A 138368-nucleotide genomic window follows, 5' to 3' on the forward strand; every position below is an offset into this window, starting at 1 on the left:
TACTGCATAAGGGTGGGGGAGGGAGAACCACTTCAGAGACAGATTGCCGTTTGAAGTAGGTGGTGAAGGTTAGCTTCACTGAGAAGGTGAGAAAAATCTTTGGCAAAGATTTGAAGGAGGAGAGAGGGTTATCTATAGATACCTGGGAGAGAGTGGTCTGAGGAGAAACAGCAGGTGCAATAATACTGAGGCAGGGTGTGCCAGTGGGTCTGGGAGGGCACGGTAAATGGGCAGAACATCAAGCCAGAGAGGACAGGAGCCTGTGTGAAGACCATGCAGGAACTTGGATAATGTGGTGAACACTTGGGCATGAAACTGGAATTCGTTGGTGAGTACTGAGAAGAGGTTTGACATGATTTGAACTGTGACCTAACCTTAGCAGCATCTAAAATGAACATAATCATCTTCTGTGTTAGTAGCTATCTCGCCTCTAAACTGGGAGAGATCTGTTTCAGTCACCTTTGTGTCCAGTTGAGAGCAGCAGTCAATAAGTATCTGTTGACTAATTGGCAAAACCAGCTATTTCCAGGGGAGATGATATTCCATGGCTTATCTAGGGGTACTGGGCTCCAGAACTTCTAAACCAACCAGATCTGTTGGTTCTTTTGCCCCTATTTTAAGAGGATAAATTACTTTTTCTTGAGCTTCCTTCCACCTGTGGGATCCTAATTACAATTCCAGAACCACACTCCTCATTCCCCAGATCTGCTGCATGTAGGTGATCAATAGGAATGGTCAGTGAATCCCAGGTGTGTGGAGTCCAGAGCCTATTCTCCAAGTCTCCCATTCTCGTCTTGCTATATAATTTGCTGAATGTTTATACTATATGCATTTTTTAAGAAAAAACTTTTAATTTCTTTTTGAACAAGTAAATGTAGCTGAGATTAAGAGGTACAAGAGCTCCTGGCCCTAAGGGTCTCAAACAGACCACTGGTGTATGGCCACTCACTGCTGACACATTCCAAAGGCAGAGAGAGGAGTGGTGGTGAATGTGAAAGAATTTATTTCAGTGAGGCCAACACCAGGAAGACAGCAGACTATCAAAGGCCATCTCCAAAGTGTGGAAAATATTTCCAGGCTTAAATATGGAAAATGTGGGCCAAAGGTCAGTGGGTTTGGGCAAGGGGGAGGTAAAGTTCAGGTGGATCATTGCCTTGGAGTCAGTCCTGCGGGTCCTGCTAAACCAGGGCAGTCCTTATGAGTGCTTGAGGGAGTAGTTTCAGTTGAGTCAGGGGATACTTTGACCACAAGGTCATTTGCCTGAGTTAAAAAGTAAGCTGGAAAGAAGAATTTAAACATTAGAAGGTACAGTTGGAGGTTAAAGTGGAGGTAGGTGGTTGAAGTCCTCTTTCATAAATAAAAATTTAATTGGAGTGACTTAATAGAAAAGCCCACTTTGATCTGTTTCAAAGTCCAACTACTTCCTCTCTCCAGAAGCAGCTGAGATGAGCAGTTTCTAGTGCCCCCTACGAGAAGTATCCTAAACAGCTTGATGCCTACTATCAAGTTTAATCCTCACATGTCTAAATGGTCTCCTAAGACCATCTCCCATTTTCAAACGAGAAGACTGAGATTTGAGACAGGAGTAGCAACTTTAAAAGCACACAGCTCAGTACCAGAGGAAGCCAAATTCAAATCCAAATAGACTTTGGGTTATTGGTCCTCATGAACTTCTATAGCTTCTATATAGCTGTACTGTATAGTAATGGATAAAGAGGTAGCTAAACACTGGAGCTAAAGAACCTGAGGGTATTTATACAGGGAAGAGGGGGTTACTGGTGCAGGAGAAAGCACAAATCCAGACATCAGAAGACAGATATGTAAGGCAAGGAGACTAGCGCTGTGCAGAAATGGATGGGATGGGGTAAAATCAGTAGCCCCTCCCCAGGACAGGGAAGTAAATGAGGCAGAGGTAAACAGCTTGGATGTCTCTACTAGGCACCCAATAAAGAACGCAACAGGAAGAATAGCTGATCCTCCGGGACTCCTCATAGACCAGGAGAAAGCCTGAGATTCCTAGGAACCCACCAGGAGGTAACTTCTTATTTCATGCCACCAAATTCCTTCAGAAAATATCATCTCCCTTTCCCAAGTAGATACAACTATTTCTTAAAGTCCTTTAACAGAGTCTTAGAAAGGGACAGCAACTTGTTACCTAATTCTGCAGGATTTAGGCTTCTATGTGCTGGGGTCCTGTTTTCCCTCCCCTCTGTGGCAAAGTGATTAAGATAAAAGAAATCACTGGACAGAAGGGAGAGAGTTGTCCAGGTGATTTCCTGTTCCTGGTACTCAGAAGTCCCATTGTAGGTAGGTGACAAGAGGGCACAGAATAGCAACAGCAAGAGGCATTTAGAGCAGACACTAGGGAGAACTTCTTGGCAGAGAATTAAGAGACTTAATGACTGTGTGATTCTGAGGTATTTAGCACTACTTATTTCAGGGATATTTAAGAAAGGACAGATACCTTCAGGGACCGAGGGGCTAGGTGGTTGGTAGAAGCCTATGAATTTTCCCAGGGTAGGTGAGGAATTCTTCCCAGGACAGGACTGCTGCTCAACATAAGCAGGTTTTTCAAGCCATGCTGTTTCTAGGTTGCCCAGAGAAAAGCATAAAAAGGAACCAAACTGCTTCTAGTATCCTGTCTAAGTGTGTCTCCCCAGACTCCCACCTTGGATCCTGGCTTCTACAGTCTGTAAGCCCTCTGGCTTCCTCAAAAGTCTTCTGATGTGGGTCTCTGTCACCGTGCCTTCATTGCCAAGTAACTGGCACCATTATTTTGTCCCTGGCTTGTGAATCTCCATTTCCAAAGTTCATGTCTCCAACAGAGACCTCTGCATTTAGGGAGCCCCAATCCCTGATGGTCATGGGAGCACTTTTAGTGTATTAACCATGGCTGGTCAGCATCCCAACATACTAACTCTTGAAGGGTGGACCTTTGGGGTGAGGAATAGCTAGAGTGAGAGCCAACAGGCAATCTGTGTGCACTGGGGCACTTTTTCCATCTGGGAGGACATGGGATCTGTGGTGACCTGTAATGTCAAAAATCCCTTATTCAACTGCAAAATTTTTCTCTTTGGTGAGTGTTTCTGGAAAACAGCTTGTCTCAGAGGCTGAGAGCCCTCTGCTTTTCAGCTTTTTTTCTTTAAGATTTGTATTTATTTATTCATGGGAGACACAGAGAGAGAGAGAGAGAGGCAGAGAGAGAAGCAGGCTCCCCACAAGGAGCCCAATGCGGAACTCGATCCCAGGACTCCAGGATCACTCCCTGGGCTGAAGGCAGGTGCTCAACTGCTGAGCCACCCAGGCTTCCCTGCTTTTTCAGCTCTTATCTTGGGGTCTGAGGATCCACTGCCAGTCAGCAGCGTGGGCAGGTGAGATCCATTCTACTGGGAAGTTAGTGTTCTAGGCCTGAGTCTGAGATTGACTTACTGTGTGACCTTAAGGAAGTATTGTTCCACTCAGGGTTTTCATCTTACCCCTCAATGACCTGGGAAGGTCTTTGTTTTTCTGACCCAATGACTCAAACAGAGCTACAGAAGAGCTATTACTAATTGAGTTGGACAGGACAGTAGGTTGAGTGGGATAATTTGCAGAGACAGAGAATATTAAGTTCTCTTAATATTTGGGCAAAGTATGTTTGACATGCATGATAGATATCCAAGAGAAGAAGTCAAGCAGATTGGGATGCAACAGAGAGATCCAGGCTGGAGACATGTGTGAGGGTCATCAGCAAGGAAGTTGGGGTTCAAGCTACCATATTGGGTAAGAGCTTATATGGAGTGAGTGTGGACAAAGGAGATGTGTCAGAATCATCAAAAGAGAAAGTGAAGAAAGGAGGTGAAAGAAAGTACATCAAGCCCATGGGAACTCTGTTTCTCTCTTCCTGGTTGGAGCTAGAACTTGCTGTCAGTCCTGGGCATAAATCTGCTCTTTGTCCCCTGGATTAAAAGAACTGTCCCTGCTGATCCCCAAGATCTGGGGTTGTGCACTGCATAAGCACAGCAGGAGGACTGCCATCACCCCAACTACGTCTTGGGTTATCCATAGTTAATGATTAGCTGTGCTCTCCATGAAGACTGTGGGGATTCCAGGAGCTGTCTGCTCAGGAGGAGGGTGGACCAAGAGATCCGTGGAGAAACTTCCCAAAGGACTTTGCAGGTGAGCACCATTGTCAGTAATGGTGATCTAATGGGTCACTAAATGATCTCTAGATGTCAGGGATAGGGAGGAGAGTAAAAATCCCCAGGAAAATGCAATCTGCAACACTAGGGACCTTGAAAGGGCCAAGTCTTAGTGAAGAGGCAGCACTGGGCAAAGGAAAAGTATCTTAAGCATAGCAAAGAGAAGGACTGGAGTGGCTGGGAGAAGGACAGTCAAAGGGGGTGAGAATTGCATAGTAGTCAGGGAAGGAAGCCTGCCTGAGGAGAAGAATGAGCAAGAGACACCCATGGAAAGAGAGAGGAACCAGAAGGTACAAAGGTAATAAATATTCCCACCTAGGAGCTGGTAAAATATCTTTACTTGTTTGTGTAGAAAATAGGAGAGGAGACACAAATGTTCGGAGACCTGAACATTCTGACTCCTGCTGCCTAGACAATGAAGGATGGATCCAGCCATTGGTGGTTTAGATCACCACCTGAGAGACTAATGGATCATAGAGAATTGCTTATTGTTAATAAGTAGGATACATAACAGATCCTTTATACTATTAATAAAGTTTTTTATTGCTTTGAGGTATGCCTGGAAAAAAGGAGCTATCTCAGTCAAGATTCAGTTGAAGGAAATAGATGCTACCTGTATTAGTCAGTATTTACTGTAGTAACAAACATTTAGGAGCTTATACTCATACATATTTTTTTTCATGGGCTTGTGTGTTAGCTGTGGCTGTTAGGTTTCATCTCAGCTCTACATGCGCTATCATCCAGATATGCTACTGGGATATGCTATTCTTATAATAGAAAACAGAAATGCAAGAGTTCCTGACCAGCTGCACAGTCTCATCTACTCACATCTCATTGACCAAAGCACATCCCATGAATAAGCCAAAGTCAATGAGAGGTAGATACAATCTCTTTCCCAGCATGCACTGTGCAAGTCATATAAAAATGAATGGGGACATGAAATCCTACTGTAGGGAACAGGCAATTGTTGGGAAAAAAATTCATTCTACCACACCACACTATTTTAAACACAGAGGTATTTATTGCATGAAATTAGGTGTTTATAGAATTATCAGATGGGTTAAAGAGGCAGGATTTGGACTGGGTATTGTGCTTTTGGAGAATGGCACACCAGAGGGAAACAGAACTGAATGCTGAGTGCCAATTTACTCATAACCAACACAAAATCTTTTCTGGAAGAAGCCTGTAAGGTTGTGATGAATCTCATTAAGCAGCTGACTAGAGCAGTCTATGCCAGAAAGATTCACCACTGTGACCTTTTTGCTTCACAGGTCTGACCATGTATTGGCTGCGGAAACTCCAGGGTCTCTGTATCCTATGGAGGACCCAGATCTCTAGTCGTACTGTCCGCCTCCATACCAAGCAACTGGCATCCCTGCGGTGGGGTCACCAGGAGGTCCCTCCCAAGTTTAACTTTGCTAGTGATGTGATTGATCACTGGGCTGGCATGGAGAAGGTAATGGGGTAGAAAAAGGGCACAAAACTGAACAAAGTTCATTGATTCATCTACTCATTCCATAAATATTCATTGAGTACTTATATGTCAAGTACTATGATGAGCTATGAATAATTTGTCCATTTTACATGAAGGAAGCATAAGTAGGAGCAAGAGAGTATGGGGTTGGCAGAAAAGAGCCCCCGGGGGCTGGTACCAGGTAGATCAATCTGGAACACGTCCCCACCATGGCCCGAGTAGATCAATCTGGAACACATCCCCACCCTGCCCCGGACAGCCAACACACAGTTGCCAATACATACATGATCTGTTGTAACCTCCCAGGGTAAAACAGGAGAAGGGGGCTGTCATCATAGAGAAAGTAGATTTGAGTTTAGTAAGGCAAAATCAGCACTGACCAAAAGTTGAGTCAGTCTTCTCAGAAAAGTATGGGTTCTTGTCATTAGGGGTGTGTAAGCAGGGTGGCCAATAGGCAGAGATTGTTCAAAGGGCTCCATCACGAGCTATCAGAGAAACAAAGCAATGTGGAAATTTTTGTTTCCTTTCCCTCCCTGGACTTCTAGAATTCCACCCCATTTGTTGCCAATCCTGCTACTGCCTTCACCTGACATTCTGTGCACCTTTCTGGAGCATGGAAGATGAATTCCTGGCTAGTATATGGGAAGAGGTGGAACATGGCACTCAAAGGGAGTCATACCATGATGTTGGCTTGAGGTCCCATGACACAGCCTTGATGTGCAGATCACAAATGCTGGGCCTCTAGAGGAAGATGGCCCATGGTGCAGGGAACTCTGAAAAAATTAGTAGTAATAAGTCAACATTTTTTTCCTTTTCATTTGTTTATGTATATTTTTATTGGAGTTCAATTTGCCAACATATACTATAACAACCAATGCTCATCCCATCATATGCCCCCCTCAGTGCCCGACACCCGGTCAACCCATCCCCCCGCCCACATACCCGTCCCCTACCCCTTGGTCATTTCCCAGATTTAGGAGTCTCTCACGTTTTGTTGCCCTCTCTGACTTTTCCCACCATTTTCTCTCCTTCCCCTATAATCCCTTTCACTATTTTTTATATTCTCTGTATGAGTGAAACCGTATAATGATTATCCTTCTCTGACTGACTTACTTCACTCAGCAAAATACATTGCAGTTCCATCCACGTTGAAGCAAATGGTGGGTATTCCTTGTTTCTAATGGCTGAGTAATATTCCATTGTATATATAGACCACATCTTCTTTATCCATTCATCTTTCGATGGATACTGAGGCTCCCTCCACAGTTTGGCTATTGTGGACATTGCTGCTATAAACATTGGGGTGCTGGTGTCTCAGTTTTTCACTGCATCTGTATCTTTGGGGTAAATCCCCAGCAGGGCAATTGCTGCATGGTAGGGCAGATCTATTTTTAACTCTTTGAGGAACCTCCACACAGTTTTCCAGAGTGGCTGCACCAGTTCACATTCCCACCAACAGTGCAAGAGGGTTCCCCTTTCTCCACATCCTCTCCAACATTTGTGGTTTCCTGCCTTGTTATATTTCCCCATTCTCACTGGTGTGAGGTGGTATCTCATTGTGGTTTGGATTTATATTTCCCTGATGACAAGTGATCCAGAGTATTTTCTCATGTGCTTGTTGGCCATGTCTATGTCTTCCTCTGTGAGATTTCTGTTCATGTCTTTTGCCCATTTCATGACTGGATTGTTTGTTTCTTGGGTGTTGAGTTTAATAAGTTCTTTATAGATCTTGGAAACTAGCCCTTTACCTGGTACGTCATTTTCAAATATCTTCTCCCATTCTGTAGGTTGTCTTTTAGTTTTCTTGACTGTTTCTTTTGCTGTAAAAAACAGAAGCTTCTTATCTTGATTAAGTCCTAATAGTTCATTTTTGCATAGGTTTCCCTTGCCTTGATAGATGTATCTTGCAAGAAGTTGCTGTGGCCAAGTTCAAAAGGGGTGTTGCTGTGTTCTCCTCTAGGATTTGATAGATTCTTTTTTTATTTTATTTTTTTATTTTTTTTGATTTGATGGATTCTTGTCTCACATTTAGATCTTTCATCCATTTTGAGTTTATCTCTGTGTATAGTGTAAGAGAGTTGTGTAGTTTCATTCTTCCGCACAAGGCTGTCCAATTTTCCCAGCACCATTTATTGAAGAGACTGTCCTTTTTCCAGTGGATAGTCTCTCCTGCTTTGTCGATTATTAGTTGACCATAGAGTTGAGGGCACATTTCTGGGTTCGCTATTCTCTTCCATTGGCCTCTATGTCTGTTTTTGTGCTAGGACTATGCTGTCTTGATGGTCACAGTTTTGTAGTCGAACTTGAAATCCGTCATTGTGATGTCCCTGACTCTGGTTTTCTTTTTCAATATTCCCCTGGGTATTTCAGGACTTTTCTGACTCCACACAAATCTTAAAATGATTTGTGCCAACTCTCTGAAGAAAGTCCATGTCATTTTGATAGGAATTGCAATGAATTTGCAAATTGCCCTGGGTAGCACAGACATTTTCACAATATTAATTCTTCCAATCCATAAGCATGGAATGTTTTTCCATCTCTTTGTGTCTTCCTCAATTTCTTTCAAAAGTGTTCTATAGTTTTTAGGGTATAGATCCTTTTCCTCTTTGGTTAGGTTTATCCCACGGTATCTTATGCTTTTGGTGCAGTTGTAAATGGGATTTATTCCCTCTCTTTCTCTTTCCTCAGTCTCATTGTTAGTGTATAGTAATGCCCACCCATTTCTGGGCATTGATTTTGTATCCTTCCACATTGCCAAATTCCTGTATGAATTCTGGCAATCTTGGGATATAATATTTTGGGTTTTCTATGTACAGTATCATGTCATCCGTGGAGAGGGAGAGTTTGACTTCTTCTTTGCCAATTTGAAGGCCTTTTATTTCTTTTTCTTGTCTAATTGTTGAGGCTAGGACTTCTAGTACTATGTTGAATAGCGGTGATGAGAGTGAACATCCCTGTCATGTTCCTGATCTTAGGGGAAAGGCTCTCTTAGGGGAAAGTGTTTACCCATTGAGAATGATATTTGCTGTGGGCTTTTCATAAATGGCATTTAAGATGCTGAGGAATGTTCCCTCCACTCTAAAGAGTTTTGGTCAGGAATGGATGCTGTATTTTATCAAATGCTTTCTCTGCATCTATTGAGAGGATCATATGGTTCTTGTTTTTTCCCTTGTTGATATGATCTATCACGTTGATTGCTTTATGAGTGTTGAACCAACCTTGCATCCCAGGGATAAATCTCACTTGGTCATGGTGAATAATTTTCTTAATGTACTGTTGGATCCTATTGGCTAGTATCTCGTTGAGAATTTTTGCATCTGTGTTCATCAGGGATATTGGTCTATATTTCTCCTTTTTGGTGGAGTCTTTAAGGATTGCTATGAGGATGCTTATGATGCCTCATAAAATGAGTTTGGAAGTATTCCGCCCCTTTCTATCTTTCAGAACAGCTTTGATAGAATAGGTATTGTTTCTTCTTTAAACGTTTGATAGAATTCCCCTGGAAAGCCATTTGGCCCTGGACTTTTGTATCTTGGGAGGTTTTTGATGACCGCTTCAATTTCCTCTCTGGTGATTGGCCTTTCCAGGTTTCCAATTCTTTCCTATTCCAGTTTTGGTAATTTGTGTTTTTTTTTTTCAGAAATTTGCGTCCATTTCTTCTAGACTGTCTAATTTATTGGCATGTAGCTGCTCATAATACATTTTAAAAATCTTTTGTATTCCCTTGGTATTGGTAGTGATGTCTCCTCTTTCATTCATGATTTTATTGAGTCTTTCTTTTTTTTAACAAGGCTAGCTAATGGTTTATCTATCTTAATAATTCTTTCAAAAAACCAACTCCTGGTTTTGTTGATCTGTTCTACAGTTATTCTTGTCTCTATTCCATTGAGTTCTGCCCCAATCTTTATTAACTCTCCTTTCTGCCTGGTGTAGGTTTTATTTCCTGTTCTTTCTCCAGTTCCTTTGGCTGTGAGGTTAGCTTGTGTATTTGAGTTTTTTCCAATTTTTTGAGGGAGGCTTGTATTGCGATGTGTTTCTCTCTAAGAATTGCTTTTGCTGTATCCCAAAGATTTTTGAACTGTCGTATTTTAATTTTCACTAATTCCATGAATTTTTAAAATTCTTCTCTAATTTTCTGGTTAACCCATTCATCTTTTAGTAGGTTTCTCTTTAACCTCCATGTGTTTTACATTCTTCCAATTTTCTTCTTGTGATTGAGTTCTAGTTTCAAAGCATTGTGGTCTGAAAATATGCAGGGGACAATCCCAATCTTTTCGTATCGCTTGAGACCTGATTTGTGACCCAATGGTCTATTCTGGAGAAAGTTCTATATGCACTTGAGAAGAATGTGTATTCAGTTGTGTTTGGATGGAAAGTTCTGTATATATCTGTGAAATCCATCTGGTCCAGTGTGTCATTTAAGGCTCTGGTTTCTTTGGTGATGTTGTGCCGAGGATATCTGTCATTTGCTGAAAGTGCTGTGTTGAAGTCTCCTCCTATTAATGTATTATTATCTAGGTATGTCTTTACTTTGGTTATTAATTGATTGATATACTTGGCAGGTCCCACATTAGGGGCATAAATATTCATGATTGTTAGTTCCTCTTGTTGGATAGACCCTTGAAGTATGATATAGTGTCCCTCTTCATGTCTTACCACAGTCTTTGGCATAAACATTAATTAATCTGATATGAGGATGGCTACCCCAGCTTCCTTTTGAGGACCATTTGCTTTTTTTAAATTTTTTTATTGGAGTTCAATTTGCCAACATATAGCATAACACCCAGTGCTCATCCTGCCAAGTGCCCCCCTCAGTGCCCATCACCCAGCAACCCCCACCCCCGCCCTCCTCCCTTTCACCCACCTCTTGTTCATTTCCCAGAGTTCAGAGTCTCTCATGTTCTGTCTCCCTTTCTGATATTTCCCACCCCTTTTTTTCTCCTTCCCCCTTTATTCCCTTTCACTATTTTTTATATTCACCAAATGAATGAGACCATATAATGTTTGTCCTTCTCTGATTGATTTATTTCACTCAGTATAATACTCTTTTGAGGACCATTTGAATGGTAAATGGTTCTTCAACCTTTCATTTTCAGGATGGAGATGTCCTTGATCTAAAATGAGTCTCTGGTAGACAGCAAATAGATGGATCTTTCTTTTTTATCCAGTTTGAAACCCTGCATCTTTTGATGGGATCATTTAGTTCATTCACAATCACAGTTACTATTCAAAGAGGAATAAAGGGGAAAAGAGAGAAATGAGTAAAAATATCAGTAAGGGTGACAGAACATGAGAGATACCTAACTCTAGGTGATGAACAAGGGGTAGTGGAAAGGGAGGTGGGCAGGGGGTTGGGGTGACTGGGTGACAGGCACTGAGGGGGGCAGTTGACAGGATGAGCACTGGGTAATATGCTATATGTTGGCAAATTGAACTCCAATAAAAAAAGAATATCACTACTTAAGTATACTTAATTTAAATAAGTCACATCTCAAGGGTGTGAGGCCAGGGTATATTTTAAATTATTGTGGATTTAAAAAGTGGCAAATGACAGTTAAGCTTATAGAGGCAGGATAAGTAGGATTTTTCCTATTAAATTTTCATAAGTATGGGAGCTTTTGTGAATAATTAGGTCAATAAGTAGTGGTGAGAAAGCCAACAAGTTCAGTTTTATGCCACCATTCACTCACATCAGACTTCTAATTATGATTCATCCCATGGACATGTATGGATAATACCCTGAAAAACTTGCCCTGAAAGTTAAGTGTAAGTATATTCTCAGTTTATAATTATAGCAGTGTTACCTCTTTGTGCTTATGGAGCATGAAATCATGTAACTGTGGGTTTTTTTAATGTAACTCCCCCTCCCCCAAAAATATACGAATTTAGTTTAATCATAATACCTATTCAGTCCCTGTTTTTGTGGGTTATTTCTTTGGGCTTCCTCTTTCTCTTTCAGGGTCCCTCTTAATATTTTTTGCAGAGCTGATTTGCTGGTCACATATTCTTTCAGTTCCTGCCTATCTTGGAAGCTCTTTCTCTCCTTCTATTCCGAATGAGAGCTTTGCTGGATAAAGTATTCTTGGCTGCAGGTTCTTCTCATTTAGGACCCTGAATATACCCTGCCAGCCCTTTCTGGCCTGCAAGGTCTCTGCAGAAAGGTCGGCTGTTAATCTAATATTTCTCCCCATATAAGTTAGGGATCTCTTGTCTCTCATTGCTTTAAGGATTTTCTCTTTATCTTTGGAATTTGCAAGTTTCACTATTATATGTTGAGGTGTTGACCGGTTTTACTGATTCGGGGGGGCGTGGGGGACTCTCTATCTCCTGAATCTGAATGCCTGTTTCCCTCCCCAAATTAGGTAAATTCTCAGCTATGGTTTGTTCAAATATGCTTTCTGTCCCTCTGTCCCTCTCTGCATTTCCCCAATTATACGTAGATTCTTTCTTTTGAGGCTATCTTTTATTTCCCTTAACCTTTCCTCATGGTGTCTCAGAATTGTTTTTCTCCTTTTTCCTCATCTTCCTTCCTTGCAATCAACTTGTCTTCTATGCCACTCACTCTTTCTTCCGCCTCATTAACCCTTGTGGTTAGGACCTCCAGTTTGGATTACATCTCATTTCATTGATTTTTTAATTTCAGCCTGATTAGATCTAAATTCTGCAGTCATGAATTCTCTAGAATCCTTTATGCTTTTTTCCCAGAACCATCAGTAGCTTTATAATTGTGCTTCTAAATTGGCTTTCTGACATCGAATTGTAATCCATATTCTTAATTCTGTGACAGTAGTACTGTTTCTTCTTTCTTTTGTGGTGAATTCTTCCTTCTAGTCATTTTGTTCAGTGAGAAGTGGTCTATGAGTGGGCTGAGTTTAGAATATCAACCACAGCCTAAGCACATGTATTAGCCTAAGCAAATTTCACCCTAGATGATTCTGATGAGGTCAAAGACCAGAAAATGAAAACAAAGATCAGAAAGAAATATAACAAAAGGACCACTAAAGTGAAAAGCAAATTTTAAAGCAACGTAGTAAAATATACAAGGCCAAGAATCACAAAGAAAAAGAAAAAAAAAAGATAAATAAGCAAAAGTAAAGAGGGAAAAAAAGAGAAGAAAGAAAAAAGGGTGGGGAACTGGGAGATGGTGAAGAAGTTGTAGTGGAGGGAGAATGTAGTCTACCTGAGGGGTTCTATAAGGTTATCTCTTGGTTTTGAGTGTATTACGTTCTGTGGGTTAGACAAGGTTCCGTCCCAAATTTATATAAACCAGCAATACAGTAGAAATCCCCAACATTGACCACCAAAAGATAAATGAGATAAAAGAGGGGGGCAGAATGGGAATGAAGAGAGAATATAATCTCACAGAATGAACCAGCATGGTATATCACTTGGTGCTGGGTGCATGCTGGTTATGTTTTAGAAGGTATTAACTTTTGCCATTGTAGAACAAACTGAGGCAGAAAAAACAAAACACACACACACACACTCACAAAAATCTCCTTTCTCTCCCAAAATTGAATTGATTATGTTGAAGGGAATCTAGTAGTGGAAAATATACCTAGGACATGTAATTGTAGAAATATGAAAGTCAAAAAGACAGAAACTTAAAAATGAAGAGGTGGTAGAATATTGTAGTTAAGGTGGGAAAAGAGAAAATATATTGGAAAATTTTAGTCTGATATAAAAATGAGTTGTACTGGTAAAAGGAGGGTAAGGGAGGGTGCCCTCTAGTTCTATATACTAAATCCCTCGACTTTCCCGGGAGCTTTCCAGCACTGCTTGGTCAAGAACTTGCTTTTCCCCTGTTCTTCCAGCAGTTCTCCTGGGGGAGGGGTCTGCTATGCTGATTCTCAGGTGTGTATACCTGGGAGAGATGCCCCCCCTTCTGGGTGCTGGGCTGAGTGGGAGTTGTTTATCCTCTGAGGCCCCTGCTCTCTGGTGGCCCCGCCTCTCCCAGGCACGTGGTGAAACAAGGAGGAGCATTGACAATGGCGACAGCCAGGTCTCCAGCTCTGGAGTCCGCTCCCTACAGTAACTAATGCAGTCTCCCAGTCCGCACTGGCCTAGAAGCTCCCAGGCTGGTGCGGGGCCTAGATCTGCACAGCTTGGGGGCGCCCAGCAGCAGGAGAGTCCTCGCTGTCCTGTGCCTTCCCCATCTCCGCCAGTCCTGGGGGGTGAGGAATCGTGGGCTGTGTCCCCCAGCGCCCTGGGATCCAGGACCCGGTGCTGCTGGAATAGCGCTTTTGGGGCCCGCATCTCCCGAAGGCAGCAGAGCGCAGACCCCTCCATCCAGAGCAGCCCGCCTAAACGATGGAATTCTCCCAGATGCCCCGCTAGGTGCACTCTAGCCCTTTAAGATCAGCCCACGGTTTGTGGCGCGCTCTCCCCTGGGCACAATTCCTCTATTAGCGACTCTGGGAAACTGGAGGCTGCACTGCCCCCCTGCAATTCAGCCCGATTTCCCTGCTGAGCACTTTTCCTTCTGGGAAGAATCGGTGTGGATTTTTTTTTATTAATTTTTTTAAATTTATTTATGATAGGCACACAGTGAGAGAGAGAGAGAGGCAGAGACACAGGCAGAGGGAGAAGCAGGCTCCCTGCACCGGGAGCCCGACGTGGGACTCGATCCCGGGTCTCCAGGATCGCGCCCTGGGCCAAAGGCAGGCGCTAAACCGCTGCGCCACCCAGGGATCCCTCGGTGTGGATTTTTAAAGTTCCTGCTTCTCCGGGGCTGGGCTTTCCTGTCCCAGAGGCTCTCACTACCTGGCCTTAGCTGGGCTTCTCGCAGTGCCCTTCCCCCACTTGATTCTTTTTTATTTTATTTTTTTCCGCCCTCCTACCTTGCTAGAAGTGAAAACCCTTCTCTCCGTAACGTTCCAGCTGCTCTCTCTTTAAATATCAGGTCGAATTCGTAGGTGTTCAGGATGTTTTGAAAGTTATCTAGGTAAGTTGGTGGGACCAGGTGAGTTGAAGACCCTACTCCTCTGCCATCTTGCCCTGCCCCCTAAGTCAACATTTTAAAATTGAAATTTTTCAGATAAAAATTTAGGTTTCTGACTTTTCTTTAAAAGTTATATCTCCTTAGAATAATGAAGGTTTTTACTACCATGATTCAGAATTCTGAATCCATAAAAGAAATGATTTAAAAAATTAGCTACATAAATATAAAAAAACCACTACATTGACAAGCAATACCATAAATAAAATAAAGAAATGAATGACAATCAGGGGAAGATATTCAACTCCTATGACACCGTAAGAGTTAATATTCCCAAGACAAAAAGAGCTCCTAGAAATCAAAAATAAAGAGATACAACCAAATGTACAAGTGGGCAAGGTGTATGAATGGACAGTTTACAGAAAAGTGAATCCAGGGGTGCCTGGCTGGCTCAGTTGGTAGAGCATGTGACTCTTGATCTTGGGGTTGTGAGTTCAAGCCCCATACTGGGCATAGAGATTAATTTAAAAATAAAATCTTTATAAAAAACGTGAACTCAAATGGCCCTTAAATATAAGAAAAAATAATTAACCCCACTCATAATAAGAGTGATATAAAATTTCACTGAAATAATATTTTTACCTACCATTTAGTTAAATACAGAAATTTGACAACATGCTCTGTTGACAGGACTATGAGAAAAATGACACGTTTACACCTTACTTGTCAAAGTGCAAAATGATGCAACTATGAGGAATTTTGAAATATCTAACACGATTACTATTAAATTTTATCTTTGACTTTGTAGTTCTGATCTCAAACTATGGTATGGAATCCCGGAGGATACCTGAGATTCTTTCAGGGTAATCTGTGAAATCAAAACTATTTCAGAACAAAGCTAAGACAAATTGGAAACCTTGTGTATTACCAGTGGGTTTGTAAAATGGTATGGTTTTCATGTAAAACAGTGGGGCAGCTCCTCAAGAACAGATCATACCGTGCCTATGTTCTCACCACAACACTGTGAAACTTGAATTCAACCAGAAGAAAAAAATTTGGAAAGACCACAAATACATGGATGTTAAACAATATGCTACTAAACAATGAATGGGTCAACCAGGAGATCAAAGAAGAAATTTAAAAATACATGGAAATGGATGAAAATGAAAAGCAGGGTATTGAAAAGGTCTTGGAAAGATATTTGTACACCCATGTTCATAGCAGGATTATTCACAATAGCCAAAAGGTAGGGTCAGTAAATGAATGAATTTATCCATTCAACAGAATGTGGCACATCCATATAATGAAATATTGTTCAGTCTTTTAAAAAATGAAATTTCCATTGTATGCTAGAAGGATGAACCTTGAAGATTTTAGGTTAAGTGAAATAAACCAGTCAGAGGACAAATGTATGGTTCCATTTATATGAGGTTCCTAGAGCAGTCAAATTCAGAGACAGAAAGTAGAATGCTGGTTGCCAGGGGCTGGGAGGAGGGTGAACTGGGGATTTCTTGTATAATAGGGACAGAGTTTCCATCCAGAAAGATGAGAAAGATAGATGGTGGTGATAATTGCACAGTAATACAAATACGCTTATTACCACTGAACAGTACACTTAAAAATGATTGAGATGGTAGATTTTATGGTATGTATATTTGACCATAATTGAAAAACAAAAATATATACATAAATAGAGGGAGGATAACAAGCAAATAAATCTAAGATAAATAACATTTGCCTTTTTTGCTGTCATACTCTGACAAGTACACAGTGGTATTTTCCAGAGAATATATACATAGCAGGTGAAAAGAAAGAAAGAAAGTGATAGAAACAGATACCAGAGTCCAACCGTCTTCTATTAAGGAAGGTGCTGAAGGTGTTAAAGAGACTTGAAAAAATGTGAAACAAAGCCACTTTCTTTTGTTTTAGAAAGTACACACTCTTCATTGAAACATATTTGTGGTAAGATATAATGGCTTGTTACTGTTATTTGTAAAAGTACACATTTGTAAAATTTCTCAATTTCTAATATAGTAAATATGGATAGATAAAAGCCATATAAATAAAAGCGCTTTGGAGTGTATAACAGTCCTGAGATCAAAAAGTTTACTAAGCATTGATGTGATAATTCCAAGACAGGATTTATTCTACATGCCTGTGAGCCAGCCCACCCTGATCAGCAGGTGTTCTCTTTCTTCAGGCTGGCAAGCGACCTCCAGGCCCAGCCCTATGGTGGGTGAGCGGTGATGGAAATGAAATAGTGTGGAACTTCAGCCAACTGAGTGAACTCAGCCAGCAGGCAGCCAATGTCCTTTCAGGGGCATGTAGCCTGCAGCGTGGGGACCGTGTGGTGATGGTGCTGCCCCGAGTGCCTGAGTGGTGGCTAGTGACCCTGGGCTGCATGCGAGCAGGTTGGTAAATGACCACCTGGCCTGATTACTATTTCCCTGGTGAAGCTGATGGCAAAGAAATTCCACCACCTGCCCCTCGCAAAAGATGTCCCCTCTACATAGCATGCTGTCTCTCCTCATATGGAAATACCACCCTTCTTCCAATTATTTAAGTAAACTGCACCAACCACTGTGCAAGAGGTTGCTAATACAGTAATCAAAACATGGAATATAAATTCATGGGGCTTAAAGAGATTTGGAGAGAGATAACTTTAAACTATTAATTGCACACATAATTATTTAATCACAATTTTGATAAGTGGCACAAGAATTTCATAAGAAGCTATTGGAAGAAAAAAGTTGGCAAACTATGACCTATAGACCAAATCTGGTCTGCAGCTTGTTTTTGCAAATAGAGGGTTGTTTGTTTTTTTTTTTTAACACAGCCATGTCCTGTTTATGTATTGTCTGTAGCTGATTTTGCACTACAATGGCAGGTTGAGTGGTTAGGACAGAGAGCATCTGGCCCACAAGGCCTAAAATACCTACTGTTCGGGTCTTTGCAGAAAAATTTTGCCAGCCGCTATTATGAAATCTGAGGGGGCCACTGACGTCTCAGTGGAGTGATATTTGGGCTAGGATCTGAAGGATAAGTGGGATTCAGCCAGAAGAAGATGCAGAGAGGAATGCCCCAAGCAGAGAGAACAGCACAGAGAGGAAGAAACCTTGCAAGTTATGCAAAAAACTGAAAGGATATCTGCGTGTTTAGAGGCAGCAAGGATAAAGTAGTGGCAAGTGACCCTGGAAAGATGGGAAGTGTCCTGGGGGCCATGGTGAGGAGTTTGCATCCTTATCGAGTGAGGAATGGAAAAGCATGGATGGATTGAGTGACATGATCATACTTTGTTCCTTAGGGGTCACCATGGATGGTGCATATTGATAGGATGAAGGAGGGCGAGCAGGTGTGGGAAACCCAGACAGGAAATAAGGAATGATGATGGCTTCAACCTTGGATAGGGTTTTGGAGATGGAGGTAATTGGTTGGATTTAAGAGGTAATTAGGAGGAAACTGAGAACACCATTTTTTGATGAATGGCATATGATAGAGGAATAAAGCCAGAGAGATGGAGAAGTCATAGATACTCTGGCACTGGGTGGGTGCCGTGGGCTTCACTGAAGTGAGGATCACAGGGAAAAGTAGGTGTGGGGCTGTCAGGGTAAGATGGAATGTTCAGTTTGGTAACTATTGAGTTATGGGGTATCCATGTGGTTTTCAAGAAGGGATGAGAAGTTCCAGTTATAACTTAACATCCGGAGTATGTAATGTACAGCATGGGAACTGTATTGTGCATTCGAAAGTCGCTAAGAGAGTAGTTTTTTTAAAATAAATTTATTTTTTATTGGTGTTCAATTTGCCAACATACAGAATAACACCCAGTGCTCATCCCGTCAAGTGCCTCCCTCAGTGCAAGTCACCCATTCTCCCCCACCCCCTACCCTCCTCCCCTTCCACCACCCCTAGTTCACTTCCCAGAGTTAGGACTCTTTATATTTTGTCTCCCTTTCTGATATTTCCTACCCATTTCTTCTCCCTTCCCTTCTATTCCCTTTCACTATTATTTATAATCCCCAAATAAATGAGAATATATAATGTTTCTCCTTCTCCAATTGACTTATTTCACTCAGCATAATACCCTCCAGTTCCATCCACATTGAAGGAAATGGTGGGTATTTGTCATTTCTAATGGTTGAGTAATATTCCATTGTATACATAAACCACATCTTCTTTATCCATTCATCTTTTGATGGACACCAAGTCTGCTTCCACAGTTTGGCTATTGTGGACATTGCTGCTAGAAACAACGGGGTGCAGGTGTCCTGGCATTTCATTGCATCTGCATCTTTGGGGTAAATCCCCAACAGTGCAATTGCTGGGTCGTAGGGCAGGTCTATTTTTAACTCTTTGAGAACCTCCTCACAGTTTTCCAGAGTGGCTGCACCATTTCAAATTCCCACCAACAGTGTAAGAGGGTTCCCTTTTCTCCGCATCCTCTCCAACATTTTTGGTTTCTTGCCTTTTTAATTTTCCCCATAAGAGAGTAGATCTTAAAAGTTGTTATCGCCAGAAAAAAAAATATGTAATTATGTGCGGTGATAGATGTTAACTTAGAATGGTAATCATTTCATTAATATATCCATATATCAAATTATTATATGGTACCCCTAAAACTAGTACACTGTTATATTTCAATTATATCTTAATGAAAAATATGTATGAGAAAAAGAAAAGGGATGGGAAGTGAGAAGTTGCATTGAAGAGCACAACATCTGAGATGGAGACAGAAATTCAAGAATCATCAACCTTTAGATATGAAAGAGAGGAGGTATAAGAAAGAGTCACAGAAACTCCTGTACAACCTACCCTCATTCTCACCCTACCCATCCTGGCCTCCCTCACACATAACAGGTATTCTCATCAATAAGGTGGAAGATGTAAGTAAGTATGATCAAGACGTAGGAGTAATCAGAGGAAGTAGAAACAACTGTAGGCCTTTGATGCCCCACAAGGAAGATGATGCACTAAGAGATTATGGGAAGGAGAAGTCAGTGAGGGAGAGGTTATTCTGTGTCCCTGACTCAACATGGCCATCATGGTGGAGATACACCGGAGATGGTTAACAGATCTGCAATATGGATCCCGAAGTGTTAAGAATGGGAAGAAAGTGAACCAGGGGTAAAAGCTGTTCCATCAGGAGGAACGTGTGAAATCAGCTCTGTGAATGGTGAACTATAAGTCTAGTTATTGCCCAAAGAATAAACAAAATTACCTGAGTCTCATCAAGATAGGCAACAAAAACAGAAAACCAAGAGCTGTCTTCCCCAAGAAAATTCAGTGTTCCAGGTTTTGGAGAAGTAACCAGGCCCTAGAACAGGACCTGCATTGCAGGATGGAGAAATTTCAAGTGCCTTTCCTTAGTTTAATTACTGTGTGAAAGTCTTTTGAAACAGGATACTCCTTTAGGGCATTGTGTGTGTACGTGTGTGTGTGTTAGACTGTCCATGACATATCAGGCCACTCAGTTTCTGTAGTCCTGGTAGACCCCTTATAGTTCTAACACCCCCAGGAAATATGTGTTCAAATCTCTCTCTGACCTTGAATGCCTTGTTATTGATATCACCCATTGGTCACCCCTTCTCCAACCTCTCTTTCCCCATTTGTTCCCCACTGGTTGTTTACATCAGGCTTTTCTAGGGCAGAAAATAATCCTCCTTTCCAGTTCTCTCTAAGACATTTGGCTTCTCTAGGCCTCGTCTTCATTCCCGGGACTATCCAAATGAGAACCAAGGACATTCTCTATAGGCTGCAGGTGTCTAAAGCCAGGGCCATCGTGGCTGGGGATGAAGTGGCCCAGTTAGTGGACACCATAGCCTCTGACTGCCCTTCTCTGAAAACGAAGCTACTGGTGTCTGAGAAAAGCCGGGATGGGTGGCTAGACTTTAGGACACTACTGCGGTGAGTATTTGTATGTCTCAGCCTGTGTTTTCACCAAAGGTAGAAACTGAACTTATGAGCAGGAGTTTCATTACATGTCTGGACTCCCTCCATTAGAGACATAGATCTTAGGAAACCCTTAGGGAGAACAAAAGCTTTTTCTAACATCATTATTTTAACGATAACTGTCAGAGAAGGAGACAACATGCAACCAGCTTTAATGACTTGAAATTGGGACACTAGAGGAGATGCTCAAGAGAGGGAGGTCAAGGGAACAGAAGAGGTTGTATTGCAAAAACTAAAACTAAATGAGCACCTACTATTTACCTGATATCATGCAAGGGCTCCTAACAACAATCAGATTAAAATTTATTGAGTTTTTGCTGAATAACACATTTTCTTTGTGTTACAGTTAGTTTTCTCAGTAACTCTATGAGATGGGTATTATTGATGATATTTCACGGATATAGAAAGTGAAACTCAGAGAAGTGAAATAGTCCAAAGTCACATAGTTAAAGTGCCACATTTCAGTGGCATTTGAGTCCAAGTGTGACTGACTCAGAATCCCTTGATCTTAACCATTCATAAGCACACCTTCTGAAGTGCGTTGGCTGACTTGCCCTTGCCAGTATGGGGGAATGTGAGAAGAAATGAGTCGCCAGGACATCTGGTGTCCAGAGAGCATCTGAGGATGTGAAAATCTGTGTCTTTGTCAGAGAAGCATCTACCACTCATTGCTGTGTAGAGACTGGAAGCCAAGAAGCAGCTGCCATCTACTTCACCAGTGGGACTACTGGCCTTCCCAAGATGGCGGAACATTCCCACTCAAGCCTGGGCATGAAGGCCAAAATGGATATTGGGTAAGAGAAAACCTTTCTCTCTACAGAGAACTACAGGGCTTGAGAATTAACCAAGCTCAAATACACTTTTCTTTGAATGGGCTACCATCTGGTGCTTCTGAGAAAGACAGTTGAGAAGTGGGGCAAGAGGGAGCATAACTTAGCAAGCTGGGTATCTAGTGACCTTTGGTGGGACATTTTTATTTCGGATAACTTGATATCTCCAAGTACTCAGTGCTTTGAGTACTTTAAGCCATATGTCTAATGGGATTACCACAGGGTATATATGCATTTCCCCCTCCCAGTCCAATCTATATCTTGTTCTTGGAATGCTGGTTTTGTTTTGATGCCACCCACATTCCAGGAGGGCATTTTGGATATCAGCATCAAATTACTTTTCAAATCTGTTGAGGTAGAAGCTATAATTGGATTATAGTGTACCCTTGAGTAATACAAGGGTTAGGGGCATTGGCCCCTGTGTAGCTGAAAATCCAGGGATAACTTTTGACTACTCCAAAACTTTTGTTTTAATAATAAATTTATTTTTTATTGGTGTTCAATTTGCCAACATACAGAATAACACCCAGTGTTCATCCTGCCAAGTGCCCCCCTCAGTGCCTGCCAACCAGTCACCCCCACCCCCCGCCCTCCTCCCCTTCCACCACCCGAGTTCGTTTCCCAGAGTTAGGAGTCCAAAACTTAACTACTAATAGGCTACTGTTGACCAGAAGCCTTATTAATAACATAAATAGTAAACATATTTTGTATGTTATATGCATTATATACTCTATTCTTACAATAAAGTAAGCATGAGAAAAGAACATTTTATTAAGAAAGTCATAAGGTAGAGAAAATACATTTACACTATTGTACATGTACTCTATTGAAAAAAATCTGCATGTAAGTGGACCCATGCAGTTGAAACCCACACTGTTCAAGCATCAACTGTAATGAGGTGATCTGAGATTCTATAATTCAAAATTACCTTTTGCTATATATCAACCTCATCAAAGGAATCAGAAAATATTGTGCCAAGGTTGTCATGCAATAATACTAAGAGATATTCAGAGTCTTCTTTCTTTTTTCAGGATATCCTGCTTATCATGTTAAGTCTATTATTAGAACTGGAAAAATATTTTAATGCAAAAAAAATCTCAAAAACTTAAATGTCCCATCTATGAACCTGTAGTGCCAGAAGATTAAATTAGTTAATAGAAGAGCTATAGTAAAAATGCAGTTTCCAAAAGGTGGAGTGATAAATCACTTAAATATAAGATATTAAATTTCCACCCCTCACCTCAAATTTTGGTCCCAATAGGACACAATTTCCCTACAGAGCTGAAAATATTAATCATCTTCAGTAAGAGACTATGGTGATTCCCAGGCACAGGGAAGTTCTTTGTGTCTAGCCTGAATCATTTTTGCTCTAAGACAGGGCTAACAACTTTTATTCTGGTCTGAAGAGAGAAAGACACACATTTCATCCTGTATAATACCTTCCACTGTGCTCAGGCAATTCATGATTCTTTAAGAAAACCAAAGGTCTATCTGGCCAAACTTGAACTTAGCAAGGCCACTTTTTTTAGAATATTCACTTATATGTCTTTTGTTAGTAAACATTTTCTGGGTAGTTACCTCATGCCCCAAATTACTAAGTTCTGGGGATAAAATGACAATGAGACCTAGTTATCTGTTAAGTCAAGTCTACTGGGATCACACCTTCTGAATACTCGCTTCTTCTTGAAATAGGGGTGTGTGGATAGAACAACTCCCCTTCCCCCTGCCTCCTTATAGTTATGCACAGTGCTACAAACAAACTAACCCACACTTAGATATCCATACACTTATGCAAACACACCTTCCCCTCCCCCACCACACACTCATTCTCCACCTATCCCATCATGCACTCATGTATATACACATGTATTTCTTCTATATTCTCAGTGTATGGACAGACATGCAGCCTTCTGACATAATGTGGGTCATATCAGACACAGCTTGGATATTGAACATCATGGCTTCATTTCTGGAACCTTGGGCAGTAGGAGCATGCTCATTTATCCATCTCTTGCCAAAGTTTGACCCAGTCATCATTCTAAAGGTAAGATAGGATCCAGTTTGCACCGGATGGTCAGAAGAAGTTCAAGGTTTGCACACTCCAATTTATTATGGTTTCTTTCAACTCGGCATTTTTTTTTACTAAGTCTAATTAAATAATATTTATATATTACATGACCCTGTACCATCAAAGCCATGTAAATGGGTTTATTTTGCTTGCAAAGTCATACACTATGTTAGATTCTACTTGTGATGGAGAATTGGACCATTGATGTTCTGAGGCCTTCAGGTCTCTGAAGTGATTAATGGCTCACTCAGATTTCTGTTTGGCTGGCAATAGAAACCCTGGGAGCAAACTGATACATGGATGGCATACTTAAGGATCAAAGGTCAAGCATGGTCTAGGTTCTCTCAAGAGATTCTTTACAGATGGTTCCATTACTCCCTATTTTAAACAAATTTAAACAGAGTAACTGCCTCCTTCTGAAAGGATTTGAAGTGGCTTGTGTTAAGTGTCAAAAATAGAAAACAGATGTAAAATTGTAAAGCATATTAGGAAAATATAGGATGGGGATTTCAGTGGGTTGAGAGGGTGAAATTAAGAAAAGTAAGGAGAAGTATAGCAAATAAGTAGCTGATTGCATGTTGGGCTTCCTGCAAGGCAAAGCAATAAGGAAAATGAGAAAATTTTCATCACTTATACCAGTTCATTAAGAACACTCAGAGGAAATAACTGTGTGATGTGCTAATGTTAGTATTTTTTTCTAGACATTTTGCCTGAACCACTCTTTGTAATAAAGTATGTGTGAAGCAAAACATGGGATGGACTTGGTGTTGCATAACAGTTAAAAGTACAGGCCAGTAATGCTGGTTCCACTCACTGCTGGTTGTATGACCTTGAGCAAATTACTTAATTAAACCTCTGACTTAGTTTTCCCTTCTCAAAATAGGACTGATAATACATACTCCATGAGGTTATTGTGAGAATTCAATGAGATAGCACAGGAGCTGGCAAGTATTCAGTTCTAGCTATTTTTAGTAACATTTCTACTGAATTGTCTATAGGCACTTATAATTTTTCTTTTCTAAAAAAAATATTTATTTACTTTAGATAGAGAGAGAGCATGAGAAGGAGGAGGGGGAGGGAGACGGAGAGAGAATCCTCAAGCAGATTCCTTGTTGAACATAGAGCTCAACAAGAGGCTAGATTATGACCCAGGCCAAAACCAAGAGTCAGTCAGTTTGACTGACTAAGCCACCAAGGCAGCCCAGTGCTTTTAACTTTTCAAAGAACTTTTCTAACTGAATTATGTCCCAAAAATATCTTCAGGAAAATAAGGCTGGAATTCATGTGTTAACAAAACTAGTCCTGGAAGGTTAAGTGACTTAACCAAGACGATATGTCTGATTTGCAACAGTAACTGAGCTCCTTCCCTTGGTGACTAGGGGTTTACATAATTCTAGAGGTGTGTTAATGGGGGCTAGTCATTAAATTGGCAGGAATAGTGAGCCAGAATTTGACAAAAATATTCCAAATTAGTCCTGGACCCTTTCTTTAAAATGATAGGTGGTTATTTCTCTATTATTTTTGACTTAAGAATTTGGTCTGAAATAGAATAAAGAAAGTAAGATTTCCAGAGCCCAACTCCAGGACCCATGCTTGCAACCACTGTGCATGCTGGTAAGTTCTGTACCTAACCTGGTGCTTAGTGTCAGTCGGCTCTCTCCCTCCAGGTGCTGTCCAGCTACCCAATCAACAACTTTGTAGGAGCACCCATCATCTACCAGATGTTGATACAACAGGATTTTTCTAGGTGATGAGGCTTTGGGGGTTGGTAAGAGCCTGTGGGTTTATTGGCCCATCCTCCTGTGTCCACCACATACACATATGCTCATCTCTCTGACCTATTAAGCATGGGTTGCCCTGTGAAGCCTACCTCATCACTAAAGTACCTAGAATCCTCTCTAGGCCTGGACAGAGTTGGTTCTAGGGAGGCTCAGGGTGAATATTTACCTCTCTTCTCTCCTTCAGCTACAAGTTCCCACATCTACAGAACTGTTACAGTGGAGGGGACACTCTCCTTCCAGACATTTTGGAGAACTGGAGGGCCCGGACAGGATTGGACATCCGAGAATCATATGGCCAGACAGAAACGGTACCTACTCCTAGGGGAACCATGTGCTGGTGAACCTGGTGGGCTTCCAAAGGCTCTCTGATAAGAAAAATATGAGCCACTACTTAACATGCACTTTTTCAATAAATATTTATTTTGCAACTACTATGGAATAGGTACTGATGTTTTAGCAGCAACAAAGCAGCCAAAGCTCCTACTATCCTGGAAATTACATTCCAGTGGAAATGGGGATGTTGAGACATAAACTAATAGATATATAACATGGCAGACAGTGAAACATTTTATGGAAAAAAGTAAAGCAGGTGAGATGGGGTGAGATAGGCTGAGGAACCGGTATTTCAGATATGGATATCAGGGAAGTCCTCTTTAATGAGGTAACATTTTAGCAGAGAACCTGAATTTATCAAGCATGTTATCCTCTGTACTGAGCTGCTCAGACTAAAGTGAGGAATGGGGAGAAGAACCCGCTAAGACCCCCACCTTACCTGCTGAGATGTCTTCTTGGAACTCTCGGGGCCCCTTGAGCATGAGGTGAATTCATATTGCTCTGTACCACACCGCTTATCAAAAAAAAACCCTGAGGCATAGTTTCCCCAGCAACTTTTCCAATGCCTCTTGTGACTCTCAGTACCTCTGGCCTCCTCGTCTCCACTCTTTCATCCCACACCCCTCTGTGGCTAATAGGTTTCCCTGGCAGGATTCCTGAGGTAGCTTGTGGATGAGAGTAATATGATGTAGAACTTTGCAAATGTGGGTGAGGACAATGGCTATGTGGCAAGGACTTCCAGCTGAAATGTTTAAGGAATGTTCCTTTCAATACCAGCATCTCTGTCAGATTCATTTTAGGATTCAAACAGAGCTAGCTCTCTTATGAGAGGTAATGTAATCCCATACTCTTTTAAAGGATTTTTGTTGTCCATCATTCCTATTATAGTATAGTTCCCTCTAAATAGATTATAATGTGGCTGGCAGTTCCTTTTCCCTGGGGAAGGATCAGTCAGATTGTTTTCCCAACAATGTAGTGCAACCCCTCAGGATGGGGGTTCCAGTCAAGGGTTGGGGGGGGGAACCAGGAAAAGAGACGGAGCTACCAAAGAAAAGGCCACTTCATGACTGTGTTAGGATCTGCTCTGTTCTACTAAATCTTTGTTTTTTTCTGTGACCACATGACTCCTCCTGAGGTTTGCCAATCCATCTCCCACTTTCTGCAGGGAGTAACTTGCAGAGTTTCCAAGAACATGAAAATCAAACCTGGTTACCTGGGAACTGCTATTCCTCGTTACGATGTGCAGGTTTGTTAGGGGCTCTAAGGAGGGAGGGAAAAATAGGGAATGCACTAATTTTTCAGTAATTTATTTATTACATTGTTCACTGAGGAAAAATAATTGAAATTAAACATATTTAAATCATATTTAAAAAGGAAGAGTAACAATGAAAAGGAAGGAAGGGAGGAAAGAAGAAAGAAAAGGAGGAAGGGAGAAAGGAAAGACACAAGAAAATTAATCATATTTATATAATCCAGAGAAAACCACTTTGAATAGCAAATTAAGTAGCTAGCTATTTACATAAATATATACACTTTTTTAAAAAAATAAGAGTCAGTCTTGACATATCATTTTTTTAAAAGGGAAGCATTTTTATCCAGTTCAAATATAGATATTTTTTGTCAAAGCTAGCAAAAATATGCACTCTGATACAAATATATTTGCTAGATACTACTTATCTATAAAACTGAAAATTCACTCATAAGTTTAAAATAGACTTTAATATCATTTTGTAACTCACTTTTATCCTTGAGCAAACTTGGATGACCATCTTTTCAGGTCAAATAATATCTACTTACAGCATGAGTTTTAATGACTACCTAGTAATAGATAGTATGGTTCCACTACTCTTTATGCCTTTTGTTGGTCAATGGATGATTTCCAAAATTTTCACTAGTAAAAACATTAAACAAGATGTTTTACCTAAAATTTGCTCTTTTCCCTTATTATTTCTTTGGGCTAAATTCCAAGAAATAGAATTTGTGTTTATGGTTACATGCATAGATATATGTATCTAAAATGTATAACAACTTATACTCTATTCAGTGTTATTTGTAATTGCCTACTTCTCCCTCCCCCTGACTATGATCATAAGTTTTAAAATTTAAATCCAATTAGCCAACATATAGTAGTACATCAGTTTCAGGTGTAGATTTCAATAATCATCAATTGTGTATGACACTCGGTGTGTAATCATTTTTTAAAGATTTTATTTATTTATTTATTTATTTATTTATTTATTTATTTATTTAAGAAAGAGACAGAGCATCAGCAGGGGAGAGGGAGGAGAAAAGGAGAGGGGAAAGCAGGCTCTCCGCTGAGCAGGAAGCCCGACATGAGGCTCCATCCCAGTAACCTGGGATCATGACCTGAGCTGAAGGCATATGCTTAACTGACTGAGACACCCAGGTGCCCCTATAATCATTTTTAATATCCTTTTTAAAATATTTTTCTTCATTCTCATATAATTCTGTGACATAAGCTGTTATTATCTCTGTCATACAAATGAAGGCAGTGAAACATAGAACTTAGGCAGCTCAAAGTCAAGTAGTAAAGAGCCATAATTTGAGTTTTGATCTGTCTGATGTCCAAGTTCATGGCCTACAAAGGTCATGGGAAGCTATTCTATTTACTGAGCTCCCACAGACAGGAGGTTCTCTTCCCAAGGTCATCTGGTCCAGTCTCAATAAGGGGGTTTACCTCAACCATCCCAGGTAGATGGATTAGAGGTTGGGATGTAAAATTCTTTGCTCCTCTTTGTTTCTGGTTCTTGTTTTCAATCACCACTAGAGCAAGAGGGTCTTCCATCAGACCAGATCAGCTCTTCCATGCTGCTGCTCCAGCCACATAGAATCTACTTTCTATCTGCTTCCTCCTTCAGGTCGTGGATGACAAGGGCAATGTCTTGCCCCCTGGCATCGAGGGAGACATTGGCATCAGAGTAAAGCCTATCAGGCCTATAGGCATCTTCTCTGGTTATGTGGTGAGGAACCAACTCCTCCCCTCTGTTCTCTATGAAGATAGTGGACTCTGAGAGGGATGGGGGGGCAAAGTTATGTACCTCCCAAGAGGTAAACCATGACAGGACATGGGACAGGTCCAGTGTCCAAGAATGGGCACTTTGTGGAGAGAAAACAAAACTGGGTATTCACCCCTGCCATCCTTAACCTACTCCAAATTCTTCTTCTTGAAGAATTATCTTTCTCCTATTACCCTTTTCCACCCCCCCAAAAATGTTCCATGTCAAAAAGTTTATTATCCCCAAACTACATAAAGCAGTACTCTCCCAAGGCAACCCTGCCCCTCTCCAAGTATCTGTCCCCCATTGATATCCTTTAGAGCCATCCTAGACATGACACTGAGACCTTACCATGTAGGTGGAAACTTCCCTATCTTCAGACGTTGGAACATTAGAAATAGATGATCCTCAAGCCTGACTGGCTTGCTATACAGATGAGGATGGATAGTGAAGTCAGAGATTAAAGGAGTCAACCAAGACCACTACTATTGAAAAAATGGGCAGAGGAGACCTCAAACATACACCTTCTGATACCAAGATGATGAAATAATCACTTAAATAAATCCAATGCTAATAGTTGCTGCCATTTATTGTGTGCTCACTACAACATGATGCCCAAGAGCATAGGTGAATAAATGAATCAATAGTATCCATCAGACTGGGCCCTGGAGAGTAGTTGAGAGACACTAGGTACAATAATTGAAATAAAAGGGAAAGTTCCAGGTCCATCTGAGGGCTGAGGGCAAGACCATCATGTGTAGTTGTTCAATCTACAAATCTGTTCATGCCAGCCCTGGGGCAGAGGATTTAGGCTTTGTAGTTCTAGTGACTATGACTCTCTGTGGTCACCAGGACAATCCTGAGAAGACAGCAGCCAACATTCGAGGGGATTTTTGGATACTTGGAGATCGGGCAATCAAGGATCAAGACGGCTATTTCCGGTTCATAGGCCGGTCAGATGATATCATTAACTCCAGTGGGTGAGCTTCGTTACTGGGCTGGAAAGGGTAATCTGGATCTTTATTCTGGCTGGTTCTGAACTTTTGGGCTGGCCAAGAAGTTGAGTGTCTAGTGTTCTCTGAAAGACAGGCTCTTCTACAGGTATCGGATTGGGCCCTCAGAGGTGGAGAATGCACTGATGGAGCATCCTGCTGTAATTGAGACAGCTGTAATCAGCAGCCCAGACCCTGTCCGAAAAGAGGTGACATGGGAGCAGTAGCCCGTGGCTGCAGGGGTAGGAGGTGGGGTGTGCAACTTTTGGAGACGAAGGCACATGGCTTGGTGGTTAAGATTTGATGAAATCTATGGGCTGGAAAGCCCTACCACTTACTAGCTGTGTGACCTTGGGCAAGTTACTCAGCCTTTTTGAGCCTCAGTTTCCATCTGTAAGATGAAGTGTTATTGTGAGAATGAAATGTGTTAATATTTGTAAAGTGCTTGCAACAAAGCCTGGCGCACCATACAAGGACAATTATTATGAGGCCACAGCATCATTCTGCTGGTTGCCATTTGAATCCAAATTTGATTCCTGACTAGAACAGAGGAGGGATTTGAGCCAAGGGGTAGAGCCCCTAAGCCATGGGGTTTACAAGAACATAAGGAAGAAGACCCCTTTGATGTTACGGCTATAGAAACAGGCCCAGATGGAGTCTAACAGACTTGGTATATGTGTAGAGAAAAGTAAGGTACAGAGGTGGGGGGGGGTCAATGTCCAAGTACATTTTGATAGGGTACAAGTTGAACATCATATCTCTGGCAGATATGTGTCATGTCACCCATGGAAATAATAGGAGCCACTAGACAAGGGAAGCCCAAAGGGGATCCTCTACTGAAAATCCCTCTGTGCCAAGCACTGAGCTATGGCTTGCTATATATGATTTCATTTTATTTCCCATGAATTAATTATGACAATTGGGTTATCCTTTTATAGAGGTACAAACTACAGTCTTTGTTTTTTGCTCTTCTAAGAAGTTTCTCCCTGTCACTCTCTGTTATCCCTAGGTTATGAAGTGAGGGTACTTTTTAATTTATAGTCCTGCCTACCCATCCAATAAGCCACTTTAAAGATAACTGGAACCTTAGGTATTGTTAACCCTCTTTGTTCCCTTTCCTTTGCCCAAATATCTGGAGGCACAGTTGAGGGGATATACAGGTGGTAGATTTGGTAGGAAGCCTTAACTCTACTTCTGTATTATTCCAGGATATGGCAACACACTGATCCCTTCTCTCTTGGCCCTCATCCTCCCGGTAGGTGGTGAAGGCATTTGTAGTTCTGGCCCCACAGTTTCTGTTCCACAACCTGGACCAGCTCACCAAGGAGCTACAGCAGCATGTGAAGTCAGTAACAGCCCCATACAAGTACCCAAGGAAGGTGAGGCCTCCGAACTCCCATGCTACCCTCACTTGAGGAACAAGAGATATTTCTCTTCTTGTATTTCTCTTTTTCAGGCTGCAGGTAATGCCTATAATGCCAAAGTTCTGACTGACTCTAACCAAGCAAGTCCCAAAAGACCATCCAATAGCTGTTTAGATGCTTGAAAATTGGCCTCAGGCTTGCTGAGCTTGCTTTGAATTGAAAGTTGAGGGCTCCCATGGGAACAAGTTCTGGCCAATACCCCATCAAATTCCTACTCTCTGCACTGGGGTCTTGCTATTTGTTCAGGATTCTTTCACTTGTCAGAAACAGAAATCCAACATGAACTGTATCACTCACACAATTGAAAAGTGCAGGGATGGGGGCATCTTTAGTTGTGGCTGGTACCAGACATTCAAATGATATAATCAGGGATGCTTCTTTCACCTCTTGACTCTCTTTCTGTACTGGCTTCATTTCTTAAAATTTTCCTCCTTTGTAATGGTTACCAGCAGCTCCAAACATAGGTTTTTAGCAGTTTAGCAAATCACAGTAATAAAAGAGCATCTTTCCCCGCAAGGCATCAGCAAGTCTTCAGGTTGATGCTCATTGGACAAATTTAGGTCATGGGCCCATCATTAAATAATCCCTATAACTAGGGTGAGGGAACACTTGATTGGCCAGTTCTGGGTCATGTGATCACCTCTGAAACAAGTTCAGGAAAGATGGAGAGAAAACTGCTATACCCATGATATGGATGGAGGGAGAGAGGGGTGGCTTCCCATAGGAATATGCTCTTACCAGAAAAGGCAGAAAGTATAGAATCCGCTGGACCTGTTTTCATTCTGAGACAGGGAACTAAGGCATGGGGGTTGACTGAAGGGGGACCCAGTTTTGGAGGTAGGTAGGAGCTTGCCCCAGGGAAAAGAGAAAAAAATGTTTTTGAGTCTCTGGTAGAGATGAGAGCAACTATATTAAATTTAAAGCTACTGAGATGTGTACCTAACGTAGAAGCTCATGATGCTTTGTCAGCATAGGTTAATTGTTGCAAGTGGATTTTCCAAGAATCAGACTCGATTAACATATAAGAGGTTTGTTAGGGAGTTCTTCTGGATCAATGTCTGGAGAAAGAAAGAGAAGGGAAGAGAAGGGTGCAGGATTGGGCAGAAGGTGAAGATGCACTGTGATATTATGTCACTGAGGGCCTCAGCCAACCCCATGGGGAGTTCTGCAGGCAGGATAACCTTTCAGAGATCCGGAGCTGCAGGTGAGGTTGGGAGAGTGCTGTATAGTTCCATGTAGATCAGGCGTGGATGTAGGCTGTGCTGGAATGGGGATGTGGCCCTGGGAGTGGCAGCTCTCCTTTGGCTGCAGCAGTCCCCAGGGAGATCTGGCAGTGGGAGCTGGGAGGGTTAAATCATTCTTGCAGGGGAATCTAGCAGCCCATCAAAGATTCCACCACATAGACTTTCAGCCTCAAACTCATAGTAAGGCAGTCAGTACAGCACAATCTATAGAATAAGACAGTTGCATTCAAAATTGATCTCTATCACTTACGCAACAATCTCTCTATGCCTCATTTTCCTTGTCTGTGAAATGGGGACAATAGTGTTACTCCTTTCCAGGTTGTTAATAAGAAGAATTAATATTTGTAAGACACAGGCACTCAGAAGATTAGCACATAATAAGCATTTAATAAGTATTTTTAAGGGGAATTAGAAATTTAATAACACCCAATATATTATGAATTTTGAATTGTAACTGAATATTTTGGAGGATCCAGTGGATCCACAATATAATGTTATATTACTCAATAGATGTGTCTCTTTTTAAAAGTCTCTCCTCTAGAATGCTTTGGGCAGGATTCTTTGATCTCTTTCCTCCTTCCTAGGACCAAACCCTTCCTAGATCTCCCCTGTGGCTTCTTTACCCTGCATCTATAGCCTTTACCCTCTATCCAGTTCTGCCTTATAGTGCTAAAGCATCCAGAGACCACAGGAAATGAATAGGTGTAGCTGTGTTTTGATAAAACCTCATTTACAAACATAGGATGAGGGCTGGATTTTGCCCTTAGGTATAGTCTATGAATCCCTGCTCCATCCCATTGTGATTTTACCAAACCCCTCCCTCAACAAAGTTAGTCTTGACTATGTAATACCCCCACATCAACTTTTAAGAAAATAACTTTTTTCCATATTAGTATTGGTATCCCTATTTTTATTACTTTTATCAAACTCACAACCATCTGACTCCTGGACCAATGCCCTGGCAAGCTGAGCCTTGTAATAAGGAAGTCTCTGTGAACTGTCTTCATCATCCATATCTTAGGATTCAGGAATATTAGAGATGGAGGGGTCCTCGACTTCAAACATTCTTCCCCACAGATATAAAAAATGCGATTGGAGAGATCTTATAGTTCTGCCAACAGGAAATGACTGAGCTGGAATTCAAAGTCAAGTCTCCTAGCTCTTAACTATTTACTGTCTGTAGTCCAGGTTAATAACCACAGCTAATATTTTGAGTGTTTACCCATGCCAAAAACTTAGCTTGCCTAATTTCATTTTTTCCTCACAATAACCCAACAAAGTTGTTACTATCCTACAGTTAACTCAGTGGGAAAATTGTCTCAGGAAAGTCAAGTGACCTGTCCAAAGCCAGGGAGGCGGTAGAGGAAAGACCATAGGCCTTTCCTATGGTGATGTCAAAGCTCAGGTGTTTGAGGACTGCATAGTGTCACATTTGCTGTGCTGCTTCTCTTCTGTCCCAGGGTATGTTAGACACCATTGGCTGGACCTTTATGTACCATTCCAGCCATTGTCTTCTTGCCTTTGTCCCAGAACACTTTCTGAAGCTTCTTATTGCCTAGGGGCTGCCCTGGGAGTGTTCCAATCTCAGTCTTCACTCACCTGGAGCCTCCAGCCTCAAGAGCTTCTTCTCACCCTATAGCAGTTCTGAAAAATATACTGGGGTCACAGATGGCCCACGCTAGGCTAACTTTTCCCAACAGGTGGAGTTTGTTTCTGAGCTGCCCAAGACTATCACAGGGAAAATCCAGCGGAAGAAGCTTCGAGACAAAGAGTGGAAGACATCCAGGCAAGCTGAGGCCCAGTGAGACCTACATGGGCATCCCTTTGGGCCCTACACTTCTTACTTCCATTTCCCTTTGGACTTTCTGTTTTCCTCTAGGGATAGAAGATTCCTTATGACAAGACAACTTATTTCTGTCTTTCCCTGGTTATTAGCACAAAATCTTACCAGATTAGATGTTGAAAGAAGAAAGGGGAGGGGGAATAAAAGAGGGGAAAGAAGAGAGGAAGAGAGAAAAAGGAAAGAAAAATTAGAGAAAGAATGAAACAGCAAAAGAAAGCAATTAGGAAAGAAAAAGAGGGAAGGCAGGAAGAGGGGGATGAAGGGATGGAGGAAAGTGAATTGGAGGAAGGCAGAGAAAGAGAAGAAGGAAGGGAGGGAAGAAGGGAGGAAATAAAAAAGCTTGATAAAAATAGTAAGAGAGAGAAAAAAAACCCAAGATTTTGACAAATAACGTAGTGTCCTTTATATAATGCTGAAAATAACTCAAGATTGGCTAAAAAAAATAGTAAGAGACTGATAAAAATGATTTATCTCACGAATAAGTGAGGGCAACTGATAATTATTCTCACAGGTAGATGGACAGTGGCAGAGTCCAGCAGAATCCTGGATCTTAGGAAGGAAATGAAAAGTCAACGCACTTCATCTTACCCCTGGTCAGACCTCCATACAGACAGGCTTGCGCCTGTGGTTAGGACATTGGAGGCCTCCTCAGGTCACCTCAAACCTCAGGACACACATGACCAGAGGAGGGGACTATCCACTATTGAGTGCTTTCCATATGCCAGACACTGTCCTAAGCATTTTATAAATACTATCATGTTTCACCTCTGTGTGGCATCTACAACCTTTGGTACATAGGTGTGAGAACACTATAGGAACCTCAAAAAAGTGTCCCTTCCCCATGGCTCATGTTTGTGGTAGTATCTACTCTTCCTAGAATCAAGTAATTGTTGGGCCAGTGGGATCAAGGGGGATCAGGAGGCACCAACAAAATGGCGGCAGACCCTGCATCTTGTTACCCTCCCCTCAGAACTTTCCCACCACCAGCAGACCGCCCATGGACACAACATCAGGTGGAGACAGGACCTATGCAGGAAACCTGAACCACACCTTACCCAAACCCCATATAAGGGCATAAGCAGTTATCACCCCATACAGACACAACTCCCCACCCCTCCCCCCTTAAAAGCTCACATGTACTCCCTTTGGGCACGCCTTCCCTGGCCCATGACTCCCCACTCTCTCCCTCTCCTGTGGGCCACGGAACCTTGCCTGAGAGCACATCTCATTAAAAGCTTGCCTCAACCAACTTTTGCCTGGCCTCTCTATTTCATTTCACTACCAATTGGATTAAACCTGACATTTGGTGGGGAAACCCAGGAGGAGATCAAGGCCGCACTCTGGTGGGGAACCTCTCTCCTCTCATCACCAGGACCTTGTCTGAACCCAATGCCTTGGATTGGGCAGTTCCCCCAATTCTGTGCCCCTGTCCAGGTGGTACTGCCTGAAGCCACAGCCACACCAGGGCAACTCCACTGAGCCACCGGGTGGCTTTCCATTGGTCCCTAGAGATCAGGAGACATCCTCATCCTCATGGTGACCTGTTTCTGTCCGTGACCCTGAGCTGCAAATGGGGACACCGGTTTTCAGTGTCTGGGTTACCTGTCAGGAATCGTGGGAACTGCCCAATCCAAATTTGACCCCCAAAACTACCTTGGGTTGTCTACTGGCCAATTTTGAAACTCTGGGGTTCTCACAGGATCTCAGAAAATGGCGACTTACCAGACCCTTACAGATCTGAACAACCTTTGTCAACGCCAGGGTGAATGGTCTCAGGTCCCTTACATTCAGGCTTTTTGGAACCTCTGCTCTCGTTCTTCCCTCTGTTCCACTGACTGCACAAGTCCTTCTGGCATGGGCGCCACCTTCTTCTACCCACAAAACAAAAGGCCCTGATTCCTATCATCCTTCCCCCCTCTCAGAACTTCTTGAGGGTCTCACTGGTCCCCCAGTCAGGGGAATCCCTACCCCTCCTCCTCCCTACTCGAAACCTTCTGCCCCCCCTCCCTCTCCCTCTGCATCCCAAACACCCTTACCTATCCCCGACCCTCAGCCTTCACTTCTTGCCTCCCCTCCAGGCTCTACCCATACAAGATCTCACAGGGTCTCTTCCTCCCCTGACCTACTCTGTCCCTTACGAGAGGTGGCGGGTGCAGAGGGCATTATACGTGTTCACGTCCCATTTTCACTCCAAGATCTTTCCCAAATCTAGAAACAGCTGGGCTCTTACTCTGTTAACCCAGGAAACTATATCAAGGAATTCCAATATTTGGCCCAGGGATATGGCTTGACTTGGCATGATTTGCATGTTGTCCAGACCACCACCCTTACAACGGAGGAGAGGGAACATATTCAGGCTGTTGTCCAAGAACACTCAGACCAGGTCCATTTGACCAATGCCACTAGCCGGTGGGTGCTCAGGCAGTTCCCGCTGGGGATCCTGGATGGGATTATCAGACTGGCCAAGATGGCCGCTGCCACTGCCGCTGCCGCTGCCACCACATGGTCCATTGTCTTATCGCTGATATGCTGGGGGCCTCTAACAAGGCTATCAACTATGATAAACTCTGGGAAGTTGCTCAGAACCCAGATGAAAACCCTGCAGTTTTCCTTAATAAGCTCACTGAGGCCTCAACCCAGTACACTGGCCTGGACCCAGCCTCCCCAGAAAAGCAGAAATGAGCGGTCTTTTTCCTCCCTAGCTGGGGCTACTGTCTTGGTGACCCATTTTATCTCTCAGTCCTCCCCTGATATCATAAAAAATTTTAAAAGGTCGAGGAGGGTCCTCAAACTCCCATTCCTGACCTGGTGAAAATGGCATTTAAAGTCTTTAACACCCGAGAGGAAGCGGTTGAACTTAAGAGGCAGGCTAGACTCCAGCAAAAGGTCCAACTCCAAACCCAAGCCTTGGTAGCAGCCCTGGCGGGCTCTGGAAGCCAACAGAAAGGGGAAATCAACTACACCCCGCCTGGGGCTTGCTTCAAATGCGGAACTGAGGGACACTGGGCCCATCAATGTCCCAATCCCAAGGAGCCAACATGGCCATGCCCTCAATGCAAGATGATGGGCCACTGGAAATCTGACTGCCCCAGTCTTGGAGGATCCTCGGCACCTCCACGAGGTGGAAACCCTGAGCCGGTAAGTCCAGCCTTCCAACTACTCAGATTGGATGATGACTGATGGGGCCCAGACTCCGACACCTCCCCTAACCCAGGCTGAGCCCAGGGTCATGCTCCAGGTAGTGGGTAAGTCCATCTTTTTCCTGTTGGACACGGGGTGACCTACTCTATCTTGCCTTCCTACTCAGGTGCCAGTTTCCCCTCTCCAATAGCGGCGGTGGGAATTGATGGCACCTCCTCCATTCCACAAACTACCCCACTCCTCTCTTGTGGCCTGGATGAGTTCCCTTTCTCACATTCCTTCCTTATAATTCCTTCCTGCCCCGCTCCTCTCCTCGGCCAGCCAGGATATCCTACACAAACTCAAGGCCACCATTCGTCTTTCTCGCTCACCATTTCTTACCCTTAATCTCTCCTGATCCCTCCCCACCACCCCATCTCCCTTTACCCATTAACCCCCAAGTCTGGGAAACCTCTAAACCAACTGTGGCCACTCATGACCCCCCCAGTAAAAATCCAGTTAAAAGATCAAACCTCCTTTCCTTCTCATCCCCAATTTCCAATTTGGAAACTCACCAACGGGGTCTTAAATCTATTAATTTGTCCCACTGCTTAGCCCCCGGTAGGCGTTCTGCTCCCTAATCATTTAACTGCACCAACCCCACACCCACACCTCCGGGACCTTCTCCCTCTCTCCACAACATTTCCTTATTCACCGACCCTCTCAACCACCAATTCCCTTTCTGTTATTCCACCCCTAACTCTTCCCTCTGCAATGTCACCCTGTCTAATGTTACCTCTCATCACGCCCCTATTGGCAGTTGCTTAGGTGCAATGGCACCCTTTCTAATTCTCTCAATACCTCTGCCTCTCTCTGTTTGCCTGTCTCCTTGGTTCCATGATTAACTATCTATAGTCAAGCAGAATTAGCCCTCCTTGCCAGGGCCCCCCAAAAGCAGAAACGAGTGGTCTTTTTCCCACTAGTTATCGGAGTCTCCCTGGCCTCAACCCTGGTGGCCACGGACTGGGGACGAGGGCCTTAATCCACTCTGTATATTCCACCAGGGACCTATCTGAAAGGCTTCAAATAGCCATGGAGGCCTCGGCAGAGTGTCCAGCTTCCCTACAACACCAGGTAACATCAGTGGCTCAAGCTGAGCTCCAAAACTGACAGCCTTGGACCTCCTCACCACAGACAAGGGTGGAACCTGCATGTTTCTCAACGAAGAATGCTGTTACTACATCAGTGAAACAGGTGTAATTGAGGCCAATCTCCACACCCTTGCCAAAGTTCGTGAGTCTCTCCAAACCCGGTACCACCGGGGCGGTCCAACTACACCCCAATGGTGGCAGGCCACACTAACTGCATGGCTCCTCCCCCTCCTAAGCCCATTCCTAATCATCAGCATATTATTAACAGTGGCCCCTTGTGTTCTCCGATTTATCCAGGAACGAGTTCGAGAAATGTCTTGAGTATCTGTCAATCAACTCCTCCTACACCTGTACTCCCACTTCACCACTTCTGAGGGACCCCAGGATGCCCCCTACTCAGCAGGAAGTAGCCAGATCTGAACTAATGCCCTATAACCACAAAAGGATCGGAATGTTGGACCGGTGGGATCAAGGGGGATCAGAAGGCACCAACAAAATGGCGGCAGACCCTCCATCTTGTTACCCTCCCCTCAGAACTTTCCCACCACCAGCAGGCTGCCCAAGGACAAATCCTCAGGTGGAGACATGATCTATGCAGGAAACCTGAACCACACCTTACCCAAACCCATATAAGGGCATAAGCAGTTATCACCCCATACTGACACAACCCCTTACCCCTCCCCCCTTAAAAGCTCACATGTACGCCCTTTGGGTATGACTTCCCTGGCCCATGACTCCCCGCTCTCTCCCTCCCCTGTGGGCCACAGAACCTCCCCCGAGAGCACGTCCCATTAATAGCTTGCCTCAACCAACCTTTGCTTGGCCTATTTCATTTCACTACCAATCGGATTAAACCTTACAGCAATAAAATCATTTTTAAGTCAAGAGCATGGGGATTGTGTTTGGAGAAAGTAAAGAAGTGGGGAGTGGCATTGAATCACAGAATCCATTCCTGAGGGCTTTGGGCTTCATTTCCAATGAAGGGATGGAGGATGAACCTTCCTAGCAGATACAAGTGAGCTGGAGAAGAAAGCAAAGGATCTCTGAAGGTCTAGGCTCTTCTCTGTCAGAATAATTATTAATAATAGCAACAACAGTATTAAGAATATCAATCACTTATCAAGTCCTTACCAAGTGTCAGGCACTATGCCAAACAAATACATATGGTGGTTAATGTTCATAGTCACCCCTTGATTCCGGTAGTATTATTTGTTTCCATTTTCCAGAAGAGAACGCAAAGACTTGGAGACATTAAGTGATACTACCCAAAGCCATGTAGCTGGTAAATGACATTTACAGGTTCAAAACCTAGACCCATTTGCCTACAACACCTATGCATCCTTTCCTCTTGCTTGCCTTCTCTTCCAGCCCCTGACAAAGCACTTCTCTTGAAGCCATCTTAAAATGCCCACTAGAATGTGTACATCCTGTGATATACTTCTCCTGGGTAGTATATGGGGCTCTGGATGACACCAGAGTTTTATGTTCATCCTAGCAGAGAAACACAGTCTGCTAACCAAATAGCAAAACTATGTCTTTCTCTGTCTGAATTTATCTACATTTAGGGGAGCATCATTTAATGACAGCTTCCAAAAATTTAAAATCTAACAAATTGTTCATTTTGACACTTTCAGTACTATTTATCATTTTTAGTCATGTCTCCCACTGCCCACATACTCACAGTCTCCTTATCTTCTCTAGGTTCATAAATGATTGATGATGGGAAGGTTATACAGCTTGTATATAGTAATCATAGTATTTCTCCAGTCCTTTCCACAAAGATTGGCTTCCTGTGATTATAATGAAATCACTGAATATAGTCTTTTTCAGGATGAGATAAAGATAGACCACCTCATCCTTCCTATTTTTATCTAGTAAAAGCCTGTAAGATATCCCAGTAACTCTAAGAACCAAGAGGTAAGGGTTTCCAAGTCCCAGCAGTCCGTTATGAGATGTATATAACTTCCCTGGGCAATTATTAGCTCTAGGGGGATCCCAGACTAACCAATCTGTGTGTTTGTGTGTGTGTGTGTGTGTGTGTGTGTGTATGTGTTGATGGCATAAGGTGTCCTAGGCTTATTGCCATTATTTGTAGATATAAGGAGGAACTTAGCTTAGGGAAAGTACACTCAGTATTTCAACATCAAGTTCAAGTTCTGAATGATAAAAGGAAGATCATTATAATACATGCATAAATGATTTGGACTTCATCTGGATGGTAATGAGCTCAGTCAACAATGCATTTCTAAATTATTATCTTGGTAGCTGAAAAGTGAATACATTAGAGGTAAATTTGAGAAATTGTTTTTCCCTTTAATATTTATTTATTTACATAATCTTTATACCTAACATGAGGCTCAAACTCATTCCCCCAAGATCGAGAGTCATATGCTCTTCTGATGAAGCCAGCCAAGTGCCCCAAATTTGAGAAATTCTTAGAAGAATTTCTTTTTGGAACTTGGTGACTTAGTGACTAAATAAGACAAGTGGGGTTATGGTAAAAGAGGCACTTAAGAATATGTTATATTATTATTAAGGATTATGTCTAGGTTTTTGATTAGTTACAGTTAGTAGGTGATTACAATACTTTCTGAGAGAAACAGGTTTGAGGTGGGAACATTGAATTCTGTCATGGTCATGTTAATACAGGGCTGGCATGTATTTAGTAATCAGTTGGATATTTAATTTTGAACTCAAGGGAGAGGTCATGATTTTAAATGTACTTTAGGAAATCATCCAGAGAAAGAGAAAGAATGAAATAGAAAGTCCCTAAAGAACAAGAGGAACTATTCACTGAAGATAGGTCCTTGGAGAACAAGGCTATCTAAAGGAAGAAAGAGGATCTCATGGACAATATTGAGAGGGAAGACTCAGAAAAGGCAGGATGTGATAACAGAAAGAAGAGAGCAATTAAAGAGTTCATTGACATTGCCCAGAATGACCAAGAGTGAGAACTGAAAAGGATCCATTTATCTGGCAGCAAGAACATGAGAGAACTTGTTTCCAGAAACAAAGAAACAACAGTTTCAATGAGTAAATAAGGGAAGAAAAATTATCTGTGGATTATGACAAATAAAAAAGATGATAACAGCTAACGCAGTCTACTCTGTCCAATAAACATTAATTGGAAGGGGAAGAAACAAAAGAACAGATACATAATCAAAGAAGCAACTTTAAAGGAAGGAGGGACTTGAGCAAGTGTGGTGAATATTGCTTTTCTCCTGTTGTTATGGCCTGAATTGTGTCCCCAAATTTCATATGTTGAAACCCTAACCTCCAGTACCTCAGAATGTGACTGTATTTGGAGATAAGGTGCTTAAAGAGGAAATTAAGTTAAAATGAGGTTATTAGAGTGGGCCCTCATCCAATCTGACTGGCATCATTAAAAGGAGAACAGATTAGGGGACACGGAAAAATACCAGGGGTGCATGCGGAGACAGATGACCAAGTGAAGAGGTAGCAAGACGATGGTTATCTGCAAGTGAAGAGGACACCAACCCTGCCATCACCATAATCTTGGACTTCCAGCCTCCAGAACTGTAAGAAAATAAATGTCTGTTGTTTAAAACACCCAGTGTGTACTGTTTTGTTACCCGGCCCTAGCAGATTAATACACCCATTCAATGACCTTCCCCACAATCACCTCTATACCAGCTTTTTTACCAGGTTCTGCTAAAAGAACCCTGATTTTGTCCAAAACCAGAGTGAGCTCACCCTTTCCATTTCTCTTCCATTAAGTCAATTAGAAAGTCTCAGTTTGTGACTTTTATGTCTTCTGCTCCTTTGTGGTATGGTAGATTTGTTTTCCAGCAAATATTCATCCTCTACTCACCCCTTCCCCCTTACACATCCTATGCAGGGAGGAATATGGTTCTCTGTTTGTTGAGTTGCACTTGATCTGTGGCTTGCTTTGGCCAATAGAATGTTAATAGACATGACGCAAATAGAGGTTTTAAATGTATTTACGGTGTTTGTCTTGATTTTTGGTCTACTGTGGAAAGAGCCACTAGTCTGAGATTTGCGAGAGGGAATTGTGTGTTAAATAAATGTGCACACTGTTTGTTATGCAATATTATCATAGCAATAAATAACTGAGGAACCTTAATTTCCTTTTTTAACAAAAAGATAACAAGGCTGGTCTCACATATTTGGCAGGGTACTCTACTGGAAACAGGGTTTAATAACAGAAACAATTTTTGCTTTCACTGTATTCATTTTTAGTCTCTTCCCTGTGGTAAGTAAAATAATTACTTAATTATAGTAGCGGTACAGAGTTTCATTTGGATTGCTATGGGGGGTTTTCCTGTTTATTTAATATTTAAAGGAAATTCATGTAAAACAGAATATTGAATAAATAACAATAGAGGTAATCAAGCATGGATATAAAGAAGGTGAAAAGAAGGAAAGAAACAAAGCAAGAAAGAATGAAAGAAGGGAAAAGAAAAGAAGGTGAGGTATGGCTAAGTTTGAGAAACAGTAAGAAGAGGACAAAATTCCAGATGGAACCAGATTGGAAACCTAAAAGAAAAGGCAAGTAGTGTCATCTTAACCCAAAAGAAAGTATCTAAGAGGATCCATGGTGAAAGGAGCCAAATTTTATTTTTTCTCCTACTTAAAGAATATACTAATTGCACACAAATCTTAAGATAATTTGTTCCAACTCTCTGAAGAAAGTCCTTGGTATTTTGATAGGGATTGCATTAAACGTGTAAATTGCCCTGTGTAGCATGGACATTTTCACAATATTAATTCTGCCAATCCATGAGCATGGAATATTTTTCCATCTCTTTGTGTCTTCCTCAATTTCTTTCAGAAGTGTTCTGTAGTTTTTAGGTTATAGATCCTTTTCCTCTTTGGTTAGGTTTATTCCTAGGTATCTTATACTTTTGGGTGCAATTGTAAATGGGATTCACTCCTTAATTTCTCTTTCTTCAGTCTCATTGTTAGTGTATAGAAATGCCACTGACTTCTGGGGATTGACTTTGTATCCTGCCACACTGCCAAATTGCTGTATGAGTTCTAGCAATCTTGGGGTGGAGTTTTTTTGGTTTTCTATGTACAGTATCATGTCATCTGTGAAGAGGGAGAGTTTGAATTCTTCTCTGCCAATATGAATGCCTTTAATTACTTTTTGTTGTCTGATTGTTGAGGCTAGGACATCTAGTACTATGCTGAATAGCAGTGGTGAGAGTGGACATCCCTGTCTTGTTCCTGATCCTAGGGGAAAGGATCCCAGTGTTTCCCCATTGAGAATGATATTTGCTGTGGGCTTTTCATAGATGGCTTTTAAGATGCTGAGGAATGTTCCCTCTATCCCTACACTCTGAAGAGTTTTGATCAGGAATGGATGCTGTATTTTGTCAAATGTTTTCTCTGCATCTCTTGAGAGGATCAGATGGTTCTTGTTTTTTTTCTCTTGCTGATATGATCAATCACAATGATTGCTTTACGATTGTTGAACCAGCCTTGCATCCTGGGGATAAATCCCACTTTTTCATGGTGAATAATCTTCTTAATGTATTGTTGGATCCTATGGGCTAGTCAGGGGAATATTTAAAAAGAAAACCATAGCTGGGGACATCACAATGCCAGATTTCAGGTTGTACTACAAACCTGTGGTCATCAAGACAGTGTGGTGCTGGCACAAAAACAGACACACAGATCAATGAAACAGAATCAAGAATCCAGAAGTGGATACTCAACTTTATGTTCAACTAATATTCAACAAAGCAAGAGAGACTATCCACTGGAAAAAGGACAATCTCTTCAATAAATGGTGCTGGGAAAATTGGACATCCACATGCAGAAGAATGAAACTAGACCACTCTCTTTCACCATACACAAAGATAAACTCCAAATGGATGAATGTTCTTAATGTGAGACAAGATTCCATCAAAATCCTAGAGGAGAACACAGGCAACACCCTTTTTGACCTTGGCCACAGTAACTTCTTGCAAGATACATCCACGAAAGCAAAAGAAACAAAAGCAAAAATGAACTATTGGGACTTCATCAAGATAGGAAGATTTTGCACAGCAAAGGATATAGTCAACAAAACTCAAAGACAACCTACAGAATGGGAGAAGATATTTTCAAATGACCTATCAGATAAAGGGCTAGTATCCAAGATATATAAAAACTTATGAAACTCAACAGCAAAAAAAACAAAAATCCAATCATGAAATTGGCAAAAGACATGACCAGAAATCTCACAGAGGAAGACACAGACATGGCCAAAAAGCACATAAGAAAATGCTCCGCATCACTTGCCATCAGGGAATTACAAATCCAAACCACAATGAGATACCACCTCACACCAGTGAGAAAGGGGAAAATTAACAAGGCAGGAAACCACAAATGTTGGAGAGGATGTGGAGAAAGGGGAACACTCCTGCACTGTTGGTGGGAATGTGAACTGGTGCAGCCATTCTGGAAAACTGTGTGGAGGTTCCTCAAAGAGTTAAAAATAGATCTGCCCTATGACCCAGCAATTGCACTGCTAGGGATTTACCCCAAAGATACAGATGCAGTGAAACGCCGGGACACCTGCACCCCGATGTTTCTAGCAGCAATGTCCACAATAGCCAAACTGTGGAAGGAGCCTCGGTGTCCATCGAAAGATGAATGGATAAAGAAGATGTTGTCTATGTATACAATGGAATATTACTCAGCTATTAGAAATGACAAATAACCACCATTTGCTTCGACGTGGATGGAATTGAGGGTATTATGCTGAGTGAAATAAGTCAATCGGAGAAGGACAAACATTATATGGTCTCATTCATTTGGGGAATATAAATAATAGTGAAAGGGAATAAAGGGGAAAGGAGAAAAATGGGTGGGAAATATCAGAGAGGGAGACAGAACATGAGAGACTCCTAACTCTGGGAAACGAACTAGGGGTGGTGGAAGGGGAGGTGGGCGGGGGGTGGGGCTGACTGGGTGAGGGGCACTGAGGGGGGCACTTGATGGGATGAGCACTGAGTGTTATGCTATATATTGGCAAATTGAACTCCAATAATAAAATAAATAGAATAAAAAAAAGAAATGTAAACTCAGCCAAATTTTCGAAAAAAAAAAAGAAGTAACCTCTTAATGTTATTTACCTTTCACTAAACCTTTAGTCTTCCAAGAGATCCAGTCTGCTACAGAAGGAGGGATAGAGGGGAAGAGTGAGCAGGAAGGGGGCATTGGCTCAGAAGAGCAGGACTATTTGCAGAAACTAAGATCCAGCTTGTGGATGCATTCATGGTTGTTGTTGTTTGTCTGGCCATTCTTTTCTATCTGCTCATGGGTGTCATTCCATCTCCTATGTCCCTCTATGGTCTAGGTACTCTGAAAAGAAAAGGATCCTTGATTAATAGAAACAGACACCCCTGAGGCTGTGAGCTGAATAAGGAGCCTATCCCGCAATTAGTTTGGGAGATCCAGATATCCAAGCAAACCGTGCAGAGATATGAGACATTATGGTATCTGAAAGCTATAATGCAGAATGGGCCTTACAGATGTTCTAAACGAAAGATTCACAGCAGCCCTACTCTGTTTCAAAGGGGGGAAATGCTTTATTGATATAATAAAAATCGAATGGAAATAGAAAAAAAGATAAGGGAAAATCTATGCATAGATGAAGGCAATAGTAAGCAGTAAAGGAGAGTACGACTAACGCAGGGCAACTAGGAGGCTCACTAGGTTGACTATCCAACTCTTGTTTTTGGCTCAGGTCATGATCTCAGGGCTATGGGACCCTGCCCTTTGTCAGGCCCTGCTCAGTGCAGAGTCTGCTTCGATCCTCTCTCTCTCTCTCTCTCTCTCTCTCTCTCTCTCCTCTCTCTCTCTCTCTCTCTCCTCTCTCAAATAAAATCTTTTTTTTTAAAAAAAGAATAAGACAAAGTTATATCAAAGTTAAATCAAATCAGGTACTTAAAACATCCAACCTCATTAGGTAGGGAAGCCCCATGGAGAGATCCAGGGTGGAATCTGGATTGAGAGGCCAGGGCAGAGCATTCTCCCTTCAGGTGAGACTTCTGAGAGACCATCTTTATAGGGTCTCTATGATGGCCATATTTATAGGGTAAATGATGGAGGCTGAAGTTCAACATTTGTTTACCTACGGGAAGTTTGGAGTGAGCTGAATTTCTATACTATCATGTCTTTACATATTCAAGGAGACTGGGTTAGGTGTACTTGCCTCACCTCCCCTCCAGATTCCATTCTCATGGGGAGGGAGTAGGGGAAGGCTAGCCTGGAGCCAGAAGACATGCAAGGGAAAATTTATAGCTCTTTGCATTTCACACCAGAAGGGCCAATTCTGATCTGTGAGGCCAGCTAATGTCAACTAACCATGTTCCAAGGTCACTTATATAGCACTAGTCTCACAAATAATTTTCTTTAGCCCACCTGCATACATGCAGGTCTCTGACATATTTTGATGTTACTATCTCCACACAGTTTCCAGGACTACTGAGTCAGGGGAAGAGAGATAGACGACTCACACCTGATCTTAAATGCCTTAGGCCAGATATGACTTGTCTGCCTAGTGTTCACTGTCCAGACCTGGAATTCAGTGACCTCATTCTAACTAAAGAGAGTCATGAAAATGAAAAGAGAATGGAATCTTCAGAGAATTCCACCATCTTTACCATAGACCAATTGTTACAGATGACCAAACTAAGGCACAAGGAGATAAGAAACCTGTTCAATGTTACAGAGCTGGCAACTGGTGAAAGCTAGACTGAATCCAGACTGCCTTCCCCAGAGCTGATCTTCTTTGCCCACAGCACCAGTGTTACAGTACCATACAGGAGATCCACTGAGATCCACAGCGTGTCTTGTAGACTTTTCCACCTATCCCCATTTCCCTCCCCAAAGTGACTGCCTCTTCTGCTTGAGTAGGAGGGTCTTTTATACTTTGACACTTTGGCTGTTTAATCTTTACTTACTATGGCTGGTCAACTACCATTGCCTTCTCACTCGCTTCTCTCCACAAAAAGCCTGTCTTGAGCTGAAAACAGATCATGAATGAATTGTCCAGGAGGAGGACAATCTATCTCTCAGAAGTGAGGCTTCCCCTCAGCCCCAGTGGGAATGTTCTAGATGTCTCCAGCAATCTTTGTGGTGACTTCAAGTAGAGGTACTTTTGTCCCTGGTTCATTGGGAGGTGGGAGGGTAAAGGTGCTGGGAAAGTTGGGCCAGAGTCCTAAATATCCCCATACCCCAAAAACACCCCCAAATGCCTCTAGTAGAAAACTAACAATACAAGCCACTTCATGCAGCAATCCAGACTTACTCAATGCAACATCAATATCAACTCAACACTTACATGCATGAGCCAAGTGCTGTACAGACTTTACCTGGTGCAATTCTTTCAAAGGTCTCAAGGAACAAATCTTATTAACAATCTCTTTTTTTGTTAAAAGAGGCAAATGGCTTGTAGGCCATTTTGTAAGTTGGTGAGCCAGGATTTAAGCCCAAGACCTGGGGATTCCAAAAACCCTGAATTTTGTTAGTACACCAAACTGTTTCTCCAAGTCCCAATTTTTTAAGGTTTTATTTTATTTGAGAGAGGGAGAGAGAAAGAAAGAGAGTGTGTGCACACATAAGCACAAGCAGGAGAGAGGGAGAAGCAGGGAGCTTGATTCCAGGACCCTGAGCCAAAGGGAGATGCTTAACCTACTGAGCCACCCAGACTTCCCCAAATCCCAAATTTATAGAAACAGCCAATATTGATTATGCAGGCCAAGCACTGTGCTATGTGATCATCATGAATTATTCCATCTAATCCTAAAAATGCAATAGTGATCAAGACAATCATAAGAAACAGCTGTCACTATTATCATTCTCATTTTAACATGTAAGGAAACAAGGGTAGAGATAGGAGGTGAGTGAAAGTCAACAAGATTGTACGTGGCAGACTGGAATCTTAAACTCAGATCTTTCTGCTTCCACAACACAGGCTTTAACTACTAGGCTACTCTGCCACTTGACTGGCTGTCATTTAAATGTGAACATTGGAAGTATGGGGCTGGGAAAGAGAGCAGGTTAGCCGGAGTTAGTGAGAATCCTCCATTTCACTTTATTTGTGCACTGACATCATATACCATCCCACAAGAACTGGAATGACTTCATATAGTTTATTTTTCCAACTGTCTGTCCATAGAGGGGTGTGATTGTTTTCTGTGTTGTTCTATCTGGGCATCTCCTCCCACTTCAGGATCATCCAATTCTTGCCAAGTTCTCCTCCATAGAGATGGGCAGTTCTTTTTGCTTGCACAGTCCTAGGAACTTTCCTGATCAGAGACAACTGAATATATAAAGTCTCCATTTCTATACCAGTCCAAGATGAAGCCCAGCTGTTTCCTAGACAATACTAGGTAAGACAGAAGTAAATGACAGCTTCTTGGTGAGGTGTGTGTGTGTGTGTGTGTGTGTGTGTGTGAGAGAGAGAGAGAGAGAGAGAGAGAGAGAGAGTGTGGTGTGTGTGTGTGTGTGTGTGTGTCAATGCACCCATCTGTCATAGGGCAGTGAAATATTTACAGAGCCCTGAACTTAAAATCCAAAGGCTCAATTTCAAGTTCTGACAATGTCGCTTAAAAACTGGTTGACTTTGGGCAAGGATGTTAACTTCTTTTGACACTTCACTTCCTTGGTATTGGTGGTGATCTCTCCTTTCTCATTCATGATTTTATTAAGTTGAGTTTTTTTTCTCTCTTCTTTTTAATAAGGCTGGCTAATGGTTTATCTATCTTATTAATCTTAGAAGAACCAACTCCTGGTTTTGTTGATCTGTTCCACAGTTATTCTCGTCTCTATTTCATTGAATTCTGCTTGAATCTTTATTAACTCTCTTCTTCTACTGGGTGTAGGATCTATTTGCTTTTTTTCCTCCAGTTCCTGCAAGGTTAGCTTTTGTATTTGAGTTCTTTCCAGTTTTTTGATAGATAGTTGTTTTGTGATGTATTTCCCCCTTAGGACTGCTTTTGCTGTATCCCAAAGATTTTGAATATTTGTATCTTCATTCTCATTAGTTTCCATTAATCTTTTTAATTCTTCAATAATTTCCTGGTTGCCCCTTTCATCTTTCAAAGATTTATTTATTTATTTATTTATTTATTTACTTACTTACTTACTTATTTATTTATGATAGACCCCTTTCATCTTTTAGCAGGGTGGTCCTTAACCTCCACATGTTTTAAATCCTTCCAAACTTCTTCTTATGGTTTAGTTCTAGTTTCAAAGCATTCTGGTCTGAAAATATGCAGGGCACGATCCCAATCTTTTGGTATCGGTTAAGACCTGATTTGTGACCCAGTATGTGGTCTATTCTGGAGAAAGTTCCATGTGCACTTGAGAAGAATGTGTATTCAGTTGCATTTGGATGTAAAGTTCTGTAAATATCTGTGAAATCCATCTGGTCCAGTGTATCATTTAAAGCTCCCGTTTCTTTGGAGATGTGCTTAGAATATCTATCTATTGCAGAAAGTGTTGTGTTCAAGTCTCCAAGTATAAGTGTATTATTGTCTAAGTATGTCTTAACTTTGGTTATTAATTCATTGATATACTTGGCAGTCACCACATTAGGGGCATAAATATTCATGATTGTTAGGTCCTCTTGTTGGATAGATCCCTTAAGTGTGATATAGTGTCTCTCTTCATCTCTCACTACAGTCTTTGGGATAAACTTTAATTTATCTGATATAAGGATGGCTACCCCTGCTTTCCTTTGAGGACCATTTGAATGGTAAATGGTTCTCCAACCTTTCATTTTCAGGCTGTAGATGTCCTTCTGTCTAAAATGAGTCTCTTGTAGACAGCAAATAGATGGGTCCTGCTTTTTTATCCAGTCTGAAACCCTGCGCCTTTTGATGGGGTCATTGAGCCCGTTCACGTTCAGAGTTACTATTGAAAGGTATGAATTGAGTGTCATCATGATACCTATTCAGTCCCTGTTTTTGTGGATTATTTCTTTGGGCTTCCTCTTTCTTTTACAGAGTCCCCCTTAATATTTCTTGCAGAGCTGGTTTGGTGGTCACATATTCTTTCAGTTTCTGCCTATCTTGGAAGCTCTTTATCTCTCCTTCTATTCTGAATGAGAGCCTTGCTGGATAAAGTATTCTTGGCTGCAGGTTCTTCTCATTTAGGACCCTAAATATATCCTGCCAGCCCTTTCTGGCCTGCCAGGTTCCTGTGGACAGGTCTGCTGTTAACCTAATACTTCTCCCCATAAATGTTAGGGATCTCTTGTCTCTTGCTGCTTTAAGGATGTTCTCTTTATCTTTGGAATTTGCAAGTTTCACTCTTAAATGTCGAGGTGTTGAGCGGTTTTTATTGATTTTAGCGGGGGTATTTCTCTATCTCCTGGATCTGGATGCCTGTTTCCCTTCCCAAGTTAGGGAAGTTCTCAGCTATGATTTGTTCAAATACACTTTCTGGGCCTCTGTCCCTTTTTGGCGCCCTCTGGAACCCCAATGAAATGTAGATTTTTCCTTCTGAGGCTGTCATTTATTTCCCTTAACCTATCCCCATGATCTTTTAATTGTTTGTCCTTTTTTCCTCAGCTTCCTTCCTTGCCATCAACTTGTCTTCGATGACAAGTTGTTCTTGTCGCTCGTTCTTCTACGTCATTAACCTTCGTCATTAGGACCTCCAGTTTGGATTGCATCTCATTTCATTGATTTTTAATTTCAACCTGATTAGATCTAAATTCTGCAATCATGAAGTCTCTTGAATCCTTTATGCTTTCTCCTACAGCCATCAGTAGCTTTATAATTGTGCTTCTGAACTGGCTTTCTGACATTAAATTGTAATCCAAATTTTGTAACTCTGTGGGAGAGAGAACTGTTTCTGATTCTTTTCTGGTGAGTTTTTCCTTCTAGTCATTTTCTTCGGTGCAGAGTGGACAAAAGCAAGTTGTACTGGGAAAAGGAGAAAAAGAGAGAAAAACGAAAAAAAGCGGGGGGGGGGGGACAAACAGAAACCAAAAAACAAGGGGGAGTATCCTCTGATTCTATATACTGTAAATCCCTCGACTTCCCCTGGAACTTTCCAGCGCTGCTTGGTCAATAATTTGCTCTTCCCCTGTCCTTCCAGCTGGCCTTCTGGGGGAGGGGCCTGCTGTGCTGACTCTCAGGTGTGTGCATCTGGGGGAGCTGCCCCACCCCCCTGCCAGGTGCACGGCTCAGTGGGAGCTGTTTATCCTGTGAGGCCCCTGCTCACTGGCGGCCCTGCTCAGTCCCAGGCACAAGGTGACTCGAGGAGGAACAACAACAGTGGCAGCGGCCAGCTCTCCAGCCCTGGATTCAGCTCCTGCTGTCACTACTGCAGCTCCCAGTCTGCAGGGACCTGGATGCTCCGGGGGCGGGGGGGTGGGGGGGCGCTGATCTGCACAGCTCAGGGGTGCCCGGTGGCAGGAGCGTCCTCGCTGTCCGGTGTCCCCCCCGGCCTCCGCCTGTCCTGGGGGTAGCGCCAGATCCTCGGCTGTGTCCCGCGGCGCCATTGGCTCCAGGGCCTGCGCTGCTGGAATCACTCTCCCGGGCTGCGCAGCCCCCTTCCGCCGGGGCTGCCGGCGGAGCTGCCTCTGAGCTGCTCCCGGGTCCAGCTGGGCGGCGCTGCAGCCCCTTAGGGAGCTCGACCACGGGGTGTGGCACACTCTCCCCGGAGCGCAGGTGCTCTGTTAGTGACCCTGGGAGCCTGAGGGCATCACTGCCCATCCTGGGGTCCTGCCCGTGCTCCTGCGAGCGCCTTTCCCTCCGGGAAGATTGGTGAAGCTCCTGCTTCTCCGGGCCTGAGCTTTCCTGTCCTGGAGGCACTCGCCCCGCGGCCTTGGCCAGGCTCCTGGTGGGGGCTCCTCCCCCTTGGATGCTTTTTTATTTCTTTACTTTTTTCCATCTTCCTACCTTGATAGAAGTGCGAACTCTTCTCACTGTAGCATTCCAGCTGTTCTCTCTTCAAATCTCAGGTCAAATTCGTAGGTTTTCAGGATGATTTGAAAGTTATCTAGGTAAGTTGGTCGACACTTCACTTCCATAATACAAAATGAGGATGGTGATATTGAATGAGAAGAATAAATGAGAATACCTACGTGATATGCTAGCACATAGAAGGCCTATAGAAGCCGATCTTTTTAATGTGGTAGGCTGTGGAGGGGGTTACAGAGGGGAGTAAGAAAGACCCAGAAAGTTAATACTTGAAAGAAAATTCTGCAATGCAGAAGTTGGTTCATATTATATAAAGTGAATGGCTTTCATTTTTTTAAAATGCTTTTTAAAAAAGATATCTAACTGGAGGGGTTTGGCTTCAGAATTTGCTGGGAGTTTGAGAGCACTTCAATATTTATTGAGCTCTTTTTGTATATTAGACACAACTGCTGGCAACATAATTTATATAGATTATCTCACTAATCCCATGCGAAGCTAGGTGGTAGATATTACTAGTGTGTTTTCAGGTTCAGAGACATAAACAGAGGCCACGATCCCTCAGCCTGTAGGCAGTGGAACCAAGTTTGACTGTGTAACTCCAATATCCCCTAAATATGTTGTTTCATAAAATAAGTAGCTTTTTCAGTTCAAAGACTTATGAAATCAGAGCTCTGTTGCAGGAATTCTTTTTTTTTTTTTGTATTTTTTAAATTGGAGTTCGATTTGCCAAAATATAGTATAACACTCATTGATCATCCCATTAAGTGCCCCCTTAGTGCCCAACACCCAGTCACCCCATCCCCCTGCCCACCTCCCCTTCCACTACCCCTTGTTCGTTTCCCAGAGTTAGGAGTCTCTCATGTTCTGTTATCCTCTCTGATATTTCTCACTCATTTTCTCTCCCTTCCCCTCCAGTCCCTTACACCATCCTTATGTTCCCCAAATAAATGAAACCATATAAGGATTGTCCTCCTCCGATTGACTTACTTCACTCAGCATAATACATTCCAGTTCCATCCACGTTTTAGCAAATGGTGGGTATTCCTTGTTTTTAATGGCTGAGTAATATTCCACTGTATACATAGACCACATCTTCTTTATCCATTCATCTTTCGATGGACACCGAGGCTCCTTCCACAGTTTGACTATTGTGGACATCGCTGCTATAAACATCGGGGTGCTGGTGTCTCAGTTTTTCACTGCATCTGTATCTTTGGGGTAAATCCCCAGTAGTGCAATTGCTGGGTCATAGGGTAGATCTATTTTTTTACATTTTGAGGAAACTCCACAGAGTTTTCCACAGTGCCTATAGCAGTTCACATTCCCACCAACAGTGCAGTCCACATCCTCTCCAACATTTTTTTTTCCTGTCTTGTTAATTTTGCCCATTCTCACTGGTTTGAGGTGGTATCTCATTGTGGTTTTGATTTGTATGTCCTTGATGGCAAGTGATGTAGAGCATTTTCTCATGTATTTGTTGGCCATGTCTATGTCTTCATTGGTCATTTGCAAATCTTTTCCCATTCTGTAGGCTGTCTTTTAGTTTTGTTGACTGTTTCCTTTGCTGTGCAGAAGCTTTTTATCTTAAGTCCCAATAATTCATTTTTGCTTAGGTTTCCTTTGCCTTCATAGATGTATCTTGCAAGAAGTTGCTGTGCCCAAGTTCAAAAAGGGAGTTGCCTATATTCTCCTCTAGGATTTTGATGGATTCTTGTCTCACATTTAGATCTTTCATCTGTTTTGAGTTTATCTTTGTGTATGGTGTAAGAGAATGGTCTAGTTTCATTCTTCTGCATGTGGCTGTCCAATTTTCCCAGCACCATTTATTGAAGAGACTGTCCTTTTTTAGTGGATACTCTTTCCTGCTTCGTCTAATATTAGTTGACCATACAGCTGAGGACTCATTTCTGGCTTCTCTATTCTGTTCCATTGATCTGTGTGTCTCTTTTTGTGCCAGTACCACACTGTCCTGATGATCACTGCTTTGTAGTATGACTTGAAATCTGTCATTGTGGTGTCCCTGGCTCTGGTTTTCTTTATCAATGTTCCTCTGGGTATTCGGGGTCTTTTCTGATTCCACACAAATCTTAAGATGATTTGTTCCAACTCTGTGAAGAAGACCCATGGTGTTTTGATAGGGATTGCATTGAATGTGTAAATTGCCCTGGGTAGCATAGACATTTTCACAATATTAATTCTTCCAATCCATGAGCATGGAATGTTTTTCCATATCTTTGTGTCTCCTTCAATTTCTTTCAGGGGTGTTCTGTAGTTTTTAGGGTATAGATCATTTAACTCTTTGGTTAGGTTTATTCCTAGGTATCTTATGCTTTTGGGTGCAATCGAAAATGGGATTGACTCCTTAATTTCTTTTTCTTCACTCTTAGTGTATTGAAATGCCACTGACTTCTGGGCGTTGATTTTGTATCCTGCCACATTTCCCAATTGTATGAATTCCAACAATCTAGGGGTAGAGTGTTTTGGAGTTTCTATGTACAGTATCATATCATCCGTGAAGAGGGAGAGTTTGACTTCTTATTTGCCATTTTGAATGCCTTTTATTTCTTTTTGTTGCCTGATTGCTGAGGCTAGGACTTCTAGTACTATGTTGAATAGCAGTGGTGAGACTGGACATCCCTATCATGTTCCTGATCTTAAGGGAAAGGCTCTCAGTGTTTACCCATTGAGAATGATATTTGCTGTGGGCTCTTCGTAGATGGTTTTAAGATGCTGAGAAATGTTCCCTCTATCCCTACACTCTGAAGAGTTTTGATCAGGAATGGATGCTGTATTTTTCAAATGATTCCTCTTCATCTATTGAGAGGATTATATGGTTCTTGTTTTTTCTCTTGTTGATATGACCTATCACATTGATTTTTTTATAAGTGTTGGACCAGCCTTGCATCCCGGGGATTAATCCCACTTGGTCATAGTGAATAATCTTCTTTATGTACTGTTGGATCCTATTGGCTAGTATCTTGTTGAGAATTTTTGCATCTCTGTTTATCAGGGATATTAGTCTATAATTCTCCATTTGGTTGGGTCTTTGGTTTTGGAATTAAGATGATGCTGGCCTCATAAAATGAGTTTGGAAGTATTCTTTCCCTTTCTTTCAGAACAGCTTTAGTAGAATAAGCATTGTTTCTGCTTTAAACGTCTGATAGAATTCCCCTGGAAAGCCATCTGGCCCTGGACTTTTGTGTCTTGGGAGGTTTTTGATTCAATTTCCTTCTGGATATTGGCCTGTTCAGGTTTTCTATTTCATCCTGATTCAGTTTTGATAATTTGTGACTTTCCAGAAATGTGTCCATTTCTCCTAGATTGCCTAATTTATTGGCATATAGCTGCTGCTCATATTATGCTTTTAAAATCTTTTGTATTTCCTGAGTATCCGTTGTGATGTCTCCTCTTTCATTCATGACTTTATTAATTTGAGTCTTTTCTTTTTAATAAGGCTGGCTAATGGTTTAATGGGTTTTTTTTACATATTTTTAAATTGGGGTTCAATTTGCCAACATATAGCATAACATCAAGTGCCCCTCTCAGTGCCGGTCACCCAGTAACCCCCACCCCCGCCCAGCTCCCTTTCCACCACCCCTTGTTCGTTTCCCAGAGTTAGGAGTCTTTCATGTTCTGTCTCCCATATTTCCCACTCAGTTTTTCTCCTTTCCCCTTCATTCCCTTTCACTATTTTTTATATTCCCCAAATGAATGAGACCATATAATGTTTGTCCTTCTCTGATTGACTTATTTCACTCAGCATAAGGTATTATCATCTCCAGTTCCATCCACATAGAAACAAATGGTGGGTATTTGTCATTTCTAATGGCTGAGTTATATTCCATTGTGTACATAGACCACATCTTCTTTATCCATTCGTCTTTCGATGGACACCGAGGCTCCTTCCACACTTTGGCTATTGTGGACATTGCTGCTAGAAACATCGGGGTGCAGGTGTCCTGGCGTTTCACTACATCTGTATCTTTTGGGTAAATCCCCAGCAGGGCAATTGCTGGGTCGTAGGGCAAATCTATTTTGAACTCTTTGAGGAACCTCCACACAGTTTTCCAGAATGGCTGCAGCAGTTCACACTGCCACCAACAGTGCAAGAGTGTTCCTCTTTCTCCACATCCTTTCCAAAATTTATTGTTTCATGCCTTGTTAACTTTCCCCATTCTCACTGGTGTGAGGTGGTATCTCATTGTGGTTTGGATTTGTATTTCCCTGATGGCAAGTGATGCGGAGCATTTTCTCATGTGCTCATTGGCCATGTCTATGTCTTCCTCTGTGAGATTTCTGGTCAGGTCTGTTGCCCATTTCATGATTGGATTGTTTGTTTCTTTCCTTTTGAGTTTCATAAGTTCTTTATAGATCTTGGATATTAGCCCTTTATCTGATATGTCATTTGCAAATATCTTCTCCCATTCTGTAGGTTGTCATTGAGTTTTGTTGACTATTTCCTTTGCTGTGCAAAGCTTCTTTCAAAAAACCAACTCCTAGTTTTGTTGCTCTTTTCTACAGTTCTTCTGGTCTCTATTTCATTGAGTTCTGCTCCAATCTTTATTAACTCTCCTTTCTTCTTGCTGTAGGTTTTATTTGCTGTTCTTTCTCCACTTTCTTTAGGTGTGAGGTTAGCTTGTGTATTTGAGTTTTTTCCATTTTTTTTGAGAGAGGATTGTATTGTGATGTGTTTCCTTCTCAGTACTGCTTTTGCTGTATCCCAAAGATTTTGAACTGCTGTACCCTCATTTTCATTAATTTCCATGAATCTTTTAAATTCTACTCTAATTTCCTGGTTGACCCATTCATCTTTTAGCAGGATGCTCTTTACCCCCACGTGTTTGAGTTTCTTCCAATTTTTCTGTTTTGATTGAGTTCTAGTTTCAAAGCTTTGTGGTCTGAAAATATGCAGGGGACAATCCCAATCTTTTGGTATCACTTGAGACCTGATTTGTGACCCAGTATGTGGTCTATTCTGGAGAAAGTTCCATGTGCACTTGAGAAGAATGTGTATTGTTTTTTTATCCAGTCTGAATCCCTGCATCTTTTGATGGGATCATTTAGCCCATTCACATTCAGAGTTACTATTGAAAGATATGAATTGAGTGTCATCATGATACCTATCCAGTCCCTGTTTTTGTGGGTTGTTTCCTTGGACTTCCTCTTTCTTTTACAGAGTCCCCCTTAATATTTCTTGGAGCGCCCGTTTGGTGGTCACATATTCTTTCAGTTTCTGCCTATCTTGGAAGCTCTTTATCTCTCCTTCTATTCTGAATTAGAGCCTTGCCAGATAAAGTATTCTTGGCTGCATGTTCTTCTCATTTAGGACCCTGAATATATCCTGCCAGCCCTTTCTGGTCTGCCAGGTCTCTGTGGAGAGGTCTGCCGTTAATCTAATATTTCTCCCCATATAAGTTAGGGATCTCTTTTCTCTTATTGCTTTAAGGATTTTTTTCTTTATCTTTAGAATTTGCAAGTTTCACTTTAAAATGTCGAGGTGTTAAATGGTTTTTATTGATTCTGGGGGCGAATCCTCTCTATTCCTGAATATGATTGCCTGTTTCCCTCCCCAAATTATGGAAATTCTCAGCTATGATTTGTTCAAATATACTCTCTTCCTCTGTCCCTCTCTGCGTTTTCTGGAACCCCAATTGTACGTAGATTTTTCCTTCTGAGGCTTCATTTCTTTCCCTTAAACATTCCTCATGGTGTCTTATAATTGTTTGTCTCTTTTTTCCTCAGCTTCCTTCCTTGCAATCAACTTGTCTTCTATGCCACTCACTCTTTCTTCCACCTCATTAACCCTTGTGGTTAGGACCTGTAGTTTGGATTGCATCTCTTTTCATTGATTTTTAATTTCGGCCTGATTAGATCTAAATCATGCAGTCATGGAGTCTCTAGAATACTTAATGCTTTTTCCTGGAACCACCAGTAGCTTTATAATTGTGCTTCTGATTTGGCTTTCTGACATTGAATTGTAATCCATATCCTATAATTCTGTGACAGTAGTACTGTTTCTGCTTCTTAACTTTTGTGGTGAATTCTTCCTTCTAGTCATTTTGCTCAGCGAGGAGTGGTGTATGAGTGGGCTGAGTCAAGATGATGAACCAAGACCTAAGTAAACTTCACCCCATATGATTCTGACATGGTCAGAGACCCAAAAATGAAAACAATGATTGGGACGAAATAAAACAAAAGGATCACTAAAGTGGAAAACAAATTTTAAAACAAAGTTGTAAAAAATAAAAGGCCAAAAGTCCCAAAGAAGAAGAGAAAAAGAAAAGGAAAAAGGAAAAACAAAGAAGAGGGGGAAAAAACACAAGTAAAGAGAGAATAGAAAGAAAAAGAAAAAAAAAGGAGGAAAAACAAGGGTGGGTAACTGGGAGATGGTGGTGGTGATGAAGTTGTAGTGGAGGGAGAATATAGTCTACTTGAGGGGTCCTAGAGCATGATCCTCTTGGTCCTGAGTGTATTAAGTTTTGTATGTTAGAAGATTCTCAGTCCCAAATTTATTTAAACCAGAAATACTTGTAGGGACCCCCACCATTGAACATCAAAACATCAATGAGATTAAAGAGGGGGGCAGAATGGGAATGAGGAATCTCACAGGGGATCCCTGGGTGGCTCAGCAGTTTAGCGCCTGCCTTTGGCCCAGGGCGTTATCCTGGAGTTCTGGGATGGAGTCCCACATTGGGATCCCTGCTTGGAGCCTGCTTCTCCCTCTGCCTGTGTCTCTGCCTCTTTCTCTCTCTGTGTCTCTCATGAATAAATAAATAAAATCTTAGAAAAAAGGGAATCTCACAGAATGAACCAGCACTGTATAACACTTGGTTCTGGGTGCGTGCTGGTCATGTTTTGGAAGGTATTAACTTCCATAATTGTAGAACAAAATGAGGCAAAGAAAACAAAAAAACACAAAACAACCCAAAAAAACAATCTTGTATATCTCCCAAAATTAAATTGAGTATGTTGAAGGGAATCTAGAAGTGGAAAATATATCTAGGACCTGTAATGGTAGAAATATGAAAGTCAAAAAGAAACTTAAAAATGAAGAGGTGGTAAAATATTGTAGTTAAGGTGGGAAAAGAGAAAAAATATTAGAAATTTACAGTCTGATATAAAAATGAGTTGTACTGAAAAAAGGAAGGAAAAGTATAGGAGGGGCACCCTCTAGTTCTGTATACTATAAATCCCGCTGCTTGGCCAAGATCTTTCTCTTCCCTGTTCTTCCAGCAGTTCTTCTGGGGGAGGGTCTGCTGTGCTGATGCTCAGGTGTGTGTACCTGGGGTGATGCCCCCCACCACCACGTGTGGGGCTCAATGGGAGTTGTTTACCCCGTGAGGCCCCTGCTCCCTGGTGGCCCAGCCTCTCCCAGGCACACGGTGACACAAGGAGGAACAACCACACTGGTGGCGGCCAGGTCTCCAGCTCTGGAGTCAGCTCCCCGCAGTAAGTAATGCAGTCTCCCAGTCTGCACTGGCCCAGATGCTCCCAGGTTGGCAGGGGGCCTTGATCTGCACAGCTTGGGGGTGCCCAGCGGCAGAAGAGTCCTCACTGTCCTGTGCCCTCCCTATCTCCGCCTGTCCTGGGGGGAGTGCAGAATCCTGGGTTGTGTCCACTCTGCTGGAATCATGCTCCTGGGGCCGAGCCTCTCGAAGGCAGCAGGGCGCAGACACCTCCGACCAGAGCCGCCTGCCTGACCGACCGGCTTCTCCCAGATGCCCCGTAGGGTGTACACTCATGCCCTTTACTGAGATCCTAAGGTTTACCCTATTAGTGACTCCAGGAGACTAGAGGCCATGGCGGGCAGCCTGGGTGGCTCAGCGGTTTAGCACCTGCCAGGGACCTGGGATCGAGTATCACCTCAGGCTCCCTGCATGGAGCCTGCTTCTCCCTCTGCCTATGTCTGTCTGTCTGTCTGTCTCTCTCTCTCTCTCTCTCTCTCCCTCTGTCAAATAAGTAAATAAAATCTTTTAAAAAGAATGAAGTCTTTGTCTAGTAATGGAAACCTGTGTCTCTTAGGGTCAGTTTCTGGAGATTCATTTTGTTCCTTCTAAAGGGGAACATGGCCTTGTGATCTGTTGTTGAAAACCGGATATTTGAAAAAAAAATGCAGCCAGACTCTGTCTTGCAGCTGGATCCTTGCAAAGAAAGGCCTTCAGTAATCTGACCAATATGAAAACTTAAGGTCTTGGGCATGTGTCCTTCCTAGGCCTATGCATGTGCTTTTTTCCTCAATTTTCCCAAATATGTTGCTGCTTTTGCAGGTTTTTATTTCTTTAAAAGTCTCACACCTACCTCGTCTTGGGGCCCTAAATGCTTTATTGTTCTTCTTCTGTCTGTGGTCTTCCCCCAAGGTGGCCACGGTCTACAGTTTCCACTCACTGTGGCATCTGCCACTGCTTTTAGATACCTCCAACCTGATACTCAAACCATGGCACCAATCTTTTTTTAAAACGAAGATATGATTTTTAAAAGATTTTATTTATTTATTCATGAGAGACACAGAGAGAGAGAGGCAGAGACAAAGGCAGAGGGAGAAGCAGGCTCCCCACAGGGAGCCCAATGTGGGACTCGATCCTGGAACTCTGGCATCAATCATGTCCTGAGCCAAAGGCCGATGCTCAACCGCTGAGCCACCCAGCCATCCTGTATGGCACCATTCTTAGCTCCAAGTTGGATGAAGCAGAAACCAGTCATGATAAGCCAGAATATTGAAACAAATTCCAGTCTTTTCCTCTGTCCCAAGGGAGAGGCTGGGAATTGGATGGCTTCCTCCTATTTCACACAACACCAGAGAGGGGATGGGGCAAGGGTAAGCAAAAACAACATAAAATTTCTTACCATTTTGAGTATGGATTTTTAATGTTTGGACATTTGTTGGTTGCTGCAGATCCTTGACTGCTCCTAAAGTTCCTACAAAGCTATTTTAGTCTATTGTTTATTTATATTTCTGTGAGGGAACAAAGGTTACCTTGGAACTTCCAGGTCTGCCTTCTTGCTTATTTCACCTCTCGATATACCATAATTTTAAAAATAAATTTCCTCAAATATTCAAGACTTAGTCTCTTGTTTTGTTGTAATAATAATAATAATAACAATAATGGTAATTTTATTGAGTACCTACTATGTGCCAGGCATTCATTATTTAAAGAGGTAAAGTGTATATGATATGTGTATGTATATGTACACTTTATCTCTTTAAATAACGAATTTAAACTTTACTACTTTCTAAGAAGTATTGCACCCATTTCATAGGTGAGAGATGTACCCATTTCATAGATGAGAAAACAGGCACAGAGGAGAACCTATTTTCCATATGAAACTGAGACAGACACATGGGGGAATGAAATTTTAAGGCGTTAATAGGCACCATGAAGGCTATTCATGATTTTATGTGACTTAAGAGGAGGTGGTGACAGTAGACCAGAAGAAGTTGACTGGATCATACACTCTATCCCCAACTTCTTATGGTTCTATAAATGCTTTAAAATGGGATCTCAGTCCCTGGGCTACACTTTCACTGAAATGTGTCTATGGTAGTAGATTGGTGAGGTAAGTGGCCCTTTCTTTAAAGTAGAAAGTAACACTTGGTATATGATCTTGACCAGGAGGGCAAGAGAGGTCCAAACCCAGCCCTGTGGTGTGTGAATAACCAAGGGGATAAACTGAAGTGGAGTTTACACTCCGCTTAATCATTTAAGTATCAGTTGCAGACATTGGGACATTCATAAACACCAGAAAACCATCCATAAACACTGGAGTATGCATCTGCATTGATCCAAGACATTCTCCTGACCTAACCACAACAGAGTTGTCATACAAGACATCTATCACTGATACATCCATAGTCAAAATTCTTTAATTGTCCGAGTAGTGTCTTTTTTTGTTTGAATCCAAAATCCAATAGAGGATCATGCATTGTGTTAAGCCGTCACACCTCCTCAGTCTCCTTCAATCTAGACTTTTCTGCATGGACAAGTTTTGGAAATGTCTGAGCCAGTTGTTTCGCAGAAGGTGCCACAATATTTGTATTTCTGACTCTTTCCTCAGGATTATATTCAGTTAAACACTTTTAGTTGGAGCACTAAAAGAACAATTTGCTTATCTCATGCTTTACATCAGGAGATACATCAAGTTGGTTTGTCCTACCATCAGTGATATTTACCTTTGTAAGGCACCTTTTCCCTTTGTTTTTTTTTAATCTTTTCCCTTTGTAATTAGTAAGTAATCTATGCTGTAATACTTATGAGATTATGTGAATATCCTGTTCCCCAACCGTCTTTTACCCTGTGACTTGAGAATCCATTGATGATTCTTGGTTGAATTGCATATTATTATGGTGGTTTTATGTAAGAATTTTCTACTTATATTATTCTTTCTATATTTATTAGTTAGTATTGTCCTATAGATATTTTCCTTGCCTTTTTAATTGCCAATCTATTTATCTGTATAATTTAGAATTGGTGTGGGACTTATGGGCTGTTTTTTGAATTACTTTGTTATGTGTGTTCATATATTCTCTCACTAATAAAGTACTAGATTAATCCATCAAGGTCATGTGGAATCAGGAATTAACAGCAATGGCAGGTATAGAGAGTATAGAGAAGCCATGTCCTCTTAGAGCTAAGAGATGGCCCATGGGAAACTCAAGACATGAGCTGAGCCCTCTGGGAGAGGCAGAATTAAAGGATAGAAGCAAAGGAAGGGAATTCCAAGAATGGGCATAGCACATGCAAAGACTTAAGAGTCAGGAGAAGCTTTATAAAGAATAGCTATCTTGAAAAAGAGAATAGATTTTCAGGAGAGAAAGATGGAGGGTGGGCAGTGTCTTCAGTGTTGGGTGGAAAGTATGATGTTTTCCTGGGAAGGTACAGGTGCTGGTGAAGAGAAGAAAAGTGGAAGGGGAAAAGTCGGGTTCTATAGAACCTGAACAGGAAATAATATGGAAGTTGGGTAGGAGGAAGACTCAGGATAAGGCATCTGGTGGAGAGATTAGAACCTAATAGGGCCATATGAAGATTTGAACTAATTGTTGGTGATAGAAGATGGAAGAAGGGAAAGCAGGTGATTGAAAATGGAAGGGGTAGTAGGAAGTTCAAAAGATAATGTAGTTAAATTTGGATATGAAAAGTGAGGGAAAGAGAGACGATTCAAGATTATGCAAGGCCCAGACAGAGAAGGAAATGAGAGGAGAAAAATGGAAACAGGGATGTAGCTAATCCTGATGTCAGGGACACTGTCCATAGTCCCAGATCCTGTATAAACTAGGATCCACCTGTCTACTGGCTAGATCCATATAGAGTAAAAAAGGATAGGGCAGGCTTTTCAAATTTTAGTGTGCATAGGAATCCGTTGGACATCATGGTCAAGGGAAGATTCTGACTCGGTAGGCTTGGGATGGGGCATGAGATTTTTGTGTCCTAGGTGGTACTAATGATGCTGGTCCATGGACCATACTTTGCACGGCAAGAGGCTAGTGGATTTCTATGTACATAAGCCAGGCCTGAAACCCAAAAGTTCCTTTTTCATTCCCAGGAATAATCTTCATACCAGGAACCACCCAGATAAAGGCCAAGGACATTCTCTACCAATTACAAGTGTCTAAAGCCAAGGGCATTGTGACCATAGATACCTTTGCCCCAGAGGTGGATTCTCTAGCTTCTGAGTGTCTGCTCTGAAAACAAAGCTCCCAGGGTCTGACCATAGCCATTAAGGGTGGCTGGACTTACGATCATAGATGAAGTGAGTTTCTGTTCTGATGAATATGCTTTCCAAGGCAGGGCAGGAGAAGGCCATTTGCTCCCAAGTGCTGGTAGACAACTAGTGGGAGGAGGCTCACCAGGTCTGATGGCAGAAACCTTTTTTAAAGATTTTATATATTTATGCATGAGAGACACAGAGAGAGAGAGGCAGGCAGAGACATAGGCAGAGGGAGAAGCAGGCTCCCTGCAGGGAGCCCAATGTGGGACTCGATCCCGAGACCATGGGATCACACCCTGAGCCAAAAGCAGCTGCTCAACCACTGAGCCACCCAGGTGTCCCAGAAACCTTTTCCCAGTTATGCTACTGATTTGGTGTGTAACCCTAAGCTGGTTCCTTCCCCTTTTCTGAGTGCAGTTGCTTTATTTGTAAAATGAGGGTACTGAACTTCCACACCTCTGTCACTAAAGTATAATCACCCCTATGCAAAGGAGATGTATAAAGTCAGAGGGTTGTTGTGTTGGTCTTTCTTGTAGGTAGGGAAACTGAAATATTATGCTTATGTAAAAAGTAAATATATGAAGAGGTTGAATGAAAGATTAAGGGATGAATTTTTAAGGGAAAACCTGATACTGCAAGAAAATTGAGCCTGTGGCTGGCAGGCAGCTTGGGGGAGAAAACACTTTCCATCTTTTAGGGACTGCATACCTTTAGAGTATTGAAGGTAAGAAGGACCACGTCCACCTCCAGGATTCTGATTCAGTAAGCCTTCAGATATATGAAAATCAGATAACCCACAAACCACACCGGGTTTCTTTTCTTAAAGTAACCCCTCAGTTTTTAAAGTCCTTTACTTCAGCCTCAAAAGGCAAATATCATACTGAAGTCATATCTTACACTGGATTTTAAAGTCAATTAGAAGAAAATGGTTTAAGTAAAGAGTATTCTCTAAAACTCCCTCAAATTGCCAAAAAAGTCAATCTGATATCATTTTACAGCAAGAGCTAGTGTGTCCTGCAGCCTTGGGATCATTTGCTGATCAAACACCGTAGGGAACTTGCATTTATAATAGGTATAGGCTCCAGAGACTCCCAGTCTAGGAGAAGCCTCCAAGAATTAGGCACACTGGGGGACCCTACAGATTCTACCTACCATCTCAAGCTTACACAGGGGCAAATGTGCATCCTCATTTTCTCTTCCCTACCCTTCACTGCCAAGGTCATGGGGTGAAATTCCTATAAAACTGGTTCCTGTAGAAAAAAAAAGGCTTAACAGTGTGATTATGAGCAGAGTCTGTGGATCAGACTGAGTGAATTTGAATACTGGCTGGACCATTTAATGGACACATGTCTTCTGAGCCTCAGTTTTCTCATCCACATAATGTGAACAATAAGAGCAGTATTCGCCTATTAGGGTTGCTTTGAATGTTGAATGAGTTCTTATTTGTAAATCATTTGGAGTACTGCCTGGAAGTACTATTTCAGTGCTTGTTACATGTAAAATAACCCACTTTATTCCTCCACCCCTTTTTTAAATGAAGAAATGTCAATCTACTTATCCAACTTACTTTCAAACTCTGTTTGATTCCTAATTCTGGGAGAACCAGTTTTCCCTCCAGTATTAGAAACCTCCAGTTTTCTGACTCCAAGCCCCATATTGTTTCTTTCACTTCTCCGGGGATGGAAAAGCAGTAAATATGACTTCTCCCCTTTTGTATTGAATCCCTTGGCAGATCAACATCCCCAAATTACACCTGTATTAAGTCAAAGACACTGGACCCAATGGCCATCTTCTTCACCAGTGGGACCACAGGCTTACCCAAGATGGTGAAACACAATCATGGACTTGCCTTGCAATCCTCTTTCCCTTCAAGGTAGGAATGAAAGCATTGATTTATGGGCTGGGACACATATCTGGGGCAGTGTGTGTGTGTGTGTGTGTGTGTGTGTGTGTGTGTACATGTGGGGTGGGAAAAGAGCTCTAAGCAGAATTGACACCATCTTTTTCTCCCTTTTGTGCTATTTGGTTCAGACTGATGACAGTCTGAGAGATAAATGCTGGGAATCCTTACTTTTTGCTGACAGAGGCTCTGATGACAAAGAGGGGACATTTAGGTCCTGCCTGAGCACCTTGAAAGGAGGTATGTAAGAAAGTCATTGTGTCCATGTCAGTTGACTCAGAGTTTGGTGAGGAAAGACAGAATGTTTTAACAATTTCACTTGAAGTGACAGGTCTTTTCCTCTCCCCAGTATGGACAAATGAAATTTAGAGTTACCCATCATGAACTGTTAGGGAAAATAATACCTAGAACCAAGACACACCAAGCCATTGTCCCTAACCTAAGACAATCATAGAGGCTGAAGCTGTAGCCTTCGGTTAATCATTTAATCAAATTTAAACTAAGCCTATTTTCTCCCCTCTGCCCCATCCCCAGATAGTAATATTCAGACCAGAACAAGTTTTGTTAATAAGTTTTCTAACTTATTAACCAGACCAGAAGGAAGTCAAGGTTTTTGGTGGACCACGGTTATCTGTGATGATGCAAAGTTATACAATGATAACAACTGAATAGCAACACCCTGGAGGAATGGGGGTGGGAAGAAGAGGAAGGCTTCCTGTGCAGTCTGAATAGCAAGAGCAAAGGCACAAAGACATAAAAAGTAGCATTTATCAAACTATAGAGACAAGGATAGCTGGTTCTCAGGGCATGAGGTAAGGGATAGACAAAAGTTGGGAAAGTGAGCAGGACCCAGATCATGCAGGATCTTGTGGGCCTTGGTATAGAGATTGGAGGGTATCTTTGAAAGAGGGGAGATATTGGAGTAATAGCAAAGGAAAGCCCTAATCAGATTTGTGTTTTGAAAAGATCACTCTGGGTGTGCCTGGGTGGCTTAGTCTGTTCTGTGTCTGACTCTTGATTTTGGCTCAGGTCACAATCTGGGGTCCCTGAGATAGAGCTCCATTGTGGGCTCTGCACTGAGCATTCTGCTTAAGACTCTGTCCCTCAGCCTCTGCTTCTCCCGCCCCCTGCCCCTGCACATACAAACACACACATACACACACACACTCTCTCTCTCTCAAAAAATTATTTTTTAAAAGGAAAAGATTATGTGGCTGCAAGATAGATAATGTGTTGGAAAAAGATAGAATGGCCAGATAGAAGGTCTTAGAATAATTCAAAATGGTGGTGGCTTGGAAAAGGTGCCAGAAACATTAAAGAAGTTTAAATATTTGAGATTTTAGGAGATAAGATGGACAGGATCTGTTGTTTAGATGTGGAAGATAAGAGAGGGGCCAGTCAAGGTCAACTCTCAGATTTTGGGCTTGGACAGTTTCATGGACAGTAATGGCATTCACTGAAATACAAAGAACACTGGAGGAGAAAGAGTTAGTCCACGGGAATTAGGAAAGATTAGGATATGCTGGGTTTGAAGTGCCTCAGAGATACTCCAGAAGAGATGTTCAGTGGGTAGTTGGGTCTGAAGCTGAGATCCTCCTAGCTAGTCATGTCTTGTGGGTGAGCCACAATCCTAAGAGAACTGGGATAATGGAGATTGGATTCTTTTTCAAATCCCTTTCCTATTAATAGTAAAGTTCTTTAAAGCCATGGCCTGCTAATGGGAGGGCTGTGTTTTCTCAAGGAGTTATACACACAGAGGTCCTACAGAAGCAGTAAGGTAGGGTAGAGAAATGAAAAACCTTATCCACTCCACCTTCCAATTTTTGCCTATTGTCCAATTGTTTCTGGTCCTTGCCAAGTTGGGGAATTAAAAATTAACTCTGGGAAACAAACTAGGGGTGGTGGAAGGGGAGGAGGGTGGGGGGTAGGGGTGACTGGGTGGGGGACACTGAGGTAGGCACTTGACAGGATGAGCACTGGGTGTTATTCCTTATGTTGGCAAATTGAACACAAATTAAAAATAAATTTATTATTAAAAATAAGTAAAATATGTTAACTGACAAAATAATTAAGTCTTCTCCCTCTCTCTCCCTCTCTCTCCCTCTCCCTATCTCCCTGTCTCTCCCTTTCTCTTTCTTTTTCTCTTTCTTTCTCTTTCTCTTTCTCCATCACAAATGACAGACATCCCAATCTAAACTTCTTTAAGCTAAAAAGTAAATAAAAGAATTTATTGAATCACGAGGCAGGAAACTCCAGGGTTTGGCTTCAGACATAGCTAGAGAGTCTCTGGATTCAGTTTTTGTCTCTCCACCTGTCAGCTCTGTTTCTGATATCTTTTGATGCTCTTCTCAGAAAGGCTAATCTCTTGTTATCCCCAAATGGCTGCCAGCATTACTTAGGACTATATCAGTAACAGAGTCAAATCCAAGAAAGAAGCTACAGATTTTGTCCCCATGTTCCCAGCCTTAAGGAGCATTATAACTAAACCAGCTGGAGGCACACATGATCACGAAATAGGATTTGGCATACTCTAGGGACCTGGCATGGGACTGTGTCTGGAGACCCACTCAAACCACATGTGCTGAGAATGAGCGGTGGGTCACCGCCTGAAAACCAGAGTCCCCAGCCCTTGATCACATCCTCTCATAGCTGAGACTACTGTATTTTGGAGTTAGCAGGAAATTACTACAACTCAAGACATTTGATATCTTCTGGTGCTTTTCGGACTCAGGCTGGGTTTTGGCTGTCTGGGGTTGCGTGCTGGAACCATGGACAGCAGCGGCTACAATCTTCAGCCATCATCTGTCCCAGTTTGACCCCAAGATCATTGAACAGGTAAGAAGACCAACCTTCTGGTATCAACAAACTCTTAGAAGAAACTCGTGTTTCAAACTCAAAAGCTGGGCCCTGCTGAGAAATATTTTATTTAACAAAGGGTCCCATAAGCATTATATAAACCTGGTTCTGGTTTTCTCAAAGTATAGAGCACTGAGTCCTTCACTGTATCAGAATCACATTGAATGAAACTTTGAAGAAAATACAGATTCCAAGTCCTTCCCCACACCTATGCAACAGATTTTGTGGACTTGGGACCCTGACAACACATTTTAAGAAATTAAAGAAATCAGAGCAAGGTCAGGTACCCTGGATCCTGAATCTGCCAGAGCTAGGTAGCTGGTGTGTGTGTGTGTGTGTGTGTGTGTGTGTGTGTGTGTGTGTGTGTGATGGTGGTATTGCTCAATTTAATGAAATGTTTAAAAACAGAGCCCTTGGAAAATGACACATCTAGTTTCTTTTTTTTAAATTTTTATTTATGATAGACATACAGAGAGAGAGAGAGACAGGCAGAGGGAGAAGCAGGCTCCATGCACCGGGAGCCCGATGTGGGATTCGATCCCGGGTCTCCAGGATCGCGCCCTGGGCCAAAGGCAGGCGCCAAACCGCTGCGCCACCCAGGGATCCCACACATCTAGTTTCTTATCCCATGTTTAACATTTATTTGTGGTTTCCTTGCTACTCTGAGCCTCACGTTCTTCATCTGTAAAATGGGAGTTTTACTAATTACCACATCACAAAATTGTTGGAATATAAAATAAGAGGGTATAGATGAAGTGTGTGAAGATCTTAGCTCTGAGATGGCATACAGGAGGCACCCAGCAAGCAGTGGTGCTTGGTGATAAGTAACCCACGTGAACCCCCTTCCTGTACTTTCCCTTCACCTGAAAATGCTCTTTGGGTCCCTATGCACACCTTTGTGTTCCATCTCAGAGGCAGACCTGCCCCTATACCTTTCAATGTTTAGTCTGGAGAGCCTGTTCTTTTTCTCTGTCCTTCTGTTAGGAGCTGTTCTCATTAATCTTTTATCCATTAAACCTTTTCTCCCATATTTTAAATCTCTCACTTTGCCCCTCTTCATTAATCTTTAATCTATCAAATATTTTCTCCCATATTTTCAACCTCTTACTCTTCACTATCTCTGCTCCCTTAGTCTGTAAACACATTCAACATTCCCCATCCTAAAAAATACCTTCCTTGCACTCTGGTGCACACTGGACTAACCCTATTGTTCCTCCCTTAGTATCAAACTCCTCTATAGAACATTTTCTGCTTACTGCAGCCACATCCTCTTCACCCAGCTTACTTCTGAATACTTCAGTCCTCCAAGGGTCTGCCCTCACCTTTCCTCTTCCTTCTAAACAATCTCCTCTACTTCCATTTCACCTGCATGCATATCCATTTGGGGGGGGGCTCTTATGCCTTAAGTCTAGTCTTCTCCTTCCATGCAAATTTCCCCTCATTTATCTCCCTCAAGTCCATCTGATGATCCCTCCAGCATGTCAGATTATATTTCCCATTTCTCCTTCCCTGCCTCATGTCAACATCTACCTCTCCATCATTATTTACTGTACACAACCTGCCAGTCCCTGAGGGTTAAAGCTGCACAAGGAACACTGAATTCAATCCACCTTTCCCCTCCCTACCTCCACTCCATGAGTGTCCCCAAAGTCTCAGTGTGTTTTAACCTTGAATGATTTCAAAGTATTAATTCTATAAATTTACACACACACACACACACACACCAGCATTTGGAAGTTTATTTTGATTTATATTTCACTTGTTACCTCTGAAGTTTTAACAATAACACTTTTAGCTTCAGTTTCTCTTATTGAGGATGAGAGATACTGATTAAAACAAAGAATGTTAAATTAAAAATGTACTCTCCATATAATTCAACACAAAAAAACCCTCCAAATAATCCAATTGAAAATTGGCAGAAGACATGAGCATTTTTCTAAAGAAGACATACAGATAGCCAACAGACACACAAAAAGATGCTTATCACTCATCATCAGGGAAATACAAATCAAAACCACAATGAGACATCACCTCACCCTTGTCAGAATGACTAAAATCAAAAACGGAAGAAACAACGAGTGTTGGTGAGGATATAGAGAAAAAGGAAATCTGGTACACTGTCTGGTGGGAATGCAAGCTGGTGCAGCCACTGAGGAACACAGTATGGAGGTTCTGCAAAAAATTAGAAATAAAACTACCATATGATTCAGTAATTGCACTCCTATTTAGCCAAATAACATGAAAACACTATTTCAAAAGGATATATGCACTCCTATGTTATATTTTACATCTTGACTATAAAAGTAAAGTTCCTTCCCTTCATTTTCTAGACGTTGTTCAAATACCCCATCACCCAGTGCCTTGCTGCACCAGCTGCATATCGAATGATTCTATAGCACACTTCTACGAGGTATAGTAAAAGCGGTGGTGGCTGGTCAAAACAATCTTTGGGTAGGAATTTAAGGAATCCAATGAACCATCATCTGTTTTTAACTGTGGTTCTTTGTGTGCATGTGTGTGTGTGTGTGTGTGCGTGAGAGAGAGAGAGAGAGAGAGAGAGAGAGAGAGAGAAAGAGAGAGAGAAGTGTTGGTAATTAGCTCATTAAAGCAAGACTGAGATCCAAATGAAACACTCAGTGAGCCTTGCAACATTGCAATTTATTCTTTTTAAAATATTTTTTCTTATGAAAAGATGAATATACAGGAAAATGAATAAGATGTAAATGTATAGATTAATGAATTATTGAAAATAAAACTGTGCCACCACTCACCTGAGTCACAAAAGTAGAATATTGCCCACACCCCAGAGATCTCTTCGTGGCTCTCTATCTCCTCTAAAGGAATTTACTGTCTTGACTTTTATGGTGTTTTATTTCCTTATTTTCCCTTATAGCTTAAGGAAATTTCCCTAAACAAACTATTATATTTTACTTGCCTTTGAACTTTATATATGTAATCATATATCATTCTGCAGTATCAGCATTATGTTTTTAAGATGTCTGTGTTGTTACATGTTGCTATAGTTAATTTTCATTGCTGTGTAATATCCCATTGTATGAAAACATGGCATGTTTTAATCAGTTCTACCATCAATGGACACTTGGATAGTTTTCATCGGGGGACTTTAGTGATTAATGCTGCATTGAATTCTTGCACGTGTACTCTGGTATATATAAACATGCATTTCTGTAGCATTTTTCTGGAAGAGGAATTGCTAGTTCACACCGACACTACATTTTACCATGTGATTCTCCAAAGTATTGAATCAATCTGTGCTCCCACTAGCAAAGTAGGAGAATTCCCATTGTTCCAAACATTGGTAATATTTGTTATTGTCAGAGTTTTTAATTCTGGTCAATCTGAAAGATGCATAGTGTTACCTTACTATATAGTTTTATTTTTACATTTCCCAATATTTGCGAGTTAATTTTAGCCAAATGGATAGCTACTCTTTGAAACTTATGGGCATTTATGTATCTTTTAAAGAGTCTCAGATTAAAATAACTACTTCAAAATTCAGAGTAACCTATCTTAAATATAGAATTAAATTATTAAGGATTCTGTGACTACACTTATGAAGCTAACTCTGAAACACAACCTGATTTTATTCATAAATCCTCAAGCTGGTTGGATTCTGTTTCCATCTGTATTTCAAAGATCATATTAGGCTACTTTTTGAAACATTCCCCAGTTGATTATCTTTCTCCAAGCTCAGTAAAAATCCGACCAAAGCATATCTAATTACTTCATCAGAGACTCTTCCCATTTTATCTACTTTGGATAAAGCAGCAGAAGAATGAGGAAGATACCCTCAGTGAAACCATCCCTCCTGTCCCTGATTCTGACTCTGTATGTAACAGGACAGAGTGACAAGGATAAGAAGGTGAACCAGATGTCTACTACCTTTCTTATCCTCAAGAGCTCACCTGGCTCAGCCCCAGGCCACCTGGTACTCAGACCTTAATCACTTTTCCCATGTCCTTCAGGGAACCCATCATTATTTTGTGGTTGTTTTTTGTTACAGAAAATGTTATGAGGAAAAATGAAGAAGAGGATTTGCATCATACAATGTACCTACTACAAATATTCATGGCTGACTTTTCTGCTCTCCCTGAAATTTCTTCTCTCGGGGCTGCTGTCTGCAACTCTTCTCTCTTTTCCCACACTCATCTCAGTCTTCTTTGATGTCCTAAGCAATTCATTTCCACCCTGTAACTTGCATTCTCTTCTCAGAAATACAAAAGCCCTTCAAAGCACATGACCCTACTCTTCATAGGGGACGGTGCAGTTCTGTTATCATCCCAACATGCTCTTGAGGCCTTAACCCCCACCACATTATGGTTTATTAAATACCCCTCTTAGCCATAGAGAATGTGAAGGCAAGGTCTGATAAAAAAAAAAAAAAACGTCTTTGCCATCTTTTTATGTCAACTTCCAATTTTGACCCAAACCTCTGATCCAAACCCATTAGCCTCACCACCACCACCACCCCTTGTCAGAAGAATTAACATGAACTGACAGGAAGTGACTGACCACTTGCCTTGGCTTTGACCACCAGCAAATTGCCCAATAGGCAAGTAAGAATGTGAGTAAGCAGAAGCACAAATGATCCAGATGACAAGGCTCTGAGCTCTTAGCACTCTGGGCCTGGGGCAGAGCACCCAAGGCCTGACCACAAGTTCTATTGTCACTTCACTTTCCTTTAAGTCTCGAGTTTCCTACCCTGAAGTACTGCACTACTGGTGGGGAGGCTCTGCTGCCAGAAGAGCAAGAGGAATGGAGAAGACAGACAGGTCTTCTGCTCTATGAGGGCTACAGACAGTCAGAAACAGTAGGTAGATGGTCCTTTCTGGGTCAGTTGGGATGTGCTTAGCCACTGAGCCCAGTAGATGAGCTGAACCATGTGTGTGCAGAGGTCCCACTCTGCTCACAGCATTGCCTGAAGCCAATGCAAGGTTTCAGAATTGTAGGCCTGTTTGCCACAAATCAGTGTGCATGAAGACAATTCATAGCTCATCAATTTGTCATGAGACTAATGTACTGAAAACTTTTAGACAAAACTTTGAAAGAGGTCTAAGAACATGGTGCTACTGTCCTTGTGATTATTAGCTCTAGGGAGCCCAGGAGGGGTGGTGGGATGAGAAGCTCTCTCCAGTAACATGAAGGCCACCTGCAAGTCCTGCTCACTTACCCATCCCTTCCTAGGGTGATAACCACAGGCAATCAGGAGCTGGCCCCAGAGGTTCATTTCTGGGTGTTTATATGGACAGCACATACTGTGATTGTTGGACAGTAGCTGGAGTGGAGGAGGGAGCAGAGACTTTCTGAATATACCAAACACACACACACACACACACACACACACACACGAGTGTGGCTCTCAAAGGCATCACTCAGCCAGGTGGCAAGACATTCAGAGTATTATGCATGTCGTGAAACACAAAAACGTTATCAATGACAGTACATTTCTTCCAACACATTCTCAAGACATTTCTGTTGCTGGACAGAGCCACTTACCCCAACTCTGTTATTCCTGTAGCTGATAGGGGGGTGACTGCCATCTTGGGAGCTATAGCAAAATGGCTATTTTAGTCTCAATTCATATACCTGTCTGACTTTTTGTGCAAAAAATAATTATTTTATATCATCAGTTAATTGGTCTTAGGCTTCCAGGCCTAAGAAATATTAAGACTCTAGGTTTGTCCTTGTATGATTCATAGTTTATATTTGGACAAGGAGGAGGGTGGATGTGAACTATAATACACCCATAACCCAGGTCCCTTGGCATCAACTATTTGCAGCAACAGAATACTCCCTTATACCCAGGTGGGGTATAGCTACTTTCATAGCTACTGACTCACTCTATTTTCTACATGCCTGTACTGTAAGCAGCAACATAGCAAAGGGGAAAGAGCTTTCCCTCTAAGAAACTCAGAACCTGGTTCAAATCTCAGCTTGCCAATTACAGGCTTCATTGCCAATAACAGTCTCTGCTCCCTCCTCCATTATAGGCTTCAAGGCGACAGGCATAGCACTGAACCTTCCAGAGTCTCTGCTTCTCTGTTTCCGAAATGAAAATATAATCCAGTCTTGCTGGGTTGTGATAAGGAAAATGAAATGAAGTATATAAAGCTCTGGCTAAATGTCCAACTCCTTGTATATGCTTACCTTGCAGTTACTCTTGTTTCCAAGTAAGTGTTGTGCTAGATGCTAGGATAGTAGACATGAATGGGGCGATCTTTATTCTCAGGATGCTTGTTATCCACTGAGAGAAACAGATAAGTGTAAGATAAGTGTCATAATTACCCCCCCCCCTTTTATAGAGGAGTAGATCTAGGGGGATTAATTGGCACATGGCTGGAGTCAAGACTCAAATCCCGGGCTGACTTAGTTTTAGAAAGGATGATATTTTAGGGTCCTTATTCCTACCATAAAGGAGGAATAAAGTTCATCAGGAAGAGAAATGAGGGTACGGTAGTTCCCTAGCAGAGGGGACAACACAATCTGAGTACACTCAACACATTTTTGAGTAGTTGAGACAGGGTTCCTATCACTGTTTAACAGCCTGAGTAAATGTTAAATGGCTTCATGGCCTTCTCAAGCAAACCAACACATGTCTTACATACAGTGGGCACTCCACACCTCACATTACATACCGACAGCCCCAGGCTCACCTATTTGCTGCCATTTTTTGGCCCCTCCAGCTGGACCCCGTAGCCCCTAGGAACTTGCCCAGGCTTAGCCCATGTCCAGTTCAGTGACTATCTGCTGACCAGAGTTGGGTCAATGCCCTGAGCCTAGAATCTGGACCTTCTAACTTCTCCACTAAGACTCTTTGCACAGCATCAAATGACATAGATGAGTGAGGATGCTGTGTGTGCTTCCTGATGCTTTGTAATCAGCCTGGACTCTTTGACCAAACCCATTCTCTTTTGTTAATAGGGAATAAGTTGTGGTACTTCCCAGGGAATGATGATCAAGCGGGGTTCCCTGGAGAAAGCCATCCCCCCCTCCGACACCCAAGTCTGGTCCTGAAGGCATTTGGTGGGAACATTTAGGGATTAGCTGGGATTGGACAATTGTGTGACACCCACCCCACCCCCAACCCTAGTCATCGTCCTTCCTCCTCTCTTCCTATTTCCCCTGGGTTTCTTGAGGAAGCTTCCGTTGATAACTGCAGTATGCTCAGGTCGGGAAGCCTGAAGCCTCACACACAACAGATGGGATCAGAGCACCTGGAGGGAGCCCTGGCAGCTCTCTCTCCAAGAGCTGGTGCTTCTAGATTTTCCTGATCTTTTTTTTTTAATATAAATTTTATTTTTTTTATTTTTTTTATTTTTTTATTTTATGATAGTCACAGAGAGAGAGAGAGAGGCAGAGACACAGGCAGAGGGAGAAGCAGGCTCCATGCACCGGGAGCCCGATATGGGATTCCATCCCGGGTCTCCAGGATCGCGCCCTGGGCCAAAGGCAGGCGCCAAACCGCTGCGCCACCCAGGGATCCCGATTTTCCTGATCTTGAAGCTTGAAGACACACCTTGTCATATCCGTACATCATCAAACAAATAGACTCATAACTTGGGTTTCACCATTTTCTGATTTCAGAGACTTCCTACAGTTTTAATCTATTTTCTGATAGGGCTCCTCCCCACATTTATTCTCACTGGTGTCACACAAGTAGGTAATGTTTGGGTGAGGTAGGTGTGCTAGGGTGGCCCTGCAGGGTGGGATTCACAGGCCCCTTGCTCCAGATCATTGATGACAAGGGAAATAGCCTGCCACTCAACACTGAAGGCTACATTGGCATCAGTATGAAACCCACCAAGCCTATCGGGCTCTTCATGGGCTATGATGTAAGTGGTAATCCTCACCTCCCCCCCTCCAGGCCCCCCAAATCCCTTCAGGGAGCTATATGGGTGCTAAGGGGGGGTGGATTCAACTCTGTGTCATGAGCCTTCTACACACCACCCTTCGTTCACTCCAACTCAACAAAGCCTCTTCTAATTAATCTCTAAGTAAGCTCATAGTGTGTGTGTTCCCAGATCCTTTCCTGTCCTAAGCCATCTGGCACTTAAGTGCTGATAGGGTGGAAAGAAGCCTGGCTTCAGAAGCACCAGACTTGTTTCCAATGATCTCTTGAGCTTGAGTGTACAAGAAGCTTTGACTGGCTTCAAATCCTAGAGTCCCACTCACCAACAGGGTGTGTGCAAATCTCTTAACCTCGCTGAGCCTCCAGGAGGCACCATTGTCCCCACTTCACAGAGGAAGAAAGAGTCCATTGGAAGTTTTGTTTGTCTTCCCCTGTGTGGGGGTGGGCAGTCTAGGATTTCCAAACCCTACATAAGAAATCCAGGGATTACATAAAACTGTGATAGGCTCTAAGGAAACCTGAAACTCTTGACCAAGCAAATTCTCAGCTTCCAAATTTGGTCAGGGGCAGATCTTGAAACTGATCTCAGACCCATCTCCTTTCTCCACAGGAACAGCCATTGGTATCACTGTTGTCCTCACTCTATGGTCATGGTGCTGCTCCTTTTGTGATATTATTGCCCGAAAGCAAATATACAGGCCCTAGCCTTAATTCACAGTAGCACAATTTTAAGCTTGGATAAAAGAGAAAATAAACACAGAGTAACATTTATATAGATCAGTAGTTCTCAACCCTGCCTATATGTTAGAATCATTTGAGGAGATTAAAAAGAAATAATTCTTGATTCCAACCACAGAGATTCTGGTTAAATTAAACTGGAATGTTTCAGAGCAATGGCATTTTTTTTAGATTGCAAATATTTTATTTTACAAAGATGTCCTCATCTATGCCCACCACACCTAAATACACATATATCCCATTTCACATGCTCTCATGATTATAATATGTTCTCCCTCTTCCACTGAGATTTGTTTGCTTTTTTCCTTTCTTTTACTGATGTAAAACATATAAAGTCTACTCTTTTCACCATTTTGAAGCATAGAGATTGGTGGCATTGAGTAAATGCCATTACCACCATGCATCTACAGAAACTTTTTCCATCCCCAACAGAAACTCTGTGCCCGTTAAACAATAACTGCCCCACTCCTCCTTGTATCCCCAGCATTTGGTAACCTTTAATATACGTTTTGGCTTTAAGAATTTGCCTATTTTAGGTACCTCTGTTAAGCGAAATTGTACATTTGTCATTTTGTGTCTGGCTTATCTCAGCACATGTTTTCAATGTTCATCCATGTTGTAGCATGTGACCAAATGTCATTTTCTAAAGGCCGTATGGTATTATATGGGTGTACCATATTTTGTATATCCATTAATTTCTTAATAGACATTTAGGTTATTTCCACCTTTTCACTACTGTGAATAATGCTGCAATGAATACTGGTTTGCAAGTATCTATTTGAGTTTCTGCTTTTACTTCTATTGAATATATATCCAAAAATGGAATTCTTATATGATAATTCTATATTTAGCTTTTTGAGGAACTGCCAAATGTTTTCTACAGTGGCTGCACCATTTCGTATTTCTAGCATCAATGCACAAATATTCTAGTTTCTCCATATCCTTGCTACTCCTTGTTATTTTCAGATTTGTTTATTTTTTGTGTGTATAAAAATCATTCTAATGGGTGCGAAATGGTATCTCATTGTGGTTGATTTGCATCTCCCTGACTAGTGATGTTGAGCATCTTTTCATGTGCTTATTGGCCATTTGTGTATCTTCTCTGGAGAACTGTCTATTCAAGTCTTTGCCTATTTTTTAAATTGGATTGTTTTGTTATTGATTTGTAAGAGCTCTTTGTATATTCTGGATATGAGTCTCTTATCAGATATATGCTTTGCAAATATTTTCTCCCATTCTCTACATTGCCATTTTACTCTTCTGAAGTGTCCTTTCATGTGAAATTTTAAAAATTTGATGAGGAACATTTTATCTATTTTCTCCTTTTCTTTCTTGTGCTATGGGTGTCATAGTCAATAATTGCCAAATCCAAATTCATGAAGATTTCCTCCTATGTTTTCTTCTAAGAGTTTCAGAATTTTACCTCTTATGTTTAGGTTTCTTATTCATTTTGTGTATATAGTATAAGGTAACAAATGTTCATTTGCATCTGAACATCCAAGCTTCACAGTGCCATTTGTTGAAAAGATTGACTTTTCCTACTGAATGGTCTTGGCATTCTCATCTAAAATCTATTGACAATATATGTGAGTGTTTCCTTATGGGTTCTCTATTCTATTCCAATCATTTTTGTGTCTTTTTTTTATGCCAGTGTCACACTGTTTTGATTACTGTGATTTTGCAGTAAATTTAAAAACCAGGAATGAGGGGCACCTGGGTAGCTCTGTGGTTGAGCATCTGCCTTTGGTTCAGGTCATGATCCTGAGGTCCCAGGATTCAGTCACACGTCAGGCTCCCCAGAGGGAGCCTGCTTCTCCCTCTGCCTAGGTCTCTGCCTCTCTCACTATGTCTCCCATGAATAAATAAATAAAATCTTTTTTAAAAAATCAAGAATGCAAGCTCTTCAACTTTCTTCTCCCTTTAAAAGATTGTCTTAGCTATTTAGAATCCCTCAAGATTGCGTATGATTTCTCATTCATTTGGGGAATATAAATAATCGTGAAAGGGAATAGAATGGAAGGGAGAAGAAATGGGTAGGAAATATCAGAAAGGGAGACAGAACATAAAGACTCCTAACTCTGGGAAATGAACTAGGGGTGGTGGAAGGAGAGGAGGGCGGGGGGTGGGGGTGAATGGGTGACAGGCACTGAGGGGAGCACTTGACGGGATGAGCACTGGGTATTATTCTGTATGTTGGCAAATTGAACACCATTAAAAAATAAATTTATTATTAAAAAAAGAATTTTAGGATGAGTATTTCTATAACACTGAGATTTTGATAGGTATTGTACTGAATCTGTAGATAGCTTTGGGTAATATTGTCATCTTAATAATTTTAAGTTTCCAAGCAATACAGTAAATCTTTCCATTCATTGATGGCTTCTTTCATTTCTTTCAGCAACAATTTTTATATTTCAGTGTATGAGCCTTTCACTTTCTTGACTAAATTTATTCTTAGTTTTATATTCTCTTTGATGCTATCCTAAATAGAAGAGTTTTCTTAATTTCTTTGGTCTATATATAATATTTTCTGGTTTTTAGTTCTTTGTTCATTTTTTCCATTAGTTTTTGATCACATTAAACATATTTGACTTATTATTTTTCCTTCTAAGTTTTTATTTAAATTCCATTTATTTACCATACACTGAAATATTAATTTCAGGTGTAGAATTTAGTGATTCATCACTTACATACAACAGCCAGTGCTCATCATAACAAGTACCCTCCTTAATCCGCATCACCTATTTCACCTGTTCCCTGGCTTCACCACCCCCCCAACCTCACCCCTCCTCTCTGGCAACCATCACTTTGTTCTCTACAGTTAAGAGTCCATTTCTTAGTTTTCCTTTCTCTATTCCCTCCATGTTTAGGTTTTTTTCTTAAATTCCACATTTGTTTCTTGAACTCTAGAAATCAGATTCTCCCACTTTCCTAGGGGTTGAGGTTGCTGGCATTTTGCTATTGTTTTGGTTTTGGTTTTGGACTTTTGAAGGCTATAGTAGTCCTTTGTTGTGGTACTTTTGCAAATTCTTTAAAGAGTGTTGTTTGTCATGTGTGATCACTGAAGTTTATGATCCCTTAGTTCATGTTCAGTTAATGTTTTGACAGAGATTTCCTTGAGTGGCAGGAGCTCAAATGAACAGAGTAAAACATCACCAACCAAAAAAGAGAGAAAACAACCACTGTGCAGACCAGCTCAGGGTTGGAACACAACTTCACCACTTAGCTGGACTTGCTCTGAACCTAGGGATCAGCCTGAGATGAAGGCTTAAGGTCTTCTCAGGACTTTGCTGAGCATGCATCTTGCCCAAGCAGGTTCATGGCTGCCTAAATTCCCTCATGTACATAGCTGTCTTGAATATCCTAATTTCAAAAAAAGAAAAATCTCACCCCAGCACTTCCCTCAGATCTTGAAGGTCTATTGTATATCTCCACCCATAATCTCTTACCTCAGGTGCCTTCACTTTTGTAGTCTGCCCAGTAACTTCTATAAGCAGCACCTGCTGCTATTTTTCCATGTGTGTTCTGAGTTATAGAAAATGAGTACCTTATAACTGTCCTTCAAGCAGCTCCCAGATAGGTTAAAACAAGTGCACATAATAACCATTATTTTACTTTAAAACATCTCGTTTTTTTTTTAAAGTTGATTTGGTATCACAAGAGGGACAGTATCATTTTCCAAAAACAGAAGGCAATTATAACCGTAACTATAATGCAAATAAACAATTCTTCTTGAATTCGAGCTAACGCCATGCTGAGTGTAGAGCCTTACACAGGGCTCGATCTCACAACCCTGAGATCATGACCTGAGCCGAAATCAAGAGTCATCTGCCCAGCCAACTGAGCCACGCAGATACTCTGCATACAATGATCTTAAAATAAACAGTTTAATTAGAAAAATAAAAGCCCTATAGGTTTCCAGAAGGATCATATGAGGTAGTATTTTGGGAAGGAAATTCACTTAACAAAAGTTTATTGACACCTCTCATTTGTCCAGGCACTATGTGAATGCTAAGCTGAGTACAATAAATAAAATAAACAGGGCCTGTGTCTAATGGAAATTTTATTCTACTAGAGTACCACACAAAAGTGAGTTAGTGCTTTAGAAAACTATCCTTAAAATTGCCTCAGTATTGTCCACTAATTGACAAGTAGTGTTAATTGAGTACTTGGATGTAATGAAAATAGACTCAAAGAGATTACAAAACTTGCCCAGGTGCCACATGGAGCCAAGGGCAGGATCCAAACCCAGATCTGAGCACCAGATTGTGGCTCATCTCTAAACTCATTGCCTTCAACAATGGGGTGGTGTTCTCTTTGCAGGAAAATCCAGTAAAGACAGCTGAAATAGAGTGTGGGGACTTTTACAACTCTGGAGATAGAGCAACTATGGATGAAGAGGGCTACATGTGGTTCCTGGGGAGGAACGATGACTTCATCAAAGCCTCTACGTAGGTGTGGCTGACCTGAACTAGGAGGATTCACCCTCATTTGCCTCATGGAATCTAGCTTGTCCCAACATTCAACCATGCGTGGTGATGGGACTCTCAGGCTAACTCTGAACAGAGCTCTGTCTCAGGGCCCTTTTCTAGGGATATCTATGCACCTCCCCCCAACTCTGCATCCAGAAAAATCAATCAAAATGTAGCTCAAGATGGTCTGCAAGAGGAACCATAATAAGACATTATGCAATTTGAAGGGTTTAGACAGAAGACTTTACTTAGGCCCCATGGGCTAAGGAAGCTTACTCTATGTTTAGCTCCTCTAATGGGACACAACACGTCGTTGAAAAAAATAATAGCAACAACAGAAACCTTTATGGGGCACTTACCATGGGAAAGCATGCTCTGCAGTGCCTTATACAACCCACTTCTCGATGCTAGAAGATAGATGCAATTTTGCCCATTGATAGATGAGGAGCTGAATTACTGACTGTGAAGAAAGTTCCCTAAAGTTTCAAGAGTACTGGGTACAACCCAGATTTACCAACGTTGTCTGGATCCACGTCAGTTGTCCCTAAACGTTACGTGATTTAGAAAGAAAATTAAAAATTATACATTGCACCAGAGTAACAAGTTCCCTTGGATATTTCAGGGAAATTGAATTTGTTTACTTTTTAAATTTCTAAAACACGGTAAAATAATGGGGAACAGCATGCAGAATTTGCATGACTGTTTAAGATAAAGGTTAAGGCTCCACTAGGTTTCATGCCAAGGGTGGCTGCTTGAGCCAAGTCCCTGAGCTCAGGGAGGACTAAACATTCACCTGACCAAAGGCAGTGAGGTGAGAAACTCTGGGTAGTCTGTGAGGGTTGTATTTCTCAGGGCGGGGTGCCCATTCTTCATGTGTGGGGCCCGTGACAAAGCCAGGTGACAGATATCTGGCTCCCCGTGACACTTATCCTGCATGCCAAGGGAGGACGTGACCCTCCAAAACATGAGACTTGAGGGTCTGGGTTACCAGGCCCTGGCACCTGCTCAGAAACCCAGAAGGAACCATGGACCCTCCAGGTACCGCATCCAGCCCGCAGACGTGGAGAATGTCCTGGCTGAACAGCCAGCGGTGGCTCAATCAGCTGTGGTGAGCAGCCCGGACCTGATTCGAAGGGAGGTAAGAAGGAGGACACAGAGGTCATCGTGTCTGTGTGTGGGTCCTGGAGGGCACGTGTAGGGGAACCTTCCACGAGGTCTCATCTCCCCTGCCTTGCACCTAGGGTGGAGGGAGGGCCCAGGCCGTGTGCATATGCATTTACACTGTGTGGTCACCAGAGGACAGTGTGGCCTCAACTGTTTATGACAGAAACTGATGCTTGAGAATGTGGCTTGCTGCTGGGGCTGCTGCTGCCAACCTCCTGTTTACTGAGCCCTTCTTACCTGCCAGCTCATCTCTCCCTCACAGTAACCTAATTAATTAAGGGCTCTGATACCCTATTTTAGAGATAAACAAACATAAGGAGATTAAATAACTTGCCTGATCACAAAGCTATTAAGTGGTGGAGCTGGAATGGGAATCTGAGCTGTCTGGCTCCAGACCATGTATTCATGGATTCAACTACTGTGTGCTGAATGCCTACTGTGTACAAGGGCCTGTGCCCTGTAGTAGGAACATAAATAACACAAAAATAATTACCAACGTTTATTTAATGCCCACAGAATTCTGCCTACAATAATAGTAAAAATGGTGCTGATAATGATAGGAATAAAAATAAATTTAAACTAGTTTCATGTTTTATATGAATTATCTCAGTGAATCTTTTTTAAATATTTTTTTATTTGAGACAGAGAGAGAGAGAGAGAGAGAGAGAGACAGAGCGCACAAGCAAGGAGAGGGAGTGCAGGCTCGCCACTGAGCAGGGAGCCCGACTTGTGGGGTGGGGTGGCACTCATTCCCAGGGCCCCTGGATCATGACCTGAGCTGAAGGCAGATGCTTAACCAACTGAGCGACCCAGATGCCCCAATCTCAATGGATCTTGACATACATGCTCTGAGGAATGAAGCTGTCTGTTCCCACATCACAGAGAAGGAAATGGAGGGCCAGAGAGGTGAAATAATTTTCCAAGGCAAAGAGTAGAAATTGGAAGCATGGAAAACTGGTCCTGTTATTTTCCAGAGTTTCAGCTGTCAAATTGTTTTTCCATTTATTTCATAAACATTTACTTTTTAAACTACACACTTGGTTGTCACTCCTGCTGAGCCTCCACTCTGGTTCTCCACTGCAGGTGGTAAAGGCATTTATCGTCCTGATGCCAGATTTCCTTGTTGCATGACCAGGACCAGCTCATCAAGGAGCTGCAGCAGCACGTGAAGTCAGTAACAGCCCCGTATTAAGTACCCCAGGAAGGTGAGTGAGGGCAGAGGGATGGGATCTGGTCCCCTCCACTGGGCCCTGGGACTCTGCTGCCCCAGATCCATAAGGTGGCTGGGCTGAGCTTATGTAGCCAAGGAATGAGCATTTTTTTCTACCGGATTCAACTTAAGGGTTGAGAGGACTCATTAATCAGATGGAACCTCTATTCTGTGTCAGAAAACAAAAAGGATCCATGGTTGGCATGTCAACCTAAAGAAAAAAAAATCAGTCAAGAGCCTAAAAATATCTGGGAAGGTTATTTGTAATCTTGCATAATTTGAAAAAGAAATTCAAGTCAACAACTCCCACACTTTTTAAAAACATTATTTGGGGACGCCTGGGTCGCTCAGCGGATGAGCGTCTGCCTTCAGTTCAGGGCATGATCCTGGGATCCAGGATCAAGTCCTGCATCCGGCTCCCTGCAGGAAGGTTTCTTCTCCCTCTGCCTGTGTCTCTGCCTCTCTCTCTGTGTCTCTCATGGATAATTAAATAAATCTTTAAAAAATAAATAAAAACATTATTTGTATTAAGAAATATATTCTAAATTGCAACCCAATACGTATGTTGATACATAAAAAAACAAAAGCTAACAAATACTTATTCTAGCATAAAATACATTCTGATAGTTATTATTCTACCTCATTTGTTTTCAATGCCACGTGTGACCTATGAAAATGTTCCACAATAGAGAAATGATTAAATTATTCATGGTATTTAATGCTGTCCTATGATTTAAAAAGATGATGCATATCTTTTATTTGTAACATAAAACATCACAAAAATATCTTATTAAGAGACAAAGCAGACTGTGAATAAATACATATAATATTATTTGATGTGTTGAAAAAGGCATTTGACAGGATACCTGTAAAAAAAAGTTAACATGTCCTTCTTTAGTAATACTATATTGCTGTGTTTTATGAAGTTTATAATCGAGACATAAAGGTATACAGCGAATATTTATTGAACATTTAGTGTGTGTTCCAAGCTCTGGACTCAAAGATCTCCATGTATTGTTATTTCATTTAATCCCCTCCCAACCTGAGATCGTACAAACATCTATTTTACAGAGTGGAAATGGAGGCTCAAAGACTCAAACCAAATAGCCTGAGGTTGGAGCGAATCAAAGGGCAGGGCTAGAACTCAGACCCATGTGTATCTGACAATAGAGTTCACGCTCGAATGTTAGGCTGTGCTGCCTCATAGAGAGCAGAACAGAGGATGCATACCAGTTAGGATGGACTAGATGTTACAGTGAGTACCCAGTAGTCCCACGTCCTAGGAGCTTCTAATACGGGAGGTATCTTTCTTGTCCTGCCACATGTCTACATGGTCTTCCTGGGACCAGGATAAAAGAGAACCCACCATAGGTAGCGTCCAGGAGCCGGGAGAGATGGCCAAAGGAGGTGGCCAGACTCCATTGTTCTGTTCGAGGTGGCACACCTCACACGCACTCACATTTCACCGGTCAGAGCGCATCACAGGGCTGCATCCAACTTCCCTCATCAGAGGACACCCTGACATGCTTGGTGGAGCCTACTGAGGCTACCACATGGTTCCAGCCCGTCCATGGAACTGCACAGGGGCAGAGGAGGGGCATGGGGCATCGGTAGGAAATGACAGTAGGACTAAGTCAGGAAGGGTTTGCTTTATCCTCACCAGGTGCAATTTGTCCCAGAGCTGCCCAAAACCATCACTGCAAGATTAAAGGAAGTGAACTTCAGAAAAAAGGGATATGGTCAGATGTAATCAGCAAAACCCTCAGAAACCACTGTGTCATCTTGGCCAAATCCCTGATTGCCTCAATTTCCCCACTCTGAGAAGGGTGAGGAGGGCAGTGTTGGGCGTTGATTTGTAAGAGCATCAGGAGTGCCCACGTTCCTGCATCTTTGTTCTTTCAAATTAATGTCAGCTACACTCCTGCTTCCATGTCCCCGAGGAGTGCTCAGAATGTGGCTGGGGTAATAAACTGACATCAGCATCCAAGGGGACCTTGTGTTGTGCTTTTATTCTGTGAATGAACTGGTGCTATGTGCTGTCCCTCCATGATTCTCCCTGAGCCCCATCAGATAGGACTCTGGGGCCAGAGTCTGTCTCCTGATTCCAGGGGTCCATTCAACCACCAGGACACAGAGGTCTGGGGAGGGACCCTTCCTTGGCCCCAGGGGTCCACCTCTGCCTGGCTTGCTCATGCCCTGCTGGAGGGTGAGGCCAGGGCCAGAGCTAGTGAGGTGCTGGGGAAGGGGGAAGGGGCCAAGGGCAGCCCAGCCTGGTGAGACCACTTGCCTGCCAGAGCATTCTTCACTGCTCCATCCACCGCCCCACGGATCTGCTGCCTCTGCTGCCTCTGCTGCCTCTGAATGCTGCTGTTGCTGCTGCTACTGCTGCTGCTGCTTCCAGGTCCCAGCCTGCACCAGCATAGGTGTGGGAGGGATCTGCCCTTTGGGGACCCAGGAATCCTGCAAGACTTCTCCAGCCCTTTCCAGGGATGCCCAATCCCCCATTCCTTCGAAGGAGCCCAGGAGCTCCATTCCCCAGTACTCCCTAGGGGTCCTCACTCACTCACCCTTCCCAGGGCCCAGGAATGCCTCAGCCTTGCCAGGGGCCCAGACCCCTCCCCACACCTTATGACCTCCTCCTGCCATCTGGAGCCTAAGAGATGATTTCTACAAAGGGCAAGGCTTAGCACAGGCCTGAAACAGGAGTGACCTGGCTTGGCACCAGTGTTTTCATTAACAGCTGTGACACTTTTAAGGCACTGGATCTAGGAAGACACTTGCCCCATGAAGATGATGATGCTATTGTCCATGGGTGCTCAGCATGTGGCTTCCTCTTGTCTTCAGCACAGTTGCCTATGACACAGGTATGGACACTCCCATTTTACAGAAGGAAACCAGCCCAGGGTCACCCAGCTGTAAGCAGCACAGCTGGATCTCAAACTCTAGGCTCCTGGTCCTGTCTCCAGGGCCATGAAGGGTTGCCTAGATGGGAGGCTGACACTAGCTTTGGGGACACTTCTTTTTTTTTTTTAATAAATTAATTTTTATTGGTGTTCAATTTACCAACTTACAGAATAACACCCAGTGCTCATCCCGTCAAGTGTCCCCCTCCGTGCCCGTCACCCATTCACCCCCACCCCCCGCCCTCCTCCCCTTCCACCACCCCTAGTTCATTTCTTTGGGGACACTTCTCACCCTTGAGTGATCTCACCTGTTCGGGGGCCCCAAACTCTGTTCACTGCTATTTCTTTCCCTGTCCCTGCTCCAGTTATAATTAGGGTGACCCTGGCCACCCTTCCTGGACTTCCCTAGTCCCCCTTATAGACTGGGCCTCTCTCCCATTCACTTTCGGGCTAGTCTGACTTCACCTCTTCTGTAGCTGGTGTCTCCTTCCTTAACCAGGACAGACACACTCTGGGACTCTTGAGGCAGGCAGCAGCATCTAGACAGAATTGAACACTGTTCAATTTTGTTATCTTAGTTTTTTTGTTTTAGTTCACTTTTTATGTTTTTATATATATATTTATGTTAATGACATTATCCCCTATTTCAGCAGTGCTAAAATGGTTCCTGTTTATAAGAAATCTACATAATAATAAAGTGGTGGTATGTGGAGCACTGATTTTCAGCTGCCTTGGGGCTGAATGTGTTGGGGAAACATTGTGTTAGTGTTATAGAGAAACAGTTTAGGAGAGATGATCATAGGGGGGTTGTCTCATTACCAGGGTCCCTGGCCCCTGCCCATCTGCTTCGCTCTCCTGGCCCAGCGCACTTGGCGCTGCCAATTCTCTGGATATCGTCCCTGGATCCCCAAGGAGAGAAGATGATGAGCTTTCTCTCTTCAAATGCTCTCACTCCTGGAGGTCCCAGGAGATCCCCTGAGAGTGAGCTTGGATTATTTCCCCTGTGAGGTTCACAAAGTAAAGCCCAAGCTAATGGGCAGGAGGGTCACATAGACCTGTGACAGAGCTACCACTGTTTGAAGTATTAAAATGTCTTCGTTGGTTAGGGATGATTTTGAGACCATACAGTCTTCTCACACCAGTATTCCAGGATATTCCAGCCCAGCAGACATTTTTTTTATTTCAGTCTTATCAATGCTCTTAGCCTTCAGTTCCATTATAGCTCTTTTTCTTTGGGACTTCTTTACCCATATTTTATTTATGGAGATACCTCTCAATTTCTAAACATATGGGAATTTCTAGTTAGCTTTTTCTCAGTGATCTCTAGCACATTATATTACCAAAACAAGCTCTGTGTGATTTCATGTCACTGAAATATATTGAAATTTCCCTTAGGGCCAAAATAAATTTTAGTAAGTGTATCCTATGTGCCTACAGTTAATGTGTCCTGCACAGTGTTATGTGGATGTGGACAGATATATAACACACCGATATATAGTTGTGGGATTCAGATGGTTCAATACCAAGATATACTATTTATGGGTGTTTTGTCTTCTCTAAGGTGCCGAGAGAGGGTTGAAACCTCCCACTCTGCTTGTGTATTCGATTGTTGCTTCAGTTCTGTCCTCCTTTTCTTTATATGTTGTTCAGCCAATGGCCATGGGACGGGAGTTGAGAAAGGAAGGAGAGAGCACCCAGGAGAGGAAACAAGGACCTGGGTTGGGAGGGAGTAGAAGCCGGATGGTCTGCCAAGGTTGCAGAGGGACCTGTCATTGAGATGGTGTGTGGTGGGGCACCAGGTAGAAAGGGGCTTTTTAAAAATGAGGTCACAAGGGGTTTCCATGCTGATCTACCAAGGGCAAAGGCAGATGATTGGTTGAGAGTATAAAGGCTCTGGGTTGCTAAGGAAATGTTCAACCAGGGGAAGGCTTGGAGGAAGATGGATCCTTCTCCACTCCAATTCCTGAGAGTTCACTTAACTTGCTACTGTGTCCTGCTGACCTAATGATTTCCTAACCTGCTGATCTACTACCCTTTCTGAAACCTCCTCCCTCCCCTCAAGTATTTAATCTGACGGTGGCACTGTCCCATCCTTTCTTCTAACAAACACCTTCCCCAGTCCTATCCTCTGTTTGCATCCTCTCCCATCCCTAATTGCCAACTTGTCCCCTTTCCCACTCCTCCGCACTCATCCCACCCCCACCTGCTCCTGCCTATCTCCACCTCCTCCCCCGTGCCCCAGTGCCCCCTGAAAGGACCAGGATATGGAGGTGTAGAGTCTGCTTTCTGGCTCCTCTTATTCCTGTGTCCTGGTTGCCCAAACCCAAATGTGAGTAAACATGGCACATCAGTGGTGTCTTCCTTTTTTTTTTTTAAAAAATATTTATCTATTTGAGGGAGAGGGGGAGGCACAGGTGCTAGGGGAAAGGCAGAGGGGGAAGGAGATAGAGAATCCCAAACATGATGTGCAGAGAACCCAAAGAGGGGATCAATCTCAGAACCATGGGATCATGACTTGATCCAAACCAAGATTTAACTGCCCAGAAGCTGCTGGTGATATCTTCCATCCTGCTGGGTTCTTTCACACTGATTAAATAACAGCTTTTTCAGTCTCCTTGATGGGAACTTAAGAAGAACTTTAGTTCTTCCTGAAGATATTGAAGGGCAGGTTTTCTGGTCAGCCTGAAGGGGTTGTGGCCACAGCTGTCCACATCAAGTTCTGGGTCCTGTCTCTGCTGCTTGGCCCAAAAAGAGCCGTGTTGGCATAATGCAAACCTGAAAATACTAGGCTTATTGTGTCAAGAGGGAAGGATTTGCCAAGATACAAAAGCCACTGACCATTATGTCTTAAATAGGGAGCTTGTCTGGTATGTAAATTATATTTCATTAAAATTGTCTTTAAAAATTTCAAGAACTCTAATTTATAGGAGCTATAGATATTCGACCGACTCCTGGAAGCCCAGTCAAGATCCTCCTTCAAGTCTTGTAAGTTTAGGGTCCATCTTATATGTAGTTTGCATTCCTATCAGCACATTGCTCATATTTGTGAACTTTGGCAGCCTGGGGAACAGTGATAACTTAAGCATCAGTGTAGGTACTAGAGTTAAAAAGTGAAATGTCCTTTGTGCTCTATTCTTCCTGGGTGGTTGACTTCTCATAACTCTGCATTCAGCCCTTTCCTTCTGTTCTTGGAGGCTGCCCCCCAGGAACTCTGTGTCCCACCTGGATCATGGGGAGCCCTAGAAAGCCCAGCAGACACTAAGTGGCCACATCCTGCTGTGACACTTGTCATAGGAAAATCAGTAGGAATTATGTGATCAGGAAATGAATGAGGCGTTGTCCTTTTTTTGGCCAAGTGTGTGCAGAGTGTTGATTTACCCAAGCAAAAAGGACCTGACTGTTCTTAGGAGTATCCGAATATGAAGAAATATCTGGTTCCATCTGGTTCCCAGTGTGAATATGTCACTCTGTCATTAAAAAGCAAAACTCGTACCCTCCAGGAGAGAGAGAAAGAGACAGACAGGGAACACCCATAGAAATCAGTAGAGTTCTTTAGATTGGCATCCACTAGATTATTAGAGAAGGCTCCGGAAAGTCCCAGTAGTCAGGAACAACCCTTGTATTGAGGCAGAATCATCCCATATGAATACCTCCAGTCAAAACAGACTCTATTCTATCTCTTTTGAGTCTTCAAAGGAGGAAATTCCTCAGTAGACTTTATTGAGTTATTCCCATCCCTGGGCTGCATCTCCTAGATCAGCTCAGTTTTCCCTCCCTTCCTCGTCTCTGAGCTCTTGCATAAACTAACTTGTCTTGCATTTCCACCTCCATCTGTACATGGCCATGGTCTCTGAGAGCCTAGTGTTATTGGCCCCATTGTATATAATCTAGTTAAACATCAGCCACTGATATCAGCATCCAGACAGCTGTCAGATATACCAAGCTTGCCCATGACTGGGGATGTTTCACATGGTTAACCAGGTGACCTCTGTTTTGTGCTTTTGATCCCTGTGTGGAATTCCAAGTAGCACCTGAAAGTGGATGTGACACAAACCAGGAGTCAAGGATGATTTTGTTCATTTTGGGTTGTTTCCAGAGACCTATTTATGTACCTTAATCATTGGAGGAGAGAAATGTAAGTTGGCAGGATACTTGATTTTTCTCTTACATCTCTGGTGATGACATAAGCATTCACAGTGATTAAATTTTCCAAGAATGGGTTTACAGATGGGAGAAAAATTAGAAGACATTTTATTGTATTTCTTCATTTTAAAAAATATTTTAAGTAGTAATCTCACTGAAATAAGGTCTTCTTAAGTTTCAAATGCCGCAAAAACTTGCTTTCTTCAGCCACAATGGGAATGCTAAAAAGTTAGTTACACCCAAGTGTCAGATAATGTGTCGCTGCTGCTAATACACTGGAATTACTCACGCTGGTTTTCCTAATAATCTTAAAAATTGTTTTCTCTCCATTTAGTTAACTTACAGCACATAACTGAGAAGATCATTTGGTTTAAGAAAGAAAACAGGAAACTTGCTGAAGAAATATCCATTTGGGAACAGAAGGTATAGGTATTTTTTTCAGATATTTTATGTGATTTCATTTCAGTTACTTCCATCTCTGATATTTGCCCTATTGACCTATTTCAGGTGATCCAAAAACAGTCCCAATTCAAGATAAGCTTCAAAAATATAGAACACTGCCTCTTTATTTGTGGAAGGAGTCATACGTTTGAAGATAATATATAGTGCTAGACAAACCTAATTTTGAATTCTGATTCCTTTTTCATATGTTTTACAGATCAGGGAAGCAAAGAAACATCTTTCAGAAACTGAGAAGAAATATGTTTCTCTCTGATGAAGATCCTAAATTAAAGGTAAGAATCCCTTCTTTGCCTGAATTGTGTTCTAACAACAGAAATAAAAGTAATAAATTATTATTACTAATATTATTTTAAAGATTTGTTTGTATGAGAGAGAAACAGTGGAGGAGGACAGAGGGAGAAGAGAGAGAGAATCCCAAGCAGACTCCAGGCTGAGTGTGCAGGCACCTGAGATCAGGATTTGAGCCAAAACAATGACTCAGACTCTCAACAACTGTGCCACACAGGTGCCCCAAGTAATGAATTATTATTACTGATTCAATATGTTTTGTTGAAGGAGAACATCAAAACAGTGGAACAGCTTAGTGAAAATTTAAATGACACCCATCAGTGTGCACATACTAACATGCAATCTGAGAAAAAGAAGAATGTCAAGAATCAGGACAAGGTAAGAGTCTGTTAGTCTAATAGTCAGCTATTGAGTCTTATCATAATGTGGCTTAGGAAGTTTTTTGTTCATTGGGTGAGGTGAGTGCAGTATATTCACTTGCTGTTTATCGTAGTTGAGAGTGGACATCTGGGTACTGAAATCCCCTCTGAACAGTGAGCTGGAATTTCCCTTAAGACCACAATGATGAGTTTTGCTATTTCAAGGACTAGGAAGTATGGTTTATTTTCACAGCTAGGTAATTATCATATTCAGCCCTGCCCTCTGAGATATGTAGAAAATCCCACAAGATATTTGAGCAATGAGGGCGACAGCTAGCCAAATTGTATGGTCGCTTCCTCTCTTAATGCTGAAGAGAGAATTTTCACAGTGAATAGGGGAAGATATATATATATATATATACACACACACACACCCATTAAGGAAGTCATTTGTGAGTCCTTTGATTTACACTATTTTCCACCTTCCTTACTTTCTCCATATTCTATTTATGCTTCAAGGACTTTGTTGCACTGCATGATCCTGTTTCTATTGGATGCACTCACATTGTTCTGTGATCATGATTGCTTGAATGTCTTTTCTTAAATCTGTCTTAAAGTTGCAAGATGTATTCGAGGATCCAGAACTGAGAGCTTTGAGGTCCAAGAAATGTGATCTGGAAGGTATGTTGTTTTGTGGGAAGAAATTCCCATGTGGTGGCAATGAGTGTGCATTAGGAAGGGAAAGAATACTTTCCTGCCCTCAAGGTCCTTGCCCAGAATTCTCCTTCCCCATCACAAGCAAGTTCTCAGGTCATGTGCACACACACAGAAGAATACCATTCTTTACAGAAAGTAAAAAGGTCCTGGAAGACAAGTGCAATGCACTGAGTTCTGTGAAAACAATGAAGGAAGCAGAATTGAAACAGCTGAAGAAGAAAGTAGATACCTTGGTTGAATTCTATGAACAAAAAAGAATGGCTGCAGCAGAGTAAGATATTCCTATGTTGATTGTCACAAATACTGTTGTATGAATTTGTGTGGTGGCCAATATAGAAAACTGTCTTTCTTTTAGAATAGGATCTAGAGTATTTTTGCCAAATCAAATTCTACTGCTAAGTAGAATTGTGTCTGCCCTTCCTACCTTGATTTCTGGAACCTGCATTTTCCTTTCTCTTCAAACTGCTTGTCACACGTTGTTTGGGATAGAAGAGGGAAAATATCAGCATTAATCCCTTTGATACCTGGATCCCCTCTGGGTCTGTCTACATTGCCCTTTAGGTTTCAGTCTCATTACAAGTTCTTATCAACTGTGAATTAAGTCATTTTTCTTGTTCAGTATGAGACTTGGTTCAGTATGAGACTTGGAAAAAAGTGGAATTCTCTGCAGAAACAGCGGAGGTTTCTTTCTGGAAAGTAGGTTGGGACACCGGCAGTACTGGATCACTTCATCCAGTGTACAGTAGAGATCATTCATTGCAGGTTCAATCCCTAAGAAGGCTGGGGTATTCCCGTCCACCTGACTTTTTAGGTGTCACACTCCTGGGTCCCAACCAAGCCTGCAGTTTCACCAGGGCTTACCTTTGTTGGCTGACCCTGAACTTAACTTGTTTCCTCCTAAGCCTGTGCCCATAAAGTTGTTCAGCTTCTTTGCAGTTCACTTGCCTGTTCCCAGAATTTACTGATGAGTCCTGGGGAGATTGGTTCCACCTGCCAGGCTGGCTTTCTTCTAGGCTGCCTTCTTCTCCATCTTGTTCTCCTGTTTCTTCATGCGCTAGTTAGAAATTTGGTGCGTTCACTCCTGAACGTCCTCTCTTGTCTGGTTCCTCTTTTATCCATTCTCCTCCAGTTTCCTTTTTTTCTCAAGGATATCAAGACCTTAGAGTCCCTCATGATTGTTGAAAAATAAAACTATTCCTTCTCTTCACTGGAGACTCAGCTTTGTGTTATTCCTTCACACATCTGGGGTGGCGGCTGCTCTGACTCACTGGCATCTTGTTTTTGTTCATTGGTAAGTTTTTTGGGAGGAAGGTACAGTTCCTTGACCACCTTCTTTCTTCAGCACTTTCTTACAACTGAGCCACTACAATACAGCCACCCCATAAAACTTTTGCTGAAGGATTGCCTGAGAGACACAAATGCATTTGTATTTTTCTGTGTAGAGCTTTTGTCTGAGTTTCTAAGAGTCTTTTTGCATGTGATTCTTGAGTCAATCAAGGGTTAGGTTGAAACTCTTTAAAAATCAACACAATGAACAAAAGAATGTGAGAACAACACAGCCAACCAGGCTTTCTAGGCAATGCCCTTTGCTGCCTTCACTATTAATGAACTCAGTCTACTGAAAGTAGGTTGACTCCATGCAGTTGATAGTTTTCCACCTGAAATCTGTTTCCAGGAATTAACACCCTGACTATGTGACAGCTCACATAATTTTATACTTCAGTACATATGCTAGCACAATGTTCTTTCTTTTGGGGGGGGGAGACAGTGCTTTGACCACCTTTCTCTCTTCAACACCTTACAACTGAGCCATTACAATACAGCCCTTCCAGAAAACATTTGCTGCATGATTGCCTGAGAGACCAGACACAAATTCAAGTGTCTTTCTGTGTCTAGAGCTTTGTCTCAGTTTCTAAGAGACTTTTTGCATGTGATTCTTGAGTCAATCAAGTGTTAGAATATGAGCACAACACAGCCAATCAGCCTTTCTAAGCATTGCCCTTTGCTACCTTCACTATCAACGAACTCAGTCTTCTGAAAGTAGGTTGACTCCATGTGGTTGATAGTTTTCTACCTGAAATCTGTTTCCTGGACTTAACACCCTGACTATGTGACAGTTCACATAATTTTATACTTCAGTACATTTTGCCGGCAGTAAGATAGGCTTTTTCCTCCACTGGGATGTTCAAAGAGGAGGCAGATGTTGTACTTCTAAGCCCTATAGATGACTGGGAGTGAGCTTCAATACTAATGAAGCCATATTCTGGAAGGCTTTCTTTTGGGCTGATTGTCCAGGCACATCCTTGGCCTGAGAATCAGGGCTCCCCAAGGAGGTATAGGACTAATGATGATTCCCTGCTTTATCCTAAAGGGTATAGTTGGTCAGACATGGCTTTTCACTTTGAATTGAAATGACCCTTTACTGTCTCAAACAAAGGACCAACTCTGAGAGGGCACAAAGTGTAATGTTATTTGAAGACTTGATGATGAATGAATTGAAATAGAGAATATAAAGACAGCTCTGATTGCAGGGGACTTGGCAGCAGCCAGAGTTTGGTTTTCTTTAACCCTAAATGGGGCTTTCAATTCATTTCTGATTGTGCTGTCAGTCTGTGTCTTTTGGGGGGGGGAAGAAGGGACATTCAAATCTAGGCCATCAAGAGTGCTGGGAGGAATAACTGCAGAACTTGTGGGTCTTGGCTACTGGACTATGTAAATACCTTTCCCATCTTAGGAAACTGGAAAAGACACACTATGAACTGGTGGCAAAGAAGAATCAATTGTCAACTAAAGAAGAATTTTTTAAAGTAGCCACAGAAGAAATAGACAGATACAAGTGAGTTCAGATATTAAATACTAGGGCCACCTGAAGACTCTGTTCCCATTTTGTTTTTAACCTCTGTGCAATGTTTAGACTCAATTAACAAGTAATAGAAACAAAAATTCAGAAGACATATCTAGAGAGAATAACAGATGTAAAAACAGAAGTTTTAGAAAGAACAATACAATTATGTTACTAAACATGTCCTGATCCCCAGCACTGGCCTGATGCTGTGGAAACTACAACCACACCAGTGTCCCTGGGGGTGGTGTAAATTGTCCTCATTTTAGGAAAGCATTTGTTGTAGGTTAAATCATACCCAAAACACAGTAATGCCATCTGATGGCCCTGGTGTTTGCCACCCTGGGAAACATGGTAAGGATAGAACTTAAAGGAGAGAAGAGCTTTATGACAAAAGACACTTGCCACAGGATAAATTAGGGAATGATTGACGACAGGTAAGGAAATTATATCAACTCTGAACCCTGCAGGTGTGGGAAAGTGAGTAAGGGAAGGATGTAACAATAGCTTTGATCCAACTGTATATTTATAATCATGTGATAAGTGTTTTCCTGTGTCAGGATAAATTGGATGAGGGGACAGATAAAAGGAGGATGGCCACATGGGCCAGTTATTTAAAATCCTACCCAATAACGAGCTTTATCTGATGAAAGCTATTGTAACTCACAGGCAACAAGTCCAAGAAATGCAAGAATAGCTGCAGGGGTCAGAACTGACCTTCAGACACCAGGTAACCTGAGCTCTGCCCAATGTAATGAACCCTTGGCACCTCCTGCAGGAGACAGCAGGAGTGGCTCATCGAGGCCCTAACCACGGGCTTTTGGTGTGCTGGCTTTTTCAGATAGCAATTCATGAGAAGAATGCTCAAGACAACTGGGTAAGTGTTTGCTTTTTCATCCTCTTTGTTTGGTGCACAGTCTGGCACAATTGAAGGTGGAAGCGTTTTTCTCCCCCAGGTCAAGGCTCAGATTTGGGAGAGGGAGATAGCGCAGCAAAGCAGGGAGAATGCCTACTTGAAACACAGGTAGGGGAGATTGATGGACATTGTCACGGGTGTTTGCGGGAGGACGGCTGTGCTGTTTAGTGTCAGGAGAGGTGGTGGTGTTGTGATTCTTATAGATATCCATTATCTGTTCAAGACTAGCCATACTAGAAGGAAAGATGCTGCCTGAGAGACACAGGAGGCAGGAACTGATTCCGGGAAGACCTGAGATGCAGATCCCTCAAAGGAGAGGTAAGGGGGCACTTTGTGAAGTGCAGCAGCCCAATTGCTGCTATCAAACCACATGGCGTCCTTCCAGTTTCTGTGGGTGATCGCTGTGTGTCCTGGAGAGAATCACAAGTGCTACCTAAGGACAGCAGGTTATCTGAAGGGGTAACAGGAGAATATTTTCCTCAGGTGCCCCCAGGGAGCAGGGCACCTGTCCCCATGACAGTTGGAGCTTCCACCCCTCCCCTGACTGCAGACCCTCCCACCCTCTCCCTCACCCCATCCTGAGGAAATGTACCTGGAGGGGTGATGGTCCTGAGATTCTTTCCCACTTTGACCTAGTGGTGAAAAGTTTTTTTGGGGAAAAAAAGGAATATTTTTAAAAGACATTTATCTACTCTTTATAGAGTTTCCTTTATTTTATTTTGGCATCTACAGTACTTCATTCATCAATTCATATAATTTTATTCCTTTAATGTTATCAGTAGAATACGATAGCTTTACTGCTTAATCCACTTATTTTTTCTTTGCTCATGACTATACGATTGTCTAAGTACATTCCTCAAGTATTTCTATAGTGGCCAGTCACATACGCTAGGCCTCATCTGTAGACTGAAATACTGAACCATCAACCTGTGGCCTGAGAAGAGAATGCATGCCATTCATTTGGAGGATGCATTGATATCACCCACCCATGGCTATTCTCAGTTCAATTATTAATCTATGAAGAAAACATGATTTTCTTTGATGTGGCTTGCTCACCGAATTTCAGTGTTGATTTCCACCCAGTTGTACCCTGTGCTATCCTCTGTTGGTTGATTCGTTATGAAAACATGGGAACCAGGGCTCTGTAGTGTGTCTCTCACATCAGGTTATGGTATCTCCTTTAGCAAAGGAGTCACTGGAGCACGGGGTGTTATTCTGTATGTTGGCAAATTGAACACAATAAAAAATAAATTTATTATTAAAAAAAGGAGTCACTTGAGTCATGTGGGAAGCCGTCTATTCTGATAAGGGACTGAGTGTAAGAAAGAGAGCAAGATGGGGGAGGAAGGCATAGAGGGTACGCAAACCACAATAAACCTCCATTCTTTGTCAGTTTCAGAATCTAGACCAGTTCCCAAGAAGAACAGAAGAACCATCCCTAAAAAGAACCCAGAGATGGCTAAGGTAAATGCTGTTGGTTTTCAGTTGTAGCCATTTCTGAAAGATTATTCCAGCTTGGAAAGCACCCGTCTTGGCCTTGTCCGTTCGTTGTGTCCTGTGAACTGTCTAAGGCATGTTCACCTTTCAAAATGCAGGCTGTTTACCAAAGAACCTATAGGCTTCTCCATTAGAGATCCTCACCTAAGTTGGTACCTCCAAAAGCTACAGATGCTTAGAGATGTATGACCGCAGGATGCATACCGTGTGTGTGTGTGTGTGTGTGTGTGTGTGTGTGTGTAAATAAGTCAAGGTAGGTGACATCTCACTCTATCCTAATATGCCATCTGGCTAACTCTTTGCTGTTTGCTTTCATGTGGAAGTGGTAGGTTGCTGGTTTTTGGGTCAGGAGACTAATGTAGGGTCTGGGGTAATCCCCACAGGTGGAAAATGGGAAAAACCGTGCCCTGCCTGGCACTCTGTGCTACGTGCTTTGGGAAGATTTGAGTGTGTATAGAGAAGGTGGGTTTGCTACCTCATGTGCATTCCATCCATTGGGTAAGGACACAACCCAGTATTCCTTCAGGTGACCCCTGGGTGAGATTATTATGAACTCTGCCAGGTGACACAGGAGTAGTAGAAAACGTCCACAGGACCAGCAGTCATGAAGAAGGGATACCAGTGACAACATGCAGGCTCAACCCCTCACCCATGGTTTCTGTTGTGTGCCTGTGAATGGGTGGTCATGTGGTTTGGGTGGCTGTGCTGGCTGACAGGGTCTCCCCTGACCCACCATGGGAGTTTCACACCTACTCTCCAGACACATTTGTTTGCATCCAGTGATGTAGAGTCAGCTCCTCTGTGGTCCTTGGCACTGAAGGACTCTGCACTTGCTCTGTACCTAAGCTAAGGAGCATTCTGATCAATGGTGACGTAGATCCATAGAGTTGGTTCCCACTAATTCGTAGGGTCATGTTCCTCTCAGAAAGCACTTTTCCAGATCTCCTGCTGGACCCCAGAAACTCCCATCTCCTCAGTGGTGTCTGTTGCCATGGACAGCCCTGTAGCAATAGAAGACCCCTTATCAGGTAGCGAAACAGAGCGGGGTCAGGCAGGGGCTGGTGGATAGCGCTTTGACCCTTAAGGGGCTGTATTTCCATATTTGAACATTGGGCTTCTCATTGTTTCTCATTGTATTCATTCTTACTGAGTATATACATAATAAGCCTCTGGGGCCTCAAGGAATGAGGAGAGTAAAGTAGGCCTGGCCACACCTGCCTGCCTGTCTGTGACATGCTTTTTATGAGTCATTTGTTGTGGCCACTGTTCAACTGGTAGGACAAGACACCTTGATGTCCTGCCTTCTGAGAGATGGTTGGTGATGTGTGGTGACACTAACTTCCTTCCTTTGGCATCCTTCAGCTGCCCCGGACTGTGTGGTGGCATTCGGTGGAGGTCTAGGGTTTTGTGGCCCTAGTGCTCTGCTCTCCTGAAGATGAGAGTGAACAAGGGTCCAGGTGCTGATACTTGTTTCATTGGGTTTCATGTTCTGCTTCTGTCTGTCATAGCAACATACCACTGATTTCTGTTCTGCAGAACCCTTGTGGATACAAGATCACTTCCTGCTGTATAGGGCCCATGTGGACATTGCACCCCACAAGTCCCCTTTCATCACCTTCCTGGGGCCCTGGGACACATCTCCCTCCACCCTCCCATTGGCCTCTGGGTCCTTATTCTGCACCCAAATCTACACCCAGGATAAGATGATATGAAACATGTGAGTTGACTTATAAACTGTATTGTCTTCTTTCTTATCAGGTTGGTAGAGCAAAGGCAGAGTTTGTGCTGAGGGCCTCACAGTGCAAGGAGAACTCTGGCTGAGGACATTGTAACATTCTAGAGTTTCTCAGGATATTCATGGCTTGTACTTAGCTATTTCCACACACTGAAGAGTTCGGTGGAACTGGGTCAGGCAGGAAGTGTCTCTCTTGCTGAATGGCAGACACATTCATTATAGTCATGTCCAGAGTCCACATTCGTTGTTCTAGAACGGATGAAACACATCTCTCACTTCATGTTCAGCATGTTGAGTTTAATCTGTCATTTGATTAGTTACAAACCCTTGAAGCAGAGCTGTGGTCCCTTCATTAATCATTAGAGTAGGGGTCTCCCCATTGTCCTCGGCAGTCACTCGGTACTTGGGGGAAACCCATTTGTCCCATAGGGAAGTGAGAATGAGAAACAGTGGCACAAACAGGAGGCAAGTATGGAGGGCCTGTGTGAATGTTGCTCAGTCACTTCCAATTGGATAAACTTCCGACTTTTCTATGGTGTTGTTCAGATATAGACGCAGGTGCATCATCTGTAAGGAATAGCAGGACCCATGCTGGCCTCACGTGTTATGGGAATTATGGGAATGTTGCTAAAGACATTGTAACTTTCTTAAATTGCTCAGGAGATACAGTGTGTGATAGACTTTGTCTTTTAGTCACTCTGAGATGGTTGGCAGGTGCCTTTGTGGGGAAGGAGAGCTGCTCTTTACCGAGTGTTGGGCACAGCAGGTCGGGGTGTGCACATTGTACAGAGACAATATTCTGTACTCTGGGAGGGACAAGGCCCACTCTCAACTTTAGGAATTTAAGGTGTCTGATAGAAGGGAGGTACACATTAATTAAACATCAGAGATGTTGTGTTACACATGAGGAAAGCAGCAGCAACACATCTGAAGGACAAGTGAGGGCGCCCTGAATCCCACAGAAACAGGAGGTTGTGGATAAGAAGAATGGAGGTGCTCAGGGGTGTGGATTGGCCTCCTTCAGCTAGAGCAGCAGCCCTTTCTGGCAGGCCAGCATCTTGAGCAGTGAGTGTGAAGGCATCATGAGATACACACCCAGTCTGTTCCATCACACAGAGTGGATAATGCTATTATTTGTATCGAAATGTCATTGTCGCCATAGTTAATTTATAATTGATAAAGATTGTTGCTTGCCCTGAATTTCTGAAGGTACTGAACTGTGTGAAGGAATGCCATGGAGATTTGGGAAGTTGAATTGGTTCTTTTGGGAGTCTTATCTGCCCTAATTTGTGTGTCCCAGTGAGAAAATGTGAGGATTGGACCTAGATCAGCTAAGTGACTGATTGGCCTTCAGCTTGAGTCAGACCCTTAGTGGGGGATTCAGGGATGACCAGGAGCCACACTAGCTTGAGCCCTGTCACCCCACCTCTGCATCTGCTGTCACCACCCTGTCTGCAGCTTTGCATCTCCCTGAACTTCCATCACAATATCCTGTGGCTCTGCCTCTGTCTTGGCCCTAGTACCAGCTCTCAGTTGGGCTTACTCAGAGCCACAGCATTGTTATCTATGAAATGGAGACCATATTGGTTTCTGAGGTCATTAGAGAAATAGGAGTTGAGGTACATAAAGAATGTGCACCTGGGTGGGTCAGTCAGCTAAGCATCTGACTCTTGATTTCTGCTTAGGTCATGGTCTCAAGGTTCTGAGATCAAGTCCCACATTGGGCTCAGCACTGAGCGTGGAGACTGCTTGGGATTCTCTCTCTACCCCTTCCCTGTTTTCTCACAAGTTTGCCCGCCCTTTCTCTTTCTTTCTCTCTCTTTCTCTCTCTCTCTCAAAGAAAAAAAAAAAGATTATGCAAAATAATTGGGCTGTTGGCCACTCTCCCTTCTCACTGTTTACATGAAAATAGATCCATGCAGATAATCATCAAAAAATGTTCATTAAGTCCCTGAAACTACCACTAAGGGTATAACACCTCAGCCCAGAGATTGGCAATCCTCATTTCAAAGTTAAGGCAAAAACCCTCTTTTTTCTATTAACTTACAGGTCCTAGCCAAGAAGGTAGTAAAAGGTATTCATGACAACACGTACATTCAGAGATTTATATCAGAGCTGTGATGAAAGTTATTTTCTATAATATAGATTCGCAGAGGCAGCCATACCCTCAATTGTTCATTTAAGGCCTCACATATACTGTGAAGGCAAAATGCATATAGCAAAACAGAAGATCCCATTGAAATAACCCCAAACTTCTTTGCCTTACAGGATTGTTTCAGATTTGAAGACTTCCTTGAACAGTAACAACCTGGCTGTGCAGAGAGCATATTTAGAAAAGATGTCAGATCTGCCTAAGGGTCAGAGTGTTTCCCCTTCCAATCCTGTCCCCTGTGTTTTGTCACTCCTGGTATTATCCCCCTAATAAACCTTTCATGGTTCTTTCTCCATGTCAGCGTCTGCTTTCACCAGGACCTACCATCCCTCCCCTTGAGTGCATAATGTGAATCCTGCATACACAGTAAACAAACTGGCAGAAATGGTGGTGATGGGGGATGGCCACAAGATTACCCTTTGTGGGATCTTTACTGCAAGGGGCCCAGGAAACCTTTCTGGGGAGGTGGACTCATCTAGTATTTAGATCCGTTGGTTGTTTTATTTACTCTTGAGCACATGTCTCCTGCTGGTTTAGTGGGTGTGAAGTGATCAGCAGGACAAGTGTCTGTCCCCAGGCAAGTGGTCTATTGTGATGGTGAGAATTGAACAAAGGGTCAGGAGTGGCCCTGGAAACCCAGTGAGAAGGCCCTGCATTAAGGCAAGTTTTGTGCACTGGTTTCCCCCACACCAGCTGCACCCAACAGTACAAATCTAGGTGAGATCTGAGGGAGGTGACAGTGGCAGTTTTCTTGGTAAGACCCATAAAGTCCCACAATCTTCCCACAGTTTCCTATGAAGTAATGGGCAGGAACAGGTCAATGATGGGAGACCCATTGCTCCCCCACCATGCAGGAGAAGTTGGGGAAGTTGGGTGTGTGCTTCTGGAACTTTTTAGGTCCTCCAGGCCAATCCACTGTGCATCAGAGCTCCATGATCCTGCAGAGCCCTCCTTTCCAGGCTGTGGAGGCAGCCATCCTCCAGCAGCTTTGGGGTGATGGTTGGGCCACAAAGGTGTTAAGGTCTGTCTGTCCACATGCTGTCCAGGGGTGACTGGTGACCTCACTGCTGCAGCCAAGGCCAGCTTAAGCAGCCTTTGTAAATGGGCTGGTCATGCACTGGGAGCAGGGCGTGGACTGAAACATGGCAGGAGAGCAGGAAAGAGAGGAGATGTGGTTCCCTGTTGTCCTAGACAGGACTACACAGAGCAGAAGATCTGAGGGCCTGAGGAGAGACAGAGACTGTCAGGGAGAGAGACAGTAAGTGAATGGGGAGGTGGTGGTAGGGGCAAGTCCTAGAAAGTGAGTGGAAGAAAGAGGAAGACAGGGTAGGGAGAAGCAGAGAAAAGAGGAATTACAAGGAGGAATGGGCTTTCCTCGTCCAGGGGTGGGGAGGGGGAACCACGGACGAGGATGGAGGGGTCAATGAAGGGGATCTGAGTGTTGGGACCAGTAGAGGCAGGAATTCTGGGCATCAGATTCCCTGAGTCCACTGCTCCCACCTTCCTGGGGCTGAGCTTTGCAGAGGTCATTTCACTTGGGAAGATGGGAGCACCTCCTTTTTGCATGGATTTGTGGGGCCCAGCCTCAGGATCTGTCATAGAGAGATGGCTTGGCTGGAGCAGAGCACCCTCTCTGCCTCCAGCTGAGGGGCCAGGACCTTGAGCATTGCAGGGCTTCCCAGGACGGCCAGCAGAGGGCGCGCGCGCGCCACCCCCGGGGAGGGGCAGGGTCTCTGCGTGCGCAGCCACGGCCAGCAGAGGGCGCGCATCGGCTTCGCTGACCCAGGGCGCCTCAGGGCGGGAAGGGCCTGTGCAGCCACAGGAGGATCCGGCCCAGTGCACTGCAGGTGCCTCAGGACAGAGCCAGAGCTGCGTTTCCAGCAGGTTCTGCCGGCCGCCCGGGGAGACCCTGGGGGCTTTGCAGCTACTTGGCGTCTCCTGAGGTACGAGCGGGACAGCAGCTGCCTTGTCGGGCTGAGTGCTGAGGAGGGGCCTCTGGGGGGCTTGCCCCGGGGACACGCTGGTCAGTGGGTGAGCAGCACAATCCCTTGTGTTTTCTGGGCTGTTCGCGTCGTTTGGTCCTCATTTTCCCTGAGGGTGTTTGAACAAGAAGTATTTTACTCAGGGATCCGGGGATTGGGGGGTCCCTCGACGCCACGTCGGAGATGCTGTGGTTGGTTTATTACAGATGCAGGCTCGTTCCCGGGGAGAAATCCTGACCCCAAATCAGAGGAACTGGAGCCACACTCAGCGGCGACGTAAATACAGGAAGTGCTGACTCTCAGCTCCTCCGAGAATGGGGAGCTGGGGTCCCGCTTTCCGTGTCCTCCTGGAACCGGAGCCTGAGGCGAAAGCACGAACTGCTGTCCACTTAAACATGCTTGTATTACTTTTTCATTGTTTGTTTTTTTCAAACAATGTTGTAGTACTTGGAACAACTGAAAACCTGACAGGTACCTGGTGTCATAAACCTTGCATTATTTAACAAATATTTACACCTGAAAGAGAATTTGTTATAATTACCCTTTTGTGTCTTCATCCGACACTCATCAATAACATCTTTAAAATGTAATCTTCACCTTATATCCTTCTCTTTCTTTTTTTAAGATTTTATTTAATTATTTGAGAGACAGAGTGAGCAGACAGAAGCGGGGAGGGTCAGTGGGACAGGAGGGCAGCCTCCCTGCTGAGCAGGGACACTCCACAAGGGGCTCCATTTCAAGGCCCTGAGATCATGACCTGAGGCAGGTGCTTAACCTACTGAGCAACCCAGGGTGCCCCAGGTTATCTCCTTTCCAATTGAGATTTGCTGTATTTTATAATTTCTCATGAACTCATGACAATCTTCAATTGTTTTAAGTTTCTTGCAGTTTATAAAAAGCTCATTCACAGAATCCCACAGTGACTACTTCTGTTCAAAGAAAGTGTCAAGACCACTTCTACATATGCAAAAGATTGTACATAACGAACTTTATAAATCCCTGTTTGAGAAAAAAGTGTGGTGGTATTTTTTAATATATTAGAATTGATGCTTACATCCACTGATTTATGCAATTCCACCTCCTCAAACTTTTCCTTTGTTATTTCTAATTCAGACAGATTCATATATCTTCCTGAGTTTTATATTCATCACTCATACTTTCAAGGTTTCTTTCTGTCCCTTGTAAAAAAAAAAAAAGGCCTTATGATGAGCATGCAGCTTTCTATACTTCAGGATTTGTGGTTGTAGCTCATCATTAACTTTTCCTACCCATTTGAAAATATCATCCCACCTTGAAAAATTAGATTAAAAAAGTAATGTATGTGCATCAATATGATTTCATTTCATGATAGTGTATTTCTTCATTTGATGTTTTATGTATATATCTAAAACATGAGAATATCTCTCAAGTTCAGTGACTTTGAGAAAAGTATATTTCCTAAGTATGAATTTTTTTTTTTATTTTGAGAGAGAGCATGAGAGTGAGACAGCACTAGGAGGGAGAGTAGCAGAGGGAGAAGTAAATTCCCCACTGAGTAGGGAGCCCAGAACATGGAGTTTGATCCCCATACCCTGGGACCATGACCTGAGCCAAAAGGTAGATGTTTAACAGACTAGCCACCAAGGAGCCTCCACTTGAATCTTTCTCAGCAACAAGCTTAATTTAATAGGCAAATTATTTCCATTTCTGAATTGAAATATGCAAAAATTTCATACTTTGGGGAGGGCACAAGAAAGCAAGAACTCTCCTGCTGCTGGGTGCCCCACAAGCTGTGCAGATCAGTACACCTGCTCCTGCCCACATAAGCATTTAGGCCAGCGTGGACTGGGAGACTTTGGTTAGTTATTCGCAGGGAGATTGACTCCAGAGCTGGAAATCTGGCTGCCACCATTGTTGTCTTCCCACTTTATTTCACCTTGTGCCTGGGTGTTTACCACAGATTAAACAGCTCATACTGAGCTGGGCAAGGGCCATACTAGCAAGGGCCAGAGAGACCCCCCCTAAAATCAATAAAAACCGCTCAACACCTCGACATTTAATAGTGAAACTTGCAAATTCCAAAAATAAAGAGAAGATACTTAAAAAAGCAAGAGACAAGAAACCTCTGACTTTTATGGGGAGAAGTATTAGGGTAACAGCAGACCTCTCCACAGAGACCTGGCAGGCCAGAAAGGGCTGGCAGGATAAATTCAGGGTCCTAAATGAGAAAAACATGCAACCAAGAATACTTTATCGAGTAAGGCTCTCATTCAGGATGGAAGGAGAGATAAAGAGCTTCCAAGACTGGCAGGAACTGAAAGAATATGTGACCTCCAAACCAGCTCTGCAAGAAATTTTAAGGGGCCCTCTCAAAATTCCCCTTTAAGAAGAAGTCCAATGGAACAATCCACAAAAACAGGGACTGAACAGATATCATGATGACACTAAACTCATATCTTTCAATAGTAACTCTGAACGTGAACAGGCTCAATGACCCGATCAAAAGGCGCAGGGTGTCAGATAGGATAAAAAAGCAGGACCCATCTATTTGCTGTCTACAAGAGACTCATTTTAGACAGAAGGACATCTAAAGCCTGAAAATAAAAGGTTGGAGAACAATTTATCATTCAAATGGTCCTCAAAAGAAAGCAGGGGTAGCCATCCTTATATCACATAAACTAAAATTTACACCGAAGACTGTAGTGAGAGGTGAAGAGGGACACTGTATCATACTTAAAAGATCTATCCAACAAGAGGACTTAATAATCATCAATATATATGCTCCGAATGTGGGAGCTGCCAAATATATCAATCAATTAATAGCCAAAATTAAGACATACTTATAATAATACACTTATACTTGGTGACTTCAATCTAGCACTTTCTACACTCAATAGGTCTTCTAAACACAATGGCTCCAAAGAAATGAGAGCTTTAAATGATACACTGGACCAGATGGATTTCACAGATATCTACAGAACTTTACATCCAAACTCAACTGAATACACATTCTTCTCAAGGGCACATGGAACTTTCTCCAGAATAGACTACATACTGGATCACAAATCAGGTCTGAACCGATACCAAAAGATTGGGATCGTCCCCTGCATATTCTCAGACCATAACGCCTTGAAATTAGAACTAAATCACAACAAGAAGTGTGGAAGGACTTCAAACACGTGAAGGTTAAGGACCATCCTGCTAAAAGATGAAAGGGTCAACCAGGAAATTAAGGAAGAATTTAAAAGATTCATGGAAACTATTGAGAATGATATACAACCATTCAAAATCTTTGGGATACAGCAACAGCAGTCCTGAGGGGGAAATACATCGCAATACAAGCAGCCATCCAAAAACTGGAAAGAACTCAAATACAAAAGCTAACCTTACACCTAAAGGAGCTAGAGAAAAAAACAGCAAATAAATCCTACACCCAGCAGAAGAAGAGAGTTAATAAAGATTCGAGCAGAACTCCACGAAATCGAGACCAGAAGAACTGTGGAACAGATCAACAAAACCAGGAGTTGGTTCTTTGAAAGAATTAATAAGATAGATAAACCATTAGCCAGCCTTATTAAAAAGAAGAGAGAGAAGACTCAAATTAATAAAATCATGAATGAGAAAGGAGAGATCACTACCAACACCAAGGAAATACAAATGATTTTAAAAACATATAATGAACAGCTATATGCCAATAAATTAGGCAATCTAGAAGAAATGGACGCATTTCTGGAAAGCCACTAACTACCATAACTGGCACAGGAAGAAATAGAAAACTTGAACAGGCCAATAACCAGGGAGGAAATTGAAGCAGTCATCAAAAACCTCCCAAGATACAAAAGTCCAGGGCCAGATGGCTTCCCAGGGGAATTCTATCAAACGTTTAAAGAAGAAATCAGGGGGGAGGGGCAAGATAGCGGAAGAGCAGGGTCCCCAAATCACCTGTCCCCACCAAATTACCTAGATAACCTTCAAACCATCCTGAAAATTTACGAATTCGGCCTGAGATGTAAAGAGAGACCAGCTGGAATGCTACAGTGAGAAAAGTTCGCGCTTCTATCAAGGTAGGAAGACGGGGAAAAAGAAATAAAGGAACAAAAGGCCTCCGAGGGGGAGGGGCCCCGCGAGGAGCCGGGCTGAGGCCGGGGCGAGTGTCCCCAGGACAGGAGAGCCCCGTCCCGGAGGAGCAGGAGCTGCACCAACCTTCCCGGGCGGGCGGAAAGGGGCTCGCAGGGAGTTGGAGCAGGACCCAGGAGGGCGGGGATGCCCTCGGGCTCCCGGGGACACTAACAGACACCTGCGAGCGCAGGAGAGTGCTCCGAGCTCCCTAAGGGCTGCAGCGAGCACGGCGGGGCCGGAGCAGGAGCAGCTCGGAGGGCTCGGGAGCGGCTCCAGGGAGGGAGCTGCGGGGCGGGAGCGCGAATCCCACAGCGCAGGCCCGGGAGCACAGGGCGCCGGGACACAGCCCAGGATCCGGCCTCCCCCGGGACAGGCAGAGGCCGGGAGGGCCCAGGACAGCAAGGACGCTCCTGCCCCGAGCTGAGCAGATCAGTGGCCCCGCCCCGGAGCCTCCAGGCCCTGCGGACGGAGAGCCGAGCCGAGAGCCCCGAGCCCCGTAGTTCCTGCGAGCCCGTAGTTCCTGCGGAGACTGAATCCAGGCTTCCAGAGTTGCCATAGCAACTGCGACTGTTCCTCCTGGGGCCCCACGGGGTAAACAACCCCCGCTGAGCCCTGCAGCAGGCAGGGGCAGAGCAGCTCCCCCAAGTGCTAACACCTGAAAATCAGCGCAACAGGCCCCTCCCCCAGAAGACCAGCTAGAGGGACCAGTGATACTCCCCCGTATTCCAATACAACTTGTTTTTGGCCACTCTGCACTGAGCAAAATGACTAGAAGGAAAACCTCACTTCAAAAGAAAGAATCAGAAACAGCCCTCTCTCCCACAGAGTTACAAAATCTGGATTACACTTCAATGTCAGAAAGCCAATTCAGAAGCACTATTCTACAGCTACTGGTGGCTCTAGAAAAAAGCATTAAGGCCTCACGAGACTTCATGACTGCAGAATTTAGATCCAATCAGGCAGAAATTAAAAATCAATTGAATGAGATGCAATCCAAACTAGAAGTCCTAACGACGAGGGTTAACGAGGTGGAAGAACGAGTGAGTGACATAGAAGACAAGTTAATGGCAAAGAGGGAAACTGAGGAAAAAAGAGATAAACAATTAAAGAACCATGAAGACAGATTAAGGCAAATAAATGACACTCTAAGGAAGAAAAACCTACGTTTAATTGGGGTTCCCGAGGGCGCCGAAAGGGACAGAGGGCCAGAATATGTATTTGAACAAATCCTAGCTGAAAACTTTCCCAATCTGGGAAGGGAAACAGGCATTCAGATCCAGGAAATAGAGAGATCCCCCCCTAAAATCAATAAAAACCGTTCAACACCTCGACATCTAATAGTGAAGCTTGCAAATTCCAAAGATAAAGAGAAGATCCTTAAAGCAGCAAGAGACAAGAAGTCCCTGACTTTCATGGGGAGGAATATTAGGGTAACAGCAGACCTCTCCACAGAGACGTGGCAGGCCAGAAAGGGCTGGCAGGATATATTCAGGGTCCTAAATGAGAAGAACATGCAACCAAGAATACTTTATCCAGCAAGGCTCTCATTCAAAATGGAAGGAGAGATAAAGAGCTTCCAAGACAGGCAGGAACTGAAAGAATATGTGACCTCCAAACCAGCTCTGCAAGAAATTTTAAGGGGGACTCTTAAAACTCCCCTTTAAGAAGAAATTCAAGTAACTCTGAACGTGAATGGGCTTAATGACCCCATCAAAAGGCGCAGAGTTTCAGACTGGATAAAAAAACAGGACCCATCTATTTGCTGTCTACAAGAGACTCATTTTAGACAGAAGGACACCTACAACCTGAAAATAAAAGGTTGGAGAACCATTTACCATTCAAATGGTTCTCAAAATATACCCTAAAAACTACAGAACACTTCTGAAAGAAATTGAGGAAGACACAAAGAGATGGAAAAATATTCCATGCTCATGGATTGGCAGAATTAATATTGTGAAAAAGTCAATGTTACCCAGGGCAATTTACACGTATAATGCAATCCCTATCAAAATACCATGGACTTTCTTCAGAGACTTAGAACAAATTATTTTAAGATTTGTGTGGAATCAGAAAAGACCCCAAACAGCCAGGGGAATTTTAAAAAAAGAAAACCATATCTGGGGGCATCACAATGCCAGATTTCAGGTTGTACTACAAAGCTGTGTTCATCAAGACAGTGTGGTACTGGCACAAAAACAGACATATAGATCAATGGAGCAGAACAGAGAACCCAGAAGTGGACCCTGAACTTTATGGTCAACTAATATACGATAAAGGAGGAAAGACGATCCACTAGAAGAAAGACAGTCTATTCAATAAATGGTGCTGGGAAAATTGGACATCCACATGCAGAAGAATGAAACTGGACCACTCTCTTGCACCATACACAAAGATAAACTCAAAATAGATGAAAGATCTAAATGTGAGACAAGATTCCATCAAAATCCCAGAGAAGAACTCAGGCAACACCCTTTTTGAACTTGGCCACAGTAACTGGAGAAGGACAAACAGTGTATGTTCTCATTCATTTGGGGAATATGAATAATAGCGAAAGGGAATATAAGGGAAGGGAGAAGAAATGTGTGAGAAATATCAGAAAGGGAGACAGAACATAAAGACTTCTAACTCTGGGAAATGAACTAGGGGTGGTGGAGGGGGAGGAGGGTGGGGGGTGGGGGTGAATGGGTGACGGGCACTGAGGGGTACACTTGACGGGATGAGCACTGGGTGTTATTCTGTATGTTGGTAAATTGAACACCAATAAAAATTAATTTATAAAAAAAAATAAAGAAGAAATCATACCTATTCTACTAAAGCTGTTTGGAAAGATAGAAAGAGATGGAGTACTTCCAAATTCGTTCTATGGGCCAGCATCACCTTAATTCCAAAACCAGACAAAGACCCCACCAAAAAGGAGAATTACAGACCAATATCCCTGATGAACATGGATGCAAAAATGCTCAACAAGATACTAGCCAATAGGATCCAACAACACATTAAGAAAATTATTCACCATGACCAAGTAGGATTTATCCCCGGGACACAAGGCTGGTTCAACACTCGTAAAACAATCAATGTGATTCATCATATCAGCAAGAGAAAAAGCAAGAACCATATGATCCTCTCATTAGATGCAGAGAAAGCATTTGACAAAATACAGCATCCATTCCTGATCAAAACTCTTCAGAGTGTAGGGATAGAGGGAACTTTCCTCGACATTTTAAAAGCCATCTACGAAAAGCCCACAGCAAATATCATTCTCAATGGGGAAGCACTGGGAGCCTTTCCCCTAAGATCAGGAACAAGACAGGGATGTCCACTCTCACCACTGCTATTCAACATAGTATTGGAAGTCCTAGCCTCAGCAATCAGACAACAAAAAGACATTAAAGGCATTCAAATTAGCAAAGAAGAAGTCAAACCCTCCCTCTTCGCCGATGACATGATACTCTACGTAGAAAACCCAAAAGCCTCCACCCCAAGATTGCTAGAACTCATACAGCAATTTGGTAGTGTGGCAGGATACAAAATCAATGCCCAGAAATCAATGGCATTTCTATACACTAACAATGAGACTGAAGAAAGAGAAATAAAGGAATCAATCCCATTTACAATTGCACCCAAAAGCATAAGATACCTAGGAATAAACCTAACCAAAGAGGTAAAGGATCTATACCCTAAAAACTATAGAACACTTCTGAAAGAAATTGAGGAAGACACAAAGAGATGGAAAAATACTCCATGCTCATGGATTGGCAGAATTAATATTGTGAAAATGTCAATGTTACCCAGGGCAATTTACACGTTTAATGCAATCCCTATCAAAATACCATGGACTTTCTTCAGAGAGTTGGAACAAATTATTTTAAGATTTGTGTGGAATCAGAAAAGACCCCGAATAGCCAGGGGAATTTTAAAAAAGAAAACCATAGCTGGGGGCATCACAATGCCAGATTTCAGGTTGTACTACAAAGCTGTGGTCATCAAGACAGTGTGGCCCTGGCACAAAAACAGACACATAGATCAATGGAACACAACAGAGAACCCAGAAGTGGACCCTGAACTTTATGGTCAACTAATATTCGATAAAGGAGGAAAGACTATGCATTGGAAGAAAGACAGTCTCTTCAATAAATGGTGCTGGGAAAATTGGACATCCACATGCAGAAGAATGAAACTAGACCACTCTCTTGCACCATACACAAAGATAAACTCAAAATGGATGAAAGATCTAAATGTGAGACAAGAGTCCATCAAAATCCTAGAGGAGAACACAGGCAACACCCTTTTTGAACTTGGCCACAGTAACTTCTTGCAAGATACATCCATGAAGGCAAAAGAAACAAAAGCAAAAATGAACTATTAGGACTTCATCAAGATAAGAAGCTTTTGCACACCAAAGGATACAGTCAACAAAACTAAAAGACAACCTACAGAATGGGAGAAGATATTTGCAAATGACATATCAGGTAAAGGGCTAGTTTCCAAGATCTATAAAGAACTTATTAAACTCAACACCAAAGAAACAAACAATCCAATCATGAAAAGGGCAAAAGACATGAAGAGAAATCTCACAGAGGAAGACATAGACATGGCCAATATGCACATGAGAAAATGCTCTGCATCACTTGCCATCAGGGAAATACAAATCAAAACCATAATGAGATACCACCTCACACCAGTGAGAATGGGGAAAATTAACAAGGCAGGACACCACAAATGTTGAAGAGGATGTGGAGAAAAGGGAAGCCTCTTACACTGTTGGTGGGAATGTGAACTGGTGCAGCCACTCTGGAAAACTGTGGAGGTTCCTCAAAGAGTTAAAAATAGACCTGCCCTACGACCCAGCAATTGCACTGTTAGGGATTTACCCCAAAGATTCAGATGCAATGAAACGCTGGGACACCTGCACCCCCATGTTTCTAGCAGCAATGTCCACAATAGCCAATTGTAGAAGGAACCTCGGTGTCCATCGAAAGATGAATGGATAAAGAAGATGTGGTTTATGTATACAATGGAATATTACTCAGCCATTAGAAACAAGGAATACCCACCATTTGCTTCAACGTGGATGGAACTGGAGGGTATTATGCTGAGTGAAATAAGTCAATCTGAGAAGGACAAACATTATATGGTCTCATTCATTTGGGGAATATAAATAATAGTGAAAGGGGATAGAAGGGAAGGGAGAAGAAATGGGTAGGATATATCAGAAATGGAGCCTGAACATGAAGACTCCTAACTATGGGAAATTAACTAGGGGTGGTGGAAGAGGAGGAGTGTGGGGGGTGGGGGTGAATTGGTGACGGCCATGACGGGGGCACTTGATGGGATAAGCACTGGGTGTTATTCTGTATTTTGGCAAATTGAACACCAATAAAAAAATAAATTTATTATAAAAAATAAAATTAAAATTAAAACCATGAATGAAAGAGGAGACATCAAAACCACTACCAAGGAAATACAAATTGTTTTACAAACATATTATGAGCAGCTGTATATCAACAAATTAGGCAATCTAGAAGAAATGGATGCATTTCTGGAAAACCACAACTTACCAAAACTGGAACAGGAAGAAATAGAAAACGTGAAGAGGCCAATAACCAGGGAGGAAATTGAAGCAGTCATCAAAAACCTCTCAAGACACAAAAGCCCAGGGTCAGATGACTTCCCAGGGGAATTCTATCAAACGTTTAAAGAAGAAATAATACCGATTCTACTATAGCCGTTTCAAAGGATAGAAAGGAATGGAATACTTCCAAACTCATATTATGAGGACAGCATGACCTTGATTCCAAACCATGGACCCCACCAAAAAGGAGAATTATAGACCAATATCCCTGATTAACATGGATACAACAATTCTCAACAAGATGCTAGCCAATAGGATCCAACAGTACATTAATATTATTCACCATGACCAAGTGGGATTTATCCCCACAATGAAAGGGTGGTTCAACACTTGTAAAACAATCAATGTGATAGATCACATCAACAAGAGGAAAAACAAGAACCATATGATCCTCTCAATAGATGCAGAGAAAGCATTTGACAAAATACAGCATCTGCTCCTGATCAAAACTCTTCAGAGTGTAGGGATAGAGGGAACATTCCTCAATATTAAAAGCCATTTATGTTACTTGGGTGTTGAGTTTAATAAGTTCATAGCTGCAAATATCTTCTCCCATTCTGTAGGTTATCTTTTACTTTTGTTCACTGTTTCTTTTGCTATGCAGAAGCTTTTTATTTTGATTAAGTCCTAATAGTTCATTTTTGCTTTTGTTTCCCTTGCCTTCATAGATGTATCTTGCAAGAAGTTACTGTGGCCAAGTTCAAAAAGTGGGTTGCCTGTGTTATTCTCTAGGATTTTGATGGATTCTTGTCTTGCTTTAGATCTTTCAACCATTTTGAGTTTATCTTTGTGTATAGTGTAAGAGAATGGTCTAGTTTCATTCTTCTGCACGTGGCTGTTCAACTTTCCCAGCACTATTTATTGAAGGGACTGTCCTTTTTCCAGTGGATATTCTTTCCTCCCTTGTCAAATATTAGTTGACCATAGAGTCAAGGGTCCATTCCTGGGTTCTCTATTCTGTTCCATTGATCTATGTGTCTGTTTTTGTGCCAGTACCACACTGTCTTGATGATCACAGCTTTGTAATACAGCTTGAGATCCAGCATTGTGATGCCCCAGGCCCTGGTTTTCTTTTTTAATATTCCCCTGGCTATTCAGGGTCTTTTCTGATTCCACACAAATCTTAAGATGATTTGTTCCAACTCTCTGAAGAAAGTCCATGGTGTTTGGATAGGGATTGCATTGAATGTGTAAATTGCCCTGGGTAGCATAGACATTTTCACCACATTAATTCTTCCAATCCATGAGCATGGAGTGTTTTTCCATATCTTTGTGTCTTCCTCAATTTCTTTCAGAAATGTTCTCTACTTTTTAGGGTATAGATCCTTTATGTCTTTCATTAGGTTTATTCCTAGGTATCTTATGCTTTGGGGTGCAATTGTAAATGGGATTGACTCCTCAATTTCTGTTTTTTTTCTTCAGTCTTATTGTTAGTGTATAGAAATGCCATTGATTTCTGGGCATTGATTTTGTATCCTGCCACATTGCCAAATTGTTGTATGAGTTCTAGCAATCTTGGGGTGGAGTTTTGGGTTTTCTATGCACAGTATCATGTCATGTGTGAAGAGGGAGAATTTGGTTTCTTTGCCAATTTGAACGCCTTTCTTTCTTTTCTTTTCTTTTCTTTTTTTTTGTTGTTGTTGCCTGATTGCTGAGGCTAGGACTTCTACTACTATGTTGAAGAGCAGTGGTGAGACTGGACATCCCTATCGTGTTCCTGATCTTAGGGGAAAGGCTCTCAGTGCTTCCCCATTGAGGATGATATTTGCTGTGGGCTTTTCATAGATGGCTTTTAAGATGCTGAGGAATGTTCCCTCTATCCCTACACTCTGAAGAGTTTTGATCAGGAGCAGATGCTGTATTTTGTCAAATGCTTTCTCTGCATCTATTGAGAGGATTATATGTTTCTTGTTTTTTCTCTTGTTGACGTAACCTATCACACTGATTGTTTTACAAGTGTTGAACCAACTTTGCATCCTGGGGATAAATCCCACTTGGTCATGATGAATAATCTTCTTAATGTACTGTTGGATCCTATTGGATAGCATCTTGTTGAGAATTGTTGCATCCATGTTAATCAAGGATATAGGTCTATAATTCTCCTTTTTGGTGGGGTCCATGGTTTTGTTTCAAGGTCATGCTGTCCTCATAAAATGAGTTTGGAAGTATTCCATTCCTTTCTATCCTTTGAAACGGCTATAGTAGAATAGGTATTATTTCTTCTTTAAACGTTTGATAGAATTCCCCTGGGAAGTCATCTGACCCTGGGCTTTTGTGTCTTGAGAGGTTTTTGATGACTGCTTCAAATTCCTCCCTGGTTTTTGGCCTGTTCAAGTTTTCTGTTTCTTCCTGTTCCAGTTTTGGTAGTTTGTGGTTTTCCAGAAATGCATCTTATTAACCTCAACACCCAGGAAACAAAAAATCCAATCATGAAATGGGCAAAAGACATGAAGAGAAATTCCACCAAAGAAGACATACACATGGCCAACAAGCACATGAGAAAATGCTCCGCTTCACTGGCCACCAGGGACATACAAATCAAAACCACAATGAGATACCACCTCACACCAGTGAGAATGGGGGAAATTAATAAGACAGGAAACAACAAATGTTGGAGAGGATGTGAAGAAGGGGTAACCCTCTTGCACTGTTGGTGGAATGTGAACTGGTGCAGCCACTTTGGAAATTGTGTGGAGGTTCCTCAAAGAGTTAAAAATAGATCTGCCCTATGACCCAGGAATTGCCCTGCTGGGGATTTGCCCCAAAGATACAGATGCAATGAAACACCGGGACACCTGCACCCCGATGTTTCTAGCAGCCATGTCCACAATAGCCAAACTGTGGAACGAGCCTCAGTGTCCATCGAAAGATGAATGGATAAAGAAGATGTGGCATATGTATACAATGGAATATTACTCAGCCATTAGAAATGACAAATATCCTTTTATTTTTGATTATTAATTTGATGAAATTAATTTGATCATAAATTGAAGATGAGATCTAGAAAGTTATGAAGTTCTGATAAATATTGTGATGAAGTTTAATTTTAGCTGAGATTTTTGTAAAATGAAATACTAAAAAATCAGAACAATTGTCAGATCCAGTGCCTTGATCTGAGAGTGTTTGATGATTTGAAAATGGGTTTTTCAAATTTGAAAATTTTGGGATTAATGGATTAACTTTGGATTTTATTGATGATGTTTTCATTATAATAAATGATATCCTTTCTAATTTTTAATCAAATTGATCAAAGAATATTTAAAAAATTTTATATATATATTTTTAAATATTTTATTTATTTATTTATGAGAAAAGAGAGACAAGAGAGACAGAGAGAGAGAGAAGAGAGAGAGGCAGAGAGGAGAAGAGGAGGCCAGCAGGGGAGCCCAATGTGGGACTCAATCCTGGGACTCCAGGATCACAACCTGGGCCTGAAGGCAGGCACTCAACTGCTGAGCCACCCAGGGATCCCCTTAAAAAATTTATAGTTATGGTCAACTAGATTTTTTTAATTATTTTAAAGAAATATCAATTAAATGAGATATAGAGATTATATAAATAAATTTGCAAGTGAAAAATTGTTTTAGAGAATTTATATACATCATCAATAGAGCTTTTCATCATTACAAAATGAATTAAATGATAAATCAATCATGAGCATTTTTTCTGAAGTTTATATTATCTTGATGAATGAAGAATGAAAATAGAGAAAAGGATCATGAGATAACTTTGAGAATAAATTTGAGAAAATGACATTAGCAGTAAGAATATCTCATTTAGAAATAGTTTGGATTTATTAATAATCAGAATCAGAATTATAAAGAATATAAAGAATTGAAAATTATTATTTGACTGCTTTTATTTTAATTCTGTCATAGTGACTTTCATATCTGATTTTTTTGATTTTGATATTTGAATTGAATTTAAAAAAATGGATTTCATAGAGAACATAGTAGAGTGCTGAAGATTTAGGAGAAATTTAGAGACTGCATGGATGTATAATTTTTTTTGAGGAGTAAAAAAGAATTTAAGAATCAAAGAAAAATTTATAGAAATGAAAGAATAGATCTTTTCATAAAAATTAATTACTTTATTGAAATGCAAATGTATTATCAGCATTTTTAATTTTCAAAAAATTAGTTTATAGTTTTTCTTTATATTTTATTTTTATTTTTTAAATTTTAAGATTTATTTTTTATGTAAATAATTTATAAAAAGATTTATACAAGAGATATAATTAGATAGATATAGAAAGAAAGATAAGATTGAAAATGAGTATAGCTGATGCAGGTAGTGATGAAGAAAAATCTAAAATGCTAAAAAAAATCATCATGCTGTTTATTTTATTTGCTTTAATATGATTTTTTTACAGGATGGATTTGAAAAAAGGAGAATAAAAAAATTCATTAAATCTGATTGAATTCTATAATTAAAAAAAACATAAGATTTAAGGAAAATTCAACTTCTTTTATTAAATTATTTTAGAAAAATGTAGATGCTCAGTGATTTTTTAAATGTGTTAGGAATTCAGGCCAAATGATCACAGGTTAGATTTGGTGGTAGTGTTGATCTTTAGCCTCAGGCTATGCATTAGGCTAAATCAGCACTGCAGAGAATGCTGATTCACTCTTTCTTCTTGCTTCTCTCTCTGTCATCTGATCTCTCTTCTGAATGTCTGATGATTTGTGTTCTCTCTCTCTCTCTCTTCTAAGTAAATAAATCAAAAAAATAAAAAAATAAAAAAAAAAATAATGAAAAAAAAAAAGTCTATGAAAATTAAATGCAAGATAAAGTTATTCAGTAGTGATATAAAAAAATTTTTTTATTAATTATTGAAAATGAGAGTAATTTAAGATTTGATGAAGAAAATTAGAATCAAATATTTTGATTGCATAATGCTGAGATGATCTAAGATGTGTTTAAGAATTTCTGATAATTATATCAAATTTTTCAAAAAGTCATAGAATTGAATTTATTCATTTGGGAGATGCATTTTATGATTTTAAAAATTTTTGAAATAAAGCTTTTTCATTTTTCAATAAATATTTCTGTTTTATTTTCAAATAGGATAAAAAATGTAAAAAAGAAAAATGTGGCCTTGATAAAAATGAAAATTTTTTTTATAGAAAATGAAGAAAAAAAAATATTAGATTAATTCATGATGATGAATGATGACAAATAGTCAAAGTAAAAATGATAAGAAATGAGAATAATTTCTTTCTGAAAGATAAAATTGCATGTGAATATATTATTTTAATCAGTTTTGCCAATGCAGTTCTTATGATAAAAGTGTCAAAAATGAGATAGATTAAGATATCAAAAATAATTTAAAAATTTAAAAATCAAATAGCTCCTTTAAATGTTTGAGATTACTTAAAAAAGAAATAGAGCTGAATGAATTCTGATCTATTTAAAGACTCAGACAGATTGAAAAGAAGTTTATCTGTAAAATTTGGAATTATTGTTGAAAATGGGGCAGAATGGGTGTAAAGAAATGGATATAAAAATTGTCAAAAATTATCCATAATCATTCCATAATATGATGAAACCTGATGAAACAAATGTCTATTAAATAGTCTATTGTTTAAATGAAAAAATGAAATATTTCATAGTTTTGAAAAACTTTGATGAAAAAAAATAAAAAGATTACAGAGTATGAAGGAGAAAAATCATCATTCAACTTATCTTCATCTGCAAATTTGATTCAGAGTCAAATGTAACTTTGATTTCAAATTAGATTTGGTCTTTTAATTGATGCTATGATTTATTGAAGAAAAAAAAAGAGCAAATCCAAAAAAGTTAAAAAAATCTTTAAAGTATAATCCTAGAATTGATTTAAAATCAAAGAAAATGAAAAATTCAGAAAATTTTTAAAAATTATAATATTTCAATATGAATGTCAATGGAAAAATGAAATTGAGAGAAATATTTCTAACTCTAATTTCAATTAGCTGCATAGTTTTGAAATTTAATTTTGTATGGATATTTTTTTATTTTGAGTCTTATTTATGGAATTTGATAGTCAAAACCATCAAATCAGATAAACTAATAATATATGAGAAAAATGAAAAATTGATTGAATTTCATGCATTTAACAAAAGTCATTATTAAAAAATATAAATTACTCTAGAATAAATCATGAAAAAATTGAACATAAAAAAAAAAAATGTATGATGCTCATATGTGATATTTTATGCTTTTTTTTAGATATATAGTATATCATGTAAATAAATGTAACAAATCAAAAGATATGATGTGAATATTTTTAAAATTTAGTAGTTCATCAGAAATCATAGAATGCAGATAAGATGGAAAAAAAAATTGAAGCAAGATAAGCTGTTTGCATAATAATCCTGATCCTTGTGAAATGTCTTCTGTAAATCAAAAGATGGAAGGAGCCTGAATTATGATCAATTGATGAATTATCTGATTTTGTAGAAAGAATGGAATATTATGAAGGATATTAGATATTACAAAGGTAACCATTTGCTTCACGTGGATGGAACTGGAGGGTATTGGGGTTGCTGAGTGAAATAAGTCAATCGGAGAAGGACAAACATTATATGGTCTCATTCATTTGGGGAATATAAAAAATAGTGAAAGGGAATAAAGGGGGAAGGAGAAAAAAAATAAGTGGGAATAAAGTGAAGGGAGACAAAAGATGAAAGACTCCTAACTCTGGGAAAATGAAAGGGGTGGTGGAAGGGGGAGGTGGGGGGGGGGGGGGGGACTGGGGGGTGACAATGAGCAGGCACTGAGGGGGCACTTGATGGGATGAGCACTGGGTGTTATTCTGTATGTTGACAAATTGAACAAAATAAAAAAAAATTTATTTAAAAAAAAAAAAAAATGAAGAAAAAATGAATTCATCAGAATCTAGAATATTTGGAATTTTATCATCAATGATCAAATATAAATAGTAAATTTGTTATAATTAAAGATAGCTAAAAATAAATGCTGGTCTGAAAATTTTTCAAAATATTATTCTTATTATTCATTAAATGAATTAGAAATTTGTTTTTCATATATTTTTGAGGATATTATGAGAGATATAGAGAGACTAAAAATTTTATAATTTTCATTATGAAGGTCAAGCTGCAAATTTTTTTAAATTTGAGAAAATGAAAAAAGATTATGATGAAGGAAAACTTTTAAGTTTCCATTTTTTAATACTAAATTTTTTTTGTATTTGAATTTTAAAGGCTAAATTTAGATTTAATTTATAAATCTATGATTATCTATAAATGATGAAAATATTTTGAAGATTTCTTTATTTGATGCTTATAAGAAAGATAAAAAGTGTAAATAACTGTTTCAAGCTTTTTGAAAAAGAAAATGAAATTCTATGTCTACATGTGATTTAAGTAATGACTCAATTTCTTTCAATGATTTTTGAGTTTTGAGACATGAAAGAATTTTTTTTTTCATTTATCACATTTTTGAAATTTATAATTTAATCTTGAGAACAGAGGCAGAATAGAAGTGAGGCAAGGTAATAGTAGAGGTTGCTAATGTTCAGTATACAGTAGGTCATCTGTTATCCAATGAAGGTAGTTCTCAAAACTATGGTTTTGTTATTAAGCAGAAATCATAATATCTTTTAAATTATAAAATGGATTAGCTGTTAATATATGGCATTTTTTGGATTTTTTCAAGTATTGTGAATCATATTTGCATAAAAATTGTACTGCAAATCTTGAGATATGTATGATTGAATTTTTATTTTTAGCATAAAAGTTTTCAAATAAAAATCATTAAAAAGAAAAGAGATATAAAAATCTATTGAATGTTAATTGCAGCAATATGAATGTTTTCAGATTAGATTTTAATTTTTGGATGCTTTTAGGAAAAAAATCTGTGTATATATTTTCATTTGGAATGAAGGAAGATTTTATGAATGATTTCAGATTTCAGATTTTAGATTAGGTCAGAGAGTTAGAAAAAAAAATTTATTTATCATTTTTATTTGATTTGCATTATCAAAATTTTATTTAATGGAAAATGCATGTAAATCAAATTGGTAAAAATGATTGAATAAAAAAACAAATGATGCATGATGAAATCATTCATGATAGTTAATAATGATAATTAAATTAAAATCTGATGTGTTTAAGCATTTAAAACTTGACAAAAGTGAAAGTGATGAAATGACTGTAAAAATGTTGAAATTTGTTGGATTGAAAATAAAATTTACTATGTCAATTTGACTGTCAGTGTTTCAAGAATCAGATTTGAGAAGAATAGATTTGAGAGATTAAATAAAAGATTCAGAAGAGTAGATGGTCCCCAAATCACCTGTCCCCACCAAATTACCTAGATAACCTTCAAATCATCCTGAAAATCTACGAATTCAATCTGAGATGAAAAAGAGAGAGAGATTTAAAGAGAGGAATGAATGCTACAGTGGAAGAGTTCGCGCTTCTATCTATCAAGGTAGGAAGACGGGGAAAAAGAAATAAAGAAACAAAAGGCCTCCAAGGGGAGGGGGCCCGCGAGGAGAGGGCTGAGGCCGGGGCGAGTGTCCCCAGGACAGGAGAGCCCCGTCCCGGAGAAGCAGGAGCTGCACCAACCTTCCCGGGCTTCTGCGGGAAGGGGCTCGCAGGGAGTTGGAGCAGGACCCAGGAGGGCGGGGATGCCCTCAGGCTCCCTGGGACACTAACAGACACCTGCTGGCACAGGGGGAGAAGTGCTCCTGGCAGCTCCTAAGGGCTGCAGCGCGCAGCACAGCTAAAGGGAGGCTCGGAGGGCTCGGGCAGGGGCTCTGGCGGAGGGGCTGCGCCGCCAGGGAGGGGCAGGGGCTCGGGGGCGGCTCCGCTGCAAGGGGCTGCTGGCAGGGAGCAGCAGCAGAGACAGCGCAGGCCCCGGAGCACAGGGCGCCGGGACACAGCCCAGGATCCGGCCTCCCCCCTTTACAGGGACAGAGCAGCCGGGAGGGCCCAGGACAGCAAGGACGCTCCTGCCCCGAGCTGAGCAGAGATCAGCAGGCCCCCTGCCCAGCCCTCCAGGCCCTGCAGACTGAGAGCCCCCCCGGTAGTGCAGGAGCTGAGAGGAATCCAGGCTTGCAGAGCTGGCATCCAGACACTGCCCTTGCTCCTCCTGGGGCCTCACATATGTAAACAATGGGACTGAGCCCTGCACTTGCAGGCAGGGGGCAGAGCAGCTCCCCAAGTGCTAACACCTGAAAATCAGCACAACAGGCAAAAGGAAGAGAAGCTGAGACATAGGAGGCAGTTCCAGGGGAAGTCAACTTAACAGGAGGACAGCAGCAGTTCAAAAAACAGAAGATTTTTTTTTTTTTTTTTTTTTGATTTCTTTTTTTTTTTTTTTTTTTTTTTTTTTTTTTTTTTTGATTTTTTTTTTTTTTTTTTTTTTTTCTTTTTTTTTTTTTTTTCTTTTTTTTCTTTTTTTTTTTTTTTTTTTTTTTTTCTTTTTTTTTTTTCTTTTCTTTTTCTTCTCTCTCTCTTTTTTCCTTTTCCCAATACAACTTGTTTTTGGCCACTCTGCACTGAGCAAAATGACTAGAAGGAAAACCTCACCTCAAAAGAAAGAATCAGAAACAGTCCTCTCTCCAGAGTTAGTTACAATCTGGATTACAATTCAATGTCAGAAAGCCAATTCAGAAGCACTATTATACAGCTACTGGTGGCTCTAGAAAAAAAGCATTAAAGGACTCAAGAGACTTCATGACTGCAGAATTTAGATCTCACAGAAATTAAAAATCAATTGAATGATTGCAATCCAAAAATAAAATATTAAAAAAATCAATTGAATGTTAACGAGGTGGAAGAGAGTGAGTGAGAGAGAAGACAAGTTAATGGCAAAGAGAGAAAAGAAAAAAGAAAAAAGAAAAAGAAAAGAAAGAAGAAAAAGGGTTTAGAATCTAGATAAAAAGGAAAAAAGACAGACAGAAGAGAAGGAAAATGGAGTGAATGAGAGACTTCTCAAAATAAGGATAATAAGAGAGAAGAAAAAAAAAAAAAAACTTTAATTGGGAAAAAAAAGAAAGAAAAATCCTAAAAAAGAAAGAAATTAGAATTAGAAAGAAAAACAATTTTAATTGGGGTTCCAGGAGGGCAGAAGAAAAAAGAGAGGGCCAGAATATGTATTTGAACAAATCCTAGCTGAAAACTTTCCCAATCTGGGAAGGGAAACAGGCATTCAGATCCAGGAAATAGAGAGATCCCCCCCTAAAATCAATAAAAACCGTTCAACACCTCGACATTTAATAGTGAAGCTTGCAAATTCCAAAGATAAAGAGAAGATCCTTAAAGCAGCAAGAGACAAGAAGTCCCTGACTTTCATGGGGAGGAATATTAGGGTAACAGCAGACCTCCACAGAGACCTGGCAGGCCAGAAAGGGCTGGCAGGATATATTCAGGGTCCTAAATGAGAAGAACATGCAACCAAGAATACTTTATCCAGCAAGGCTCTCATTCAAAATGGAAGGAGAGAAAAGAGCTTCCAAGACAGGCAGGAACTGAAAGAATATGTGACCTCCAAACCAGCTCTGCAAGAAATTACACCTATTCCCCTTATTCCCATGCTCTTAATTATTAAGACTTTCAGCCTTTTTATTCAACCAGTAGCCCTAACTATACAATAGTTAATATCGCAGGTGGCCACTTATTCATTCACCTAATTGGAGGGGCCACGTTGCCCTAATAAGCATTAGGACTACTACAGGACTGGCTGAGTCTGGTGACTGAATTGTTACAATGATTGATTTTGGTGTTTTTTTTTTTTTTGCCAACCTGTGGAAGGAGCCTCAGTGTCCATCAAAAGATGAATGGATAAAGAATATGTGGTCTATATATACAATGGACTATTACTCAGCCATTAGAAAAGACGAATATTCACCATTTGCTTCAACATGGATGGACCTGGGGGGTATTAGGCTGAGTGAAGGAAGTCAATTGGAGAAAGACAAACATTATATGGTCTCATTCATTTGGGGAATATAAAAAATAGTGAAAGAGAATAAAGGGGAAAGGAGAGATAATGAGTGGGAAACATCAGTGAGGGTGAGAGAACATGAGAGACACCTAATTCTGGGAAATGAACAAGGGGTAGTGGAAAGGGAGGTAGACAGGGGGTTGGGGTGCCTGGGTAATGGGCACTGAGGGGGGCACTTGATGAGATGAGCACTGTGTGTTATATGTTGGCAAATTGAACTCCAATAAAAAATATACAGAAAAAGATGATTTCTTATTTCCATTTTCTATATTTCTGAGCAATATTTTGTAAAGATCTTTCCCTTCTTTCCCATCCTGATATTTAGAGGTTTTCTTAAGTAGCACTCTAGACTCATGGATTATTATTCAATGTTGGGAAACTATTCCTGCCATGATTCATTTGGATATGCAGATTGTCTTGATTTGGTCAATGGTGATCCTTCCAAGATGGTTCCTGTGTCCTTTTCACATGTCCCATTTGCTGTTGAAGATGTTCTCATTCTTAGCCACAGTCAGAAGTTCAGACAAGGAAACCCAGAGCCTGAGGAAGGATTCACATCTGCTTGATACAAACACCTGTCAGTCTACACAGAGTCCAAGAAGTTTGGGGAACACAGTTCAGGGTCTGATAACACTTCTGGTTGACATGTAAGCCCATCAGAGCTGGAGTAAGAGGCCACTGGCCTGAGGTTAATCCTGAGTCTTCCCCTGAGATGGGTACTCTGAATCTACCCTTCCTGGACAGGCCTCCTTTTGTTATGTTTTCTACATACAGAAAATTCTGATTTCTATTAGTATTTAAATATCCCTTTGCTCCCTTAACCAGAAAGGACCAAGAGGCATGCAGCTCTATAGAAACTTACAGAGTCTTGGGTAGAAGGGAAGGCTCTGCCTTGGCTGGAATATCAGCTCCCTTACTAGCTGTGTGCCTGTCTCTGAGCCTCAACATATTGATGCCCAAAATGGGGATGGTGAGGAGATTTTGTATTGTGGGGCACTATTGCTTGAGGACAGAATGATTGATAAAGAAGTTTGAAGCACACCTGACATAAAACACTCATTGAACATGACATCTTATTACTTTTCCTACTCTGACATTTTTTAGGTAACAGGCTTAACATCTGGAACATCTTTCAGGGCAAGACCTAACCATCGGCTGTGTCTCTTGACTTCTACCCTCCCCAAAGTATGCTGGTGTTCTTTCCAATGCCTGCAAAAGCCTAGAGTTCAATGTGTTTGTGTTGTATTCAATTACATCTTTGCTATAGATCAATACCCAGGAAACCCAGGACTCCAGGGTGGGGCCCATTCCCTCTTGCAGACTCAGGACTTAGGTCAAGGCACAGCAGGACCTTCATTCATCCTCACATCCCCTCCTACTAATTAGAGGGGATCAGGAGAGGTGGAGGACCCAAGGAACCCCTGACAGCAAAAGGGTGAGAGTCTGGAGTCAAGGCAGATCGTGGGGAATCCTGGGGAGCAGAAAAGGAGGAAGAGACACAGAAAGTGGGAACAGGGGAATGGGGGTTGGATGAGGGTGAGACTAGGACTGGAGATGAAGGACTAGGTGGCCATATAGCCAAGAAGTACCCTTATGGATAAAACAGGAGTCAAAGAAAAATTTTCAAAGGATAGGACATGATACTTGAACTCAATAATAGTGCTACTGATAATGATCCGACAGCAAACATCTCCTTCCAGCCTGAGCATCCCATTTTGTGGGACAAGCTTGTATAATCTCACTATTATCTATGTCACTCTACTACTCTGTATGCGTAGTTTTTAAATTTTACACACAAATGGGGGGGGGAGTAACTTGATGCTCATGACTAATCTTGGGATCTCCCAAGAATATGTGTATTTTAAAATGTAGATTCTCTCCTGGGGCACAGAGTGACAACACCCACAACTCTTAGGAGTGGTGGGAGTTATGAGCGGTTGGATCCCTCAGAAAGTGACTCTGGACAAGGATGTGAGTATAAGTAGTGTCTCTGAAAGGGTCTTCAGAAAGCAATGATAGGAGCTAAGGATGTGAAGAATGAAGGAGCCAACAAACAATACAGGATGTTAGTGAAGAGGTCACTGCTGTGGGCAATTCTGTCTCCATCCACTGGGAACATCCAGAAGACTGTGCAGAACAGCCTTGCATCATCGTACTCAAGTGTGCAAAGACCTGCATGGGGATGAGTGCTTCCTTCATGGACATTAGTTACCTGGCAGAAGTGCTCACTCGCATGGCCAAAGAAGCCAAGGAAGCCAATCAACCCTCAGGCAAAGAGCAGCAGGCAATTGCAGGAGGCAGCCACTGTGTGTACAAGATGGGGAGTGCCAGGGAAGACAGCAGGGCACTAACCCTTTCATCACATGTCTGTATTCAATATTATGACCCATGAGATCTGAAACACTAAGAAATTAGTGTAGGACCCCACATCGTAAGTAAAATGATTATCATGGTTCCTTAAATTTATTATCATTTATACTTTCAACACTGACACCTCTTTAACAAATAACTTCTGTCCCATGAATAACCCCAACCCCACCATTTCAGTCTTAGAAGTCTCAAGTCAAGCACACTTTCTTATAAGCACTCTTCAAAACTTGCCAAAGACAAAAACATAATTCAAGGGATAGAGTGCTACCTAGGGTGTATACTTTGCACGTAGAACAGTGAACACTATTCTTCCATGAAAAATTTTCCCATTCCTTGGCATTTCAGAAGGCATGGGATCTGAAGTTTAGAGTGCTCCCTATCCTTGAAATCAGTGTTACAGAGTATAGTTTTCCAAGCTTAACAGCAACTGATAATATGCTGCACTAGTGACAAAATAAACATCTAATCACATTCTCTTCCTATAAATATTAACAATTAACTGTGTGTCTTTAAATCAAATATATATATTATATAAGTATATATGTATTTATATATGTGTGTGTATGTGTATATCATATACACATAAAAACATATATATATTGAGAGCAAGAGACAGGAGGGTGTCAGTTGTGAAGAGGGCCAGATAGAGAGGGAGACTCTTAAGCAGGCTCCATGCTAAGTGTGGAGCCCGATTTGGGGCTCAATCTCATGACCCTGAAATCATGACCTGAGTCAAAATGAAGAGTCAGATACTTAGTTGATCAATCCACCCAGGCACCCTCAAATCAAGTATCTTTTATTTCCTCTAATAATCTCTGTATAGCATTTGCTGGTATATTCTAGTATGATAATCATGATTTTTCTCTCCATGAATATTAATTAGCCACTAGAATGGTAGGCAACAACTTTATAAAGCACCAAATGATTACACATCCATCGTAGTTCAGAAAACTGCATTATCATATAATACATAATGTTATATATATGTGTGTGTGTTATCTTAATGTAAACTATGTAAAACAGATCTTTCTGTGATTTCTATATAATTGTGTATTATTCAATTACTGTAACATAAATGCTACTATTTAAATAAAACAACAGAACAGAGTATGTGTCAATGACTACTAGGACTAATTATGCAGCATTATGTGTTCACAAATAAAACAATCGCTACTGATAAACTTTCCATTTTTAATAGGTTTAGTTACCAATAGATCAAATAGGAAAAACAATACAGAGCATTTCCATATACCTAATGCTCAGTTTGCCAACTGTTTTTCTCTCTTAATTCCTGTATAGTTATTAATATACTGTGCAAAGACCTGCATGGGATGAACGCTTCCCTCATGGACATTAATTACCTGGCAGAAGCACTCACTGTCATGGCCAGAGAAGCCAAGGAAGCCAATCAACCCTCAGGCAAAGAACTGCAGGCAATTGCAGGAGGCAGCCACTGTGTGTACAAGACGGGGAGTGCCAGGGAAGACAGCAGGGCACTAACCCTTTCGTCATATGTCTGTATTCAATATCATGTTCCATGTGATCTGAAACACTGAGAAATTGGTGTAGTACCCTACATCGTAAGTAAAATGGCTAGCAAGGTTCCTTAGTTTTATTATCACTTACAGTCCCATCACTGATGCTTCTTAAATAACAAATGACCTTGTCCTGAGAAAACTCCAACCCCACTATTTCAGTCTACAGGTCTCAATTCAAGCAGCCTCTCTTATAAGCTCTCTTCAAAATTTGCCACAAAGACATAAACCATTAACAAGGGATGGAATGCTACATAGGGTACACACCTTGTGCATAAAACAGTGAACACTTTATTCCTCCAGGGAAAAAAATTCCGATTCCTTTGAGTCTCAGAAGGCATGGGATCTGAAGCTTAAGAGTGCTCCTTATCCTTGAAATTATTGTTACCAAATGCAGCTTTCCAAGCTTAACAGCAACTGATAATATGCTGCATTAGGGACATAATAAACATCTAATCATGTTCTCTTCCAATAAACATTAACATTTAACTGTATGTCTTTAATAATATAAATGCTATTGTTTAAATAAAACAGACTTTGAATATGTGCAATTACTAGTAAGTAGGACTAATTTTGCAGTATTATGTGTTTAAAATTAAACAATGATTACTAAAAACTTTTCATTTTATAATAGGTCTAGATTTATCCAAAAACTGGAAAGACAGTACTCAGAGATTCCATATACCTAAGACTGTTACCAACTATTTTTGTTTCATTTCCAGTAGAGTTAACAACAGTGTACAGTAATTCTGGGTGTACGATACAGTGATTCAGCACTTACATATGTCAGCCAGTGCTCATTACGACAAGTGTACTCCTTAATACCCATCACCTATTTCCCCCATCCGCCCAACCACCTCCCTTCTGGTAACTATCACTTTGTTCTCTGTAGTTAAGAATCTGTTTCTTTGTCTGTCTGTCTCTTTCTCTCTCTCTCTCTGTGAGTGTGTGTGTGTGTGTTTTTTCCCTTTAAAATAGACAAATTAGGAAAGCAGGCCAACTGCTTTTCCGTAGATGAATGGATAAAGAAGATGTGGTATACATATATAATGGAATATAATTCAGCCACCAAAAAGAATGAAAACTTGCCATTTGCAATAATATGGATAGTGCCAGAGAATAGAATGTTAAAGTGAAATAATTCAGAGAAAGACAAACACCAGATGATTTCACTTGTGGAATTTAAGAAACAAAACAAATGAGCAGTCTGTCAAATATTCATTGTATCAATTAGTACATCTTCACAACTAACATGCAAAATTGATATACTATTATTAAATAAGTCTATAGTTTTACTCAGATTTGGTTAGGTTTTAACTTTTTCTGTTTGAGACTCATCCCAGCTCAATGGAGGCACATTACCTCCAGTCATGCTATCTCCCCTTAGGCTCCCCTTAGCCATGACAATTCACAGACTTTCCATATTTTTCATCATCAAGAAAGTCTTGAGGAGTACAGCTCCTGTACTTTGTAGAATGACCCTCGGTATATGTCTAATGTTTTTCTCATATGGCTACATTGCAGTTCTGTATTTGGGAGCAGAAGGGAGACCACAGTGACAAAATGTCTTTGTCACTTCACATTAAGTATGTATACTCTCAAGATGGCTTGTCACTGTTGATATTTATCTTTGATCACCTGGCTGAGGTTGTGTTGGCCAGGTTTTTTCTTTGTCCATAAGGTATGTTTCCTCTGGTGAAATCACTATATGCACATATCAAAGTGTGAGATCACTCTTTAAGGCCTAGGTATCTACATAATGCAAATACTTTTTGCAAAGTAATTTTGCTAGATTTGCAGACTCATTTTTTAAAGTCTAAACCTGTTTGGAATAAAAGCTAGTTAATGATAACTTCATTTTTTCTGACACATGTGGTTGCATAATTAGTTTTACTAGGATTATTAATAATTGACAGTGATTCTTACTGTTCTTACTATGGTTTTATCTAAATAATAGCATACATGCCACAGAACACTCAATATACCATAAAATATATTTCACAGAAATCTGTAACACATATTTTATGTTAGGATAAAAACATATATAGAAAACATGGTATGTAGTATGTAAATATATGGTTTTCTGATCTTGAAGGAGTGTCATCAATTAGCTCTGTTTAAAGTAGGTCATCCTACAGAACATAAAGAGTTCTAACTCTGGGAAATAAACTAGGGGTGGTGGAGGGGGAGGAGGGCGGGGGGTGGGGGTGAATGGGTGACGGGCACTGAGGGGGACACTTGTCGGGATGAGCACTGGGTGTTATTCTGTATGTTGGTAAATTGAACACCAATAAAAATTAATTTATTAAAAAAAATAAAGTAGGTCATCCTAGATCATCGGAAATATTCAGATTTTAGAGGATGTGATATTTCACACTGGCTGAATGTGTTGAAATACTGTACAAATGGCCAGATGATTCCTTGTGGCTTGTTCACTTGTTCTAAGGAAGCCTTGTTTTTATCTTTTTCCCATTTATCCTTTTTAGCTAATTGAACAATCAAATATTTTAAATTTAAAAAGACAAAGACTAAAAGCATGTATAGTGAGTTCAATGAACTTTAGGCCAAAGGAGAAAGATGGGACCATGAGATAGCAGTAACCTTTCTTTGGCTACTGAGATGTTTGCAACAGGGGAGGTCCATCACAGTATCAACCTTTCCAATATCTACTACCCAGAAGTACAAGAGGGCAAGACAGTGTCCTAGGAAAAGGGAAATTGAAGTGGGTGCTTATGTACCTAAGTGATGTCTTTTCCACAGCCTGGCTGTGGGTCTCTGGGTCAGAGACTTAGAAGACCATCAGCAGTTTAGGGTCTTTCAGTTTGAAGAGTTGATCTTACTTGATTAATGGATGGATGGATAGATGGATGGATGGATGGATTTTATTTATGATTATGAAATATTGGCCTCAGGTACATGGGATATGGAAATCAGACAGCCAATCATGGCCTTAAAATCTAGGATTTAGGGTTCTGTTTTTTAAAAACTAGATGTGTAAAAACAATTTTGAGTTTGACACCAGCAGCAGGCTTTGAACTAGTGGGTACCAGCCTGCCAATATACAGGGGCCATCTTTGGCTCATTGATATTACAGAACAGAAACAAAATCAGTTATGATGAAGATACAGTGTTTCATCATGATGTTTTTTTAAAACAAAAGGGTTCCGAAATTATTCAAACTTATAATTTATTACATTGTGCTTTGCAGCAAGTGAAAAACTATTTAAATACGGAAGAATATTTTGGGAGCTATTTAGGTGTTAACTTTTGTGCACTAATTAATTTACATTCTAGAGGATCACAAGAAAATATTCAAAGCTCAAACTATAGAAAGATTCTGAATTTAGAGTATTATAGACTATTATAATGTCTATGTATCTAATCATATAGGTACTGATGAATGAAATCTAGTCTTCATTGTATAATAAAATTCAAAAAGAATTTGTCATACTACTACAAAATTATGTTAGACTTGAAATGCTGTTGATAATATTTGAAGAAAGATGCTTCTCCTTGGTTATTGATGGTAAAACAGATGTAGCCCATCAATGAGGAAAAGCTTTAATTTTAAGAGATGTCATATTAAGAATAATGTCATAAGGGGGTGCCTGGGTGGCTCAGTTGGTTAAGTGGCTGCCTTTGGCTTGGGACATGATCTCAGAGTCATGGGATGGAGCCCCTGCTCAATGGGGACTCTGCTTCTCCCTCTCCCTTCCGCACCAACCCCTGCTCATGTTCACTCTCTCTCTCTCAAATTGATAAATAAAATCTTTAAGAAGAAAGAATTGTGTCATAAGAATAAATGATACACTTGTTGGTTTTCTTATCATGGAGAAGAAAAAGAAGTTTATTTTATGAAATTAATAAATTGGAAGAAAAGGATACTGTCATAAAGCTGTTCATATCCATGTACTGTTAACTAACTAGAATTTAAATAAAAATCTGAAAAGAAAATTAATTGCTCATACCCAGATATATGACAATGGCATAACTATGGCATATTTGTAGAAGAGAAGACATAATTCCTTCCCCCAAAATGATCATGACCACTTGAATCTTTCCCAGCAAATATCCCTAGTTTAAGAGACAATCAATTCAAAATTAATTCAAAAATGCACACCTTAAATATTCATACTTAGAATATATACTTTTATCAAATCCAATGAACTTGTGAGGTAGTCTCATTATTCAGACATAAATATAAAATACTAAATGAAGAAATACACTGAAAAGAAATCATAGATTTTTTTAAGATTTTATTTATTTATTTATTTATTTATTTATTTATTTATTTATTCATGAGACAGAGAGAGAGAGAGAGAGAGGCAGAGATACAGGCAAAGGGAGAAGCAGGCTCCACGCGGGAAGACTGATGTGGGACTCCATGCCGATTCTCCAGGATCACACCCCAGGCTGAAGGAGGCACTAAACCACTGGGCCACCGGGCCTGCCCGAAATCATAGATTTCAATACACACAGGTTACATTTTTTTGTAACTCACCATGGTGGGATGATATTTTTCAACTGGATGGGAAAAGTTAATAAAGTGCTACAACAACAAATCCTCAAGTTATACAAAGCTGCATGCTCATCATAAGGTCTCTCTTCTATCTTACAAGTGACAGAAAGGAACCTTGAAAGTATGTATGATGAGTGTAAAACTCGGGAAGATATATGCATATAATATCTAATTAGAAAATACACCACAATAGAAAATAAAAGAAAAAAGTTGGAAAAGCAAAATCAGTAGATGGAAGCATCAAGTCTAGTATATTTAAAAATACCATCATGATTCTTCTTCAGCGATTCACAAATTTTGCTTCAGACACTTTTACCCACATTGAGAAGTGGTCTGGATACTGCTTGAACAGGATTAGACACTGAGATTTTGTTAATAAGCTTAGAGTACACTGCAATAATTACAAAGTATTTTAGATTATCATGAGTTCATGAGAAATTATAAAACATGGCAAATATCAGTTGAAAAGGAGATAAGGATGGGATGCCTGGGTAGCTCAGTGGTTAAGCATCTGCCTTCAGCCCAGGGTGTGATCCTGGAGTCCTAGGATCGAGTCCCACACTGGGCTCCCTGCATGGAGCCTGCCTATGTCTCTGCCTCTGTGTGTGTGTGTCTCTTGTGAATAAATATATAAATAAATAAAATCTTTTTTAAAAAAAGAAAAGAAAAGGAGATAAGATAAAATGTTTTTTTTTATTGGTGTTCAATTTGCCAACATACAGAATAACACCCAGTGCTCATCTCGTCCTGTGCCCCCCTCAGTGCCCGTCACCCATTCACCCCCACCCCTCGTCCCCCTCCCCTCCCACTACCCCTAGTTCATTTCCCAGAGTTAGGAGTCCCACCCATTTCTTCTCCCTTCCCTTCTATTCCCTTTCACTATTATTTATATTCCCCAAATGAATGAGAACATATAATGTTTGTCCTTCTTCAATTGACTTATTTCACTCAGCATAATACCCTCCAGTTCCATCCACATTGAAGCAAATGGTGGGTATTTGTCATTTCTAATGGCTGAGTAATATTCCATTGTATATAGATAAAATGTTTTGAACATATTGATGACTTTCCTGTCAACAAAGACAAGAAAGGACAGTTATGCAGTCCTGCAGCAGTGTGACGACGGCTGGTTTGTGGGTGTCTCTCGGAGGACCCAGAAGTTTGGGACATTCCCTGGAAATTATGTAGCTCCAGTGTGAGTCGTCTCCGTGGCAACTCAGAGCCCAGCCAGGATGGAGTGCGGAGCAGTAGCACTTACAGGAAGGAAAGAGGATCCCCCTCCATCCTCTCCCCAAGACCCGAGCTGCTGGCATCTGCAGACTACCCCCCCAGCAACCGATCTTTGGAGCCCCCGTCAAAGCCCCCTGGAACGCTTCCCACCTACAACTCACAAACATTCCTCTGGCAGCCTTTTTATTCCCCCCCCACCACACCCCTCAAATATAGAGGTCTGCTTTGAAGTGGAGACTGTTTCCAGGCCTTATTGAGACCAGACCCTGGAGCCCCGCTCCCCCCTGCCCTGCTATGGCGTTTCCTCTAACAGGTACTGGCTCCCAGCTTCACCCCCATGGGGTTCCTCTACCCAGAACCAGCTTTCCTAACCTAACAGAGACCAAAGGCCGCCTCTGCCTCGGGCAGGGGGGGGAGGCAGGGAGGAGTCCTCCTCTTTCACTCCAACTTGCCAGCTGCCCCATTTGTCTTCCTGCTTCCAGCTGGGCTTGGGAGTGAAGTGGGAGAGAGACCCAGCACCTCCTTAGTGCCTAAGCCCTGGCAAGAGGCCTTGCCTGAACGCCCCCTCTTCCCAGAGGCTGCCCAGACCTGGGCCTGGGCCGTGCGTGTCATCGTGTTGCTGCAGTGCCCAGGAAGGGCTGAGCCTCAGAAAACTGGCTGCAGCCCCAAGTGTTTTCTGGGGAGACTGAGGTGTGCTGCCCTCCTGTCTCACCCGCTCCTCCAAACCCCCAAATCCCCCCTGGAAGAGAATATAAAATAAATCTGGATACCAGGGGGAAAAAAATGTCAGGATTCAAAGGAGGATGAAGATATGAGGAATAATGGTGGTGGGGAGAAGTATTTTGATTTGAGGATTCCATTTAAAGCACTGACTGGATTATTTAGTGTCCAAACTGTTCCTTGTTTTCTAAAGACCTGTTCAAAGTCTTGATGTTCCTGTCCTCAAAAGAAAAGACATATTGAACTAAGGAGGCCTCATCGACAGGATCTGTGCGGTCACTGCAAAGACAAGAGATTCTCCTGTGGCAATACTTACAGCTTTAAATACATCATGTGACAGGCAGTATGAATTGTACAGGACATCCAAATTCTCCTTGTAACTTAGCTCTGACTTGGCATTGGAAAATGGATTAGGTTTTTGTAGTTTTTTGTAGGTTGTATAACAATTGTACAATGTGAATAGAATAAAATAAATGCATGTAAAAAAAAAAAACCTCCAGAGCTGGCAGGATGGAGAGTGCACACCAAAGGCAGCCTCCTGCATAATTCAGCGGCATTTTGGGGACAGCTTCCACGCTGGGCTGCCCTTCACCCGCTCACTGGCTGTAGGATGGCACTGGGGAGGTCTGGATGGATCTGATTTGTGTAGGAGTTCCCTGTAGATAAATTACTGATCCCCCAACTACTACCCCCAGTATGTAATGGCTGAATTAATATGTAATCAACTGCATTGTATCTAAAGCCTTAGAACTAGTCAGGTGCTCCCCCCACCCAGTACCATTTCTTACACTCTAATCCTACCTGATCTTTAACAAAGCATTAATAATTCTAAGGATAAATTCTATTTTGTTGTGCTTTTTTGTAACTGTTTTGAATAAATCAAATTGTACTGTATGTTTGTACTTTTGTGAGATCTTTTTTGCTGTTTTACCATTTTAAGTCTCTGTACTTGGCTACACACAGATTGTATTTTTATTGTTAATGCTCTTCTTATGGATACCCGCATTTAACTTGTGGACTATGTAAACACAATATATATCAATATCTATATATCTATCCATATAAACTACTAGCTTTTCAAAAAAATTCTGTTTCAGTTGTAAATATTAAGCTGTACAATAATGGAAGGTTTATGACCCCACACCTGTCAGGACTTCAGTCGTTCCAACTACTACAACATTGCAGGAAGAAATGACCAATGACAAAATAATACAAGTATGTTTAAGTGGAGGGCAGTTTGTGTTTTTATCTCAGGTTCTGGTTCCAGCAGAACTGGGAAAGTGGGACCCCAGCTCCTCATTCTAGGAGGTCCTGAGAGTCATCAGTTCCTGTATTCACATCTCAACTGAATGTGGCTCCAGTTCCTCTGAATTTGGATCAGGATTTCTCCCCAGAAACAAGTCTGCATCTGTAACAAACCAACCAAAGCTCTGTCAGGTGGCAGCAATGGACCTCTCAATCCATGGATCCCTGAGTAAAATAGGTCTTGTTTAAATACCCTCTGTGAAAAGGAGGACCAAACCAGGGAAACAGCCCAGAAAACACAAGGGACTGTGCTTCTTACCGACCAGCACATCCCAGGGGGAAGCCACCTAGAGACCTCTCCTCAGCACTCAGCCCAACAAGGTAGCTTCTGCCTCCCACCTAGGGAGACACCAAGTTGCCACAAAGTTCCCAAGGTCTCCCTGGGTGGGCGTCAGAACCTGCTGGAAAACCAGCTCTAGCTCTCTGAGAAGCTGCGTGGTAGTCCTCTGATTCCATTGGAAGCCCTTCCTGCCATGAGACACCCTGGACCAGAAAAGGCCATGGCATGCCCTCTGCCAGCCTTTGTTGACACATATGTGACAGTTAAAATGCAAACCTAAAGGCAGCTACACATCCAATATGAATTTACCGTGTGAATCCTTAGATATTTGCTTTGCAAAATGCTCTAGATGTGGCAGATGGATGAAATCATCTCCATCAATTCTTATAAGGAGCCAATTTTACCTTCAAATACTAATTTCCATCTCTTCACAACCAGAAGGCTCAATGGAGTAAGAAGATTCTGTTTGAATATAGGAGAAGCCTATGGGATTTGAAACTGTGCCCCTCCCAACCTTCAGTGGACATGAGAATAGCAACCCCCTATCCTGCTGCACACTGCTAGCTCCAGAGGAAGAACACAGAACTCATTCGAGAATATTTTTGGTTGAGATCAGCACTGGATCTGTGCCAGTTCCGGGTTGCAGGACCTGGGACAGCACAGTGCCTGGGGCCTGGTTCTAGAACATGAGCAAGGCCTAGATGGGGCAGGAGGAATGCTGCAGCGCATGGAACAGGCAGGGAGATGGCTCAGGGTCACCTCCCCACAGGGCAGGCTCTGGAGATTACCTGCCAAAGAGCAGCATGCTCTCCCTCAAGCCATCTTTCTCCCTGAGAGAGCCTGAGGCTGGGCCCCAAAACCCCAAGCAAAAGGAGGTGTACCCATCTCCTGAACTGAAATGACCTCTGCAAAGCTCAGCCCCAGGAAGGTGGGAGCAGTGGACTCAGGGAATCTGATGCCCAGAATTCCTGCCTCTACTGGTCCCAACACTCAGATGCCCTACATAGGCTCCTCCATCCTCGTCCATGGTTCCCCCTCCACACCCCTGGACGAAGAACCTCCATTCCTCCTTGTAATTCCTCTTTGCTTCGGCTTCTCCTTACCCTGTCTCCCTCTTCCTTCCTCTCACTTTAGGACTTGCCCCATTCCCCCACCACTCACTCAGTGTCTCTCTTCCTGAAAGTCTCTTCCTCTGTCTCTTCCCAGGCCCTCATGCCTTCTGCTCTGTGCAGCCCTGTCTAGGAAAACGGGGAACCACATCTCCTCTCTTTCCTGGTCTCCTGCCATGTTTCAGTCCACACCCTGCTCCCAGGGCATGACCATCCCATTTACAAAGGCTGCTTAGGCTGACCTTGGCTGCAGCAGTGAGGTCACCAGCCACCCGTGGACAGCCCTTGGACAGAGAGACCTTGACATGTTGGTGGCCCAGCCATGATCCTCAAGCTGCTGCAGGATGGCTGCCTCCACAGCCTGGAAAGGAGGGCTCTGCAGGATCATGGAGCTCTGGTGCAGAATGGATTGGCATTGAGGACCTAAAAAGACCCAGAAGCACACACCCA

The 138368-nt window shown here is 41.7% G+C and overlaps 1 protein-coding gene and 1 pseudogene across 2 annotated transcripts; both read left to right on the forward strand.

The window, feature by feature from the left end:
- The first annotated feature begins 4046 nt into the window (after positions 1-4046).
- On the forward strand, positions 4047-39225 carry LOC129519983 (acyl-coenzyme A synthetase ACSM2A, mitochondrial-like). Of its 2 annotated transcripts, XM_055340841.1 has the most exons (15): positions 4047-4158; positions 5453-5637; positions 16794-17004; positions 20290-20497; positions 21193-21336; positions 23260-23416; positions 25108-25187; positions 25406-25529; positions 26720-26800; positions 28434-28535; positions 29424-29551; positions 29673-29772; positions 30823-30942; positions 33932-34017; positions 34586-39225. In XM_055340841.1, exons 2-15 carry the CDS (start codon positions 5461-5463, stop codon positions 34587-34589), a joined length of 1722 nt encoding a protein of 573 aa, XP_055196816.1. In that variant the 5' UTR covers positions 4047-4158; positions 5453-5460; the 3' UTR covers positions 34590-39225. The 2 variants fall into 2 exon arrangements, with proteins under 2 accessions (XP_055196816.1, XP_055196815.1); XM_055340840.1 differs by lacking the exon at positions 34586-39225 and having other exon boundaries at positions 33932-34389.
- Positions 36889-86101, forward strand: LOC129519853 (acyl-coenzyme A synthetase ACSM1, mitochondrial-like; annotated as a pseudogene).
- Positions 86102-138368: the final 52267 nt, after the last annotated feature.

This window comes from Nyctereutes procyonoides, unplaced genomic scaffold (genome assembly GCF_905146905.1).
Source record: "Nyctereutes procyonoides isolate TBG_1078 unplaced genomic scaffold, NYPRO_anot_genome, whole genome shotgun sequence".
Classification (NCBI taxonomy): Eukaryota; Metazoa; Chordata; class Mammalia; order Carnivora; family Canidae; genus Nyctereutes; species Nyctereutes procyonoides.

Excerpts from the sequence above, each read along its gene's own strand:
- LOC129519983 (XM_055340840.1), top strand. The coding sequence starts at position 5,461 with ATGTATTGGCTGCGGAAACTCCAGGGTCTCTGTATCCTATGGAGGACC. Across the intron at positions 26,801-28,433 it reads TTCCTCGTTACGATGTGCAG|GTCGTGGATGACAAGGGCAA; the intron begins GTTTGTTAGGGG and ends TTCCTCCTTCAG. Across the intron at positions 29,773-30,822 it reads CAGACCCTGTCCGAAAAGAG|GTGGTGAAGGCATTTGTAGT; the intron begins GTGACATGGGAG and ends TCCTCCCGGTAG.